This window comes from Thermobia domestica, chromosome 3, assembly GCF_964235325.1.
Source record: "Thermobia domestica chromosome 3, izTheDome1.hap1.1, whole genome shotgun sequence".
In the NCBI taxonomy this organism is placed as follows: Eukaryota; Metazoa; Arthropoda; class Insecta; order Zygentoma; family Lepismatidae; genus Thermobia; species Thermobia domestica.
The window spans coordinates 204,156,630-204,300,808 of NC_137456.1; the positions used below are offsets into that span (position 1 = coordinate 204,156,630).

Consider the following 144,179-nt stretch of genomic DNA (forward strand, 5'->3'; position numbering starts at 1 on the left):
ATGGATATACATCCAGTGGACAGAAACTTACAATTCGTTGGCAACACTGACTAAATGGGTACGTTTGGGTGTAAACTGATTTTATGTTACCCTTGCCCGAGTCATGTCCTAGCAATGAGTCAAAAAGGAACATGATGGGCTCAGGCGCTTATGTGTGATGCATTGGAACATTCATTTTTACTTCTGTCGAATATGCCATATATAGGGTCTCAAACACCAACAAATTGGCCCCTTAATAGGGTCAGGTTACGGATTTGCCCGAGATTTGAAAACGGTTTCGTACTTCTCATGGTAAGAGCTTTTAGATGATATATAGGTTTTACCCAAGTACTTGGTCCCAGTATGGAATCATTCCGGATGAGTACGAACCATCTCCACCCAAAATGTCGAGGGAAAGTATATACAAGAGACAGGCACGTAGCCAACGGGTGGGTCCGGACCCCCCCCCCCCTTCAGACCAGAAATGAAAAAAATATTAAGGAAGGATGAAACAAAAAGAAAAAAGAAAAAGAAGAACCAGCATTAAAAATTAAAAGCCACAGCAAGCGTTTGGATACGCTTTCTTATGAAAAGCTATGTGTGGAGGAAATGGGGGAATTCAAGTTAAAAATATATATTATTGTAATGGAGAATACCGAATTCCATGTAGTTCCATGCTAATCCTATGGACTACAAATGACGATCGATAAACTGGTTTGAACAGATAGACTCTCAGGTAGAACTTAAGAAATGTTCCCAATTACCAATAATATGAGCATGGCAACACAGATTCCAATTACACTTGAAGAAGTTTTCAATTTCTCGGCAACACTAATCCATTTTATACGATGTGTTTACTGCCGAAAAAGATCTCGTTGCCATCTTTGACGGCTTTGAATGAAGATGAGAAAAAGAAGAAGAAAGAAGACAAGAAATGGGTTCGAATGATCTCGAAAGATGATATATTTTTCAAAACGTTTTACATATTCTTTTACTCGAGATTTCTTCATAGTTTATTAAAATACTTACTGACATATCCTCATTTTAGTGTCCTAATAAACCAATATGGGTATGTTGCCAGTAAAATAGTTTAGGTGGATCGAGCCCCTGGTGTGTAACCACAGTACTTCATGTCACGCCCCTCCCCCCTATTACGAAATACGGACTAAACGGACCAAAATATGTTGCCAGTAAAATAGCTTAGTATGATCGAGCCCGTGGTGTGATACCCACAGTATTTCGTCACGGACCCCCCCCCCCCTATTACGAAATCCTGGCTACGTGCCTGGAGAGATTGATGACAACATACTGAAGAAAATTTACGAAGAGAATTACAATCGTGGCTTTAACTCCTATAGTGAACTTATGAGGCATTTTAAGTGCATTCGAAGTAAATCAAATTGCAAGGTAATATTAGATTATATGACTCGCAAAATGCGAGACCGAGCTCACTTCTAGGGAAATAGGTATCACAATTAAAAACGATGGGCAAGAGCGTATGGATCTGCTGTTCGCTATTGGCATCTGCAAATGTGGACACTAGAAACATCTGAAGAAGTTGGCCTAGACAACTTCACAGCTTCGATTACTTTTATCAACACACTTAAGGCTGAATATGGCATATCTTCCATGAATATTATTACGTTGGTCACACGTAAGGACACAGATGATCCTAGTATTCGTCAGAGGGCATAAGGATTTGTAAACAAATATGTAATGTGGACAAAGAAAATGTTTGGAACAGTGATCAAGTCAATTTAATTATGAAAAGTCTTCATTATCAACACTAACTCGAGGGAAGAAAACTACAGCTGGTGTGTTGCAATCTACGCACAGATGTACAATTGATGTGGCTTTATCAATGAGTGGCAAATTAGCTAAGAAGCTCTGTTTTCAAGAGCTATAACGCACTTTTAGCCCAAATGTTTAAAGAAACTTGAAACAACATGTCTACGAAACATTCATGTGGAGGCAACCAAAAGTGGCAAAATGACGAAGGAACATATCGTCGCTGCGCCTCGAAAAACTGCTACGTGTTAAAACCACAACTTTTCAGAAGTAAAAAAACATTCCGAACTTTTAAAATTTTGCCAAATATACACGGAAACACTTGAAAATATAATAAAATTGGTTCTGCGTATATTATGCACTGGACATTGTTGTAGCTTGCTTCAACAATATTACATTACTATGTTTGTGTTTACGTTGCACCTTTTACGCCTTTGTAAGCACACAGAGGATTTGTATACATTAATCAAAACGTACGTGATCAGAACCTCAAACCTTTAATTTCAATCTATATTTTTTTCATTGTTGTGGCGAAACAATGGAATATTAACTTATCATATTATAAGGGTACGCTGCCTGACAGCTTTCAGGTTTATTTGCACAACTTATTTTAGAGAAAAATGTCACATAGCGGTTCTTCGAGACGCAGCGACGATATGAAAAGTTTTCAAACTACCGTCATTGTTGAATACGTAGGTGACAGTGCTGCGAGCCTATTGCTGTGTGATTCCTGGTCAGAATATCAAGATCATGCTGTTACATGAACGTTTCCCGAACAAGGATGTTACGTTCAAGATATTGCCACCGAAGACGACAAAATATTGTCAACATCTTGATGTGTACTTCTTTAGGCAGTATAAGCTCCGTGTGAGAAGGATCTTTGATTTTGTAAGACTACAATGTGAAAAACATAAAGTAAAGTTACACGATCGTTATTTCATCACATTTCACTCTGTCCTATACAATCAATTTCCTGTACCGAAGTACAAGCCTATGTTACGTGCTTGGCAAAAGGTAAGTTATGATCTTGACATACCAATACCATCGTTTGAAAATCGAATTATTGTGGAATTTAATATTGGACTGCTTGAATGCAGAAGTACTGCCGAATCAGAAAAAGTGGTTTTACTCAGATGTGCATTTTGTTCTGTTCCACTCTCCTTTAACTACTTGATAGAAATCCTACGCATGCGCTGCGAGGCCTGAATAGCGAGGCAACACTATCAGGTGAGTGGCAAAAGTTCGTTGCTCAGAGAGCGTGATTATTTTAAGGAGAGGAAAATATAGCAATAAGTCCAGACACTGCAAGATATGTGCTTTTGATCCTATTTTACCGATATTTTGTTTCTTCGCGTTACCAACTTTCTCCCTTAGACCTTGCATAGATGCATTGAAATGTCTATCGTGGTAAGACGCACAGTTTTGCATGCGATTGACTCATACCACTGTTTTTGGGATGAGTGATTTATATTCTAAGCACATTTTCGTGCGGTTCTGACACGGGAGGGTCCCACAAGTTGTTACTAAAATCTGATTTCCATATAGCACATCTGATAGAGCATCATGAGAAATGAAAGTGAGCAAAATTTAAGGTGCTATGGACCAGAAGGATAGGAGCTACGGGGTTTCAAAATTTAAATATCCAAAAAATTATATCATGGAATTATGTACATTTAAAGTAAATATCTTAAAAACCGTTAAGCAATCAAAACAAAAGTTGCACAATATAATGAGAACAATATGCCCTATCGAAAACCATAAACAGTGTTGCCAACTTAGCATAAAAACATTTCGTTTCAAATAGCACTATATACAAGTGTACACAGATTTAAAACGCACTATTATCACATAACATAACAACAGTGAAGTGTAGAGGTGCAGTGCTAGACACTGTTGGAGCTGCGTGTGCTTAAAATGTACTGTGGAAAATTCTGATATGTGACAACAGATGGTAATAAAGGAATCTGGGTTTCATGTTATGAATTTAGTTCAAATCCATAACACCGATAGTATAATATAGCAAATTGTCAGCAGTGTCTCAAATTATTGATGCATTTGAAAAACGAAATTGAGAGATGCCATTTTAACGTCCTGTGTCAGCTCCGAAGCTATATAGGACGGGACCTATAGTGTAAAGTAGGATCCGAACCACTATGGCAAAGGAAGACAACAATGAAATATAAGGTGAAAAGTACAACAAAAACATGTCCGAGTCGGGATTGGAACCCGCACCCATAATAGGTCGGTTGTCTAGCCTTCTAGACCACACGGCTATCCGGGCCGACTAAAAACGAAATGAGGTAGTAATAAAATAATTATATTTCCAATGTGAATATGGTAATATTTCAGTGTACTAACATAGAAAGGAAGTAAAAGAATATGTCACTTAACACGAACGATATAAACCAAGAAAGTACTCTTCCAAATATTGATAAGATAATCTGCAGAACCAGTTTACAGAATTAGAAAACACGTGTTTCTTTAATCGCGTGTATCATTTTGTTTTCACGAATTGTCTGCTTATTAACCGAGGTTACGGAAGTGTAATGCAGATCCGTCACTTTTTTCTAATGCAATCCTTTATTATCCTCTGTTGCCACATATCAGACTTCCCCATTGTACATTTTCAGCATACGTAGCTCTAACAGTGTACAACACTGCACCACTACATTTCACTGTTATGTTTAGTAATAATAGTGCGTTTTAAATCTGTACACACTTGTATATGGTGCTAATTGAAAAAAAAATGTTATGCTGAGTTGGCAACACTGCTTCACCTATGGCAACCCTGTTTATGGTTTTCGATAGGACATTTCGTTCTCATTATATTGTGCAACTTTTGTTTTGATTGCTTTAACGATTTTAAAGATATTTACTTTAAATGTACCTAATTCCATGATATAAGTTTTTGGATATTCAAATTTTGAAGCCCCGTAGCTCCTATCCTTCTGGTCCATTGCTCACTTTCATTTCTCATGATGCTCTATCAGATGTGCTATATGACAATCAGATTTTAGCGACAACATGTGGGACTCTTCAGTGTGAGCATTCGAGATCACGCATATCTCTTGTTAGATACAAAACTATTAAGTAGTAACTCCGAGTCCTATTTGTGCTTACCGCTTTGTTTTGATAAAGTTCTCGCATTGACAGGTGAGCGGCGCCACTATACAAGCGGCAAAATTAACTTTTGCAAGTTGCGCAACAAATTTATGCACTTCTCGAATTATGAATAAACAGAGAGCTAATATTATTATACGCTTTCCAAAGTTTCACTTTATACTATAACACGTTATCATGCATATAGACATTGATTTTATGTCATAAAAGATAAATTAAACGTCAATCCTATAATCACTTCCACACAATGTCCCAATATTTTGACTGCGCATATTAACATTTGAACCTTTTTATTAAACACACTAGACTGGATATAACTTTGCAAAATATTTCACTTGAAAGTAGAAGGTAAAATAAATGATCTGATATGAATTCCTTTTTCTTTTTTTTTTTTTCTTCTACAGGGTATCCAATATACAATGCAACCCGGAGTTTGGGATAGTAGAACTTTTGAACCCGAAGCGATACACAAATAATGGTTATACCAAAATGAAGCTTTGTTCATGCATATAATTTTAAACAAGGAAGCAACGATTGAAGTACACTAGGAGTTACACAGTGTTGCCAGATGTACCGGAAGGTGTAAATCAATTTTTTTTTGCAAAACTGACTCATAGCTCACGAATGGATGTTCTATCGTTAATTTTCAGTTTGTTTAGTTGGAGTAACTTGGAAACTATGGAGCAGAAAAAAGATTTTTTTAATTTCTACCGATGAGTCCTCTGTAGAGATGCAAGGGCTCGGAAAAAAACCGGCTTTTTTGGAAAAAAACTCGGTTTTTTCTGCTTCGCTTTTTTGCTTGGGAAATTTTGGGCTTTTTTCAAAATTCTGCTTTAAATTGATAAAACAGACTTTGTTTCGTTTCTCTATAACACAAAAAGTCATTTAATTAGTGGTTGATGCTGATAATAATATAAAACCTCGAAAATAAACCATGAATTTCGAAAATATATTTCAAACAATTTTACTTCAACATATTTACATTATGAATTCCAAAAATTAACCAATGTATATAATAAGAAGTTTTTAACTTTTAACTTCCTATATACAAAAGTAAGCAGAGTTGGCAAGAACCATGGTTGTTTTTGAAAATGCCAAAAACCCGTTTTTGGGGGGATGTTTAAACAAGGCTTTTTTGGTTTAAAGCAGGCTTTTTTTTTAAACCAGGTTTTTTGATTTAGATATTTTGCTTTATGTGTTTATATTACATATTCACAGAAATAAGTTTGTTTCGCCTTGGTGTTGTTATGCAACAGCGGGGTTATGCTGGAAGAAGTCCCATAAGCTTAAAGAAGTCCGGTCAGTAAATGTCTTAAATTGAGAAGCTCCCGCCCTAGCCATCGGGAAAATCCCGTCATTACTTGAAATGTAAAACAATAACGGGAAAATCCTGTTATTGCTTTGCATGTAAAATTTAAAGGTCAACGTATCATAATCAGTACACTAAAACTGAGGTATTAAATTACAAATTTAGTACGTAGATATCATTGAAAGTCCAATCCAAGCTAATGTTGGAAGCTACGTAGGCAATGGATAAATTTTGCCAATTTCTATCAATATATTTAAGCAATCTTGGCTTCTTTATAAAACAACAGGCATTTAGGCATGCAGAAATATACAATTTGGTTTCGTTTCGTATGTTTAGGCTTAACATTCTTACGTAATACCGAGGTTATCAAGGAGAAGACTTTCGCTTAAAGTGACATCCGAACCGCTACTTGGTTTACGCATGAAAGAAGGATTGTGGTTCGACCGAGAATTGAACATAGGACACCTTGATTAAAAGGTGAAAGGGAAATAAAACTAATGCAGGTGGTTTGATATGTGGAAACGTTTCTATCAAGTTCACACGATTCGCATTTTTCGTTCTTTTTATTTTTTTGGTTTAAACCAGTTATTAAAAAAAGTTGGTGTAAACCAGCCAACCCTAAAAGTTAACATTCTTTCCAAAGAATACATAAATAACTAGCAAAATTGTATGTAGTATTTTTACTTCAAAATATTCCATACCCTCTTTTTGAAACAAAATAAAATTAAAATAAAACATAAGAGAAATATTAGGCTGCACATCTAGACCGTTTGGTTTTGTATATTCTTGAAATTCTATAGTTAAGTTTTATATAACCACCATCATGGTTTACCCAATCCTCAAGTTTTCTTAATTTTTAACAAGGGGGATTCAACATATCATTAATGAACCCCCCACCCCAAAAAGGACTACGGAATATATTTATGTTAAGCTAAATACAACTGCACAACAAACATGACTGAGTGGTTAGCTTTTGCGCTTCTATCGGGAAGTCCGGGATTCAACCCAGCATTCGACCATTCTGACAAAGCTTTTCTTCATTCCATTTGTGAATGTAGAAATAGTGCGTGTACTGTGAGTTGGCCGACTTCCTTTCTTATTGTTTTTAAATCGTTATTATTACTAATTACCAGTAGTGACGGTTTTGCGAAGGTTAGGGGGGCGGTCTTTTGGACTGAAGCCTGTTCCCCAAAGTTACGGAATGTCTGCAACAAACGAAATATTTATTAGTTATGCCTTTACTCATAAACTTTAAGCTCCCGTCAAATAAAAATTACGAATGTTTAGAAAAACTAAAAATTAGTAAGAAAAACCCCTCCCAAAATACTTTTCTAAATCCGCCACTGATTCTCAGTGTAAAATGATCCGGAAGATTATTGCTAAACATATAAATGAAACGAAATATTAGTTATGCCTGTACTCATAAACTTCAAGCACCTCCCAAATAAAATTAGGACTTTTTAGAAAACGAAACAATCAGAGAAACCCCTCTTAAAGTACTTTTCTAAATCCGCTACTGATTATTTGTATAAATTGGTATTCAAGGTTGTGTATGGAAAATTATTGCTAAATCACTGCATAGCTACATTATAACAGAAATGTGGATGTACGGTTTGACGGATATATTGAAAAATGTACGCTTTGACGAATATATAGAAAAACGTAAGTTTAACTTTTGCGCTAGAAGCTAGAGTACTAAGTTCTTAGAAATGAAACACGGATGACAAATTGAAACGATCTAGAGAAGAAAACAAATGTCGAAAGCTCAAAAGTTAAAATAAAGTTAAATAGAATCTAAAATTGCCCTCAAATACTACATTCTTCATGTTAGCTTTAATTCGTAAAACATGTGCTCCATCCATCTTGATGGTGAATTTTAGAGCGAAATATGGCATTTAGGTCATGGAATTCTTATCTAACTATAGAATATACTATAAGAAAGCTATTTAGATAGAAAAATCATGAAAATGAAAAAAGCCAAAATTTCCAAAATTCTCGTTTTTTTCCAAAAAAGCCGGCTTTTTATGTGAAAAAAACCATCGATTCAAAAAAGCCGGCTTTTTTGCATCTCTAGTCCTCTGTAAGTGGGAACTAGGGAAATCATAGTTCGTAAAAGTTAACACTCTGAATTGGCAATCCTGCTGATGTTTCAGTGCATCAAAAGCTGTGTTAAGGATCTGTCTACATTATGCAATTCCTGAAAACAATGAAAAATTAACTTTGAAATTATCATGATAAAACTTATACTTACATGCACCCAGCAACACTCCTACTATCAGAAATGAGTTACCAGCTCTACAGCAGATGCTGGAATTGCCCCCTGTTTGATTCAAACACTGATTCACATGTTTCACCAGGTTGACAGCAACTTTACGAAGAGTAGAAGTGTTAATGTTCTCAATGGCACTGCGAATATTCGTTTCCAAGTCTTGAATAGTTCGAGAATTATTCTTGTGTATCTCTTGCTTTAAGTAGCCCCATAGAAATGAATAGTAGTGTTGCCCGGTCCATGAAAGTAAGTTTTATCATGATAATTTCAACATTTCTTTTTCGTTGTTTTCAGGAATTACATAATGAGGCAGATCCTTAACACATCTTTTGATGCACTGAAACATCAGCAGGGTTGCCAATTCAGTGTGTTAATTTATGAAAACTATGATTTTCCTAGTTCCCCCTTACAGAAGTCTCATCGGAAGCTCCATTAGTTATCGCTGGGAATGAGCTATCTTTTTTCTGCTCCATAATTTCCAAGCTATTCCAACTAAACGAACTGAAAATTAACGATAGCACATCCATTCGTATGAGTTATGAATCAATTTACATGTTTTGCAAAAAAATTGATTCACACCTTCGGTTACATCTGGCAACACACTTATTTTGATGGTTACAATTAATTTCATTTATATAAAGCTATTGTATTGAAAAAGCTTCTTGAAAGAAATTCCTCCTTAACTTGCAAAATTGTTTACTTCCTAATATGGAAATGTTAATAGACGCTCTACTTCAGAAAATTATATTCTGTAAAACGCTCGCATTTCAAATCTCAAATCTACACATTTTTGGAGCTTCGTAACTGAATAACTTCGAGAAGTAGCTTTCATGTGTTTCACAAAGGTGTTTTAGTTGGTAACAAAATCAAACCTTTTAAATTTTGTTACAATTAATTTTATTTGTGTTAAAGTTCCAAACGAGATTATTATTTTACAAAATATAGTTGCACAAATGTTTTTTTTTTTCTTTCTTTCTTTCTTTCTTCAAGCGTAACCAACTTTCAAGGGACTAATAACAGAATGTGGGGAAACGTAACAATGGAAGACAAGATTACAAAGGATATAGAAAAGAGTTTACATAAAAACTTCCATTCATGCAAATACGTTTTTGTCTGGGAAAATGACAACAAATTTTGTTTTATGATTTGAACATCATTCTACTTTTCTTTTTACTGCGAAACATATTACACAGAGTAATACAGGTTTCCCTTTTACGAAAGTAACTGGAATGAATTTATAACCGTGTTATAGCTTCATATGTAAAAGGTATTAGTAGAATAAATTCTCATCAGAACTACTTTAAACACTAATAACGTTTAGTAGGGTCTAAGAGCAATACATATTAAAAAAAGAAAATACATGGAACAGAGAATTCATCCAATTCTTCTATTTCGAAAACTTCTTTTTGTCCATAAAGTATTAACGTGGGTGAGCCATCACAATAGCTTATTTCTTACTCAAAACAAAATAATTTGAAAACCATGACTCGTTTATATAAGCATTATAATTTAATTTTATATTATTAATTCCGTACAACAAAATATCCAAAGAGAACACACCGATAATATAGAATTGGTGAATTCCTGCAAATAGGCACTTTAGGTCAAAAAGCATTCACATTATTAACTATTCATAAACTTGCATTGTTAGTCACAACAGACAATAACAATTGGTGTTATTCGTTTCTTTTGGCAGTAGTTTCATTTACTAATTACAAAAATAAAATTTTATAGGAAGCGTTTTTTGTTGATCCTGAATGGTCACAATCGAAAGCTTAAAACTTTCTCACAATATTAAATGCATTAATACTTATCTCTGGATTTATCGCATTTTGAAAGTCACTTGGTGTTTACTACTGGTAATCACGCCTCCCCCTTCCCCTCAAAATAATAATGAAATAAACGTTAACACTTTTGCTATATGGATATTCCCTAATTGAAACGCATTTTCACAAAACTTCATAAAGTAATTACTGTTGGAACGAAGTTCCAAAGGAGTAAAACCGACCAACTGGTGATTAAGTTGGAAGATAAGTAGATCTCGTTCTCATTAACCAGTACGCCAATTCTTACACTTAAGTAACTTTCCAGTTACCCTTATGTCGTCAAACTTTAAAGGAAAATAAAATATAAGACGCATATTTTATTTCCCCGTGCATTTCATATACCAACAAAAGACAATGCAGTAACGAATAGTAAGTTTCAAAAAACTGCACTTAAACTGGCCTACTTTTTCGGAAGTTTTAGTCATAAAAACATCGAAAAGAGAGATATACACTTTTGATAAGAATTGTACATATTAATTTTAGATATACATTCTGCTATCTGTATATTGCGCTGACGATAAATGACAGAAGATCCACAAATCTAAGTTGTAATTTTATAGGTATTAAGTTCGGTGAAAATGTTTCAATTACATCGTTTCTGGCACTTTAAAAGTATTAACTACATTAAAATTATATCACTTTACATTACCTAAAACAACAAATTTAAGAGATGACCTTTAAGAACTTGAGATTTCCTTTTGATAATACAGTAACGAAAGAAAAAAAATACAAAATAGTAACTGTTAAGTGAACACCTTTCATTTTTTTAAAAAAGTAAAAACAACATAGTACATAACATACTGGTGTTTGAAGTTGTCAAAGAACACGTTAAGATCACTATTCCGCATAATTTTGTGCGCAAAAATACTAATGTCAGTTCATATTAACGACTATTACCGGAAATCCTGCAGATTGCATCTTCACCATAGATAAAGAAATTAAATTAATTTGACACTTAGAAACTCTGGAAAACTCAAAGCATCTTTTCCATTACTGTTGTTCTATAAGTTTAATTATCATTGAAACTTCTGTCAACAAGTTCTTCGAATACAACATAAATATGAACGATTGAACAGCTGAAATATACTTTAAAAATTATAAACAATGAGAGAAATCTAATACGTTTATCTATTGTAATATTTGGTCCTTAATATACTTCGTCAATACTTTCACTACCAAAGCAGCATCTCTGATGTTTGAGAGTTTGCGATGGAGCGTATGACGTAAGTACCTGTAACTATTTCTCTCATAGGGTTTATCATTATTAACGAAAAGTTGTTCAGAATTTGAAACTGAGTATTGAAGATCAACTAAATATATGCAGTAATTATATCCATATTCTCATACTGATTCAGCATTGATTATAAAAATAATTCCATGCTTAAAGCTAAGAACTAATCTACCGTCGAATCAAATCGAAAAGTATGAAACTGAAACGTAGCTCACAGGTAAACATTGTGCCAAAATAATTTAACTGCAATATTAAGCCGATTTTCCTTTCAAATTAAAGTACAATCCTCATTCTCAATCAGTTACTTCTATATACGAACTAATGAGTGCTAAGGTAATTCATTTTCACGCGGATTACAACTAAAAACAAAATTTCTTATGATTACTTTGGAATCTAAGCGGAAACCTAAATAAAGAATAACCGATTTGTAGACAATAGACAGAAAATATTATACGTACGTTTAAAGAAATTCACAAGTGTATACTCTGATGACAACTTTGTACAAATGATAAGCTTCTAAAATCTATATACATATTACCTTGTTAACAGTTCATTTAAAGTATTATTATCTAACGTTGAAACATCATACCTTAATTTATGAGAGTTGTCAAATAAACTCACGACAACACTAACCACATATTAATCGCCACATATTATGTAATACATTAGTAACAAAAATAACGCTGAATTGAACATAATTATTCATATACATTACGTAACAAAACTCGTGAAATATCGAAAATATTATTTACACAAGCCCAGATAAACTTATGGACAAATATCATTCATGTTACATGTCGCGTAGTTTTTTTTTTTTTTTTTTTTCGTCTTCTCATTTAAAGAATTATCCCTATTAATAGTTATCAAAAATATATTCATTGAACTACATATAGATTGTTAAAGTTTGCATCTTAACGCACTAATGTACATTAAATATCAAAACAAATGTTACTTCTTAGTACGTTCTCACGTAATATGTGTTTTGATATTTAATACATACAAATTGTTTGATTCGCCTTAACGATATCAATTACAAAAAGGCTTATCTGATTAAAATCACATGGCAAAATAATCCACCCTTTTCGTCACATTGTACTTATCCCTAGTAATTTTCTTTTTTACTATTAGCACCACAGGACGAAAAGTGTACTGATGTGGACATCAGAAATCTAGAACTTATCTTTAAATAAGAAAAAGAATTATTATATATCATGCTCAAATATTTCACCCAAAGAATGTATACAATGTTTATAGGCAGATAGGACGAACTTTTTCAAAACTTTGCATACTCTAGCACATTAGAAAAAACTAAGCGTTACATTGGTACTACATCATAAATAAAGAAGGTTAAGTGTTTTATTCTTATTATTTTGAGTTTGCATTTTTTTTAAAATGTCAATTCTTTCATATTTATTACGCTTCAACTTTATACCCTCCTTCATTCTATATATTTCTATTTATTTATTAAATATTTATTATTAGTTATGCTTATCAGCTTTACTGTTATAAACGATAATGTTTAATTCTCTGGCACACGCAATAAACCTTTACAAGAGTTAATTGTGTAGATAATGACAATTCTTAGAATTTAACAAAAAAAGACTTCTGTTAGATCAACAAGAATCGCAACACGTACCTTGATACCTTTGTATTTTAAAATATCTGTTTAAATAATTCGGTCTCTTGATATTATAGAGTTACTAAAGAAAAAAATTATTGAAAACTTCCCGTATTTACAAATGCTCTTATCACCAATGTTTAATACAGTTCAGTTTAGTTTACTTACGATTATATATATGTATCTTCTCGTTCGATATAATTCATATATTCGTATTCACAACAACCGTACGTATTCGTATGATATTTTATAACATAATAGCTTTGATAGACTGTTACAATACTGATTTAGAATACCAGTAATTAAAAAGAAAAAAAAGACTTCTCTTTAATTCTCGACAAGAGAAACTGAACTCATGATATGATATAAAAACACATGAAACATGTAAAAGAGTCCTTTATGGCGAACAAAGTCAAAGTATTTTATGACAAGAAAAGTAAAATACGTACAAACAGAGATGTATACATAATAATCGGAAGAACATCACAATAAATTCATCTAGCATTACAATATATCTCAGCTACAAACATTCTGTACATTAAAAAATTGTTCTAGTTGTTCGTTATTATGTTATGGTCATTTTTATCCTATTGTTGAAGGCCATGCCTGAGGGAAGTTAAAAGCATTTCCATACCACAACATGGCAAATACAACACCGAATCATGTTCACATCACTACTACGTGCGTGAGATAAACAACGAACAAGAAGGAAGACAGTACTTTAACATTAAATATCTCTGACAAAAAAATATTAACTTCAATTACTGATGAAATATGATCTTTCATTCCGATTATATAACATATTATTAACGGGGTATACAAGTATAAATGTTTTCTTTTTTTTCACTAGTATGTTAAAAAAAATACATAGTATTTTGATACACTAAATCTCTTCATACTCATAAAATTAGTTATATAAAAATAATCCGCTTCCAAGAGGAACCTAAAGAATAGCAACACATTTCTTAAGAGAAACATCAGTATTAGTATCATATTAACACTTTGGCATACAGCACTAGAAATAAAATAATACCGTACTCAAAACAAATTCAGAACATCTGCATTTAAAATATTACTGTATTACAAATATGACAATTTGTTGCATGAAAGAATAAAGTAAGTTACATTATGTACATAACATTTTCACATTCTAATGTCAATGATAGAATCAGTAAGAGTTGTTAATTCATTAAAAAAAAAAAAAAAATGTGCTGAATTTTAATGCAAGATAATTTGCATTATCTGTATTCCCACTTAAGTGTATTTGTATTCCTACTTAAGTGATTTGAAAATATCTAAATACACAGACAATGGAATTTTTATCTCAAGAAGTTGCAGTAGATCAGGTTTTCATTTTTAAAATTTTCAAAACAACCCATAATTTAGATACCATAACAATTTAATACTTTTAGTAATACTTTGGAACAAAACAGATCAAATGTTCCTTAAATATATTTTATTGTTGAGTAGAATATGACATTACGGATTGGTTAGCTTACGCTGTTTTATTATTTTCCGTCTTTTACAAAAATAAATAAAAAAATCTCTTCTTGGTTTATTATGCATTAGCGTTCAATTTCTTGAAGACGAATATATGAAGAGGTAAATTTTTTATTTACAGTTTCTCGGTTATGCCCTTCAGACTTAAGAAAAGAAAAAAAAAAACTAAAAAAAAAAAAAAAAAAACAGTAAGTGAAGAAAATAATTTGCGAAGTGACAGAGTAGGAGAAAACGGAAGAATCCGAAGAAAACCATATAATACTCTTCACTACAAAAATTAGTTTCAATACCTACTAGTGTTAAAGATACATATGACCATAATACATACTTTATTGTGTTCAACGAACAAACTCGAGTGTATGCACATACAGACATAAAGGAATTACACTACGGAACACAAAAAAAAAAAAAAAAAAAAACATAAAACACGCTTATTTAGGTTTTCTTAAGATTCCACACAAGAAGTATCAATAAAGCAAACTGATAAATTTTTCAATAATTCTCAAACCAAGGAAAGAAGGAAGAAAGGCGTCAACAACCTATTATCATCATTAAGAATACTAAGTACTTCATACACAATATATTTCATTACTTCAAGAGTGAACAGGGCAAATGTTACTGTTTTAATACCTACATACATCTGAAGTAAACTGAATAAATAAAAGTATGAAATCATATGAAATTTTATCATTTAAATTATATTTGATGTAGCTTACACGTACACGCCATTATTCAAGTTTGAAGTGTCAAAGTTCACGTGATGATCTACAGGTTCATACAGGCTGTGAGGTACAGTTAAGGAAAAGGCAGAAGAGACGCTTAGACACAAAAATATACTGTAGAAGAAGAGACTCTTAAACACAAAAATATACTGTAATATTATGTACAATCAAAACTGAAAATTCACCTCGATAAAAGAATTGCTAGAATTCTTTTGACTCATTAATTATATAACATTCTTTATGCTTTTCTTTCGATATGACACACTATAAAATATTTTTAAAAATCGAATTATGTAACAATCTCACAAAAAACATGATGAAAAGCGTTATTTTACGAAAGCATGGAACTTCTTTCCAGGATTCTAATTTCAGTTACAGATTTTAACAGAATCACACTTAAAGAAAATATGCTTAAATTTATTGCAATATATTATGATTCCTCTAATATTCTGACTATATATAACATGTATTTAACATAAAGAGATAATTCAGTGTTTCCATGCCAATATTATTTTTACTTTAAAGATGTATTCCTGGAATTTAGTGAACATTAAATATTATAATCTTTAACTTACTGTTTTACAGCGACATGCTAACTGTACTATATTAAGTAGTGTTGTAGTTCATAACATAGCCACGGTATCAAATACTCCATCTCCTAAACACAGTTAAATTCAAGTTTAACATTTCTTTATGTGATGCGGTAGCACAACCGAAATTAAAAAAAAAAAAAAAAAATCTTCGTACAGATTTCTTATCGATACATTATACACAAATATATTACAATATAGAACATTTCCGTTTATTTTTCTTATTTGGTGTTCTCAGTGGTGGTCGTTCGGAGGCCTGAAATTTTCTAACAATCCTAACTAATTCATGGAAGGCTTGGTCAACATTCATTCGCAATTTTGCACTGCATTCAATGTACGGAATTTTTAACTGCCGTGAAAGGTTTTGTGCTTCCACAGTTGAAACCTAGAATTTTATAGGAAAAATATAATAATGAGCACATATACAGTTATAAAATTCAGATTACAAAGAAAAAAATATAACTCTGCTAATGATCTAACATCCTGACTATCAAACATAAGGGAACCATACACCGAGAGAAAATTTTGTATATGTGGTATTATTGTTAGTATGCTTCACTCTAGCACCATAATTTTATGCTTCTCGTATAATATTAAACTACAGAGAGTAGTACACGTAACTGAGCACTAAGTGTGCTCTATTGCTCAATGACCTTGCCAAAAGTTCGTCCTGCGAAAGATTAAGAGCCCAGATAACCAAAAACACGTGGCTATGAGCAAACTTCTTTCCACAATCCTCTTACTACTGGTTCCTTCATGGCTTACGTCGTGCGATTCCTGCTAAGTCCGTTAAAAATAGTTCACATAAAATATGAGTGTGTTAGTGTAATAGGCTCTTTCGAAATGTGTAATGTATCTGTGACAGTAAAGTTATCGTTATCTGATGAAACACATCTACTTTTGTATAGAAATACTTAAATGAACTTAAAAATACTTTTATCTATGGCACATGTGCACAAAAATCACGTAAGAATCATGAGTTGTCAATTTCTTTCACTACTTCACAAGTTAGATTTGGATCATGTTTGACGAAGGTAGAAAACATATGATGATTCGAAATGCAGCTAATATGACTGAAATGCCGTATCATGTAAATATCCCCGCTGCAGTTTGCAATTACTTGCAAAGAGCACTATGATTCATTCTTTGATTCTCCAATGTCTTATCTATGATACAAACACCCCCCTTAATGGGTAAAAGTAACAACCAACAAGCTGCCAGGAACACAAAAATTCATCCTTCTTTATCACCATTACCTCCCAAGTTACGGTTATTATGTTAACTCTGCAACTTTGGACGCAACTTCTCGTGTGTTTTATCATTTGCAAGTGAGAAAAGGGAAGGAACAAGTTTTTACTTCATTGCTTAAGTACGGGGGAATTTACTTCTTCAAGGCAATTTACTATAAGTGTTCTAAGATATTAAAGTACGTATTAACAGAGGGAAAGTTACACATACTTGCGGAAATACTGGTTGAGTAATATTCCAAAATCTGTATCTAATGTGTATTTTTTTGTATGAAAAACTGGAATAAGGTGGTAATGTAAAAGGAAAATTGGGATATTACATCGACAGAGAAAAGCAAGGAAGGAGTATGGAGTAATTTAGCTTTACGTAACTATCGTATATTAAGTTGTTAACTTTGATAGAATATACAATAAATTCAATGTTTGGGTGGTATTAATAGAGTATTCAATAAACCTAAGACGGGAAAGCCTTTAATAGTTGAGAGAAAATTGATTTTAAATGTATTCAATACATTTTCACAGAAGCACAGAAAATTGCCAATCACTGATATTGTTAAACTAATATTTGAGTTTATTATGTTCTTGCTACAAGCGTGTATAGTATTCGAAAAGAGAAATCGTTTAGTAGCAAGGTTTCTACTCCCGGTATAAAAGACCGCGATCCAGAAGTGTATTGGATGAAAAGTGCTATCAGCAATCCGTTGTAAAGCGATTAGGAATCTTCGCAAAAACGGGTTCAGAAAATAAGGTAGTAAAACTTCTTATTTGGACGAGACATAGGTGAATGAGGGATGTGTGATATCAAAAGCATGGAGGACAGCACAGTTAAAATGAAAGAAAGTATCTTCTTTCAAGTTTAACTACTGGGTTAAAAAAAATTCAACAGAAAGGGGAGGGGGACAATTTCTATTTTGGTAGCGAATGTACATAATATTTTATTATACCAAAATTGCTAACAAATAGTGTGCTTGTTATGAACAATGCCTCTTACACCATGTAAGCCTGAAACCTGTCCCTAATAATCCGGGAGGAAAGCTGGTATGTTATCTTGACTTTAGACCAGAAGCATCATAATTGATAAAGGATCTTTAATGCCTGAGGTCTTTAAAAGCTACATTGAATGAAATTACAGAAGCCACCGACGGATCGCTGTTCACTAGACGTATGACACAAAAGTTTGATAATGTAGTCTGCAGCAATGCAAATAAAATCACCTAGTTTGAACTTAAAAAGAAAATTCAGTTCACCAATAGGTTTAGAGTTGGACTCAAGTTAAAAACCAATGTTCTACAACACTCATTTAAATGCTTGCACAGATAAATTCAAGTTTGGTGTGAGGAAATCGGGAACGAAGGGTGTAGTCATTGCCCTCTCAAAACTGTCACGATTGGTTATGATTCTCCAAAGACAAATATTTTTTCAGAGTTGCCAGGGATATGAGGAATGTCATGTTTGTGTGGAAATCAAAAGAAATGTTATCTTCTGACTATTTTCGAGGGTGTGTGTGTGTGTGTGTGTGTGTGTGTGTAAATCAAGCTTCAATGACACCTAACACATGGCTACCCTGTAGTTAGTGAACAGAGGCATTCCGTCTTAGTATGAGTCATTTAAAATAAAGAATGAAAAAAAGAATCGTTCGAGAACTTATAAATGAATATACTGTATTTGTGAACAAATATGTCATTCTTTTTCGCTTAATTTAATTACAAGATCTTGGAGAGAATCTAAAGAAATTGTTTAAATAATAATTAAGAATTATTTGACAATAGTTCTTTTTTCAGTCACGATACGTACATCTCTAGCCAGAAAATAAACTTGTAAATCAATTTACCCTGCATCACCACTAGTGCACATCTTGCGATTACCATTCATTATCGATTCATTACCATTAACGAATTATTATTATTATTATTATTATTATTATTGTGTAATTTGATATGTAAAAAGTTAAGCAGAACTCACAATTGTTGGACATGCCATAACGTCAAAATGAAATTGCAAACAAATAGTATGCTTGTTATGAACAATGCCCCTTACACAGTGTAAGATTGGAACCAGTCCCTAATAATCCTGGTGGAAAGCTGATTTATTATCTTGACTTTACACCAGAATCATCTCGAATGTTTTTGTTTTTAGCATCTTGCACTTACGCTTTTAATCTCAAGTCCAAATACTTGCTTATATTTTATGTCATAAAAAGGAGGAGAAAGCGGCTCCAGCTTTTTAAGTGCTGGTCTTAGCATTTATCTGATACGAAAGGGAAAAAAAGGAAGAGTTTGAGTGTTTGGCAACCTATGTACACTCATGTATAAAAATGACCGTCGCATATCTATAACTGTCTTCTCGTAATAATATAATTTGATAATGATTTTGCAGGATACTTTTAATACTGATACGATGTGTATAATCGGGAAATGGGTATTTGTGGTAAATTTCATAGGAAAATAATTATAAATACGAAAATTAGAATGAATAAAGCAAAATGTTGCTAAATGGACAAGAAAGTTTTATTTTCGTTTTATTGTTCTTATTTACTGCTCTTTTGACATGAAATTTGTCACATACATGTCTTTGCCGATTATACACATACCAACATTATAAGAAATGCCGGGCGAATTAGTTATCAAATTATATTCCTACAGCATATTTATGGATATGCGACAATAATTTTGGACATGAGCGTACAAGCGAGGTCCAATTAAACAAACAAGTTTCCGTTGTTCTGTATCATAGGGTATTTTGTATAGAAACATGTCAATAAATGACTAACAATTATCCTTCTTGCTAGGAATGGACAATACACCCATCTAGCACCGCATCCGTTTTCCTCAAGGCGCTTCCATTTCACCTAGTCGTGGGTTCGTCTTAGTGGATAGCATTTGTTCAATCTTAGTGCACTGTTCGAAATGTTCACTTATTTCCACCAAGTCAGTTTCTTTCGCTAATTTTTTCTTCTTAAGAAGAACAATATTTCTTAAAATTCCTGTTTGTTTTGTGAATTAATTCTGAATAGGATAAAAGGATAAATCATCGTATTACATTCTGTTTAACGGTAATTCCAGCCAGTCAAATTATGTCTTCAGTTCGCAGAAAGGGGCAAACTATTCACAGTGAAGTTAAGAAGTTGTAAGAAAAGTTATCAATAAATGTGATGAAGAAGCAAGGAAAGGACAAATAAAATATTTATCGCATCAACCTAATTTGCAGTAGGTCTGATTATACTAGAATATTAGTGAGGAGTGTGTCTAAAGTCAGAAAGAAGACGTGAAGCTGGCGAATCTTCAGTAACTACTCCAGATAAGAAACGACCATGTTCTGAAGAATACTGTGAAGAATCTTGTGATGCATTTGATAAACGTATGATACAAGATACATATCAAAACTTTTACTTAAACCAGAGGAAGGTACCAAAAGTACCAAAACTGCTAGTGGCCATTACAGAAGAAAAAAATCCCCCAAACATTATGATGTTTGCTTCGTGATATGGAATTTAGGTAAAGGAGTGTGGAAGTACAAGGAAGATACTTATTTAACATCCGAACATTGTGATGTGGCACGAAAGATATCTCAAGTCAATCAGAATGTTATAGGTCGCATACAAAGAACACTGTGTACATTGACGAATCGTGGGTAGACAATAATTTGACATTTAATAAATGTTCACTAAGTGAAGTGTTGATCCAAGGAGTGTTGATCAACACCAGTTTCTCTAACCGCTTCATATTTCTTAATCCTAGATCGCAAAGTGGTTTCATTGATGGGACAACTTTAATATTTAGAACAGGAAAAGCGTCTGGAGACTATAATGAACAAACGTACGGAAATTTTTAAGAAATGGCTGAATGACAAACTCGTGCCTAACCTACCAAAAGAAGATGTCATTGTCATGGGGCAACGCTCCCTATCACAGCGTTCAAGCAAATGAAGCTCCTTCGAAGTACACTGTGAAACAAGTAATGATGGAGTGGCTTCAACTGGATGAACTGTTATTCTTTACGACACGAAAAAGTTTGAATTATTTCAGTTGATGGAAAAGCACGAACAGCCTGAAAATATATCTAAAGTAGACGAGATGTTGAAAGCGTATGGCCACACAGTACTTCGTTTGCTGCCTTATATGTGTGAACTAAATGCTGTAGAAAAAGCTTTTGCTAAAATAAAACGATAATTCGAGCAGGTAATTGCAAGTGATTTTCCATTACAAAGACTGGAAAAAGTAACAAAGGACGTATTCCAGAGGGTGACGGCTGCGGACTGCGAAACATTCATCAAGTACATTATAAACGTTGAAAATTATTAGTGGGAACGAGATGCTTCAATGGAAGACACAGAATTCCAACTCTCTTTCTTAAAATAATAATAATAATAATAATAACAATAATAAAAAATCCAGGACGTTTCCAGGACAAATCATCTATTTTCCAGAACTTCGACACAGGAAGGTATAAAAGATTACAACTCTAGGTTCAAAACTCAGAACAGTGAAATGAAAAGTACAGTAGCTTATGTAGTGAATATTAATGTAAGGACAGTATTAATACACAACAATTAAATACACAAAGCGGAGCGTAATGTGCCTCACAACTCCCATTATACGGTAGCCATCCGATCCACCCACATCCAGCACATGTATTAGCATTCTTTCTACATGACATTTTAATTGTGCACCGAATACATTTACAAACAACTAAAATCGATTTTTCGTACATAGCATCTTCATTGCGTGACAGTGTGATAAATATAATTAGGGGAAAAAAAAGGAATTATAAGTTTTTCAACTGAGTATGGAGTCGTGTGACTTCCTCTCTATAGACATAATCTCTTTCTTCTTTAGGAAGCTGCTCTACAGATAGCACTTGACTTTGCCAATAAAGTAAAGGAAGACTTCTGCTCTGCTTCATATACAAGCTGGTTTGCTTCAGTCTCCAAAGCTTCACTTGTTTCCATCAATTTCCTTTTCTTTCTCTGCAGCTGCTGTACATTTTCACTTCCCTCTCCTCTTGCTCTGCACTTGACTTTCTCTTTCAACAGTCCTTATTTTCCCCAGCTCTGCCATATAGAGCTGATTTGCGTGGAAGGCATGATGCAACACTTCTTTCGTGATGTTGATTGAAGTAAGGTCTTTATGGGGAAGTTATCATACACCAATCTCAAACCGACCAATGATCTCTCCTTCATATCTTCAACAAGCAGATCTTTATTTATGCTGTAGCCTCGTTCGAGAGCAGCTTGTTCATGAGACAAAACCAGAAGCTTCTTTATGACTAACAACAAATCTTGAATTTTTTCCGAACCATCCAACAGTTTCGTGTAAAAAGAATCCAGCCTCTCAGCGTCCAACTTATATCCAACAAATGCATCTTTAAACTGCTCAGTAAATTTTCCATACAAAACAAACCGCTAATCACATTTTTTGGGTGTAGCCCATTTCTTCTCCAACAGTGACTGAAAGGCACCACGAAACGTTATGGATGACACACTGTCTGGATTTAAAGTTTCTCACAAGCCTATATTTTAGTGGACTCTTCTGTATGACATACGACAGCCATTTGCACAGGAATGTCTCGCATTCAACTCTAACGTGGAGTTTTTCCCTTTTAGTAACGTCCCTCTCTTTGCATGCACTATGGAGACTGTGAAACTGCTAATCCCAAGTCCACATTTGATGGGGTGAATTGTGATAGTTGAACAGCAGAAGACAATGTCCCAAGAACAGATTTCTGGATGATTATACGTGCCACTTTCATTCCAACTTCATAAAATCTTTAGCAAGGAATGGAAAAATCTGACATTCAGTATTTCTGTAAATTTTATGGAAAAATCGGACATTCAGTATTTCTGTAAATTTTAAGGACAAAAATGCATTTTCAAGGACATTTCCAGGATAAACTCAATTCAAGGAAATTTCCAGGATTTCCAGGACGAGTGGGAACCCTGAAGATACTATTGGTATTTTCATAATTTTTTTATTCGACATGAAGCAAACAACTGACACTGATCATCATTTTCAGACTCTGAGCTTGCTCTACCTTTGTCGGACAGTGATAATGAATGAAGGTTAGTGATATTAAAGTATAGTAGTAATAATCATAATAGTAGTGTAAAAGTATCGCGTCCAACACGATAAATTGTGTATAATATTGGGTTGGCAACTAAGTTCCCGCCGTTTTTAATAATGTTAGTTAAAAGGTTATTTTGCAATAAACACATACAAGTAGTTAACCAAGAATGTATTCTCCTTTGTTGTTTACAACGTTTTCCCAACGTTCAACAAATTTTTCAACACCTCGTTGGTAAAAATCACCTGTTTGAGATTCGAAAAAGTCATCCAACCAAGTTTGGTTCCTTTCAAGCAATTCGAAATGGAGAATCCCTTCCCAGTCCCACCATACGCACAACACCGTTTTACGCGGATGAACGTCCTGTTTCGCGCGTGGGGTTGCTTGTTTACCGGGACTAAACCATTCCTTACGCAGCTTCACATTCATGTAGATACATCATTTTTCATCACCAGTAACGATTCGGTGAAGAAATCGTTCCTTGTGCCCATAGGTTGCACGGTGACGAGCAAGCAAACCAGCAGAGATTGTGGCTCGTTGATTTTTGTTGGTGACACTTAACGTGTGAGGCACCCATGCTCCACACTTCTGAACTTTGCCCATCGAGTGAAGATGCTTCTCTACAATAGTGTGGGAGCATTGTCTCTGCCAATTCCCTTGTTTGATGCGGATTTTCATGCAAAAGGTGGTTCAATCGCTCTTGACCGAACTCAACTGGACGGCCAGAACAAGGTGCGTATTTGAGGTAAAAATTTCCTTTTTTGAACTTTGCATACCAATCACGGGCGGTTCTTTCAGCAATAGCACCCACTCCATACACAGCACAAATGTTGCGAGTAGAACCTTGATTAAAGGCAAAAAGAAGAAGGTGTCGAAAATGCTCATTTTTCTCAACTTGACATTCCATGTTAATGATCTGCAAATAACAAGAAAAAGTATCTTAATAACAACGAAACATATATTTAGGTAGAACAATATATTGTTCGAACAATATATTTTAGAACTCTTTCGAATGATGTACAACTTCGTGCCAAAAGTATTTAATGTCATACAGATTTTTCCAATTTAAAAAAACGGCGGGAACTTAGTTGCCAACCCACAATAAATTTTGGACGTAACATATTGGGATGAAATTCTGAGAAAATGGCAACCATTATTAATTTGAAATCATGAATAGTGAATTCTCATTATCAGATCCATGTTAAAATTATATTTAATTTCTATTTTTTTCAGCGCAACTAACAGTTCAGTTACATATTCAGACATAAAACGATTTTGTGTTGACTCGTTTCCTTTTATGTATTTCTTAATCAATAAACATACAGATTGTTCTTTTATTCACATTCCAACCATCAGCTTACTTGACATAAATCTACACACCTTGCACTTTCATCACACATGTGGCATTTCAATGAATGGAGAATTAAATGATCGAGGCATTTTAACAAAACTACCGAGAGGAGAGGACGTAAGGAGAGTTGCAGACGAGTTAACCTAGGACGAGAATGCAAGACATACGAGCCGCGTCTTTTAAATTCTGAATATTGCGTATGTTTGGTATTTATTCCTTCTTGTATTAACGACAGGTTAGACATTGCTATTGTTCATCGCTGCCGTTTAAGTTGATTTTCATTGTATCCACGCCGAACTTCTTTCCAAGCCGTCTGACCACCCATCGCCTGAATACCACGGATCAGAAGGGCGACACCAACTCACGAAGGGAGACATCGTTGGAGAATCACCGAAAGCACCGTGCAAATGCTGTGTAGATCTTTACCTATCCTATATATTCATCCCTTACTGTTTAATCTTTTTTTTCTTCTTTTTTTTTTCCTTAACATCATACTGTTTCCAATTTAAATGCGTTCTGTTTCATTTACAAAGCAGCCCAGGTTCCGAACTCATTGTCTCTGCTCTACAAGTTTTAGTTTACAAAAATCTTTGTCATTTTAAAATTTTCTACATCTTAATTTTACTTTCGTTAATTTGAGCTATAGAGGGTATTCAAAAAACGCGCCAATTTTGTTGCATCAAATTATTAACTTTATTTTTTTCAAAACACACTAACAAAATTCATAAACATGTTCATCACACTTCCGATTTCAGATATATGAATGACGTCGGGCATATGACCACTACTGCGCTGGCATGCAATAACTTTGTGAAATTCGCTATGACTGCCAGACACTGCAATGTTTTCCTCAGAACGACCACAACGACGACGCCCAGGACTTTTAATGTTCACTGTTTCACTGTTTCAATGAATTTTTTCATAAGTCTGCGAACTGTTGATTCATTCGGTGCCGTATTTCGCCCTAGAACCACGCGAAGTCGCCTGACAGTTGCTTCATAACTTTGTCCGTTCTGATAAACAGTTTTCACAATTAGCACACGTTGCGCTATAGTAAACTGCTCCATGGCTAGACACAGACTGAAGAAATGTGAGAAATTCAGACTAAGGCGACAATCGGAATGTTTGCGGGTAGAGCAACTATACAAAACAATGTCGGCAACCGAGAAACAAAAATTTGCCAGACGATCCAAAACCAGCGCGCTTTTTCAATAACCCTTTACGAGAACTGACGAGACCATGCTGCATAATAGATTTATAATAAATTTGCAATTGCACATTGTGTCAAATAGATGAGAGAAAAAAAAACTATAATTATACACTATAATCTGACAGATATAACCGCATCTAAAGTTTCACCAGGTGAATACTGATATTAGTGTCTTGATATAAAACCCTAACTGACGTCCTTCTAAACCAGTTTCTTGTGTTTTATTAATTGTTGCAGACGGGGGCGCGGTGGCTCAGTGGTAGAGCGTTCACCTCCTGTGCTTGGGGTCCCTGGTTCGATCCCAGCTCGCGCCGTGTGGACTTTGTGGTGGACAAACACCGTGCTCGTGGGTTTTCTCGGGGTTCTCCCGTTTCCTCCCACTTTCTTCATTTCACTCATCTCTCGTTATCACCGTCTCCTTTAACCTAACCGGCATAATCGTGGGACGTTAAACTTAAAGATTTCATTTCATTTTTTAATTGTTGCAGTATGAATAACTACACAACTATATTTAAATACGTTATTAGTAAATAATAAATTAATAAGTAAATGTGTCTGCAAAAGATTTCAAAAAAATAAATTTATTAATTATTTATTTTATTTATACATATTTCTGGGCCTTAAGTCCGTCACCTATGAGGGATGACGTCCCTCGGCGAACACAACCCAAGGAAGGGAAAGGAAAGTAGGGCGTAGAATCTATATGTTGGACACTATCCTGACTTTACCTGGTATCAATGAGGAAAATCCAGGTAAAACCTCACTCAGGATGGTTGGACTGAAAGGCTGTTACACTTTCTCGACCGATTGTCCCAACTCGGGAATGAATCCGGAACCGCTCGTACCAAAGGCGAGAGCGTTAGCACATTCGTTAGGGGTTATGAATTACTCATTTTGTAGTTGAACCTTATCAAGATGGATTGATTTAAATTAGTCTTATAGAACACCTATGTCCGCCTGCTCGTCTGTTTGTAAACAGGTCTGTTTTTTGTAATCGATTCAGCGTTCTGTTAATAGATTTCATCTCTTCCATTAATCCTCTATTTAAGACGAAAGAATTAGAAATCAACTATTTCCAGTTTCAACATTTATAGCTACAGAACATGGTTACAAATAGAGACTTTTTTTTTAACCGTTTCAGGATCTCAAGAAAACATATCATTACCACCCGCAACACTCTACCGAAACCGAAAGTGATTCAAATTTACTAGTATTTCCGTTTTAATACTGATTTTCATAAAGCAAAAATGGTGTAAGCTATCGAAAAGTGGGTTTTCGCAATCGATTCAGCGTTCCACGAATCAAGATCAAGTGGTAGAAATCAAGCACTTCCACTTTCAACGTTGATTGTCATAGAGCAAAAAGCAGTAACAGATAGCCACAAACGCTTATTTCAATCGATTCAACGTTTCAGCAGAGCATACCATCACCACCCGCAGCACTCTGCTAAAACCGAAAGTGGTTCAAATTTACTAGTACTTCTGGTTTGAATATTGATTTCTGTAGAGCGAAAGATATTGAGAAGCGGTTTTTTGCAATCGATTCAGTGTCCCAAGAATACATTTCATCTCCTCCGTTAATCCTCTATTCAAACCGGACGAATTAAAAATCTTCCAGTTTCAACGTTTATTGCCATAGAACAAAAACAGTTACAGATAGCGACAAGCGGATTTTCTGCAACCGATTCAGGGTCTCAAAAGAACATATCACCACCTGCAACAATCTATCGAAACCGAAAGTGGTTCAAATTTACTAGTATTTCCGATTTCAATACTGATTTCTATAAAACAAAAATGATATAAGATATCGAAACGTGGGTTTTCGCAATCGATTCATCATTTCACGATTAGGCTTCATCTTCTCTTTAACCCTCCAGTCAAAATAGAAATGGTCTAATCCACGCCAAATCGTACAGCGAAAATGCAATTTTACACCCGACTATCTCCGATTGCAATGAAATTTGGTATACAGTATCTTTAGACAAATATAAGAACCCGTATTTTTTTATTTTGCCCATATTAGCTCTGGTTTGGTTTTGACAGCCTTCGAAAGAGAACTCTGCCCGACGATTTTGTATATGCTGCGATAAATGAACGGCACATCACTCTGAACTTCAACTGAGCACCATAAGGCCACGTTTGACCCAAATGTATTCAAATTCTTCAGACTAAATGAAAATTGCATGAGGATTTTACAAATCAGGTCCAAAACGGTATAATGATATTTCCAAACCATGAAATTTAGTTTCAAAATGGCGGAATAGAATTTTTCGAAGGTACTTACTAAATTACGCATAACTTTTTCCTCTGAACGGGGAATTTGATGAGTAAATGCCGGTTAAAGGAGTACATAATGCTCTATTAGGAGAATAAAAAATATCCGTGGGTTTTGGCTTGTAACAGCCTACAGAGCGCCTAAGTCAATTTATGACCTTAGGTTTGAGAGTACGGGCAATACACCATAGATGTTACAAAATATTGTATTTCGTAAAAGAAGTACGGCATTTGGTAACTGGGGTAGTTGTTGCCAACAGAAACTATTTTAGTACGAGGCCCCATGAAAATATACCTTAAAAACCAGGATGTCGGCATTGCAAAATGGCGGCACATGGTAACTAGTTTTGCGTCATACAAATACAAATTGACGTAGGGCCATGTAACAATATAGACAACGTAAATATTCATACGAACGCTATGAATACAAAATCACCAGACCACAAAGACATTGAGAATTCAAGATGGCTATCTTTCCTAAATTATTGTTTGGAATCTATGTACTGCAAATTCCAAAAGAAATGTTCACTGTATCTAAGAAAGAAAAAAAAAAAAAAAGCATACCGCTTGAGAAAGCATACTTACCTATATAAATTATTTTAGAACGAAATCCGACAAGAAAACTCCCGTAGGATCCAAGATGGCGGCCTCTACAAATGTCGGCATGTAAATAATGGTTTCCTTATATCTACACTACAAATCCAAGAAGAGGCATACAACTTCTGCAGAGGAAAATATGAAAAATGAAAATGAAATGAAATCTTTGAGTTTTACGTCCCACGATTATGCCGGTTAGGCTAAAGGAGACGGTGATGATGAGTAATGAATGAAATGGTGGAATGAAGAAAGTGGGAGGAAACGGGAGAACCCCGAGAAAACCCACGCACACGGTGTTTGTCCACCACAAAGTTCACTTGGCGAGGGCTGGGATCGAACCCGGGACCCCAAACACCAGAGGTGAACGCTCTACCACTGAGCCACCGCGGCCCCAGAGGAAAATATGTATTCATATTAATATTTAAATATAACACCTTCAGAAGATACACTTTAGGTTTCAAGATGGCGGCTGTTTCGAAACTGTATGTTTAGTAATTTGTCACATCCTATGTGTACGTAAGTTGAAGTGAATAGAACGTCAAACAATCATACATAATAGAACGTCAAACAATCATACATAAAGCACCTAACTTGAAATACTTGAGTTATGCTGAGAGTACATTTAATTTCGTTTAGCCCATGTTGCCTGAATGTCCTTAATACTCTTTGGAATGAGTTTGTATTGCAGCCTTCCGAACTGCGTGATAACGTCAGGAACTTCTATCGCACATAGAGTATTCGCAAGTGGAACCCAGCACTTGTCTTCTCTGCCGCGGTTTTTATTCTCTGGCTAGTACAACCTCCTTGAAGGCCAATGAGGACGCATAAATTTGATCTATACATCGTTGCTCTCGTTGTCAAGTTCTAATATCATCCCAATATAACACTGTTCTTCGTATACACAACTAACGTAGGAACTAAGTTGAAGTTCTCTGAATCTGGTCACCTGTGAAAAGCTGTACTTCAGAGAAAAACTTTCATCGTTGCTCATCCTCTTTGCAGCAATTGCCGTTGTGGAGACAGGCTTGAAATAATGGTAGGAATGGGTTCCTGGTACAGTTTTATGTTCTGAAAAACGCAAGTTTAGCCTGTTCCTTGATAAACTGGATGGTCAATTTAAGTGCAAAGTGTTCACTGCAAAACTAATATTTGCTGCGCTGTACATATTTGTTCTTTGTAAGGTCTCTGCAAGTTTGCACGCGTTACACTTCTTTTGACAGTTCCGCCTATACCATCACAAGCAGACTTGCCGTGGCTTGTAGCGTGAAACATCCATGATGCTTCAACTGAGAAATCCTGCTCATGATTACACAAGTTCACTAAATTCTTGTAGTTTTTATATTGGGCAGCACTTCCATCTGTGACATACTCAATCTTGCTAACACCAGGATGCTGATCTTTTATGTATTGTATCACTCTGCTCTGTACTTCATAAACAAAGTTAACATCGTGTTTCATATACTCAGATATGAAACACATAGATTTTACACGCAGTTCGTTATCTTCACGGAAGTACAATACCACTGGGTGTACAGTACTGGAGCAGTGTGACCAATGATAAGACTGCACTTCGTCCTGCAAAATAAATCCATAGTTTTCTGCGAAATCCATTAGAACAAGCATTTCCTCCGAAGTCAGATTTTGTTCCCTGTCTTTGACATACTGCATTTGGTGTTTAGAAATGTATGAATGAGGTATCAAAATCTCAAGTTGTTGTATGATTAGGCTGATGAAGTCAGACACAGGAAGCACCAATGTCTGAAGTTGGATCCTGTCCGTAGCTACCCATTGCGAATATCGGATCTCATCTGTATCATTATAATCCTCAAGAACACTTCTAAGAAACGTTTCTACTGTTTGCGACGAGGGACACTTGTCACACGTTCTGAGCATACATTGCCGATTATTCCTGTCACAAACTAACATATCAGTCAGTTCACATAGTTTAGATTTGTCTAAATCTATTGCACTTAGAAGAAGAAGAGGGTTTTGATGGATACAGCGTACACAAACTGAATGCGTCCTTGGCTGACCCGCTGTTACACACCATTTGGGTCGTAGTTGATGAAACTTAGAAATACAGATTTTGAGATCAGGATATTTTTCCTTGAAAGCTCTGTAAAGTTCCTCAAGATTGCATAATAACAAGCGTTTCTGTTTATAAACGTTTCTAGCAACACTAATTTTGTCTTTTGCGCCAGGCATAAGGCGACTGTACTCATCATCTTCGTAAAACTCTTTGGCCTTTTCTTCAACTTCTGCAGCAAGTTTACGTCCTTCCGGCGGTTCGGGTAAAGCCAAGATTCCTTTATTGCTAGACAATCATCGTGTTTTATTGACTATGTACTCTGAAACTTGAAATTCAGAAGCTATTCTCTGACGTGACCACGAGTGGGGTGCTATTGTTAAGATCTGTACTTTTTCTCTTCTAGAAGTACATAAGTTCAGTTTTTCCTTCATTCTCTCAACAAGATAATCAAGATCTTGGGCTTTCTTCTGCAGGCTACTCACGGATTCTTCTGAAGAATCGGAAGAATTGGTTTCTAAAACATCACACGGAAGTTTTAACACACATGCCACTTTCAGTTTTATTCTTGCTTTCAATTGGTTTACTTTTCGATTAGCATACTTTTATTTTCCTACGGGATGACAGAGACTTCACTTTTATGGGGGATGCACCTACATTCATCATTATTAAGTTCACATCTTCTTTATCTGAAGTTGAGTCTTCTGGGGATGGGGAAGAAAGCATTTCTTTTGTAGGCGCCACAGCTACAGAACCACTGGGATAAGCGTTGTCATCATCACTAATGTCAAGTTTCAAAGATTTTCTGCAATTGCCACAAATTTTTTTGACCAGGTATCAGCGTGATTCCTTTTTTCTTCCGCACATCCTTTGCATAATGGAGTGTTATGGAACGTAGATCAGTTTTTCTCACCTTCTTGTGGCATTTTAAAGGATCACAATACTTTTTCTCAAAATACTTTAAACATTCACGATAATGGTGTAAACAAAGTAAAGAATCCGTTTCTGGGACAAATCCTTGTATTCTCCACACAAGTAGCTCTTTCTCTTCTGCACATAATTCAGAAAAAAACTAACGATGTCTTTTTTGTTTGTATACCCGTCCAAATGACAGCACCAAGCAATAAACCTACACTACATTGTCCGTCAACAGAAAGAGAACTAGGACCCCCTTTTGGTTCATTAGTCATGTCGTATGTTTTACGTTCCACTGCGCATGTCTTCATTATCGAGGAACCAGTTCTTTCATCACTGTCCGATACGTACACAAAAGCCTAAAAAAATAAGTTCTTCCCTTTTGGTCAACACAACTAACAAGCAAAATCCAAGATTTCAACACACAACTCGACACGCTTGCTGCTCACACAACTTGCCTGAAGGGTGACTGCGCGACAACTGACTGCATGCAGCCAGAACGTGCAAGATCAGACTTGCAGATATGCAGGTTGAAACCTGTTTATATGACTCATGGATTACACTTGTCATTGTATATAATATAAACATTTGAAAATGCATAGATATGAAACTAACTGTGTTTGTTTTTCTGTTTGGATAATTGAATGTTTTGTACGTGGTTAGGCAGCAGTGGAGGCTCGTGACTGATCTGGTAGAGCTAACAATGATAATTTGTAGTTTACCGTGGTCAACAGGGTATTAATGGAGAACTTATGCTGACACACTAAAATCGAATACCAATGAGCGCTTGTATTGCAATATACAGTGCATACAATCCCACAACAAGATAGCCATCTTGAGTTCTCAATGTCTTTGTGGTCTGGTGATTTTGTATTCATAGCGTTCGTATGAATATTTACGTTGTCTATATTGTTACATGGCCCTACGTCAATTTGTATTTGTGTGACGCAAAACTAGCTACCATGTGCCGCCATTTTGCAATGCCGACATCCTGGTTTTTAAGGTATATTTTCATGAGGCCCCGTACTAAAATAGTTTCTGTTGGAAACTACTACCCCAGTTACCAAGTGCCGTACTTCTTTTACGAAATACAATATTTTGTAACATCTATGGTGTATTGCCCGTACTCTCAAACCTAAGGTCATAAATTGACTTAGGCGCTCTGTAGGCTGTTACAAGCCAAAACCCACGAATATTTTTTATTCTCCTAATAGAGCAATATGTACTCCCTTAACCGGCATTTACTCATCAAATTCCCCGTTCAGAGGAAAAAGTTATGCGTAATTTAGTAAGTACCTTCGAAAAATTCTATTCCGCCATTTTGAAACTAAATTTCATGGTTTGGAAATATCATTATACCGTTTTGGACCTGATTTGTAAAATCCTCATGCAATTTTCATTTAGTCTGAAGAATTTGAATACATTTGGGTCAAACGTGGCCTTATGGTGCTCAGTTGAAGTTCAGAGTGATGTGCCGTTCATTTATCGCAGCATACACAAAATCGTCGGGCAGAGTTCTCTTTCGAAGGCTGTCAAACCCAAACCAGAGCTAATATGGGCAAAATAAAAAAAAATACGGGTTCTTATATTTGTCTAAAGATACTGTATACCAAATTTCATTGCAATCGGAGATGGTCGGGTGTATAATTGCATTTTCGCTGTACGATTCGGCGTGGAATGACCCAAGTGGTAGAAATCAAGCATTTCCAGTTACGAAGTTGGTCGCCATAGAGCAAAAGCGGTAATAGATAGCGACAAGCGGTTATTTCAATCAATTCTGCGTCTCAAGTGAACACATCATTACCAAAATCAGAAGAGGCTAAAATTCAATATTACTTCAAGTTTCTTTATTGATTACTTTAGAACGAAAACGGTAAGAGATATCGAGAAATGGTTTTATGCATTATTCAGCGTCAAAGGAATATGTTCCATCTTCTTCTCTAACTCTCTGTTGAAACTTGACATGATAGAATTCAATCATTCCCGGTGTCAACATTGATTGTCATAGAACAAAATCGGTAACATAGCGACACGCTGTTTTTGGAATCGACTCACCGTATTAATACAACATATGATCACCACCCACAACAATCTACCACATGAAATGATACACACAGAGCAAAAACTAATAGACAGCGGTTTTTTGCATTTAATTCAGCGTCCCAAAAATAAGTTTCATCTACTGCATTAAACCCCTATTGAAACCGGAAGTGGTAGATCAAGGGTCTCTGGTTTCGACGTTGGTCACAATAGAACAGAAACGATAACAGATAACGACAAGCGTTTTTTTGCAATCGATTCAACATCAAGAAAGCATAGTATGACCATCCACAATACTCTACCCAAACCGGAAATGGTTGATATTTGCTAATATTTCCGGTTTTAATACTTATTTTCATACAGCAAAAACGGTAAGAAATATCGAAAAGTTCTTTTTTCTTTTTCTTTCAGATTCAGCGTTCTGAGAAAGTTCTATTTAAACTTTTATCTTTCTACTAAAACCAAGGTAGTGAAAATCTACTATTTCCGGTTATAACACTGTATAATGGATGACACAGAAATTGATATAGATTCAGTACTGCAAGAATATGTTTCACCTCTAATTTTATTCTTCTACTGTAATCAGAAGTGATAGACATTAATTAGGACTCCCAGCTTCAATAATCTTCATAGAGCCAAAGCAGTAAGAAGAAATAGCGAGTAGTGGCTTTTGACATGGATTTCGAGTCCAAGAAACAGACCGTTTCTTTGATCTTACTCCTCTATTGCAACCAGTAGTTATAGATATATTAGTTCAAGTTTGTTTTCAAGTCTACTGTAGTTTCACACTGTTAATTGAAATTCACTGATTACTATTATTATTATTATTATTATTATTATTATTATTATTATTATTATTATTATTATTATTCGCTACTGGGACAATTTTTATAAAATGTAGAGAAGTACCTTAAGTAATAACATGCTAAACTTATTTTACTTTAATATTAATTGAATCAATGTTCTACCATTTAACATATGTAACGAAAATACAGGTACACGTTTATTCTACGATATGAACATGCAAATTGTAGAGTATCAATATGTGGTAAGAACGTATTCTTATGGCGGAAACGAACATTTTATTGCAATGGATATAAAAGCTCGCTCCTTCCTAAGGATTCCCAAATATGTTCTTACCAGGACTGAATATATACAAAGAAAATTAGTACAATTATAAGATTATGAACCAAGACAAGGGAAAAAGTGGTAAGAATGAATGAAATGATGGAATGAAGAAGTGGAAGGAAACGCGACAACCACGAAAGAATCTACGCACACGGCATCTGTCCACTACAAAAACCACTCGATGGGAAGGCTTTGCCATGTTAAGCAATTAACTAATCCGTTTATCCAGTATATGGGAACTTCTTCATATACAGATCAGAAAACATACAACTAAGGAGTGTAGGAATTAAACTTCTATCGCTTAAAATGAAACGAGTTTCCATCGGGAATCAAACTTCCGAGACACACAGTATACAATTATCGTATCCACTTTCGAGGTTTGAAATTCAATAGCAAGGAGTGGAAAAGGGGAAATTCAACAATCCGCTTCTAAACAGCTGAAAAAAACAGGAAAATGACTACTTAACCATCTTTACTTTCATAAACATAATACAAATGCCTCGTTTACTTGCAGGAACTAAAATAATTTCATCCCTAAAAGGTGGGGAACTTATCTATTACTGTATGTTTTTTTATAAACAACTTAGAGATTAGATCAGGGGAACTGATTATGTATTCACTCACATGAATTTTGAAAATTTCACCCAACGCAAAAAATAAATAAATAAATAAATAAAATAAAAATAAATAAAAAAAACAACCTGAAGGGAAGTTTCGAACTCCAGTGAATTAAGTTAATGATTTTTTTGAAGTTTCACGTTTTCACACATTACAATCATGTCATTAATGTTATCTGCTAATGGGCGAATGGTCACTTCCAGCGCTAGTATATTTAATCGATTATACATATCTAAAATCAATAAGCAATCTATTTTTATTACTAGGCTAGGTAATTCAACACAGTACATTACTCTCTACATCAGATACCTATTATAGAATGAGAAACAAATAATACATTTTAAATATACAGTTATACGTACCAGCCTTTGGTGCTCCAAGTCAGCTTTATTACCGACCATAAGCATAGGAAATTCGTCACGGTCTTTAACACGAAGAATTTGTTTGTGAAATTTGTACATTTCGTCAAAGCTCGCTCGGTCTGTTACTGAAAAGACAAGTAGGAAGCCTTCTCCTGAACGCATATATTGTTCTCTCATTGCGCTAAATTCTTCCTGACCCGCTGTGTCAAGAACTGAAAAATAAAGAAGGAAAACATGTAGAACTACTGAAATAATAAAATACTACATACTGAAATCACACTGTATTAGCAGCTAAAGATATCTAGTCGGTATATACATATAGGTGTGTGCACATGAATATGATAAATCAATTCCATCAAATTAACACACAATAAAAATTCAAATATGCAACAAGTCTTTATCGAGTTTCTGAGACAAGCAATGTTGCTCAGAGATACGACAGAATGAAATGTTACCAACGCAATAGCTATTCCAGTAATTTAGTAGCAATCATGACAGATATACAGCTACCACAGACGGTAGCTGTGACAAATATGAAGAAGCATAGATTTCAATCGCTGTATCAAGATTAATACTGGTTGATGAAAAGTGCTCGAGTTCAAATATTTGACTATTCATGAACTTCTGAAATGAGTATACACGCGCACGAGAATAACAGTTCCTTCTATAATTTGTAGTTTTCGAGCCGAAAGCTACAATTATTTGGGAACAAAAGAAAACAAATCTGCGCTTAGGAAAACTAACTTTGTTAAAAGCATAATGATATACAGGCACAATTCTCTAGTTTTTTTGCTTACGCGTCGAGACTAAGGGAAGCAATGATGACAAGGTAGATGATAATAATGGAATGACAAAAGTGGGAAGACAAAGGAGAACCCAAGAAAATCTATGCATACGCCCACCACAAAGCCCACTTGGTGGGAGCTGGACAATTAGTTCTGAAAAATGGGTGATTAAAATAAGCTAGGAGCCAATTATGTACACAGCAAGAGCTTGTTTCTTCATACTGTAGCATGTATGGATCTAAGGTTAGACAGAATGTAGTCCGGTAATGACGAAAAATTTTCCGCTTTTCAAACCTCGTTTATTTATTTAGTTTTAATAATTCTTTGTGTGAAGATCTTTACTATTGGTTATTAGTAAGAGATCGTACAAACATCTTTGAACTGTAAAGTAAAACATTCATTAGTAACTAATTGGTTTGCAAATTCTTCTTTTTTTAATTAAAAATATATCATACTGATAAGAGAACTGCAACACAGAACAGGACACGAAATTCCAGGTCTGAATCTAGAAGGCAAATTAGAAAGTTTGTTCTCAGTTTGGCAAAGTAAAGCTTAAATGTCTATCTCCAGACTAAAATATTCGGCTGCCAATGGCGTACGGGTCATTAAGATTTGAGGAAATCCCACTGTAGAAAACGCGCAAGATACTGTAATAGGACTGAAATGCAAACTGTAGAAAGAAAAACAAGCTAAGCAGTATAATCTGAACTTATAAATGCACAATATGAAGAACTCACTGTGTTATTATCACTTTCCTTTAGTAATATTAAACTTGCATTTGCTCACTAACTATTATTACATTCTTGTCTTTGAAAACGCACTGTATTAGATCTATAAATGGAACGGTTCCGATAAAATGGCACGTTTAGTTGAACATTTTAAATTACTACATACACATACTGACATTAGTATTCTGTATAATTTTCCCTTATGAACGAAACAAAAATGTTAACTGATTCATACTAGCTTTGCTATATTCAATAACTTACACTAAAATACAAATGCTGAGCAAAGCAACGTTTTATTATAATAACGGAGGAACAGTTCCTGCGTTATAGGAGAGAGGTTAGCAAGGATCAAGGAGGGCCTGAGCATAGGATTAAGAATGAGTCCGGTATGGGCGGAGATAGTGATGAACAGGTGGGAAAAGGAAGTCAAAAGGAAAGGAGGGGACAAGCTTATATTCTTCAACAGATTATGTAGATGATTGCTCTGGGATATGGAAAGATACACGGAGGCAACTTACTAAATTTGTGAAGGAAATAGAAGAAGATAAAGCCTTTGTGTTTCTAGATATGAAAATAAACAGACAGAATGACAAGTTAGTCACAGAATGGTTCCAGAAGAAATGTGCATCAGGGAACTTCTGTCATAAAAGGAGTGATATTGATCGAATAAAAATTTCATAGAAAATATGGAAAAGAGGATCATGTGGATAAGTAGTGACAAAAGGAGAGCAGAGAAAGACATAGAGAAATTTCACAATCAATTGGAGACCAATGGATATGATAAAAGAAAGCTAAAAATGGAAAGGATAAGAAGAAAGAACCAGAAAAGTAAGAAGAAGTAATATAAGAAAGAAGAAGACGGAGAAGAAGAAAAGAAGCCATGGTGGGGAATAGAAAGTATAGGAGAGGATACTGAGTTAATCAAGAGAGTTCTAAAGAAAAATAGGGAACGTTTCAACATACAGGAAAGGAAGTAGAAGATTATTGGATGTGTTTAGAATGAAGAAAAAGAAGAAAGAAAGAGGAAAATTAAGAGATGATGGAAAGAAGAGGAATGGTTTATAAGATAAAGTGTGGTGATTGTAATAGCTGTTATATAGGTGAAACGGGGAAAAAACTAAAAGAACGATTAAAGCAACATCAAGATGTTCGATTGGAAAGAAATGCCATTTTTAAACATGTAAGGGACACGGGGCACAATATTAATTTGTGCGAGAGTGAAGTGTTAGCAAGGGAACAAAGGACGTTAATAAGAAAGTGAAAGAAGGCCAGGTTCATTGAAAAAGAGGAAAGCTGTTTTATGAACTGGAATACAGAACTTAAAATTGACGAGCAGAGGGGCAAGTTATTGAAAAGTCTTAATTTGTACCTTAATTTACACTGGACCAGGGAGGATCTTGGTATTTAGTTTCAATTTGATCAACTTCTATTATAATTGGATGATTCTCTATTGATCAGCCAATCAGCGTTCAGTTTTCAGTTTCTGTATGTCTGGTAAAAATTTAAAATTGTTATAACAATGACTATATATATATATACACAGGGGATAGACAAAAAAAAGTCTAAAAACACTTTATACAGGACACGTACGTTTGGCCTTCCACTGTACAACGCGTGTTGCGGTTGCCGATCGTTTTTTGTTTTTAATGTGTCATGTGGACCTTCCTCTTTCGTGAGCAGTAACCAGTTCACCTGTGAGTGTCATGGTATGAAAGTGGTGCGGTAAAATGGGCGACCTGACAGACTTCCAAAGAGGCATGATCGTTGGTGCCCGTCTGGTTGGAGCTTCAGTGGCAACAGTGGCGAACATTGTGGGGGTATCGAAAGGCACTGTGTCCAATGTCACGAGGGCATACACAATTCATGGGTAAACGATGTCTGCAAAGCACAACAGTGGTCGAAAGACAATCCTGTCAGATAGGGACCGGAGGACATTAAAACGGATTGTAGCAGCTAAAGAGAAGACAAGACCACTGCAATGAAAATTACGTCTGAACTCAATTCCGGCCTACAGAACCCGGTTTCATCGACAACAGTGCGACGGGAACTTCATAAAATGGAAATTCTTGGCAGGGCCGCTATGGCCAAACCCCTGATCACAGCAGTAAATGCGAAGAGGCGTATCCAGTGGTGCAAGGACCACAAAGTGTGGACTCATAAGCAGTGGAAACACGTAATGTGGTCCGATGAATCGACCTTCACCTTGTTTCCAACAACCGGTCGTGTTTACGTATGGAGAACACCGTCGTAGATCTATGATACAGACTGTCTGATCCCAACTCTAAAGCATGGGGGTGGTTCTGTTACAGTATGGGCAGTGATATCGTGGTTTCCCGCAGGTCCCATCATAGCCCTGCATGGAATGATGAATGCTAAGGCGTATGAGGCCATTTTGGGGCACCAGGTTCTACCCATGGCCCAAATATTGTTCCCTGATGGTGATGGCATCTATCAAGATGATTTGGCACCCTGTCACGCTGCAAAAACGGTGAAATCATGGTTTGAGGAGCATGACCCGGGGCTATCACACCTCCCCTGGGTCCCACAATCACCAGATCTGAACATCATTGAGCCATTGTGGTCTGAGGCGTGTTCGGCCTCATTACCCTCCACCAGCATCCCTTAAGGAACTGAAGCATATTTTGGAGGAACAACGGTACAAAATTTCACACAAAACGATTCAAGAGCTGTATACGTCCATTTCACGTCGGATCCAAGCTGTTTTGGACGCAAAAGGGGACCCCTCACCATACTAGATATGATTTTCACACTTTTGCAAACGTTTTAGATTTTTTGTTCAACCCCTGTGTAACGTGAATAGAGACTAGAATGAAATTTTTTTATTGTTTATCAAAACAATTGATTGAAAATATACCTAGAAAGAATTCACGGAAACAATCCTCTTAATTTGAACAAACAACGTGTAGTGAAAGGGAAAGCAAGAACTATTTCTGACAATAGAAAGGTAGACCTGTGACGAGATAAACAAGGACTTCCTGATTGACGTCACAGAGAATAACAATTTTGTGGTTAAGAAAGTCCAAGAATAGAGAACAGGAAGATAGAAGAGAAAAACAAACTGTGTATAAAAACACTAGTAAAAATTTACTAGGGGTTCAGTTCGTTCAGTTGGTCAGTAAATCATTATCGAACGAAACTATACGAGTCGCGGTATCCGTACGCTGTACACGCGTAGACTTTGTCCGTCTATCCTTTCAACTGTTGGATGTGCTTGGAAACATGTAAGTTGGGATTGTTCTTTATTTGTTTCTCATCATGCATAAGATTAACACCAGAGGTAACATAGATCCTAAACTAATTCCTTAAGCACCTTAGGCCCATGTGCCAGGACTGTAATTTTAATACAACATTGTTCTCTAATTAATTTGCGTATGAAATTGATCCAAGGCTTTGAATACTCGTGTCCAAAACTATTTGATTTAATGGTTCAAACTAATGTTATTTATTTTGATAATGGACTGGAGTAATAGATATAATTTCATTGTAAATGATTGTCAATGTTTAATGAGCTCGTTGGTCCAAGGTATAGTGCCGACATTCGCGTCGTGCTTTATGTAAAAACTGATTTAGTTGTGAGGGCCAACTAAGCTCACCCTTTCAATTCAGATTCATTATAAATAAATGATGGACTAGATTCCTAGTATCTTTATTTACCAGTAGTAATAATAAAAATCCCCGCTCTCTCTCGCGTGACATGGTAATTCACTTATTATAGTGATCTATTCACTAGTAGTAATCACATTTATATTTATATACATGTAATAGTATTCATATTTATGTAATACCTGTATATATATATATATATATATATATATATATATATATATATATATATATATATATATATATATGCATTTTAATTTATTTTCGACTAACATCAATTACCCGATTCGCTGGGTTAAATTTAGAAAACTAGTAATATGTTTCGTGTCGTTAGCCAGTCACTTGTTACTATTACTAAAGCGCTCCTTGATATTAGTCATTTTCGATGATTTTTATATATATCCCCTCTCTTCGCCATGTTGCGGGCTACGGCATTGGAAGTGTCATTGTTCAACACAGCGATCCCGAAAAGTATGAATTCGACACTGATATTGGTCATTTTGATTATATATACACATCTACATTTTTTTTTCTCTCTCTCTCTCTATCTATCTATCTATTTATATCTAAAGGAGGTCTTTCCCCTCCTTTAAGTCGTATCGTCAAAGTGATATGGCAAAAATCATCTCATGTTCGAACTTCATCTAGGTTGAAAATTTAATCGAGATCGGTCCGGTGGTTCAAGAGTGAAGTCACACAGTCAGTCACTTTCATTTTTTTTTTTTTACATATATATCTCCGCCTCCCCCTCCCGTACGTTGCACTGTCAAAGTTAAATAAAAAAATATCCCAAGCCCGAACGTCATCTATGTTGAAAATTGATCGAGATCGGTTGGGTGGTTCAAAGAGTTATTAAGTTTCATTTATTTTTATATATCTGTCCTCTCCCCTCCCCCTCCCTGAAGGTCTACTGTCAAAGTGATATGATAAAAACCACCCCAGGACCGAACTTCATCCATATTGAAAATTTGATTACGATTGGTCCTGTGGTTAAAGTGTGATGAAGTCACAAAGACGGTCACTTTTATTTTTATTCTTTTTACATATATCTTCCCCTCCCCTCCCCTTCGTTACACTGCAAAAGTGAAATGAAGAAACTATCCCAGGCCCGAACCTTATCTATGTTGAAAGTTTGATCAAGATCGGTTGGGTGGTTCAAGAGGTTTTTTTTTTTTTTTTTTTTTTAGATTTCTCCCCTCCCCTAAGCTCTAGTTAAAGTGATGTGATAAAAAAAAAAAAACACCTCATATCTGATCCTCATCTATGTTGAAAATTTGGTTAAGATCAGTCGGGTGATTTAAACGTAATGAAGTCACAAAGACAGTCACTTTTATTTTTACTTTTATGCCATATATCTCCTCCCTCCCCCTCCCCTTCGTTTCATTGTAAAAGAGAAATGAAGAAAACATACCATGCCCGAACGCTATCTATGTTGAAAGTTTGATTGAGATCGGTCGGGTGGTTCAAGAGTTATTAAGTTTTATTCATTTTCATATATGTTCCCCCTCCCCCAAGATCTACTGTTAAAATGAAATGATAAAAAAGTTCCCAAGTTTAAACTTTATATACAGTGAAACCTGTCAACTTGGCCACCTCTCTAAGTTGGCCACCTGCTTATCTTGACCTAGTTCGTCTTGAACCTGCATTTTCCCATAAGACATTCGTTACTTACTACTCTGTAAGTTGGCCACCTGTCTATCTTGGAAGTTGGACACACTGAAGCGATGTTTACCCTATGTTGATAATGATAAATTTACCTGCGTATCTTGGCCACGAAAAATACAATTTTGTTATTTTTCTTAACTCTTTCGAATTCCCATATGAGAGGCAGATGTTCTGTATTTGTGACTAGACACAAAGAAACATAGATTCGCACGATTTGTTCTTGGAGGTCAATGACCAGAACACTACCCTCATAAAGGGGTGGTGAACGAAGATGTGAATATGAAAAAGCACGTACAGGAATTCAGGAAATGGTTGTACGTATTTGTTTACCCTGTCTGTTTTGGTAAAACCATTAGCTATATCGGCTCCTTTCATCAGTGGGAAGCTTTAGTAATTCCGAAAAATTCTCAAGGTTAAAGCTCAATTGTCATTTATTGGCACCTGACTGCATGCCAAAAGGTAGCGGAGGTTTTGAGATATGAATTCCCTCAAGATTTTCTCAAAACATCTTTTGCTCCGAGGAAAACACTTCTAGCTCATTAACAAGAGGTAGTTAACTACAATATTAGAATGTGCATATCTGCCAAAAAGAATAAAGCAAATATGTCTAGAATGAACCACCATTCAGTAACAACTGAAAAGAAGACATATAAATTGCATATGAATTTCTCAATTTATAACTTAGCTTTTCTTGTTTTCAATCTGAGTAACTCAGTGTGCTATAATATCAATTTTAATAAACTGCGTACATAAACTTCTATTTCATGATTGTTTGCGTTATTGTGTTTTCAATCCGAATAATCCAATGTATCAGACTAGTTTTCAGGAAGAGAAAGGTATGCATATATATTAAACATACTATCAAGAGCGCCGATCCTGGGGGGACCGAGGGGCCCGGGCACCCCAAAGCTCATGTGGCCCCTATTTTATTTATGAGTATACAATATTTGGTATAATTTGAGTGCAATTTGTCTTCATATATATACATCTGAATGCTCCCCCCCCACAATTTACAGAGAAATCGGCGCTCTTGCATACTATAGTAATATTTTCTAGTACTGTATATTTATGATTACTCTATATACATTATTTATAAGTAGCTGTCGTGCCACTGCTTATTAAAATTTTACAATCAAGCAATATTAGAAATCCTATTCTAAAAATGCACAAATCACACTTATTTTCTGTAAGTTGGCCACCTGTCAAAGTTGGCCACTTTTGGATAGAACCGATGGTGGCCAACATAGACAGGTTTCACTGTATGTTGAAAATTTGATTGAGATAGATCGGGTGGTTCAAAAGTAATTAATTCACGAACATAGTCACTTTTATTTTTATATTTATTGATTTTTGTATATCTTCCCCTTCACCCCCTCCCTTACGTTGCTCCGTCAAAATGAAACGACAAAAATCATCCCAGTCCCGAACTTCATCTACGTCGAAAATTTGATCAAGATCGGTCGGGTGGTTCTAGAGTTATTAGGTTTTATTTATTTTTTAATAATTACCCATCCCCTAAGTTCTACCACCAAAGTAAATATAGCTTAGCACACGAATCTCTGCCGCGGTTGACGGCAAAAAAGAATTAGACTCGCGGCAGAGATTCGTGAGCTAAGCTCTAGCTAAAAGCACTCCCAGGCCAGAACCATATCTACGTTGAAAATTTGATCGAGATCGGTCGGGCAGTTCCAGAGATTAAGAGTCACAAACATAGCTACTTTCAATTTTATAATATAGATAGTGTCTGAAGAAGGATATGTTAGATATCCGAAACTGTCATAATTATTATTTTATAATAAAACGTTGCTTTGCTCAGCATTTCCATTTTAGTGTAAAAATGTTAAGACCAATATTATGAAATAACGATAAAGTAATACAAACTTACACATTAGTTATATTGTAATTGTTATTTCAGAGATTCAAGTGATTTTAATGATAAATAAAATAGAAATTGTTGATCACAAAATAAGAGTGAGTTGATCACTAGTACACATCCTTTCTATATATGCTTACATACCTAGACTATTCTTAATAAATGTGAAGTTGTTTCGTAATTTCAATAAACTGTTGTAATGTTTATCAAAGTTATTAACTCTGGCTACTTTTCTATCTGGATCTTCAATTAGCTTGGGCATAATACACGGGGAACTGCTAAAAATAGTTTAAGCACTTTCCCATTGCAAAAGAGAGCGATTAGAATTTTTGGATTATCCACAAAATCGACATGTAAAAAGGTTTTCGTAGAATCAAAAATTTTAACACTTCCCACCTCATACATTTATAAATATATTCTTTTTATTGTAAAAAACAGGCATCTCTTTAACAAAAATGTTCATAGCCATAATACAAGATAAGGTAGTGACATATTTGTGATGCATCAAAAATATGCCAATATAAGTAAAACCATGTATATGAATTGTGTCCGGTTAAATAATAAACTTTCTATGTACTCCCATGCGCAATAAAAATTGCGCGTATACTATAACTCACAATTTTTCGCATTTATTCCATTTTCCTTACGTTAATGGATAAAATTCAGTTATTAGTATGTTGAGATAATAGAAAGCTATCCACCTAAGGAGATATTTCCGAAAAATAAAATAAAATAATAAAAATATAAGCAAAAAACAAAATTATGCTCGGTTTTGTGTACACTGGCAATCATGATTTCTAGGGATATTTTCAGTAGCAAAGCACGATTGCTGAGGGAAATTGACAATAGGCAGTGAACGAACTGGCGGAAGGTACTGGAAAGTGAAGTAAAATATTGAATTTATTGATTTAAACCTAGTGTCTAGATGGTTTGCCAAATATAAATTAGGTTCTGCAACCAAGATGTCGTACGAAATATAGAAACAAAGAGGAAATCTCCTGTCTTGAGGTTGGAAGTGACACGCGCTATGGATATTAGCATTTATTTGTTAAGAAAAAGAGAACAAGCAAAAAGTAGTTTCCGTAGTTAGGTGGATAGCGTGGTGGATTAGTAGTTCTTACACTATTTTGACACTAGATCGAATCTTTTTTTTTTTTTTTTTTTTTTTTTAAACAAAACATTATGATTTTCATGTTAACAAGAACCGAAGCAATATAATAAGGACATAACTTATTGACATTTTGCTGTAATGACGTAATTATCCAGGATTAGAGTACTATTGGTAATAACTATTGTTTTCAGTTCATGCTGTTGTATAGCTTCTCTCGTCCTGTTTTCTTGGGAAAAGAACAATTTTGTCTCCAACAAACTGTGAAGGATATATCCGGACAGAAAAAGACATCTTAGTACCAAACGTGATTTATCGTGATGAAATGGACTAGTTTGCCATTATTTAAAATAAATAAATAAAAATAAAGTAAATTATTGAAGCTGGCTTCTCTTTAGCTTTTAGCTAAAAAATATTTTTTTTTTCTTTATAAGACTATGCTTTATAAGGTAAGGTGTGTGATCATACCCACAAATTTAGCTAAGGAGTGAAAGATAATTGTTTATACAAACATCTTACATGTTTAGGTGCGTGAAACACCAATACACCATGGTCTCGCTTATCCGACCTAGCTTTGTTCCACATACTGTATGATCCGACATATCATTGCAAATAGCACCAATCGGCAAGAGGAACTGCAAGTTGTGGTCGTAATCTATTTTTCATGCTCTGAAGTCTATCGCTAGCTCGCCCGTCTACACCCTGACTCATATGTCTATCATTCAGTGCAGACACGTATCCAGGTTTTCTATTCGGAGGGGGCCCAACACGAATCCTCGTACGCACGTAATTCTAATGTTTTAAAAATATCAATAATAATAATAATGCAACAGTTCTGTTTTTCTCTTAAACTTTTTCCTACTTTTCATTTATAGACCGGTTTACTTTGGAAACTGCATTATAGCTCAAACAAAATGAAACATATTTTCGAGAGAAATGTAACTAAAGAAAACTGTCTCCTACGTATATCACATAACAAAAATAACAAGAAGACATTTAGTGTATCGTTCTAATATATTAAAGTTAAAACCAGAACGGAAACGAAATGTTAATCCTATTTAAAACTGTTCCTTAATTCCACCTGGTATAATGGCATTATGGTATGTTCTTAGAATTATAACAAGACAACAGCCCATTGCCCAAAGTTTGGACACTGACTCCAAGTAAACTGATATAAAAGAATCTCAAAAGGGTAAAAGCAAGTTCATTAAGTCCGAAAAAAGATGGAAGTATCGCTGTAACTTTAGCCGATGTAATCTTCGTTTTGAAATTTGTGAAATTCAGTGTTATTTGTTAAATCAGTTATTTAAGAATATTGATATACTTTTATAAAATTACACAATTACATTTTAGATGACAGGTGGACATTGTGAACATGAAATTTTACGTTTACACAATACGTTAGCTGAGTTTTATGTATTACGTCCTTATACATCCTATAAACATGGGCTCCGAACACAATTGGGGTTTGAATTCGTTGCAGTAAGTGGATTCACAGACCTTCATAAAAGGTGAATCCTCACAGTATGTGCCGTTTCCTACCATCTCTAAGAGAGCTACATTACATCTGCTATAAATGTAAGGAAATCGCACATGTAAATGCAGAAAAGCTAAATTACAATGAATAAAAATAATTTTATAGTAATTCTTTACAGCAGTCTTCCTCTTCCACACGAGGATCTCAGGCTTTCCAATGCTAATGAAACAAATACAGGAAATCACGAAAAAAATATAAGAGGCTTCGCGAAGCTGTGAAAAAGGAACATTTCAATTATCCAATAGATAGAAATTTAAAAAATGGAAATTACACAAATTGTTATATTAACATACATTCTACTCTAAATATAACTAAATGGGTAATTATCTCGTTGCAAATTTTTATACGAGTTTCTTCGTATTTTCGTACGTGGTTCACCAGTACTAAGCAACGAATATAAGGAAAGTGTAAAAAGGATCTGCATCAGAAAATCAGTGTTTGTAAGTATACGTCTCCAAGATGTGAATAATTTAATCAATAAATAAAATCTAAAATGTAAACATTCTGCAGCTGGCGTTTTTAAGGCAAGACTTGACTATGTGTAACATATTCCACAATTATTTACCTACAGTTAGTGCAAAAAGCATTGGTGCACCTAAATAAATTATTTATGTCTTTAAAATCACTACTCCATAGAACTTTTTAATTAATGTGACGAAACTAGTTTATTTTTTGTTCCGTTTTGAAGGTGTACGAATACCTTTTGCGCTAAACTGTACATTGTTTGGTGTAATTATCTTTAAACAATCAGCAGGAAAGGATGAAACACAGAAGAGTCTCCATTCAACCAGCCTATTGTGGAGACAAAAAGCCCTCCAACCACCCACACATTATTTCCTTATGTTATTTTCACAAGTGGAAGTAGCAATGCCACAAAAATATAGGAGGTTTCGTTAAAATGTAGGAAATATAGGAGCATTGGAAAGCTTGGGATCTTTGATAATTAAGAATGCATATATTGTTCTTCATTTCCATCTTTGTGTTCGCAAGCACGACCTCAAGTACGACGAAAACATGGCTGAAATTTTACGTGTTTCTGCCCACCTACATCTTTGACAGTTGTCTCTGCAGTAATGAGTGCATAGTTAAACAAATGTCACTCATTTCCTTTACATTACCTTGAATACCATCAATATTGTGGATCCTATTTAAGTGATCCTGGCATGATCATATTCAAACTTATGTTCTGTGGAGCTAAGACTGTCAAAACATCCAATTAAGCTGTCTTCACCGATCAGGATAGCTTCAAACCCTATTCGGCCTCTACAATAGCAACTAACAATCATCACATCTCCATTTGCTCCAGCTTGTAGTATCTTGCATCCCGCTGAAACGCACTTTTTTCGGCGCATTTAATATTTAAAATGGACAAATATCAAAGTAAACAAAATCGGACTGGTATAACTAATTTTCGAAACGTATTAAAAAAAAAAAAAAAAAAAATCTGTGGGTCCTGAATGGGTAAAACCAATTTTGATATACACTTATTTTGCACAGTTAATCAAATTCAATGCTTCAAAATAATAATAATAATAATAATAATAATAATAATAATAATAATAATAATAATAATAATAATAATAATAATAATAATAATAAAAGATTTCTCTGTTTATTTCACCCAAAACGTGCAGAAAAGAAAACTCAGATTTTTACTAAAGTAGTATACTAGCCATGAGATCCACTAAATTGTTCATGTCACCGTTTTATATATATATAGTAATACAACAAAATATTTTACTCAAAATATATTAATTTGAATAATTGCTTTTATTGCTTTCAGATAGTGTCACTGTTACAAGTCATAGACTATATCAATCTAAATATCCAGGGCGAAGGAAGTTGTATTAACTTCATCAGAAAGAGATTACAATAGTATTTCAAATTTATGTTTTCATAAAATTTCGGTCTGTAATTAAATTTTGAAGGTATTTTTCGATTTAATTAATTACAATCCAATAAAACTCGAATAGTTACATTATTTGGCTTTCGTTATTTAATTGGACCATTCACATTGGACTTTCCACTATTCTAATTAAGACTGACTTATCACATTTAAATCCCTCTAATAAACAACAAAAGTCGATATGAGCTGATCCATTCTAACCAGTCTCCGATTGCAATATTATACGTTCCAGAATAATAAAAAAAATAATAAAATAAAAACCAACCAGACTATTGACATAACTATGGAACGCATTCTTGGCACTCTACATGTCAAGATCTACATTTGTGAGACAAAACATTTGTATTTTTGATCAGCACCATCCCTTAATTGAACCAGAACGATATAGGAAGTCAGTCTTCCTATAAGAAGGGCAGCAAATTGAAGCCGAACTTCCTTTAAGTTAGTTAGCCTATGTCCTCCATGATTTCTTCAGGGAATTATATAACAACAACCATTCTGCAATATGACGAAACGAAGGCTATATTGGTCCTAGCTAACAAGAATAATAACAACGTAAAGAAATTTTGTTCGATGTTGCTTTCGTATCCGTATCAAAATGTTATGAAGATGTAACAAAGGGATTTCATTCTCTAAAAAGGAATAACAAAGTGGAGATATTCATAGGAGATGGATAAGATGCGTGACGCAACGCCAATTTAGTTAAACATATTAATTGCATAACTAAGCTGATATTATCGTCACAGCTACTACACATGCACTATAGCATGACGGTAACATTATGATGGCAGCTCAGTCGCCGCCATCTTGGGCTGGCGACTTCAATCTCCTGATAATTAAATGTAGAAAATTCTGTTACCTGAACTGCAGGTATGTTTACCCGTAGACAGAGAATTCCTGACACGAGCGAGATTCCGACTCTGATCTCCTCTCCTTCAACGTCTACTACATTCTGGTCCACATCAAAATGGCTGACATGTAACCATTAGCTTGTCGGTGGCATACCCAAAACAGGTTAAACAAAATTTTAATGGAAACTCTTTGAAGACCAAAATATCACACAGGTTCAGCCGAAATAACAATTTTGTCATAGCTCTAAGTCCAAAATTATTAATTTCCCATCTTAAACTTTTAGAATTTCTAGGAGTTCCCTGCCACCTTTCTTCCGCTATCTTTTCTTCTTCTTCTTCTTATATATATATATATATATATATATATATATATATATATATACGCAACTATTCGCACACTGTAACTATGTATGGTAATGTTTTTGGAACACCTACGAATTATTCGTTATTTTAACCATGTATATACTGTATGGGGTTTGTCCTGGTTCGTAATTAATCTTCTTAATAACTCAACGCGTTTTATCACTTTCTTAACTGACGTTTATTATTTGATCATGAGAAGTATATATAATTAACTTTTCTGCACATATAACAAAATATATGGACCTTCATACACACACACTTCTTTTCTCGTCAAGATGTCTACGTATAAGTACATTTATTTATACCGTTGCTATAGTAACAACAACTCTTATTTTAACTACCGATTACACCAATAATCTCGAAATCTCTATATATCTTTCTTTCTCTTTTATACATTATACTGTTCACATAATTCGCCTCTGATCCCCTTTCTGAAAATAGGCACAGATTGCCAATGATACATACAACGTTATCGTTGTAGATGTCGCCTCGAACGGGACTTCCATATAGTTTTACTATGAAGGAAAGAACCCTGGGTTAGATATCATGAAACGTTTACCTTTTGAATAGCCCTCATATATATATATCACCATTAATATACATATTCTACTTTTCCATTTATATATATAATATACTATAACATAACATATTTTTATATTTGTCAAAATATCTCGACATTAATAACGACGAATTACAATTATTATAATTAAGGCTATTCAAGAATTAAACCTAACTAGTAGTTTCCTTATAGGGTACAAAATTAACTATTCCTTCATATATAAACAACACTATTTACAAACAAAGATCTTCATAATATTAAATATTGATAGGATCAGAAGTCAACAAAGTTGGAACCTATAAACGCATTAATGGTCATCACTTAACACATTAATAAACTTTGAAAACTGAAGAGATTCGATATTCATTATTCTTATTCTTTCCATATAATAAATTGCATCTATTTCATATATCTGTCATTACTTTCATAAGTTTACATTAAAATTACGATCTTTTGTTTTTAAATATTCATAATATTCATATGAAATCCGAATGAAATAAAAACACGAAAACAATAGTAGCTTTTTACAATAAAGCTCTTAGATAATTTCTTATCATGAAACACAAATCAACATTTTCTCAGTTAATGCTATGAAAGAAAATTCAACGATAGAATAACAAAGTTGGAACAATATTTCATAGTTACATATGTTTTCAACGTACATTTTAATAATAAATTGAATAAAGATCACATTAACCATGGACGTAAGCAAAGGTCAACTTAATACAAATCCGTCGGACGGCTTTTTGACAGTTCAAGTTACTTGACCAATGCATTAGTTTGAGTCGCATTGAGAGTCACAAACATGAATACAATATGTCACGTTAGTTGCATCTATAGTTCTTTGCTTCTTATTTTGAGGACTTTCGGCATCTCCGGTATTTCTACGTAATCTCCGTTAAACGAGATTAGACCTTGTACCTACATGTTTCCTAAGCAAACGTAATCGTACTTCACTAGAGTTAAGTCGAGTCACACAATCACAATCACATTTACCATCACTACCAACGTTAGTTTCGGTTATGTTACCGGTATCACATTTATCATCATCGATAACACTAGGTTTAGTTCTCCTTCGTTTCCCTGAAGGTGAAATATCATGTCTTCTAATAGATCGGTATTCGTCCTTTACGTGACATCCACGGTGGTCTTTCCTACCACGGTTTCCTTTTCTTCTGTAGCCAGCCTTGGTAACATTATCGGCATACATGGATCTAACATCACCTTTTACATTGGGATCACACTTTAGTCTCCCATGGCCACTTCGAACTTGGTTACGAAGATTAGTTTGATGTAATCTATTACTGTGTTGAAACTTTGATGTATTTTCTAAACTTTGTAGCATCATATATGAATGCTGGAAACCAACATACTGCATTACATGCTGTGAAAGCATCATCGGATTGTTCACTGACATCATACCGGTCTTTTCGTTGAATGCACAATTCAACAGATTTACTTCATTCGACCACTCCATACAAGCACTGTTGAAAACATACGTCTTCTTTCTACATCTCATGAATATTGGAATCAACTTATTTCTTGCTAGCGGGTAGCGCAAACAGTTAATAGCGATCTCAAGATAAGGATAATTATAACTTTTCACATACTGATACATACCAGAGTCTTTGCTACGAACAATATCAGTAAAGCAGTCAAAAACATTCAAACTAAGAGAGAAGTCGGGATAATCCGATCTAACCAATACAGCGGTATGCTTATATGAACCTTCGGCTAATCCTATCCCAAGTTCCTGCATTTGATCCTGCTTACCATCATTGCACTGCTGAAGTCGCTCTCGCTTCTTATCATCGCATTGCAGCAATTGATCTAGCTTCTGGTCTCAATTTTCCAGTTTCTGGATCAGCTTCGCATGATGTTCATCGATACGTTGACTAATCTTTGCAAGATGTTCATCGATAGATTGGTTAAAATTTGCAAAATGTTCATCGATACATTGGTTAAAATTTGCAATACGTTCATCAATACGTTGAGTAATCTTTGCTTGGTCCTGAATCTGTTTCTTGATTTCTATCAATAAGTCCATTATGTTATTTGAAGAATTCATGTCGCTCGCTTCTACTTTTCTTCAAAACGAGACAACTATCTCCTGGGTATACGGCACCAATTTTTGTATGGGGTTTGTCCTGGTTCGTAATTAATCTTCTTAATAACTCAACGCGTTTTATCACTTTCTTAACTGACGTTTATTATTTGATCATGAGAAGTATATATAATTAACTTTTCTGCACATATAACAAAATATATGGACCTTCATACACACACTTCTTTTCTCGTCAAGATGTCTACATATAAGTACATTTATTTATACCGTTGCTATAGTAACAACAACTCTTATTTTAACTACCGATTACACCAATAATCTCGAAATCTCTATATATCTTTCTTTCTCTTTTATACATTATACTGTTCACATAATTCGCCTCTGATCCCCTTTCTGAAAATAGGCACAGATTGCCAATGATACATACAACGTTATCGTTGTAATATCTTAGTATTATTATTAAAAATGCATCCTATTCTTTTTCTGTTAAACTTTAAGTTTCTAAAAACGTTTAGAATAATGTCATTTCACTCACTTATTTGGGTCTGGTAACAGCGGACATAGGTTTCTAAACACAAAAGAGTAACGTAATACTTGTTATTGATAGTTGAATAGCAACTGTCGTCACTCATTTCAACACGCACCAGTCATATGCTATTGAAAAGTAGCAACCATCTTATAACAAGCAGGCTCACGCCTCATTAATACGAAGAAGATACTACTGCACTGCCTTGATATTAACCGTGAACGTAAATTCTGGTAAGCATTGGAATATTATAAAACTTTACCGTGTATATAATCCAATTTACAAATTTATTATTTACATCTTATGTCGGTCTTATTTACTAATTTACGCTATTTAATGTACAGATTTAGTATAACTCGCCAATGTCAATATTATCACGGTAACCTTATCTTAAAATTTACGAGAGTGACATCACGTACATTGACTTGTTTATTTTCACACAAACAATAGCAAGTCAACAGTTACCTACGGCTTAGGACAAGAATAGTAACACAAAAGCACATATAGTAAACCAAAGAATCAATGGGAAATTAACCTAACAATAAATACACTCCAACAAACATATCCAACGGTAACAATGTTGCACTAATTAACTATACGGGTGCCACAGAATAATAACACAGAAAGAAAATCAATATACCGTTACGGCAAACCGGTACGTTACACTGCTGCTTGCAAATAGCTCAAAAAGGAAATAACTTGCATTTATTTACCACTGTTTGAGGGAAACTCACTCTGCCCGAGAGTAACGTAAATACAATCTTTAATTTCTATTTCCACATGGAAAGTTTCTCCTAATTATCGCAACTCTTTCCTATAATTTCTGCTTGTACTTCCATATCTATCAAACACTACGAGAATGTGTCCATAATGCGCAAAGACGTATGCTACATACTGTAAAATATTTCTTGAAGTATCACTAGACGCTGCTATACAACACCGAGATGATGCCAAACATCGACTATATATAAAGGATCGTATCTTGGGGTACTGCTTCGACGTCGACGAAAAACTGCATCTATTTATGATTTTATGCGCTTCCTCGTTAGATCTTACTCATTAAAAAGTGAGAGGAGACATGCTGACAGTCCAAAGTTCAAGATCTCACACAAATATTTTCCAGTCCTCACTATGAAGAATATACGACGAATTTCATTGTGATTTACACAAACTGATTCATTACGCATAGTCACTAATCTTGTTACACTACTTATTGACTTCTGAGGTGAATTTCACTTATTTTCATTCCTGCAATCCTTTTCATTGTAGCAATTCCGAATGCTGTCTTATCATATTTTTACATGTTCTCTCGAATGAATTGTTTCCGGAACCGGAACCAGCCGATAAAACACTGAACCTCAGTGGGATCGCGATTCTAATGGTGATGTTCGGAATTTCTTCGTTATTGGCGAGCCGGAGTGTTTTCACATCATGTTCTGCTGTTTTAACTCTGGAGTGTAATGCAATATCCACATATCAGTGCCAGTAATAACGAGGTCCTGCAAACTGTCGCTTTTTCGACCAAATGCTGCAAATGATAAAGTAACACGACCATTTGTTGGCTCTTGTTGACATTATTAAGCTTACGAACTCACCAACATAACACCATGTGCTATCCCAACGAATCATAAACAATGTCATAAAAACTACCAGAGGAAATATCAAGCTCCCTGGCAATGTCCGTCAGATGAACACGCCGATCTACTTTCACCAACATGTGAAATGTTGTCCGGTGTCACCGAGAAATGAGGTCAGCCCGATCGCTCATTATCCTGGACATTTCTTGTCCATTTTCAAACTCCTTGGACCACCACTACACACTTTGCACTGTTAAACACTTGTTTTGATACACCAGTTTTATTCTCCTGTGGGTATCTGTGGCTGTGTGTTCCTTGCACCATATAAAACGAATAAAACTTTGTTGTTCATATGGCGTGGACGTCGTGAGCACTCTGGCCATCTTTGACTACTGATAACAGCGCCGTGCGGTGGAAGAAATCGAAGTTAATGTGCGACTACTCCAACAAAAGCCTACTGCATTGCTCATATAACTCAATTTTGTATTGAAATGTATTACACGCTACACTGATCATGCTTCATGACTACAAAACTTAACGATTCATTACTATGTCGAACTCAAGAAGTTCATTTATTTTATTTTATCCAATCTGCGCACTACTGCAACCATCATGACAGTGTGAGGCCTCTCACTTCGAATTATCAATGCATGCTCCTAGCTGGAAAACAGTTGCAATGGTTCATCTTTCGAAATATTTCCATTGTTGAAAGAATTGATAAGACGAGGCGTCAGGTGACATGGATATCAAATCGATTACCCATACCTTCAGAGAAGCTTTGGGAGCTAGTAAGATCGAGGGAGCTCCGCAAGTATATTACTATGAAGAAAAAACTGAGTTACATCCTTTTCAGTTTCTTATTAACTAGTTAAAAAGTCGTTCCAAAAATATTTGGGACAAATGTTGAATTACAGAATATGTTAAGTGACATTATAATTAGCTCTGAAGTTATTTTCCACTTTCAGAACAAATTACCGTGATTAGGGAAGGCTCTTCAAGAAGCGGTTTCACTTTAGCATTTCAAAGACATTGAACAAAAACTACTATGAAATTAGTAAAGCGAAAGCGAATTCGTTAGGTCAAACTCTTCTAGCAGAGGTAAGTAGAGCTCAAACGTGTTTCCAATTCTAAAAGGTAAATAACATAAAACAAATTTTGTGTTTATACGCAAAATCGATACTTACTATCCAGCTTAGCGGGGACATCGTCAATAACACACTGCTTCGTATAGGAGTCTTCTATCGTTGGATCATAGTCTGTCACGAAGTAGCTCTGAAAAATATTAATATATCAGTTAGTATACGTACTCCACGGACCAAGTGAAGTCTCCTTTCTAGGCTATGTTACAAATAGTTTTTTGGGACATATTCAAGCTGTTATATTCCGAAGGCAGTTCACTTAACAGCATTAGATACAATACACATAGCTGTAAAAATTAATGAAAAATTTAAGGATTTAAAATTAAAAATAAAGGTTATGAACAAAATAATTGATTAAATTAATGTCAGAAGAAGTAACGGTTGAAATTAAAATCAGTTTCAAAATCAATCATATCATTGGCATTTCATATTTTCTTATTTAAAGACTTTGGATTTTCATATTTTTTCCTCATACGTTGCCTCTCTTTAGTAATTGCAGCATTTTTAGACCTAGCTAAAGCATCTGATACAATAACACACAAAACTTTGCTACACAAACTTAAGTAATGTGTAATACGAGGAAAATTCTTATCGTGGTTTGCGAGGAATATCGCTGGAATAGCAAAACAAATTGTCTAAACTGGAAACTTCAGAAATCAATGTAGAACTACAGAAGTCCTAGAGCCATTTTTTTTTTAATTCGGTGCCTTCCATTTCAATTCAGGCAGAGCATGTACCATCACCATCTCAGATATTGTTGAAACTTTTTTTTTTTTATAGCAACTAGACATGTTTTTAAGAGAACCATATTTTTTTATTTTCTCGAAAAAAAAATCCCGCCAAGTAATGGGCCATCAAAGAAGGGGAGTACAATTCATGAATTCTAGAAGACATGGAAAATGGTCAACTTCGGAGCACCACCATTCAGCTATGGAGACAGGTAGAGTTATAATTCTTGTTGTGGTATGCACATAAGGATATAAATAAACTATATTTTATTATAGTTTGGTTTGCGCATGCGTATCTTTTTGTAGATAAATTAACAAATGGACGTCTGAAACGTTGAAGTTTGCGATTTTTTTCGAGCACTTCCGGTTCGAATTTTAAAATTCTGTTTTCACGGTTGGTAAGACCTAGTTACCCGCTTTCCAAAAAAAAAAAAAAAAAAAAAAATGTATCGCTTCTGTGTGCAACCGTTTTGTCTTAAAAAATTGGAGAAATTGCAAAATTTTCAAAAATCGCCATTTTCTCGAAAACACCATCTTTTAAAATTCTGAAATTTTGTCAGATGGTTCAACCTTACATGAATAATAAACACAATACCGTTTTCGACCAATGCTTTATGAATTAACTACAGCCTTTTGAAGTTAGCGAAATTTCTTTAATTTTGATGTCACAGTTAGCAACACTGGAAACAATAAAAGTGCAATGATTTGATGATGTTTGTGGTTCGCATTCATTAAATAAAAAATAAAAGGTTTTCTTGACTGGTTTTTATTATTTTGATCAAAAAAGACTCTGAAATAGTAAAATGAGCCTCCCCCTACTCCCTGTTTTCTTAAACCGAAGTAATCTGAGATGGAAATTACGATTACGAAACACACAAATTGAAGTCTACTTGAAATGGCCATCCAATAAATTCTGATCTGTAAAAAGCCTGAACTATTACCTCAGTGATGATTCGGAATGCTCCAGACAAAGTCTCAATTAAGTGCGATGTCATTACAATGATCGAAAAAGGACAAAAAAGTTTAAAAAAAAAAAAATCGAAACGAATCAAAGAAATTTACGGACTTTTTAAACTGAACAATCCCAGCATAAGAATGGGTCACTCAGAATTTTATAGTATTCGACTAAAGTGGGTCAGTCCGCAACCTGCGAGGGAAGTGTGTGTGTGTATCGTGCAAATTTTAAGTTAGTTGCTACTGCGTTGCAACAAATCAAAGGTGCAGCATGTATTGAAGCTGTCATGAGTGACCTATTTCCTTTAGTAGTATGATCCGTAGAAAATGACAGTTGTCTTCTTCAGGAATGTGGCGTTGGCCCGCAACCAGACAGGGACTAGCCCCCTAAACTTTTCGTGGCCCCTCCAGATCTTAACATAAATTGCTATTATTAATACAAAAAACACAATTTAGCTATTTGTAAGAGAATTTTTAATGACCCCCCCCCCCTAACATGTTCATGCCACTCCCAAACCTCTGTGGCTGGTTGCGGACCTGCTGTGGTGAATGTCCTGGAGTGGAAGGAATGCTGGGCAAATCAGTAAAAATTCTCCCATGTACTCATAGCCATAGACAAGATTCTAAAAATACTCGAAGAAAAGCGAAAATAACCGTGTCAGTGATTTCTGATGGTGCTGCATCCCACTTTAAAAAACGCTTTCAGATGATCGAGATGCAGATAGGTCCGATGAAGCAGTGTTTTTGCAGTGAAACCGGCCCTGCAAGGGTCTTTGCGACGGTATTGGGGGGGGGGGGTTAAAAAATGAGGTAACGAGGCATAACTTTAGGCGAAAATAGATACATAGTATTAAAACCGCAGAAGAATTCGTGAGTATAGTGCAAGTACAAACTCCGGGTATTACTTTCGTTTTGTTACCTGGAACTGAATTCGACAACTTCCGGAAGAAGAAAACATAAAAGCAAGAAAGGGAAAGTGTGCGACCGGTAACTGGTATTCAACGAAGTCACCTTTGGCTTTCGGAAAATGGCGAAGTTTTTATGGCAGTAACGGGTCACCATGACCTAACTTCATGCTTCCGCAAAATTGAGCTTCTGCAATTCAAAGTGTAGATTTAAGAAGTTTGAAAAAAGGAACTTTTGTTACATACATAAACGTATGATAACCAGTGATGCGTGGCAGAAATATTATGAATAAATCATGAATTACGTGAAGCCGAAGTGCTGTTTAGCCTTCCACATGGACCTTCAGCAGGGTACAATGTGCTATGCAAGGGCGGATCCAGGACGGACTTCTGGGGACGGGGTTGTAATACTGCTACTTAGAGCTACTTTTAAGAGCTCCAAACTCTGGGATGGGTTTTATTCATATATAAAATAAGAAAGTTTCTTCTTCTGGGGGGGGGAAGGCGATCGTACCCCTGGATACAACCCTGGACGAGTTGTGAGTGCACCAACACCTATTGGGCATCTGCACGGTTACATGCTATTCATGCTATTAGCGAAGAAGACACCAAGCAAGACCATGTAATAAAAAAAAAAAAATAAAAAATAAAAAAAAAACTGAAATTTTGTTTTCGAAGACCATTTGAAGTAAGTGAACTTCAAATTTGTGTGTTTCGTAATCGTAATTTCCACCTCAGATTACTTCGGTTTAAGAAAACAGAGGAGTAGAGGGAGGCTCATTTTACTATTTCAGAGAGCCTTTTTGATCAAAATAATAAAAACCAGTCAAGAAAACCTTTTATTTTTCATTTAATGAATGCGAACCACAAACATCATCAAATCATTTCAATTTATTGTTTCCAGTGTTGCTAACTGTGACATCAAAGTTAACGAAACTTCGCTAACTTCAAAAGGCTGTAGCTAATTCATGAAGCATTGGTCGAGAATGGTATTTGGTGTGTTTATTATTCATGTAAGGTTGAACCATCTGACAAAATTTCAGAATTTTAAAAGATGATGTTTTCGAGAAAATGGCGCCCGAAAATGACAATTTTTGAAAATTTTGCAATTTCTCCAATTTTTGCGACAAAAAGGTTGCACACAGAAGCGATACATTTTTTTTTTTCTGAAAGCGGGTAACTAGGTCTTACCAACCGTGAAAACAGAATTTTAAAATTCGAACCGGAAGTGCTCAAAAAAAATTCACAAACTTCAACGTTTTAGATAAACTGACGTTCATTTGTTAATTTATCTACAAAAAGATACGCATGCGCAAACCAAACTATAATAAAATATAGTTTATTTATATACCTATGTACATACCACAACAAGAATTATAACTCTATCTGTCTCCATAGTTGAATGGTGGGGCTCCGAAGTTGACCATTTTCCATGTCTTCTACAATTCATAAATTGTACTCCCAGTCTTTGTTGGCCCATTACTTGACGGGAAAATTTTTTTCGAGAAAACAAAAAATATGAGTCTCTTAAAAACATGTCTAATTGCTATAAAAAAAAGTTTCAACAATATCTGAGATGATGATACTTCTTTTTTTTGCCTGAGTTGAAATGGAAAGCACCATATGTATTAATGATTTATGTAATTTAGAAATAGATTGGCATATACAATCTTGCGCTGATGAAACTTTCTTACTGTTGGTGGAAAGATATTCGATGTAACTTTCTTAAAAGCCAAGTTAGAATTGAATAATAATAATAATAATAATAATAATAATAATAATAATAATAATAATGTTATGGATCAGTAATAATCTGGTAGTGTTAAATGATGATAAAATTAGCTTCTCTGGACAGCAACCACATAAATTACTGAAATTGCATAATTGTGAAAGTACTACAAGATGTCAATGTAAAATCTTACTAAAGAAACGAACTATTTAGGAACAAACATCATAAATATTTTAGGATGAAATTACTATAGTCAATAACTTACTGAAGTTTTAAAAAAACTGTCATATAAATTTGTTCAACTGAATAATAGACAGCTATCAACAACTAGTTCTGGTCGCACATACTGCTTTATGACAGCAGATTTAACAGTGTGTGACACACAGTGGAAACTTCATCGGAAAGTACCTCTTACTACAAATGATTCTACAAGCCGAAGGATTTGATACTGTTTTTGAAGGTACTGTTTATTACATGAACTTATTATCAACTCACTAACACCAACTCTCACGCACACAAGTATGTATGTAAGCCTACCGCAGTGATCCATTGCATATTATTAAGAAATTTGTTTCTGTTTGTAATAACGTGTCTTCATGATCAGTACGGTGCAGAAATACAGTGTCTCAAATTCCCAACGTCTAAAACAGTAGGTATCGTAGGATGTCTGAATTAATGCAGATACATCCTTAAGATGGCAACACTGTTCACCCCATTGCCTATATGTGCATATATACTACTCACAAGGAACGTGTCATCCGGACATCCGAATCAAAACCTAGTCCATTCGATAAACATAACAAAGATATGTTCATGCACAAAAAAATAGGTGGCATGGAGAACGGAGTAAATTCCTGGAGCCCATTAACCCTGTTAGTATAAAGAAAATTGTAGACTGGAAGTGAAGCTACTGCATCAACACTATTCATTGGAAAGTCATAGTTCATTCTCTTCAGAATGGAACAAGCTTTCCAGAGGTGCTATGTATTGGGACCCATAACGTGCTTGAACAGGGAAAATGTCGGGACAATTACCTCCAGAGATCCCTGCCATAAATTTGGTCCCCTCTGAGTGGCCCCGGGTAAAATCACACAATCCAAATGTATCTCAAAAAATACTGTAAGAAATGTATGCACCAAGTTTTGTATTGATAGATGGAATAGATATGAGGGAAAAACTTCTATACCAATACACGCTTTCCCCTCATACCTATTCTGACTTATACAATAACGAGAATGAGTTGTTAAAGTTTTGGGAACGTCACGGTTTAATTAAATTGGAAATTGATTACCGTAAATGTGGGGCGAGTTTGAAGTTGTGTAAGGATAGAGTGCTTTTGGCGTGTGTCTGCTTTTCGTGGAAAATTTTTCGAAAAATCAAAGTTACGTGTGGACAGAGTTGGCTGGTTTAAACCAAGGTGGTTCAAACCAGCTGTTTTTTTTTTTTTTTTAATCAAAAAACCAACTGGTTTAAACCAAATACGAAAAATGTTCATAAAAGTGTAAGTGTTCGTAAAATCTTGATGAACACACATTTGTGGGTTATCACTGTCACTCCCATACATTGTTCGTATTATATTCAGACTAAACTCTTCATTCATTACTGAAAGAGATTATACTACAAAAGCAACTTTATATATATTATATATATATATATATATATATATATATATATATATATATATATATATATCTATATATATCTATATATATATATATATATATATATATATATATAAGTTTATGAATATTTCTTTTGTGATTTTTTTATAGTTTGTTAATATTGTTATGCAGTTGCAATAAAAGAAAAATTCTAAATATTGTTTCGTTTCAATAATGTTTACTATTGATAAAATACCTCAAAATGCCATACTTCTTTTTTTTGGGAGGGGGGAGTCATATAAACCCCACCAGAGGCACTTATTGAAATCAGAAGTATCTTTGGTATCTATTTATATATAAATGGATCAGAGCCAAAGTGGACTCAAATAATTCGTATCTTTATTCACTTTTCTTACTGATATGCACATTAAGTCGTATTTATTTAACTTGGAGCCAAGTAACTTGGACTAAATTAGTTCTTCTGTACTCTGCAGTACTTTGAAATTGTTCATATGTAATTCTGTATAATGGTTTCACTTGTGTTTATCTTTTAGTCCTTCTGAAAATTATATTCACAATTATGTAAAGATCGGTACAATGTATTTTTATCAAGAGTCCTTCGTGAGTGAGTCGGCAGACGTATCGCATTTGTGGCCAATTAGTCCCGGTCTCGAGTTCAAATGGAGGACAATTTCTCTCGGATGTAAGCCGAGAAGCGGTTTGGATTCCGCTTTAAGCTTATGTGACTCCTCCCAGCATAACCCGGTTGTTGCATAATAACACCAAGGTGAAACTAACTTATTTTTATCCATATGTGATATAAATACATAGAGCAAATTATTTAAACCAAAAAAACCGAGTTTAAACCAGGGTGGATTGATTTAAATCACTTGATTTTTTAAAGAAAAATAGTTGATTTAAATCAAATTCCGAAATAATTTAAAGTGAAAATAAGTAAAGCCCGTTTCTGTTCTGTTATTTCGATTATGGAAGATGATAATCATAATACAATGAGACTCAAATGTACAGTATGTACAACGTAGTATGAAGACAAGTATTATGCAGAGGATGATTAGGGAAAATCCTGTTTTGAACGGGTAACAGGGCAATCCTGTTTTCTTCTCTTCGTAACATAGGGTTTATATCGTAAATCGTTAACTATTCCAACGGGGAAATCACCATCGACATTTAAGACGAAGATTCTTTTGTGTGCGCGTCTATATATTTGTTTCCAGATAATAGGGCGTATTTAGAAGTTCCCTATCCCCTCTCCGAAATTTTTAAATTTTATAACTTTAGGCAAAATTTATGTATTTCGTGACGCAAGCTAGTTACAATTTCCTTAAAAGTATGCCCCTGCCAAATATCAATAACTTTTGTGGAAAAAACTGTCACTTTGATAAGCGTTGCTGTACTTTTTCCTTAACGCTTAACCTTTTAAATTATATCACCAATTTTTAGGTGATAGGATAAAATCTTCATTGTTCGATTAAAAAAGTACCAATAAAGCTTTTTACTTCGTTTTTTCAGGACTGAAGGCATTGTAGAGCACGTTACATATGCTTTCACGCCTCTCTGCGTCGAGACATAGGATGTGAGGAAGTCATAAATTTTAAAAAGATATTTTTTGTTGTGCCTATTTTTATTATTTTTTGGCGGGCCTACATTTTGCATTCAGAAGACTGAAATTCCGCACACTCGTTCAGTGCTCCCTTAGTATGTTTCAGATGATTTCAGATCTCTGCGTGAAAACTGGGGGGTCCAGAGGGGCAAAATGAAAAAAAAAGGATATTTTTAACAAAAAAATAGCTTTCTTCGCGATTTTCCCGCCTAAGATGGAGACATATGAATGGTACCATCTGAAAGGCTGTTCTATTCTTTAGAATGTACGAACCATGATCTTAGGATAAATAGGGATGTCTCAGGAAACTGTTACCTGAGATTCTGTTTTATACGGGAATCTGGGATATTTGGGGGCTTACTTTTGCATCTAGAAGTTTGAAATTTTGAACACTCATTCACTGCACCCCTTAGTATTTTTCGGATTTGTTTCAGATTTTTGCCTTTAAACAGAGGCGGTAGAAAATCCCTTTTTTCGTGATTTTCCAGCCCCAGATAGCCTACACGATGGAGACATTTGAATGGCACCGTTTACAACTTTGTTTTATTCTGAAGAGAATAATGCACAAATCATGATTTTAGGATAAATAGGGATGTCTGAGGAAATTTTTATATTACATCCGGGTCATCTGGGGTATTATGGGGATGTTCTTAGCTCATTGTTAAATATTTTTCATACCCTTACTATTCAAGATAAAAGCTTGAAATTTTGTACACACATTTAGTACACCCTTAGTATTTCCCAGTTGATTTTGAGATCTGTGCGTTAACACAGGGGAGTCCAGAGGGGATTAAAATTTGAAAAAAAAAATCAGAAAAAATCCCGGCTTATCTCAAAAATTTCCGCTTCAGGAACATGATACGAAAAATGTGAATGTTACCGTTTTAAAGGCTGTTCTATTCTGAAGAGAATGAGGTATGAATCATTATCCTAGGATAAATAGGGATAATGATTGACTGAAAGTCTATAATTTACAAAAGCCATAATTTAAAATTAAGGAACATTGTTTGGGATTGATGTAGGTTAACGATTGGGGATTAATTCAAAATTCATCCCTAATACTTTCACTTAAATGGCGTAATTGGCATTTAATACTAATTCGTAATGCTTTTTTCTTTAGTTTGCGACTTGTATTATACGAGGAGAAAGATTTGATTTAATTTTTTAAAAAAAATCATCAAAAATGAATTTTTTTCCACTCTGGTTTAAACCCCAAAAATTCGTTGTTTTTTTTTTTCAATAAAAACCATGGTTTTTGCCAGCCCTGCGTGTGGAGCAGATTGTTCATTTCATTTCCCTTTGATGTTATGTTAAGCGACCTTGCAAAGTTTAATTGAACATGAACTTTGATACATTATTCTTTGTTTGCTTGACAAATTTTCATGCATGGTGCATGTTGTGGATTTTTTTCTTTTTCTTGATTGCCGATTTGGCTCTTTATTTTAATACTGTGGTAAGTAGTCTTCTTTTATTTTATTGCATTATAATTTTGAAAGAAGGGAGGTGTTGCCTTACGTGAACGTGTATTGTGTGTTTCAGATGTAAAGCGACATGAACTTGAGTTGGCTTCACACGTTGTCCAATTGGCTTTGAGCGGTGCTGACAATTCGCGACAAGCAGTTCTTCACGCTGACTTCTCGCCCTACTGCGAATCTTGATAATACCAAAGGCGCTACTTAGAAATATTGTATTAGCATATTAACTGTTCACTTTAGGAAGCAGAGAAAGGAACACATACGTGAAAACTACATCTTTTTATGTCAACTGGTTGTCATGATACACGCTTTTAAAAGTTTCCATATAAAACAATTAGTACGATGAGCGTTGAGTCCCGCATGTAATTTCTAGTGGATTTTGTTTTGATTTGGAGATAGAACTCACAACTTTTATTACAGGATAGTCAGGGATGTAGCCAGCAGGTTGTTTTAGGGGAACATTACTTTCAAGAGGAGACAAGCTTTTCACATATTAAAAGCAAAACAAATGACCTCTTTCAAAATATGAAAGCATTTTAAATCACCATACATATATACATACTACACATATATTATATTTTCATACATGTGTTATTTTCCCTAACTTTGAACATCCAAACAATACTTGGTCTAAGCAGGAAAAATTTCTCACAGGTTTTGATCCTTGTACTACTAACAAGAGAGAGGTTTCATGAGAATCTGAGATGGTGGGTTAAATGACCAGGATGAACTGACATGGAATTACCCAAATGTAGAGCGGAAACTAATGGAAGGAGAGTTGTATCTGACGCAAATGCGGTTAAGTGGATTTTATCGGGCAAAATCTGCAAAACCTATGGAAGAAATGTTACTTGATTTCACAATAGAATTCTACAAGTAATGAAAATATGACAGGACTGGATCTCTTTTATGTATAATATGGTAGAAACTCGAAATGGAAAGTGTGCTCTTTGACGCGTAATACTCCATTAGGAAGACATGAAATGAAATACTATGTAAAAGTAGTGTACAAAGTTATGATAGAAATTTCGAGAAACTGTGTCACGCATAAAGTGTTTGCCGTGCTTTTACGCCATATAAAGTATTTTCCCATTATCCCCGTTTATGCGTATACCCACCTCGCTAACGCGCCTACTCCATACGAAGGCACCCTGTCGTTACCACTCAGGTCCTCGTCCTGTGCTCCTCCACTAACCCCGTTAGGTAACATTCGTAGTTTTTGTGGCCAAGGACCAGCTGATTTGAGTTTAAGTCAAATCGTATTTTATACACTGTAGTTTTTATGTTATACGTGCATACGCTGTAGTTATACTCAGCCATTCTGATGTCAATCGCACCTATTAATGCACCTCCTCCCTTAAAAAAAAAAAAAAAAAAAAAAAAAAAAAACTCTCTAAAGAAGTAAGAGTGAATTTCCTGCCAAGAGAAATTTATATTTCATGAACATAAGTATACCCTAGTGTGGTAATCTAGTATAGGAAAGTAGGCGGCCCTATTTCCGAACAAGTTTTTAAATTTTTGATGTCACTTGTTATTGATACAAGGTTCCGTCCCTAACCCTCTCTAGAAGTTTATTTACGTAACACTGTAGTAGGGAGTTGTTATAATGCTGGTTGAAAACATTACAAGGTAATAATTCACTGTTTATCTTTATATCTGAATAGTGTGTAGTTTGCAGCACTTAAAAGTTGAAATTTTGTGCAGAAATATAATACAAATGAATATTAATCTACTGAAAAGCCAAGAAAGCATGAAAATAAGAAATATTTCCGATTAACACTTAAAACTGAACGATAGGAATGAAAGAATAATTATAGGTAAGGTATATTAAACAAAAAAATGGTCCATGTTCCGTTAAGGGGGTCCAGAACTACACTGGACCCCCTTAAGCTAACCTGACCTAAGCTAACCTGACCTAAGCTAACCTAACCTAACCTAACCTAACCTGACCTGATCTAACCTAATATAACGTTATATTATGTAATCACACGAAAATCAATAGAAAGAAGTAGTGTCAAAGGTTCTGGACCCCCTTATCGGAACATTGACCAAAAAATAAATAGAAACACAACGTTAAAAACAAATCTGTGTGGGTCTAATACGGAACCGCCATATACGGAAGATTAACCTAAACCAGTACCGTACAAATACGCGTTAAATATATATATACAGTGGCGGATCCAAGGGGTGGGCTATAGGGGCTATAGCCCCCCCCCCCCCCCTTGACGCTCAGATATACACTGGATAAAATGGGCTTCAATCCTGCTATACACTGGATAAAACGGCAAAATATGGTTCAGCCCCTTCCTTGATCATATCCTGGATCCGCCCCTGTATATATATATATATATATATATATATATATATATATATATATATATATATATATATATATATATTCTTAATCGTTCTAAGTAAGCAAAAAAGCGAACTCTACAATTCAAACAGGTTTCTGGGTATTACTCGAGCAGACGGTTCTACCAAATTTTCACACACTTATTGCATTTTCCGATTTCTTCTTGCAGAGCATGCACTAAATGAGGAACTAATGCATAAACCACGAACCAGCATGTGCTAGGTGGCCACTAAAAGCACGAATGCTATCTAACCGAGTCGGGGCAGAAGCGCAGCAGAGAGGCCCGAGCGGAGTGAGAGGGTGCCTCCGTAGGATGCAGGCGTGTCAGCGACGGGGGGCATAAGGATAAACAAGGATAGTGGAAAAATACATAAAATATCAGCAATAATTTTCACCTTCAAAAACACTGAAATAATCGTAATAACTCTTACTTTCAAAATAGCTTCACTGGTTTCCCGGGTACAAATTGCCCGCTGAGAGGAGAAATTCGTCTGTTTTGAATTTTTACTTCTTTTCCACACTTCGCATAGTTGATTTTACGTTTCAACATATCATGACGCTTCAAAATCTTTATAATATGACGCTCTTTATCACACAATTCTTTGTAATAAAGTCGTATGTTTGTATTACATTCATCGCAAATGTCCATTGCTAACACGAGCAGAACATTCTCGCCGTTCATTTCCACCTTTTTTGCATTCTTGTATTCTTTCAGAATACGTTCACCCCTGTTCAATATTTACTTCAATATGATATCTAATGACAGAAATTACTTATATTTACACTCTACTTCTTTTACGAAAACAGTTTGACATCGTATTTTACCTATAAATTTTGTTTTTTGGTAGAGCCGTCTGCTCGAGTGAACCCGGTTTCTGATATATTCTTCAATTTAAAACAATAATAAACAAATGTCTGCAGCTTGCACATTAAAGTACTGCCGACAGCTCGTCAATCTGCAAATTTATACATATTCATACGAAATATATATAATTATCTCAAGTTCTCTATCCTATTATTGATCAAATATAATACTGGTAATTAATTTCTTGAAGTGTTCTAAGTGTATTTCCAAAGCAAATGTACTATGCTAAAGAGTTTCAACGAATAGAAGTTGAAGGAAGCACTAAAAAAGTGCTAATTATGACTCACCACACCTCTCGCAAGATTCCAGTTCGTAATTGGAACAAATGGTTTACAAAAGCTTATAATCTTCAATATTAGAAAAGAGGACTATCTTTCTTGACCTCACACATTTTCTTCAATAATAAAATTTGCATATAAATTTAAGAAGTTTCAATATTAACTACGTCCTCAGAAGTTATTACCTGAATAAACTGTATCGTTATAGCTGACTTTCCAACGCCTCCACCTCCAACAACAACTAATTTGTATGTTTGTGCGTAAATTTGTCTATCATTTTGTTTAGACATTTCGAATTAAATATAACAAACAAACACACTGAGAATTTCAATAAGATAAAACTCTGCTACTATTATTGCCTCACACACAAATACATAACACAACACACCCGAATATGGTATCCCCCACTTTCTGTATAATACAACCTCTTTTTCAACCTCCCAAGCTACTAGCTTCTCTCTTTTCCAAATCCACGAACGGTTATAAATGAGGAGAATTGAACATATAATCCTGTAGACTACAAGTATAAAATTGTATATTATTATTAGGGAGGGCCAAAATTTTCCGGAATCCGGATTCCGGAAATTTTGTTTTCCGGAATCGGAAAATTTACTTTCCGGAATTCGGAAAAATTCCGGAATTCGGAAAAAATCCGGAATTCGGAAAAATTCCGGAATTCAGAAAAATTCCGGAATTCGGAAAAAATCCGGAATTCGGAAAAATTCCGGAATTCAGAAAAATTCCGGATTTCGGAAAAATTCCGGAATTCAGTAAAATTCCGGAATTCAGAAAAAATCCGGAATGCGGAAAAATTCCGGATTTCGGAAAAATTCCGACGTTCGGAAAAAATCCGGAATTTAGAAAAAATCGGAATTTTTCCGAGATCCGGAATTTTTCCGATTTTACTTTCCGGATTCCGGAAAGTAAAAATTCTGGAATTATCCATCCTTAGCTAATAGCTGTTAAAAGAGAAACACAATAATGAATAGGCTATATATACTGTATTAATTTCTTGTAGTTGGATATGTCTTTATCATTTACGTAGACAATTGCTACTGCAGTTATTTACTACTTTATGAGAAAGGTCTTATTTTCACACACAAAAAAGTCGCCGGTATGTCTCAAACATTATCGCGTTCCCACCTGCAGCTGCTCCAAAGCACTGCAAACTACTTTCTAACCAGGCGAAAGGCAGTGAAGGAAAATAAATCTCAACAAATATTCTAATAACATTCGCTTATTGTCAACATACCTACAGTGAGCGCAGAAAGTGTTCGTACACCGTGCATACTTTATATTGAAAACAGCTAGCATGAGAACGGGAGGTGGAAAATATATATATAAGCAGAATTAAGACTACACATTGATACATTTTATTTCTATATACAAGAGAAAGGCCAAACAAACACAATCACTGTTTTGTTCAGAAGAAAAGAGAGAATTCCTTTTTTGTAAACGCAAAAAGTCACCGTACACTTATGCTTGAATTAATGCTTATAAAGTATATTACGTTATTTAATATTTTGTGGGATTACCCTGTGCGTTAATGATTGTCTGTAGTCTTCGTGGCATTGATTTCACCTGTAGTAGTTCGTAGTTCTGTAGCTTCGGGACTGATTATGTCCCATTCTTCTTGAATAGCTTTTCTTAGGCCTTCTTTAGTAGACAAGCTGTGCCTTCTGATTCTTGTCTCCAGAACAGATCATAGATGTTCTATGGGGTTCATGTCTGGGGATTGGGGAGGTGTGCGAAGCTGTTTCAAGGTATTATAGAGTCAGGGGCGGATCCAGAGGGGGGCGATCGCCCCCACAAGAGGAAACTCTTATTTTATATATAAATAAACCCATCCATAACAAGTTTGGAGCTCTTAAAAGTAGCAGTATTACCGCCGACCGCCCCCCCCAGAAATACGTCCTGGATCCGCCCCTGGCAAACATTGCAGACAGGCCTCGTTCAACAGTACAAACAATAATTGCGATGTATAATGTTTCTATCACTGTGCGAAACCATAAAAAAATAATTTAAAAAAAATAATTAAAAAAAAAAAAAAAGAACTGGAAGACCAAGAGTGTTGAGTGAACAAGTTAAACGTTACATTATTAGGGAAAGAAAAAAGGTTCCAAAAAGTAGTGCTGTGCAATTGGCAACGGATCTGGAAACACGCGGTGTTAAAGTATCAGCCAGTACAGTGCGGAATATTTGCAGGGTATCATGGTCGGATAGCCAGGAAAATGTTTTGGGTGAACAAGACAAATCGTATAAAGAGACTAAAGTTTGAAAAAGAGTATAAAGATAAGGGATCAGGCTTCTTTCTGGAATAGGGTCATATTTTCGGACGAAAGTAAATTTAATTTTATCGAGTCCAATGGGAGGCGTATGGTATGGCGCAAGGTGAATACAGAGATGAATCCTCAAAATCTCGTCCCTAAAGTAAGACACGGAGGAGGGTCCGTGCTCGTCTGGGGTTGTATGAGTGCCTCAGGAGTGGGTCGTCTCCACCTTATCGATGGAGTGATGATCCACAAAGTGTATATTAACATATTAAAGGAATATCTCCATACTAGTGCGCAGAAGATGGTTCTTGAAAACAATTTATTGTTCAGCAAGACAACGACTCCAAACATACAGCGAAAAATACTCGATTGTGGCTACTCTATACAGGGGCGGATCTAGGACGGACTTCTGGGGAAGGGGCGGTCGGCAGTAATACTGCTACTTTTAAGAGCTCCAAACTTGTTATGGATGAGTTTATTTATATATAAAATAAGAAAGTTTCCTCTTGTGGGGGGGGGCGATGGCCCCGATCGCCCCCCTCTGGAACTGCCCCTGAGGTTTGCTATCTTTCTCAAAGACTTACCCTTCTTATGCACTTTAATAATTACTTTTCTTTGTCTCCTCATTTGTTTCTGTTCGGTTGCTTCCCATTTCGACAGCCCACCGTGCAGTTTTTTCACTCCTATTCACAACTAAACTCATTCTGTTACTCGTCATGCTATACAGAGGTGTATACTCAGGTGAACACTAGTGAACCCCAGTTGTGGTATCTTTGTTTCGTATTCGTACGTCACGTGTACGATCACTTTTTGCGTCTACTCTATACATTTTCTACGGAATTTATTTACTTTCTGACCATTAAACTTGTCTTTGTGGTTCTTTATTGATATATTCATAAAGCTTAGTTTTCATTATTCATATTGTGTGTGTTATTACACTTCTTAAATTTTCTGTTTCTTTTTCGCAGGCATTCTCGTTTCAATAGCATAGGTGTACGAACACTTTCTGCGCTCATTGTATGTACAGTAAATACAAATTTATAATTTTTGACTTTACGAAGTATACAATGTAATTGTTCAATAATTAACATAAGCAGGCATTCATTAATTTATATTAATATAATAGTTAACAAAACTAATAAGCGGGTGATTGATGACTCAGTGGTAGAGTTTTCATCTATGGTATTCTAACCCAGGACATGAGGGTTTTCGATGGCTAATTTTGTGTTCGAAAATTTTCCCGGTGGTACTTTTGGTTCCCTTTCTTATATTTGTTCCATCATCACTCATTAACGAATTTAGTTTATCAAGACTCTATAGCCATATATTCATTCTGTCCGTCAGTGAAACAAACAGTCTCAAGAACTATCTGATGGATTACCAATCAATTTTGGCCATGATGTACAGAGTCAATAGTTAAGAATCGAGTTCCCTGATGAATGTAATATTCAAACCGGAAGCGGTACAAATCAACCATTTCCGGTTTTAACGTTAATCATTATATAGTAAATATGGTAATAGATAGCGAGAAGCGGTTTCCAGTAATCGACATATATAACATTCATGTAGATAGAATGTTACCCAGTTTGTGCATCTGCTGAAAATAATGAGCTTAGGTATTTAGAGAGCATTTTCCGCTTTAGAAAATGTGTGCTTGGTAAAGAATGTAGAGAATTAGCTGAGTCAGGCACGTAGCTAGAATATGGTAATAGGAAGGGGGGGGGTCTGTCACGAAATACTGTGGTTATTTACCAGGGGCTCAATCATTCTAAACTATTTTATTGGCAATATATATTGGTTCGTTTAGCCAAGATTTCTAATGGGGACATGATATGAAATACTGTGGTTACACACCAGAGGCTCGATCAATCTAAATATTTTACTGACAACATACCCATATTGATTGGTTAGGACAATAAAATGAGGATATATTAGTAAGTATTTTAATAAGAAGCTATGAAGAAATCTCGAGTAAAAGAATATAAAAAAAGTATTGAAAAAGATATCGTCTTCCGAGGTCATTCGAACGGTGTCGAGAATTTTGCGTCTGGGAAATTTGCGCCCTACCTCAAGAACAGGGAAAATTGCGCCTGCGATGTACCTCCACCGGGAAGTTTGAGCCCTGCGAAATAAAAGAACCTACTGGAGCTTACGCATTTCCTCGGAGGGGCTGACATTACAGCATAAACAATCCTCCCCCCACAACCATGCCATTTGTGATTTATTTTCATTGTGGCTATATAAGGGGAGAATAAACTTCAATATAAGCCAAAAGAACACAACGGATCAACGGAATCACTGCTTCTTCCAGAGATGATTTTGGGGGAACACTGGCCTCCCCAGAGCTCTCAGAGTGCCCCCTCGGAGGAGACCAAAATAATACGTCTATAATATAATAATAAATAGAATAGTACCAGCAGTGACCCCCCTCCGGAATACTAAATGTGCCCCCCGGAACATTTTTCCTGAAAGAACGACTGAACGCAATTGTGTGTTTGAAGTGTAATTCCAGCAAGTAAACACACTGTACATAGTTTTCTTGATAATATTACTGAACTGATTTTACATTCACTTTACATTTTCTTTTCTATATTTTGTGTCCTGAAAAGCCAAACAACTCAAGGATTGTGAACAGAGATATCTGGGTAGAGCCAAACAGCCTTTTGTAGATTAAATTATACTCTTTGATTATATTAATAAATAATTATATATCAGTCATTTATACGTTTATTGTAAATTTTGTAGTATAATGAAAAATTGTATTTGTATGGATTGCCCTTTAGTGAACGAAAATTGTATTTTTTTTTCATTTGTTCGGAATATTATAACGGATGGAGTAACTCACTGAGACGATGAGAGGCAAGCCTAGTTCAAGTGCGAGTGGAAGTTACTTTACACAATACAATAAGAAGTTGAATTGTAGGGCGCTAACATCCCAGTGCAAATATATAGCCGGCGCATTTTCCCCTCTTTTTGGGGTAGGGCGCAAACATCCCAGTGCAAATATATTGCGAGCGCATATTTTCCTATTTTTGTGGTAGGCCGCAAATTTCCCGGGCGCAAAATTCTCGCATTCAAGGAAAATATAATGTTCGTGAAGTTGACAAGCCACTTATGTCAGACTCCAATTTCGACTTTAAACGTCACTAGTGCTACGTTAGTGTTCGATAGTGACGCAAATCGTTAGTACTCCAACTGCATGCCAACACGCCCACTTCTAAGAATCATCTCAAAAATGAGGTTAACCGTTAGAGCAAGTAAGTGCTCATTGGTGCCATTAACATTAACGTTAAAGCCTCCATCGTACGGCCCTTTGAATAATAATAACACCACGTTTTTTGCTAGTCTCAATGCGTCCCTATATTCTCGCGAACATTCTGACGTGCCCAAGTTAGTTACTTTTTTGGGGGGGGGACTATTGTTTATCTGTTATTGTTTATTGTTTATTGCTAGTCTGCAGAGTAGTCCTTACATTAATATGCCATTGTCCTTGATAATCATTGCGTATTTACGAGCAATTTGTTATTACTGTTAGAAGATATCAAAAAACAACAGATAAAATCTACTACTTAACGATTCATATTTTTCTTTTACAGTACATAAACGATTAATAATAATAATAATAATAATAATAATAATAATAATAATAATAATAATAATAAGACTATTCCAGCATAAAAGTTATCAATAGCATCACACTGGCAACAAGCGACGCATATTTTATCTTCATAAAAATTCGTTTCTCACGATTTTCTGGAAAACTACGTATGATAACATCTTCATTATGTCAAGTTGTTTTTCTCAGTGTGATATATGTCTTACCTCTGGACAGTATCACAGTAAAACAAAAATTAAATATTAGGAGTACATCGTACTTTTGGACTACATCTCATTAACCATGGGAAGATTGAAAATGAAATGAAATTTTGAGTTTTACGTCCCACGGTTATGCCGGTTAGGCTAAAGGAGACGGTGATAATGAGTAATGAATGAAATGGTGGAATGAAGAAAGTGGGAGGAAACGGGAGAACCCCGAGAAAACCCACGCACACGGTGTTTGTCCACCACAAAGTTCACTTGGCGGGAGCAGGGTTTGAACCCGAGACCCATGGGAAGATTGAGTACTGTATACTTTAGGATGTAAGTTTCAGCTTAACTTGCATCCTACATTCTTAGGATTACAAAAAGGAAATTTGTTCGTTTGCATTTGAACAAAATTCTTAGGATTACAAAAAGAAAAAATAATTTTTCCGAAATCCGGATTTTTTCCGAATTCCGGAATTTTTCCGAATTCCAAAATTTTTCCGAAATCCGGAATTTTCCCGAATTCCGGATTTTTTCCGAGTTCCGGATTTTTTCTGAATTCCGGATTTTTTCCGAATTCCGGATTTTTTTCCGAATTCCGGATTTTTTCCGAAATCCGGAATTTTCCCTAATTCCGGAATTTTTCCGAATTCCGGATTTTTTCCGAATTCCGGAATTTTTCCGAATTCCGGATTTTTTCCGAATTCCGGAATTTTTCCGAAATCCGGAATTTTTCCGAATTCCGGAATTTTTCCGAATTCCAAAATTTTTCCGAAATCCGGAATTTTCCCGAATTCCGGATTTTTTCCGAGTTCCGGATTTTTTCTGAATTCCGGATTTTTTCCGAATTCCGGATTTTTTTCCGAATTCCGGATTTTTTCCGAAATCCGGAATTTTCCCTAATTCCGGAATTTTTCCGAATTCCGGATTTTTTCCGAATTCCGGAATTTTTCCGAATTCCGGATTTTTTTCCGAATTCCGGAATTTTCCCGAATTCCGGAATTTTTCCGAAATCCGGAATTTTTCCGAATTCCGGAATTTTCCGATTTTACTTTCCGGATTCCGGAAAGTAAAAATTCCGGAATTGGCCATCCCTAATTCTTATGAATACCTCACAAGGAGGATATTTGAAATGAAATCTATCTATCTATCTATCTATCTATCTATCTATCTATATATATATATATATATATATATATATATATATATATATATATATATATATATATATATATATATATATATATATATATAATGTGAGTACTACTTTTACATTATCAAAAGACTATTTAATACTTCAAATTTACATATTGAAACGGAATATTGTTCAAAACAACTGAACACAAGTCTCGAATAAATTGAAACTATTGTATACGATTAAACAAAAACGTGGAAACAGGTGAAAGCGAAACTGCGTGTTGATTTAGTTCAAACTTGCACATGAATAGCTACAATATTGATATTTTTCTAAACTATTAACAATTTAATAGTTTATATTAAACCTTCTAGAAAATATGCCAGTTGGTTTTGTAGCTATGTCGTCAAATTTCCACTAAATATTTTGGTTTTTTATCATCAATGAAGATTAGCTTATAATAAAACAGTACAGTGCTGTCTTGTAATAAAATAGTTTACTGTATTATTTAAAAAAAATAATTATTATTTATATGGCTTAGGGATAACACTCACATTCAAATAAAAAATTTTGAACCATTTTCAAAATTTGTGAATCTATATCATGAGGTAAGCAAAGTTCGAAGCGAAAAAAAAAGCAGAGGTGATGTTTTATTACAGTTTTATCTCGATATAAGGTAAACCATACAGTGATTGGCACTTTAAGGATTTTTTAAAATATATATGACTACATCTTTCATCTTTTAAAATATATTCTCTTGATTCTCGTGATTTTGACAGCTATGGCCTACCTCCTTATGTACCACATCATGTTGCATTCTTAAAACTTCATTATGTGTACTATGAATATAATAATAGCCAAATGCAAAGTCTTGGTTCATCCATATGTGGCTATTATGCTTATTTTTATTTGTGCTGTAAAGCCCAAGGAAAATCTAGGCGTGAAATTCAATACTTGTTGACAACAGTACCCACGGTTAATGATCGTAGACTACTTCAATATACCTTCCAGGTAATTTTATCATATTTACATTGAGAGTGTATTTGTTTTATCATCATCTATTTCTATACTAATCATCTCTTTCCTCGTTCTTTTTACAGAATTCACAATACGAAGCTTTGCAAACCGGTGCTATGCTGCGAAACATGGAAACAAATCATCACAATCAAGAAGAGGAGGAGGTCTAATGAAGAAACCCAGCTCAATATACAAACATTGTCAATAAGAAAGAAAAAAGAAGAAACCAGAAAATGAATAAAATACAATTTATGCTTATCTCTGTGTTTTTATTGTTCATTCCATCAATAAGATACATACAACGTTATCAGATTCTCCTAAAGAACTGTGCGATATAAGACGAGAACCCTGGTCATAAATCTTGTTCAAAGTTTCCACCTAATTTCTAGAGAACATTGACCAGGGATCCGTCGCGCATCAAAACCAAATCATCGATCACGTGACCGTACTACACCCTAAGGGTCCTACCAAATTGAAAGGGGATATCCGTCCATACCTTATAACTTTATCAAATAGGATAAATTGAGTCAATAACCGAACACATGGTTGTACTAAATAATTTGGCAATAGGACCACCGAAATTTATCATGATACATATTGAGGTCTGTACTATGCTTAAATTGGACAATTTCCAAAATTGAAGGGGTGGACCCCCTGCAAAATTTTAAGAAGGGTGCATCAATATACTCATGTCTTATGATAGGAAATGGACCCCTGTAATCATATAAGGTAATAGAACCTCATCAAAGGGGGATAAATTGGGCCAAAAACCAAACACGTGGTTGTACTAAAATTTGGCAATTTTGTACCCCTAAAAGGGAACGAGATGGACCACCCAAATTTCTAGTGATCTATATTAGGGTCCTATACTATAATACCAAATGTTTAAATTGGGCAATTTCCAAAATTAAAGGGGTGGGCCAAGGTACCCTGTAAACGGGGTATTTTTTTCTTGGGTGGAAGGAGTCACCTGAAGTAAGGAAGAAATACAATACTCTCCTATCTGATAATTGAAATCATGAATAAATTTTATTATTATTATTCATTCTGTATATGTTCATTTTCGAGTTAATCATTCCATATCGGACTCCCGAAGAAAAAACTATCGAAACAACTTATTGACCGTGCTGATAGCGACTACTCCCCGTCACGACCCCGTTTTTCAGTTTTGTTAGTGATAGGAAAAAGAAGAGTGAGAAAGAAGAGTAGCAGAGGGAGGCAGGGAAGAAGAGAAAAAGAGAAAGAATGAAGAAAGATAAAGGATTGGAGGTGAAAGGATTACTGGATAATTCAAGAAATATAATAATGAACTTGAATGGTTATTAACGAAGGATCAATTCCGAAGTGATCCGGAAATAGACACATGTCCATACATACGAGCCTGACCTGCAGGCGACTGCACAAGAGGGAGTTGCCCAAACCCAACCCAAGCTAGGTGAAAATAGAATTTAATTGGTTGTAAGGTAATCCTGAATGGTAAATATCAACTAACCAGTCTCTGAACTCCATAATCTTAGATCGACCACACATATGAATTAGCCGAAGAAAGGAAGAAAAAAATCAAAGTTATCAACTTAATATATTTGTGTATTGCATCAATAGGAATTTCAACTTCTCTGACAGAAGACGTCGTATTCAGGCTCATCCTGTTATTTTGGCTTCTCTCCTAAAGCAAACTTAAATCAGTTACTATCGGTCCTTCATGACCTTGGTTAATAACTCTAAAACATATAAATCATGACACATATATTATAAATATGATTACAACTAAACAGTATCACTACTACAACTTAAAAACTAAATTTATCATTCAGACACTCATTCACACAGGACAGTGTATGGGGTTAGCATATATCATTAAAAAGAAAAAGAAAAACATCTAGCTACGATTTCGCAAACATTTGTTACATTTATGGAAAAGAAAGAATAAAAAATTATTGAAAGAACTAGTTCTTAGTTATACTTCAACAGAATACATAGCATTATATCTTCATAAGTCAAAACAATCAAATGGCATTACTTTGAATTTAGCTTTATATATTTACTCACATTGACAAAAGGAAAGGAAAAAATTAATATATTTACATATATCATGTCTTAGGCATGCTAAATCAAATTTATAATACACAACATAAGCAAAGGAGACATTCATTTTACATTAAAAGAAAATTGAACGAAGAGGAAAGAAGAAAAAAAACTTTTGAATATAGTGGAAAATTATGAGTCTCTATCTCACATCGAGACATTCTAAAAATTCTTATACATCCTGTTGCGTATATAAAAACTGAGCGTTCGAAATCATTAGTAATGCACTATTCATAGTGTCCAAACATTTCGCTCCATTTAATTTCGTTTCTATTTATACATATATATAGATATATTCATAATAATCATTTATTGAGCACCTATGAACTAACAGTTTGTAGATGCACTCGCATGCTGAACAGTTTTTCCCACCTAGGGACTTCCAAAGACAAAATTTGGTCAGAGGATGTTTTCCCCTTGTGTCAGTCCATTTACGACTTCATTATTTGATCAATTTCAGGTTACTTGTTCGTCACTGGGACACCTCATAACACTTTTCAGTTATCACGTGTAACTTTTGTATATAGTGTTCAGATTTAAGACGATCTTTCACAGGTGTGAGGATTATGATGATTTATATTAAGGAAACCACTGGTTAGGTTATAGAATATATATATGTAGGTAAGGGGGGATTCAGGGTACACTTTCCAAAAGAACTTTCGGGTTGGTCACTTAAGGATAATATTCATTATGGTTTGGGTTATGTTTTAGACCTGCCATTATTTCAAAACACATGCCATCGACAATAATTCCACAGAATATTGCTAATTACATCTATTCAGGACAATGGAAAAAAATGTATAGGTTCGCGGCGGTATTCTTAAAAGACAATCTACATATTTACATCCGTCGGATAATTGCTTCGAAACTCTGGCAACCAATTTACGTTCGGGGTAGATACGAGCGCTCTTACATATATCCAATAATCCATTTAATATTCTACGTTTTACTTTACTATCTTATTCACATATTAAATACATTTACATTTCGACGTATACATTTTTCTATCTATCTATCTATCTATCTATCTATCTATCTATCTATCTATCTATCTATCTATCTATCTATCTATCTATCTATCTATCTATCTACCTATATATATATATATATATATATATATATATATATATATATATATATATTAAACGCGCACATATTTAATACATTGACCCCCACAATAATTCTTCAAAAGGTTGCAACATTGTACAAAGAAAAAACAACTTCCAACATATGAAAAAAAAATTAATTAATTTTTACTTATACCGCGTGTCTATGAATTTTGTGGTTTTCACATAAGTATTTCGAAGTAATCCAAAAAGTACGTAAAGCAGGCACGTAACATAGAACATTCCTAATTATATATGTATAAAGAGATAAACTAAACACAATATTAATTTTGGGCCCAGAATTATTACAAGATTTACGAAACCAAAAGGGAAGGAAAGCGACCAATGGATTTAGAAAGAATCCCAGAAGGACGACGGTGAAGGAACGTAATTGAAATGTCGTCAAATACGAAGTCATTATTCACTTCGGCAATGGGTCAAAATATGATGGGAAAACCCAGTCACTATATACTTCATCCATGAATCGTATCTCGCAATGTTTCAGCTGGTGTGGGGGCAGGTTGATATTTTTAAAAAAATCTTGAAAGGAGAAGAAGGAGAGATAGAGGAGAGGAGAGGAGAAGAAGAACAATAATGGCGCGCCAAAGACTTAAGTGAGAATAACTAAACCTACAAAGATAGGGGTCGAACTTCACTCTCAACAAATTCATAGCCAAAATATTCTTGACATGCCGATCAGGTGGTCTACCCAAATACGTAGACTAAAATAAGTTGTCTCCAAACTCACAGCGAGTCCGTGCCCTCAAGAGAATTTTCAAAAAGGCGGGAGCTTTAAGGAAATTCCCCGCCCTCACCGTAATCCGGCTGTGTCCTTAGAGACTCCGGCCCTACCAGAAGGTTGGTGTAGTCCCTTAATTTAAAATTTCCAAAAAAAATCTATCCAACCTCGTCGAAAATGAGGAGGTCGAAAGGAAAGTACAAAAATGAAACTAAAGTCGATGAAGTAAGAGAAACCCTAATTATGGATTTGCCAAAAATTTAAAAAAATTAAAAATTAAATAAACTGAATTTGGCACTGGTGATTTTCACTTGCCAAAGCTCACCAGGAGTTCCCCGTCGCAAGAGTGCCAAATCTTGAAGGTGTCGATTAATTTCTATAAGTATCTAGTTTTAAAACTAAGAAAAGAAACGAAAATATTCAAGGGGGAGAGGGGGTTCGACCCCTGGGTACGAAAACAAAAGTTTTCAGTAACCAGTTAATTTAATTATTTAAATCTATCCGACCCGTCACCTCTGCGAACACTGTATGTTAGCCAGAAATAGGTGACGTAAAAAAATATCAAGTCGCAGGATTGTCTATTTGAAACCGACCGAAACATAATTCACTACAGCCCCAAATTCTACAACAACTATTGTCTTTTCATAATTGATTATTGAACATGTCTAGTCAGCGATTATATGATGTTACCCATACTGTCAGACGAGATTGTTATGGATAAACACTATTGCTATAGCATACTAAACTGTGAAGTGATAACATAGTCCAACAATATATTGCTCTCCTGTTCGCGTGAAGTTCCGGCGTAGGGGTCAGAACCCGAGTGTTTATAGCACGTACACATTTAATATATATATATATATATAGGCAAACACGTGGCGAAGCATACACTGGGGTCATATATATATATAAGGGTGTCCTAACATTTATATTCTTTACTACAATATATTATATAATATTTATGTTATAATTTTATTCATTTATTACGACGCCATATTTTATAAACACCCTATTTCATCTATCTATACCCAGACTATATACACATTTCATTATAATATTTTAAAATTTATAAATCACTACAAACGTTTCCCGTTCCGATCACTACACAAAACCTCACTCGAACTCAAGACTCTCTTGCCACACACATAATACTACATGATACTCCGCAGCTTCATTAAAAAAATTATATACGTTCACAGAATGTAAGATTATCTGCGATAATATTATTTAATTTTATGAAATTCTGACTGCGACAATGAAATTATTCTGCAGCCACGAAAAAAAAAAAACATTTTAATATTGTAGTTTGAGAAAGAAGACTAGTATCATATCAGCTGACTTCTGTTAAGAATATATGCAATGTCTATTTACTTAAATATTTTAATTTCTAGATTACATACAATGTTGTAATTTTTGGAAAACCTTGGCTTCGGATCACTTTACCTAAATGTATGTTCATATGGGATGGGAATTATATTTGCTCGGTGCTAATCAAAAAGAAAGGTCATAGAAACTAATCACAAAATGCTTGAGTATCGACATATGAATGACGAGTAGTACTAAATTTCGACACTAGGGGCTAACAACCATACGATCAACCCTTGAACCACTAAATGTGACCTTGTACACGGAATTTTGATACTATATCACTCTCATTTCCTGATATTGCTATAAATCTGTATGATGGGTTTAATTATTAATCGAATACGAAAATGTGAATAGCAAATGATACACTGTCCACACTTAATTATTTCACACACTATTCCATCACTCAACTACAATTGCTACTAATAATACATTACAAACACACACATGCCACATCTATAATTACAGAATACATTAATACGTTATAATACATACTAATCATTACTACTAACTCACATAAACAACGCCCAAATTTTACCATATTCAATCGGCTCTATCGATTTACGAAAGAAAAGGGAAAGAAAGGAACAGGGCCAATTGGCCCTTGTATTCACTAAATCACATTCTTAATTCAAACTGTTTAGTTAATGCCCAAACTATTTATTGAAAAATATAGCCCCCTTTCCTGAAGGGAAAAGAACTTTATGACAACTATAAGTTCAACCCATCCCTGCTGGAAGCTGTACCCCCAAGTTGGGAGTAAACAGGAGCCCTCTTGAAAATTTACACATGCATTATGATCACTATCCTAACTACAATGAAATTAAATACCGCCATGTTACTACTAGATAAGTAAAAAAAAATCACATTCACTACATACACGAACAGAAACGGCACAGGGACAGGCCTTACGTAACCCTAAAAAATATAATTTTCAGGATAAAAGATTTTAAGGGAGAAACACTACTCTTCCGAAACTGTTTATGGATCTTTAAGGACAAGTAACAAACTGATGCACTTCACTTGGTAGAACCTGTCCATCACTAATTATATCTGCAAAACATGGCGTCACTGACTTACACTTCCTATTTCAGCTTTTCAGTCCGGTTTTTACTCTGAAATTTAGTAGATTATGGCTCCGTGGCTTCCTGGATGGTATTTATTCAACTATTAAACTAAATTTACCTTATTAATGCCGCTTTTCTAGCTAATTTCTACTTTTTGTGGAGCTGGGAAAATCTGGGTCTGCTGTCTTCGGCTTCTTTGTGTAGTATATCGATGCTCGCGCGTTGATATGTCGCATCGGTAACTGCACCAATCAAAACAAAGCTTTTTTGGCGGTGGAGCATTTGAAACGAATAAAAAAATGGTAAAATCTGGATTAAACTAGATTTTAGACAGACATAGACATCTAAAAGGGGGCTGAAGAGAGGTCCAGACAATTCTGCCAAAATTTTAGATTGGTTAATTATTCCAAAATTTCCGTCCAATGGTGGGCCTATATTTCCGAATAGCACTGGCACCGTGAGATTTGTAATCATCCATTTAAAATATCCATATACGAGATTTATAATTAATTAATACTTGAATAAAGATTTTAATCCCCAAAAATATGATTCCTAATGAATTTTTACCATCTTCCATGTTGATTTGGAATAAGATAACGAACAAAGACATAAATTATATAAACAGAAAGAAATTTTTTGCTAAGTGGGAAGTACAGTCGGTGCAAAAAATTTCTGGCACCCTCCCATCAAAAATATCATTACATCAGATTGTAACAGTACATTACAACCTCTCCCAAAAATTTAAAGAGGTGCACAAATGTACCTATGTCTTATGATAGGGAATGGACCCCTGTACATGACCATATAACTATATAAGGTAATAGGACCTCATCCAATGAGATAAATTAGGTTAAAAACCAAACACGTGGTGCAACGTGTTACTTACGTTTATATTTTGGCAATTTTGTACAGTCCGCGGCATAAAATTTTTACAAAAATTCTAAGTCCAAATGAATAACAAACTCTTGCCCAGTTTTCTTATGCATTCCCGCAATACATGTATCAATCGATTACTTGCTTCTAGTATTTATTCGAACTCCTCCCCGTCCTCCAGCTTTCCTTGTCTAAAGCAGTGTGTGTGACGTAGTACACTCTTTCCATTCAGCTGAAAAAGAAACAGGAATCAAGTTTACAACGTTATAGCTTTAAAACAGTCTTTTCCATTCGTTTGTTCTGAAATATTTTTAAGAGCCTAAATTAAAGGAAAGTCACACAATCTTCCCAGAGCTTCATAAATATCTTTAGTTTCATTCTTTTCTTTCTTTAAAGAGTGCAAGCTAGTAAGATGCTCCCTAAGAAATCTATGGAAATTGCCAAGAGCTCTAAAATATCTACGGACAGAAACGAGTTTTATTCAATGATTCTTTGAATTTCTTTTCAGTAAGTGCAAGCGGGCGTCATTTGGGCAGGACAGGAGGGTGTAATTCCCCCTCTCTTGAGCTTCATAAATACGTATTTTTTTTATCAAATGTATAGTAATACACTAATAAACAGTGAAAATCTTATGTCGCCGGAGAATCTCTTCCTCCCCCCCCCCCGAATAAAGTCTAAAAGACACTGGTTTTAACAACAAACCTATAGAGCTACGATAGCACATTGCTAAAGAGCTTACATTTGGTTTCAAGAGTCGAAGGTTTGATCTCAAGCCATATGACTTCCTGGGTGACATTGAGAGAGAGAGAGATAGAGAGAGGGATTCAAGTATGGAGACAGAGGGATTCAAGTATTTGTATACACAGATTTAGAATTGGGGAAAAAATGATCGGACAGCATTCGTATTATGACGAAAATTCTGATTTTGTGAAAGATAAGAAGGGAAGTTTTCGAACTGCCAGGATCACATTAGGCAGTTGTCGAATTAATGTGGAGAACTCTTTTTAGAGCAATTCCCGGCGGGAGCTCATGTGGTTCGGATTCCACGTTAATCAGTAGGTCCACGTCTCATATAGCCTCGCTGCTGAACGGGACGTTAAACTCAAAATCAACTCAACTCTTTTTAGAGCATCAGATGATTACGAAAGGAGAGAAAGATCTTCAGAACTGAGGAATTAAGATTTTAAAAAATCTGATTTCGGCGACGGGTTTCGAATCACGAACCTTGTGGTTATCGAACCATGACTTTATCCATTCTGCTACGGAGAATTCTATTACAGGTTCACATACGTTTCCCTTAGTTGCGTTGAAAGCTACCTTAAGGGCATATTCCAAAAGTTGACTCGGTGGATGCGCCGTTCAGATAAGACGTAAACCTCTTGTAACTTAGTTACAATGTGCAAATTGAACTTCCTCTTCTTCAGGACACTTTTTAAAACTTTAAAATTTGTTACTATTGTTTTAATTAAGTGACATTTGATAGAACAATCTGATAAAGTAGTGCCAAGCCCTGTGCGTCATTGTCTGTTAGGTGAATGGTTAATGTAAGTTACTCCTACGTGGATGGTCCGAGCTTCCAATCAAGACCATTCTTATTGATTATTTGATTTGAGCTACGCTCATACTGTATATTCCACAAGTTCAATTTTGAAGTAATGTAGTCACAGCTAGTTCAATTCGAAATAATTTTCCAATATTATATTTGTTACTAAATTTACATGGCACTCCTCACTTGTTTGTAGCCCTGCATAAATGCAAAATTGTTTTAAAAGCATATTTTACTTTCAAGTTTTATTGTTTTTTTTTAATTGTCCTTCAACTTTATTTTATAATTATTTTCTATTTCTTAATTATAACATACTTTCTATTTATATTGTATTCTATGTTACACGTTTATTATTTATATTTTATGTCTTACCTTTGAAGAGGAGCTTTTGACAATTCAGAGCAGCAGGGACATACACAGGATGCAGGCCTTTGCAATCAAGAGCTTTTACCCCCACGAAATCACTACTTTTTTTGTAAATTATATCGAATTTTAGAGATGATGATAGCAGGGGCGGATTCAGGGGAGTGTGTTCGGGCGATCACATCCCCCAGAATAGGGAACTTTTTATACTTTTTATTTTAAAAATAAAACATATCCTAAGTATTTTTCATCTTTGTATTATAAACTTTAATTAAAACCTAAAGTAGATAGGCCTTAATTTTTTTAAGAAAGTTAATTCTGCAGAAGAGCTACTTCTCCATTTCTAAATTTGCTTTTTTCTTTTCTTTTCTTTCTTTTTTTGCAATCCGCTCTTACCTTGATTTGACTTCGAACGACCGCCCCTCCCAAACAATCATCCTGGATCCGCCCCTGGATGATAGACATTTTAGTAAAATATGCCCTCAATCGCTGAAATAAATTCCTGTCAAGCTTTCGATCGCTGAAATAAATTTCTGTCTACGGCCCTGCAAAACAGTGACGATTTTAGGGAGTGATCAGTTAGTAATGCCTCCCTGGAGCAACGACACTTCCCCAGAAGTCATATCTCCGATAATTCAGAATGTGATTTGTGCATTATCACTTTTCACTCTCAGTGTCTTGAAACGCACCAAAAAGGAACTGTTCTGAAGTATTTACTGGTTCTCCCTATGACCCCATTTCAATATGGCCAACCTTGGACATATACACATCTGAAATATCACCTTTTATGTCAGTGATCCCGAAAACTATCCATTCGACACAAATATAGGATAATTTCGATTCTTTATTCCTGTCACCCTCCCATTGTCAACTCGAAGCCAACCAAGGCTTATTTTGGACTTATGCAGCATCCACAGTGTCACTTTTCATCTTTGCACATGAATTCGACACTAATTTCGTTCGTATTTGACTACTTTTACATGTCACCTTCACCTCTTGGTAGGGATTTTTTCAGTATCTCGCCCCCACAACTATGGAGAAATTTCAACCAACTAAGTATAATTATAAATTATCATCTGAAACACAACAGTACGGGTGATCTTTTTCGAAGAGGAATTCGTTAACTACTGTTTCAATATCAATGTGTTGGCTTTTTTTGCTCTGCATGCTGAAAATTGCCAAAGAGCTAAACTTCATTCTGTACTATTGTGCTATGAATATAGTGGTTTAATTCACTGAATACTCGCTTAGATGATGCTCTCGTCACAGGAAAAGTGAGATACAGTTATAAAAGAAAAACGAAACGAAATATTTAAGTTTTACGTCCCACGTTATGCCGACTACGCTAATGGAGACAGTGATGGTGAGAAACGAATGAAATCGTTTAATGAAGAAAGTGGGAGAAAACGGGAGAAACCCGAGAAAACTCATGAACACGGTGTTTGTCCATAATAAAGTTCATTCAGCGCGAGCTGGGATGTAACCAACAATTCCATGCACCATAGGTAAAGTTATAAAAGAATAGGCGTCTAAACAAATACGGAACACTACTATCAATGAGAGTTGTATAAGATTAGATTTTTATTTATTTCATTCTAAGTTGAAATTTCAATCAATCTTGATCTTCATTACTGTTCGAAATCCGGGCCAACCAGTATTCCCTACTAGTGTAAAGATTAATTGATCGCCAACAGAAATCCAAAATCCTCTGTATATCCCCACGTTGCATTATTCCATATACACAATTAAGAGTCCAGCGTAACCTACCAGTTAATAAGTTTTCTTCTTCTTATTATTATTTTTAGCACCTCAAAAATATAGGCTCATAATTGAACCACTGATTGGAAAAAGGGAATAAGTACATAAAAATATTTTTTCCACTTTTAAGCTTTTCTCACCAATTGCAGTGCTACAATACAAGATTCTTCTTCTTGTCTTAGAGTTTGTCAGTTCTTTTGCTATTAATACAATTAAGCAGTTATACAGGTGTTGAAACAAATACAAATACGCCTCGGGAAGGTTTTTTAGCGCTTCTGAAAACTTAGGTCTGATGTACTTGTTCCCTTTTGCTGGAAATAGTTGCTGCAAGGACGTGATAAATATTTTCGGTAGACTTCACAGTCTATAGCTCCTTCACAACTTCCTTTTCATCTAAGGCTAAGTAGTTACATTTTAGACATTGAGGAAAAAGTGTGAAATTAATTAAAACCCTTCAAAGTGGAGTTACGAATCTTCAATGGACCCCATTTTGCTGTTGGCCTCGCTCAACGCACTCCCGTCACTGTTCAGGGTGCACGATGGAGTTTCTCCCTTTTAGGAATACTTTCTAAGACAGTACTAGTTTTTTTCTTTTCTTTTTTTTTACAGCTGTTTCAATTGAGTTGTATTTGCTAGAACTGTCGGTTAAAGGAAACAAAAGACCCTATACTCAAACACAAATCATCTCTCTAGAAGCTCTAATGGGAAACGAAACGAATCGTCGTAAACATGTTACGTTCTTGAAGAGGAAAACAGCAAAACATTGATTGCACAAACGTATAATGGTATCATTGCTTGCAAATTTAAAACTTATAGAAGTTGATGGCTTGTTAGGTGAGGGGTTAGTGAACAGGATTTTTGTACTGGTGGTCCAGGGTTCGAATCTCGTCCGTTCTTCTTACGTTTTGTTTCTTTAAGCTACACTGAGTTTGTTCATTCCAATTCTTTAAGCTTGAATTAAATCTAATACCAGTTAGTGAATTAAAAGTAGCTAACATTATTTTCAAATACGAGACGTTATTACATGCTTGTCACTAGCTCACAATACTCAACTTTGATATAAACTCTTGCAGCCTTCATTTAACTCATTTCTTGACGTGTTTTGTTACAAAACTCATGAATCGTGGCGAACAAAATTGCTTTACCAGATAATGGTGACTGCTTTGAAACCAAATGACAAGTATGAGAATTAAACGTATCATATCTGTAGTTTGGTGTGAAGAAGAAACCAAATAGCGAACGAAAGGTTTAAGAACAACCACGTTACTAATATAAACTATGCCAAAGATTATTGACTTATATGATTAAAAAAATCGAAAGAAATTTTGAAAGAACGAAAAATACTAACTTAGAATTTTGTAACTGGAGTCAAGGAAATCAAATTTAAACATGTTAAACCTACCATTTAGCGCATATAGAGCGTGGATCTGTGCTCAAGGCGCTAGCTGATAATCTGGAGGTTCTCAAGTCGGAACCATGTGTGAATATTTTGTTTAAATTTAGAATGTTTGGTGATAATTAGTCGGCGATGACACACGTTTAATTGTTTTAAGGTATTTGAATATTTTGATCTTTCAATATTTGAATGATCAAATCTTCAATACTACTACTACTACTACTACTACTACTAATAATAATAATAATAATAATAATAATGGTTATTATTATTATTATTATTATTATTAGCAAAGTAATTCAATAACACGTTAATATCTTTAATTATTTCTCGATAACTACTCGAACTTAAGACGTCCTCGAATCTAAGTCGCACCCCGATTTCGCTGGGCTAAATTAAAGAAAAATAGTAATATGTTATGGTTTTACTATTACTAAAGCACTATTTGATATTGGTCATTTTCGATGATTTTATGTATTCCTCTCCCCTCTCCATGTTGGGGGCACGGTATGACAAAAATTATCCCAGGCCCGAATGTCATGTACGTTGAAAATTTGATCGAAATTTGTTGGATGGTTCAAGAGTTGTTCTATTTATTTTTATATATTAATCTCCCCTTCTCTTATCCTCTCCTATGTTCTACCGTCAAAGTGAAAATATTCAAACAAAAGTTTCTAGGCCCGAACGTCGTCTATGTTGAAAATTAGATCGAGATCGGCCAGGTGGTTCAAGAGTTGTTAAGTTTTATTCATTTTTATAGATATCTCCCCTCCCTCCTCCTACCCTACGTTCTACCATCAAAGGGATATGATAAAAACCACCCCAGGTTCGAACCTCATCTATGTTGATAATTTGATTAAGATCAGTTCGGTGGTTTAAGCGTGATGAAGTCACCAAGACAGCATTTTTATTTTTATTTTTTTACATAGTCCCCCTTCCCCTCCCCTACATTGTGCCGTCAAGGCAACAAATGAAAACATCCCAGGTCCGAACCCTATCTATATTGAATGTTTGATTGATTGGGATCAGTCGGATTGTTCAAGAGTTATTTTTATTCATTTTCATATACTTACCCTCCCTCCTCTTCCGCAAGTTCTAATATCAAAATGAAATAACAAAAAGCTTCCCAGGTTCGAATTTCATCTATGTTCAAAATGTGATTGAGAACGCTCGGGTAGTTCAAGAGTTATTCACCACCGAACATTGTCACTTTTATTTTTATATTTATAGCTGTTATGTATCTTCCCCCTCCTCTCCATCCTCTACGTTATTCCGTCAAAGTGAAATGGTAAAATCCATCCCTCACGTTAATCGAGAAGGGGACATATAGCCTCATTGCTGACGTCTCCATTAATCTCCCTACTCATACCCTTTAGTGTGTTGAAGTTAGTTTTTTTTTTTTGTCTTCAGTTGCAAATTTCTAAGTTATTTTTCTTTGTTTCAAAATTCTCGCATTTCTTGTATGATAATACAAGTTAATAAACTTTGACTTCTTTTATATTAATAATCTGAGTTGTTCTTAAACCTTTGGTTTCCAATTTTGTTTTGTCTCTACACCAAACTACAGATATGACAAATTTAATTCTCATACTTTACATTTGATTTCAAAGCGGTCGCCATGAACTGCTTAAAAGCACTTTTTCCGTCACGAAACACCCAGCAGAGGGCGTACGATATCGTATACGGCAATGAGAGGAAACTCCGCCTTGTTACGTGACGTCACATGAAGCACGTTCCGTTCAAACACCTAAGGAAAGCTATCATTTTGCTTCTGGTGTGAAAATGGCTCACTACGAAGCTTTTGTTAAAAGCAGCGTGATTGCTTTAATTGAGCATGCGGGCATGAACTATAGCGAGGCAGGCGCGAGATATGGCGTTAACCGTGCTACAGCACGGAGGTGGTGGAGGAGATATGAGGAAACAGGAAATGTAAGACGTAAAAGAGGAAGTGGGCGACAAAAAGTTTCCTCTGCCGAAGAAGACCAGAGTGTAATTGCCCAATGCCGTGAGCACCCTTTCATGGCTGCCCGACAGTTACGAGAGGAAACCAATTTCCCAGGCGATGTTACGACTGTCCGTCGTAGACTCAAATCCTTTGGTTTGAGATCATACAGGGCAGCTGTTAAGGAGCGACTAACAGAAGACCACATGGTTGACCGTCTGGCGTTTGCACGGTTAAGTATTGCACGTGTGTGGGACGAGGTCGTTTTCACAGACGAAAAAATATTTTGCAGTGCAAACTTCGGGCCGAAGCGTGTTTACCGCCCCCCTGGAAAAAGGTATGCCTCTGAATACGTTTCCCGTTCTGGTCGAATGGGACATGTAACTGTTCACTGTTGGGCATGGATATGCAAGGCTGCAAATTTCGGAGGAATCTACAGGATTCCTGGTCGCCTAAACGCCCACAAGTATGTGGAACATCTGGATGAAACGCTTCCGGAAATAAAAGCTCATGTAGGTGACGGCATATTACATTTGCAACAGGACAATAGCTCGATACATAATTCAAATGTGGTTCAGACATGGTTGCAGAGGCAACCTGATGTCGAAATGGTTGACTGGGTTCCTCATGGAGCAGATCTGAACCCTATTGAAAATATGTGGGCCTCTGTTGCAAGAACATTGCGGGAAACCTGGTCGAACAATCCTCCACGAACATCTAATGATCTTTGGGAGCGTGTTGAAGATGCGTGGTCGATCTGTTGCACCCAACGCTATATCTCTCGCCTGGTGGATTCAATGCCACGGCGTATGGCAGCTGTAATCGAGTCCCAAGGGGACTATACACACTATTAATAAATGCTCGCCCACAACACCATCAGCTCTCTCGAGGGCTACCTAATTCGACCCACTTATTAACAAAATATTATGAAATACATTACGCGACACCAGTGAATGTAAGTGTCTCAGTATGTTCTGCATTAATAAAGAGGCTAACGTGCGAGACTTGGTGGCCGAGTGGTATTATGCTTGCTATGTAAACCAAAACCGCCTGTAACAGTGGTTCGAATCTTGTGAAGAAGACCCCTACTTTTTATCACCAGGGATATTTGCAATACGCCTTCTGCTATGTCAGCCTTCGTACGGTCTATTATATGACACATAATGTGGACGGCCATAAGTTTTTACTTAGTAAACAATTTATAAATATATGAACAAATACCTAGGTATATTAGAGTAACAATGGAATATAGTACTTTCGTCCGACTGACGTCGCTCTGCAAATGTTCATTGTATTACACCGGAAGATGAATTAAATAAAGACTGGAAAATTTGATATAAAAATTGATACGTAATAAGTTAAAGACAAAATATGTATTTATAATCTCATATTTGAAACTAATTTCGACAACAATTAATTCTCTACCTGCTTTCATAAATAATCCAAACCAAACTTCGAGGTTTGGAATGCACAAACTAAGTGTAGCTAAGAGAAAAAAGTAACAAGAAGAGCAGAGATTCGAACCCACGACCACCAGCGTAAGAATTCCTTTTACTAAGCCTTCATCTATCAAACCATGACGTGAACATGACTTTTGTAAGTTATAAATTTGTATCCAAGAAACACCATTAAGCGTATGTGCAACTACTGCTTTGCTCTTTTTCTCTTCAAAAGCGTAACATGTTTAGGACGATTCGTTTCGTTTTCCATTAGAGTTTCGAAAGAGATTATTTGTGTTTGAGTGTAGGATCTTTAGTTTCCTTTAACCGACATTTCTAGCAAATACAACTTAATTCACACAGCAGTTAAAAAAAACTCGTACTGTCTTAGAAAGTATTCCTAAAAGCAGAAGCTGCATCATGCATCCTGAACAGTGACGTAACTAACGGCAGTGCGTTGAGGGAGCCCAGAGTAAAACGAGGCCCATTGAAAATTCGTAATTTCACTATTTTTCCTCGATGTCTAAAATGAGACTACTTTAGCCTTACATGAAAAAAAAAAAAGCTGTGGAGGGGACTGCGAAGTCTGCTGAAAAGATTTATCACGTCCTTGCAGCAACAACTTTAAGTTTTCGAACAGTAATGAAGAACAAGATTGATTGAAATTTTAACTTAGAATGAAATAACTAAAAATCTTATCTTATATATTTTTTTAATAACTCTCATTGATAGTAGTGTTCCGTATTTGTTTAGACGCCTATTCTTTTATAACTTTACCTATGGTGCATGGAATTGTTGGTTACATCCCAGCTCACGCCGAATGAACTTTATTATGGACAAACACCATGTGCATGAGTGTCCTCGGGTTTCTCCCGTTTCCTCCCACTTTTTTCATTAAATAATTTCATTTATTTCTCACCATTACTCTCTCCATTAGCATAGTCGGCATATTCGTGGGACGTAAAAATTAGATATTTCATTTCATTTTTCTTTTATAACTGTATATCACTTTTTCTGTGACGAGAGCATCATCTAAGCGAGTATTCAGTGAATTAAACCACTAAAACCTATATTCATTGCACAATAGTGCAGATGAAGTTTAGCCCTTTGGCAATCTTCAGAATGGACAGCAAAAAAAGCCAACACATTGATATTGAAACAGTAGTTAACGAATTCCTCTGCGAAAAAGATCACCCGTACTGTTGTGTTTCAGATGATAATTTATAATTATACTTAGTTGGTTGAAATTTCTCCATAGTTGTGGGGGCGAGATACTGAAAAAATCCCTACCAAGAGGTGAAGGTGACATGTAAAAGTAATCAAATACGAACGAAATTAGTGTCGAATTCATGTGCAAAGATGAAAAGTGACACTGTGGATGCTGCGTAAGTCCAAAATAAGCCTTGGTTGGCTTCGAGTTGACAATGGGAGGGTGACAGGAATAAAGAATCGAAATTATCCTATATTTGTGTCGAATGGATAGTTTTCGGGATCACTGACATAAAAGGTGATATTTCAGATGTGTATATGTCCAAGGTTGGCCATATTGAAATGGGGTCATAGGGAGAACCAGTAAATACTTCAGAACAGTTCCTTTTTGGTGCGTTTCAAGACACTGAGAGTGAAAAGTGATAATGCACAAATCACATTCTGAATTATCGGAGATATGACTTCTGGGGAAGTGTCGTTGCTCCAGGGAGGCATTACTAACTGATCACTCCCTAAAATCGTCACTGTTTTGCAGGGCCGTAGACAGAAATTTATTTCAGCGATCGAAAGCTTGACAGGAATTTATTTCAGCGATTGAGGGCATATTTTACTAAAATGTCTATCATCCAGGGGCGGATCCAGGATGATTGTTTGGGAGGGGCGGTCGTTCGAAGTCAAATCAAGGTAAGAGCGGATTGCAAAAAAAGAAAAGAAAAAAGAAACAAAGAAAGAAAAGAAACAAATAGAAAATGAGAAAGAGCTCTTCTATAGAATTAACTTTCTTAAGAAAGTAAGGCCTATCTACTTTAGGTTTCAATTTACGTTTATAATACAAAGATGAAAAATACTTAGGATATGTTTTATTTTTAAAATAAAAAGTATAAAAAGTTCCCTATTCTGGGGGATGCGATCACCCCAAACACACTCCCCTGGATCCGCCCCTGCTATCACCATCTATAAAATTAGATATATATACAAACAAAAAAGTAGTGATTTCGTGGGGGTAAAAGCTCTTGATTGCAAAGGCCTGCATCCTGTGTATGTCCCTGCTGCTCTGAATTGTCAAAAGCTCCTCTTCAAAGGTAAGAAATAAAATGTAAATAATAAACGTGTAACATAGAATACAATATAAATAGAAAATATGTTATAATTAAGAAATAAAAAATAATTATAAAATAAATTTGAAGGACAATTAAAACAAAATCAATTTAAAGTAAATATACTTTTAAAACAATTTTGCATTTATGCAGGGCTACAAACAAGTGAGGAGTGCCATGTAAATTTAGTAACAAATATAATATTGGAAAATTATTTCGAATTGAACTAGCTGTGACTACATTACTTCAAAATTGAACTTGTGGAATATACAGTATGAGCGTAGCTCAAATCAAATAATCAATAAGAATGGTCTTGATTGGAAGCTCGGACCATCCACGTAGGAGTAACTTACATTAACCATTCACCTAACAGACAATGACGCACAGGGCTTGGCACTACTTTATCAGATTGTTCTATCAAATGTCACTTAATTAAAACAATAGTAACAAATTTTAAAGCTTTAAAAAGTGTCCTGAAGAAGAGGAAGTTCATTTTGCACATTGTAACTAAGTTACAAGAGGTTTACGTCCTAACTGAACGGTGCATCTACCGAGTCAAATTTGGAATATGCCCTTAAGGTAGCTTTCAACGCAGCTAAGGGAAACGTATGTGAACGAGTAATAGAATCCTCCGTAGCAGAATGCATAAAGTCATGGTTCGATGACCCCAAGGTTCGTGCTTTGAAACCCGTCGCCGAAATCAGATTTTTTAAAATCTTAATTCCTCAGTTTGAAGATCTTTCTCTCCTTTCGTAATCATCTGATGCTCTAAAAAGAGTTCTCCACATTAATTCGACAACTGCCTAATGTGATCCTGGCAATTCGAAAACTTCCCTTCTTATCTTTCACAAAATCAGAATTTTCGTCATAATACGAATGTCACTTAATTAAAACGCACAGGGTTTGGCACTACTTTATCAGATTGTTCTATCAAATGTCACTTAATTAAAACAATAGTAACAAATTTTAAAGCTTTAAAAAGTGTCCTGAAGAAGAGGAAGTTCATTTTGCACATTGTAACTAAGTTACAAGAGGTTTACGTCCTAACTGAACGGTGCATCTACCGAGTCAAATTTGGAATATCCCCTTAAGGTAGCTTTCAACGCAGCTAAGGGAAACGTATGTGAACGAGTAATAGAATCCTCCGTAGCAGAATGCATAAAGTCATGGTTCGATGACCCCAAGGTTCGTGCTTTGAAACCCGTCGCCGAAATCAGATTTTTTAAAATCTTAATTCCTCAGTTTGAAGATCTTTCTCTCCTTTCGTAATCATCTGATGCTCTAAAAAGAGTTCTCCACATTAATTCGACAACTGCCTAATGTGATCCTGGCAATTCGAAAACTTCCCTTCTTATCTTTCACAAAATCAGAATTTTCGTCATAATACGAATGCTGTCCGATCATTTTTTCCCCAATTCTAAATCTGTGTATACAAATCATCCCTCTCTGTCTCCATACTTGAATCCCTCTCTCTCTCTCTCTCTCTCTCTCTCTCTCTCTCAATGTCACCCAGGAAGTCATATGGCTTGAGATCAAACCTTCGGCTCTTGAAACCAAATGTAAGCTCTTTAGCAATGTGCTATCGTAACTCTATAGGTTTGTTGTTAAAATCAGTGTCTTTTAGACTTTATTCGGGGGGGGGGGGGGGGAAGGAAGAGATTCTCCGGCGACATAAGATTTTCACTGTTTATTAGTGTATTACTATACATTTGATAAAAAAAATACGTATTTATGAAGCTCAAGAGAGGGGGAATTACACCCTCCTGTCCTGCCCAAATGACGCCCGCTTGCACTTACTGAAAAGAAATTCAATGAATCATTGAATAAAACTCGTTTCTGTCCGTAGATATTTTAGAGCTCTTGGCAATTTCCATAGATTTCTTAGGGAGCATCTTACTAGCTTGCACTCTTTAAAGAAAGAAAAGAATGAAACTAAAGATATTTATGAAGCTCTGGGAAGATTGTGTGACTTTCCTTTAATTTAGGCTCTTAAAAATATTTCAGAACAAACGAATGGAAAAGACTGTTTTAAAGCTATAACGTTGTAAACTTGATTCCTGTTTCTTTTTCAGCTGAATGGAAAGAGTGTACTACGTCACACACACTGCTTTAGGCAAGGAAAGCTGGAGGACGGGGAGGAGTTGGAATAAATACTGGAAGCAAGTAATCGATTGATACATGTATTGCGGGAATGCATAAGAAAACTGGGCAAGAGTTTGTTATTCATTTGGACTTAGAATTTTTGTAACAAATTTTATGCCGCGGACTGTACCCCTAAAAGGGAATGAAGTGGACCACCCAAATTTATCATGATACATATTAGGGTCCAGTACTATAATACCCAATGTTTAAATTGGGCAATTTCCAAAATTGAAGGGGTGGGCTAAGATACCCCTCCCAAAAATTTAAAGGGGGTGGTCCTAAGTACCCCTAGGTCATTGACCCCGGGCCAAGGGCGTTGACCTTTGACCTATGACGTCACAAAGGCTCATTCGGGCCAAGTGGGGGGCTTACTACTGTGTGGGAGCCTCTTTAGACGTAGGGACAATATGAATTATGTTATTTATGATAGACACCTATTTAAGTTTTTTTTAAAAGATTTGAGCAGGGTTCTGATATGTTCACATACACTATTCCTTGTGGGGATTCCACAGAGTTTATTTTTACAAATAGAGTATAACCTTGTTGGAGGGGAGTTGTGAAGGGTACAGGTGTGTTATTTACTGATAGTAGAGACCTACACGGGCCGGGCCTGGCCCGAGGCCCGAAGCCCGGCCCGGCCCGCGGGCCGGGCTTGGGCGGGCCAACTCTGTTATTTCTTTGGGCCGGGCCGGGCTTGGGCTGGCCGACACTGATTTCTCTTCAGGTCGGGCTGGGCTCGGGCCGATCAATTGCAATTCTTTAATAATTATTGACTTTCGTTAAACGATAATTGGAATAAAGCCAAATGTTGAAGAAGTGTGTCCGTGAAAAATGTTACAAAGAATGAATAGCTATTTACAGTTTGTGTTTCTTAGCAGCTCCACTGTCACTATAGAGGATTGCAGGCATTATGCGGTAAATTGAGCTCTGACCTTGACCTTCACTGAACTCAAAATATAAAAAGAAGGGGTGGGAATGTTTTGCCTGTCGCTAAACAATATTGCCATCTTCACTTTATGCTAAAAATCAATTAAGTTTGATTTTTGTTACAGGGAATGAAGTTTTTGTTCTCTCGATGACAGGCAAAGTTCTAGGAGGCAATGGTACCATTCGAAGGCAAGCGTCAGGTTGTAAACCAGAGTTTAGAAAAGGTTTCTGAGGTTAGGTCAAATTTAGTACTATTAATTAATTTAGTACTTTAAAAAAAATTATCGGGCCGGGGTCGGGCCAAAAACTTTTAAAATTTATCGGGCCCGGGCCGGGCTTGGGCCAAGAATTTAAAAAAACTTATCGGGCCGGGCCGGGCTCGGGCCGAAAATCTCCAATACTTTTCGGGCCCGGGCTGGGCCGGGCCTAGGTACGTTAAGGCTGGATTGGGCTCGGGCCGAAAAATTCGGCCCGTGCAGGTCTCTAACTGATAGACATCTATTTAAGTTGTTTTGATCGGTTTAAACCATGAGAAAATCTAGATAATGCTTATTCTGGGAGGCTCTAGACGCCAGAGAGTCGGTATTTGGAATAAAAAATTTTCTTGAAAACTCATCATAGACGAAAGAAAACTTTCCGGAACTAATACAGTGTTATTTACCTACAGTGGTATGGGTTTTCTTGGATGAAATGTTATTGTATTCCAGTGTCCTTCGCGAAACAATGTTTTTGTATTGAAGTTGATGGAATTTGGGGGGGCTTCTTGGAAGGATATGTTGTTGTTACAGTGTGTTTCGATAAACATTGAAGAAAAAAATAAAAGATTGGCCATTGATAGGTTGGTTTTGAGAGAGAGTTAAAAGTATTCTGAAAGGTTTATCTCTTTTAACAGAGAGCAAAAGACTCACCTGCCTTTTCCGTGGAGAAACAAACAGTGGTGTTTGTTTAGGAAAACTACGCTTGAATATCCCCTTACTTTTGGAAATATTAAACCATCAGCGGGAGAAGAGAGAGATAGGGGCGCAACCCTCATAATTGTTCGATATTTGATGTTACGCTTGACCATGACAAGAGAAAAGGAACGACAGATGAAAAAAGTAACAATAATTGAGCATAAGAAGATAAGGAGGAAATCCACATTCTTTTTAACTGGAAGACTTGCCTTTATAAGGAAGTTGAAAGCACATAGGCAGCTTAATATTAGTGTTGTGTTCATGTTTGTTGAGTTACCTGCAACTCATTAACATTTTATATCTTTCTGTGTGTCTCTTACTTGTTTATTTTGCTCTGGTCACCGGCACTGATAAAGGGTGTATTTCATCGTTTAAAAGAAAATTAAGGTAAGAAATTTTAATTAGCTTTATCAAAATAGAACAATTAAGAATGATATGTTGTGGGACAGGGGAATTCTCCCCTTGTCATCTTTGGAATAGCTAATACTTTTTTGTTTTCTTTTGTTGGAGTAATGAAATATTAAAACTTTGTGAGATACATTCAGATGTATGACCATCAATGGGAATCGATTGTGGCCATTCGAGGATAAAAGGGACTATGTTGTACGGTTAGTAAGAAAGAACTTTACTTGCATGCTCGATTTCGAGTTTAGCATATCCTTCAGCATCGAGACTATGTGTGATGTAGACTTATAACATAACGTGGCCATACGTGTTTTCAACGAACGTCGATCTCACACATTGAACATACATACATTATCCGCCTAGGAAGGAATAAGCTTTCTTATTATTATTAGTGTAGTTATTCAATAAAATTATGGGAAAACACACAGTTTCTACGCGTAAAATAAATGATCATCTTTCACGGCATTGGCACCCACGATAACCACTCAGCTACGAAGAAATTTATTATTATTATTATTATTATTATTATTATTATTATTATTATTATTATTATTATTAATAATAATAATAATAATAATAATAATAATAATAATAATAATAATAATAATAATAATAATAATAATAATAATAATATCCAAAATATGTATAACATTGAACAACAAGTGGTTGGTGTGTAGTAGTATAGGGGTACATTCTCACGAGAATTGAAAAAAGTACAAGATTCTCGCGAGAATTGGTGTAAATTCCCCTTATTTCTTACGAAAATTGGTGCAAATTTCCTTTATATTTTACAAAAATTAATGTACAGTACAAAATTCTCACGAAAACTGGTACAAATTTCCTTCATTCTCACAAAAATTGATCAACAGTACAACTTTCTCACGAAAATGGGTGTAAATTTCCTCTGATCTATTTTATCACATATTTTAATACAATTTATGTTGATTTATACAATTTATGCAGATTACTTACCGCTTTTCCCCAAACCTTTAAGAAACTTGTTTCTTCCTTTCTTACTCCTCCCTCAAGTGGTGAAAAATAACTGAAGAAACTTCAGAACATGTCCACAGAGGTCTTTTTTGTTAATCTTAAACACAGTTGGTCTTGGTATTCAAAAAACTAATTCTAAAGAAAGAAGACACATATAATGAAAGAATGGAAGGTCGTAAGATGAGGTAACCACAGGGGAAAGGGCACAGGAGGAGGGAAAATACAGTAGGTATATTCCGTTTTCGGAACAAAACGGGGGCTGGTAAAGACAATAGAAACCCTTTGTATTCGTAACAGATGCTCCTTGTTACTGTCACATAATTTCATCCTTGTGTCATTGAAAGAAAAGAAGATATTGAGAGTTGAAACTGATAGAATACTTTAACCGTGGGAAGTCAAAAAGACATGTCACATAACTTAGTTACATGTATTTAGAAACAGCGGAAATGTCGATAATACATTATTGTTAAAAGACATTGAATGATAGCTAAGATGTGTTGGGGAGACTCAAAAGAGGGAGAGAATTCTTTGACGGCAAGTAAAGAAAGCAACATAGACAGCTGTTAGTATTTTGGGTGGTCCAAAGGATTGTAGGGCGAACTGTAATGTCCTTTTTGAGTAAAGAACCGCTTTTAATTGGGATTGGGAGTTGTACTTTATGGAGAATGAAAAGATGTGGAAAAAAATAGCACTCATTATTGTGAAGGACAGAGATTTTTTCTAGAAATACCTTGGAAATGTTACATATCACTTTCTGAAAATTACGGCAATGCCACATACTGATGGACCGCACATAGGATTGGGGCGAACTGTAATGTCCTTTTGTGAGCAAAGGACCGCTTTTAATTGGCGTGCGACTTGTTACGCATTTGTTAAGAAACTTGCCAGCTAGAGGCAGAGGGAGACTGTTCATTGTTACCTGAGTTTGAAAGGGGAAAAAGACTGAATGAAATGTGTACGTAAGGCAACTTTCCCTTTTTTGCTTTTGGAAGAAGTCTTGAAAGAAGATTTGTTTAAGGTATTTTTTGCATAAATGATTTTATCCTTTTAAAAACTAGATTATTGAATTAATTATTTATGAATATTAATGAGATGGTAATGAATATTAATGGGGTGGTAAAGAAAGGGTTAGAAAGAATGATTTTTTGTGTTTTTCGTATATTTAGAGGTATATTGGGATATATGTAATATAGAGTAGTACATATTGTACATAAATATATCAGAAATTGGGGAGGAAATGGGTGCAACTCTAAGAAACGTATTTTATGTATTGATATGGTATTTTTAGTAGCTGATATGGGATTTTAGCATAGAATATTATCTTTTGGATACTGTATGGGTCTAATGGTGTAAGAAGCTTAGATGAATGACAAATTACATGTATATATGAATATCATATATGAATATATGATTAGTTTGTAAGTGGTACATGTATGTATGTATATTGGTTCTGATATCTGGACAGGAATATATGTATCATATTGTAGACATATTATTTTCGTTTCCATGTAAGTGTTTTAAGCATGTGTTGTTGGGTTGCGTAGCTTTAGGGGCTATACTAGGCTGGATGCAAACACCTGAAGTGTTTGTATTGTATTAATATTGGTTTGTATTGTAGGTTATATATTGCGACTTTTTATACATGTAGCCTTATTTTAACGTAATGTAGAGCTGTATATCTTGTTTTGGTGATATGCTAGGTTGCATAACCCCCAACTTTTCGATTATATTGTAGGCTAATATATTGTGACTCCTCATGTATATAAGTGTTTTAGATTACCTTGAATACAATGTTAGGATATATATTGTGATTTTTACGTACGTAGATGCTTGTTAGACATGTTCTAGTGGTATTTGAAGCACAAAGGATATCACTGTAGTACAAGCCATTTAATTATAGATATCTTTTCACTAGAGTATTCTAAGGGCATATATTGATACCTTTACTTAATTATAAGATGCTTGTTTACCTTGTAGAAGACATTATGGCGTCAACATAGTTTCCAACTTAGGATGATTTATTGTAGGAACATAAAATATGATAAATACGTATAAATAACCTTATATGAAGCATACGTATTCTTCCTTTATCTTATAGAGAATACAGATACTTCGTAATATATCAATATTTGTTTGTATATAGGCGTAGGAATAAAACATATTATTGTAAATTGTAACGCTTTATTGTATTTATATAGTGTACAATATTCTATTTCCAATATTGGCATATTTATATACATATATAGATATATTTAAATAAGATATTTACTATACTTAGAATATTCTTAATAACTTATTCCCATATTTACATTATATATACGTAGAAGTACCAACAGATAGGTCTTGTGAAAACTTATGGACATATTTGATGATATTATGCCTATGTTACGACCTCATGGTACCTTTAGACAGTCTACTATTTACATATTTACTTACATATATACAGAATACCAATCATTTAACACACTTAATACTTTGATAACCATATGGCAATGTCCTATAGTCAGTAATACTGTTATGATTTAATCGTCGTCTTTTATTTTGAACTTTTTGATGTGTTTTAGTTTCAGACTTGGATACTATGACAAACCCAGGCTTACGAACAATTCTTCCTGGATTGTGTAACTGTTTTTTCTCAGCTTTATCCCGAACTAGTTGATAAAAATGATCAAAGTTAATTTCTTGTCGTGTACGATGATTTAAAGTTATTCCTCTAATTTTAAATACATAATCTACTTTACCTGTTTGAACTTCTTTCATTCTATAGGCATAATTTTTTGGCCCTAAGCCTATAAATGCATCAATTTCCCAGCCATCAGGAACTTCATTAGTTAACTGACCCAAATAGGAACCCAAAGAAAGTGGAGGCTTTTCATTACGTCGTTGTACAAACATAATACTATCAGTGTCGCAGTATAATACACGATCAGGATGTACAGCTGTTAGTAACTCGTAAAGTTTTAAACGCGCCCACGAGGTGATGAAGGATGCAAGGACAATATTAGAAAATTTCCAAGGTTTGTTTTTGTTCTCAATGTTTTTATATGATACAATGAGATGTTGCTCTCCAATAGGCAATACAGTTTGTACCTCATATTGTGGTGCCCATAGATAACTTAAAAATTTTTCTGGAGTATCTACAATTACAGATTGAGATAAATCTGTTCGCTGTCCCCATTTGCCGTATAAGGAATTGAGAAATATTTTGGAAATATATCTTAGACCAGGATTTGATTCAATGTTATTTTCCGTTAACTGAATGCATTCATGGACATAATAGTCTGCAATATATTTCTCTTGATCTTGTTTAGTTTTACACCAACTAGGAAAGTCTGAAGACTCCTGTTTCATTTTTAAGAAGGAATTGACATAATCTTTAAACAGATTATTTTCTGATCCGGATAATTTGAATTCCCAAATTTCAATAATTTGTAGAATTTTGTATCCGAGATCTAAAGCCACATGAAGTTCAGGAGTACAATATGTACCAGTAAGGACACGCTCAGTATCATTATGCATGCAATTGTTGTCACTTTGTTCCATACACGTACGACATAACCCAAACAAAAGGCGTTCATTACATGTATATGGTAAAATTGGAAAATATAAGTCTTTGGGAGGTAAGATACTACATTTGAGTAATCCATGAATACTTTGCACTTGTGGAAAGTCAGGCCCCTTGTATATTATAGGTTTACCTATAGGCAATGGCTTACGTTCCATTACCCAGGGGTAAAGATTGGTAACATCATAATATGCCACAAACTCTTCGCTGGTACATTCGTATAAGGCATTAAAACATTCTGTACGTCCACCATGAAAACTATCTTTAGGTATTAGATGATCGACAAGATCATGACATTGTGTCTGAATAAACTGCTGTAATTTTTTGTCTTTTTTTACCATATGGTCCCATTCACATTCCCACATTTCAATGATATTAAGATTTAATTTTTTAAGAAATGCTATTTTTATGGTAGTGTTTTCATACCGATCTTGTAGAGATGTACCTTGCTTAGAGGTTGAATCTAGGGACACGTGCCGTAGTGTAGGATAACAGTTTAAACACCCGTGATAGTAACAACCATGAAATTCGTAAACTGTATTTGTTTTACTTTCAAATCCATCAACCTTATACCTCCCAAATCGTTTTTCCAAGCCATTTCCAGAATGAAGAATTTTATTACCAGTAGTACGTTCTAAGTATCGCAGCCAGTACATTGCCTTCAGGCTTTGACGATCACGATGGTCAAACCCATAGGGTGGAATAATTGGAATAATTTCTTTGGGTAAATATAAGGTACGATATGTTAGTATTGCCAAACTAGCAATAGTTGACGCGACGATAAAACATTGGATACCATTTGTTTTGTCTTCAACTAAGATTGAAAATTTAATGACAGCCTCTGCTAAAATTTTAACATCATTCCGACAATATTCAATCATTTCCTTTTGGAAATTATATTCCTCATTACTTGCAGCGCGTTCTTTGTGCCATATGATAAGTTGCTCTCGATCTTCAGTGCTCCTTGAATCAGGATCAAAATATTTTAGATCAGGAATTTTGCCTATGTAATTTTGGTTTTCTAATGTATTAAAAGAGTACGGGAAATCTCCCTTTCGTAAATTTGCAGAAAGACCTAACGTCTTAGGTAATTTAGATAAATTAACTCCCATATACAAATATGTGTCACGGAAGTAAATCTTTTGTCCTAAACGCATTTCAATAATTTTTCGCCCTGACATTATTACTTCAGGTGTAAAATGATGGTTTATTATCAAAGTTTTAGCACAGAGTTGCATATCATAATTACTGCCATTATGGGAAAGTACAATGATTTTTTTAAACATTGGTCGAGTTATTAATACATGATTAACAAATTCTTCAATGTTGTAAAAATCAAACGAACGGAATCCATTTTTATCGCCGCATACAAAGCATGTATCATCAAGCTTCATGCCTTACACTTGTAACAAGCATGAATACAATTTACAAAATTTACGTAATGTTCTTGTTCTCCCTGTTCATTTTTAGGAAGCAACATTGTTTCTACATCAAAGATAATGTACAAAAAGGTATCTACATGCTGCATGATAGCCGTTTGAACAAAACAAATATGGTCATCGCTTACATATGTATAACATGTTTTACAATAACGTTCACCACATTCATGTTCAGACTTGCGTGAACGCATGTCAATCATAGTACCACAAGGGACACAAATTTTCTTTGTTTCGCATAAACTCTTTCCGCAAACATTTATCGTTTTATGATTAGCAAAACATTCTTCTGAAGAAAACAGTCTATGACAATCAATGCACTCGACTTTAATATTATTATCATTATTACAAACATTGTGATACTTTTTACACATTGGACATTTGAAGTTACACTTACCATTATCTGTATGATGATAACCTTTCAAACAATACTGACAATATTCCCGTTTGTTTAATAGTGTTGTAATGTTGGTAATTAATTCGTAGTGTCCTTCACTGTACAAAATCAAAATTTTCTTTGATGCATGTATTCCAGGATAAATTACATTATAATTTCGGGTCAAACCATTCTTTTCGTAAATAACAATTTGATAATGAGGCGCTAGATTATTTTGAAACTTTTTTACATCATCAATAGTACACCCATTACGGATTTCAATGTCAACTTTAGTAGTATACGGGCCTGGACTTTTACCATCGTTATTTTAATGACATGAGTTTGCAACACATTTTAGGGAGATAAGGCACATATACTACTATGTAATGTTCGTGTGTTTCATAATTGTATCTTATTTTTTCTTTTTTGCAATTTGGATTGCAACATTGTGTTTTGTTTCTGTATTTTTTACTTTTTAATTTAACATTTTATTTCATAACTTGTACTTTTAATTTTTCTTTCGCAATTTGGATTGCAACATTGTTTTGAATTTTCTTTCGGTATTTTTTTATTTTCAGTTTCCAATTATATTTCTTAACTTGTAATTTCAATTTTGTTTCGGATTTTGTAATGTAATGTAACATTGTGTTTTAAAGTTGTACTTTTATTTTCCTTTTATATTTTGGATTGCAACATTGTGTTCTTTAAAATTTTTTGCTGCTGCATTTTTAGTTTTCAGTTTGCATTTTTATTTCTTAACTTGTAATTTTTATTTATTTCGGAATTTGTAATGTAACATTGTGTTTTGAAGTTGTACTTTTAAAATTCTTTTACAATTTGGATTGCAACATTGTGTTTTGAATCTGTATTTTTAGCTTTGAATGTTTCAATGTTTAAACTTGTACTTTTAATTTTTTCTTTTGCAATTTGGATTGCAACATTGTGTTTTAAATTTTTTGTTCCTGTATTTTTGATTGCAACACTGTTTTAAGTTTTGGTTCTGTATTTTTTAGCTTTGCATTTTTGATTGCAACATTACGTTTAAAGTTTTGCTTCTGAATTTTTATTTTAGCTTTGAATGTTTCAATTTTTTAACTTGTACTTTTAATTTTTCTTTTGCAATTTTGATTGCAACGCTGTTTTGAATTTTCTTTCTGTATTTTTTATTTTCAGTTTTGCATTGTTTTGTAGTTTTAATTTTGGTTCTGCATTTTTATTTTCCTTTTGCATTTTTATTTTTCCTTTCTGTATTTTGGATTGCAACTTTGTTTTTTTTAAATTTTGTTTGTGCACTTATTACTTTCAGTTTACGTTTTTTTCTTTCGGAACTTGTACTTTTAATTTTCTTTTGCAATTTAGATTGCAACATTGTGTTTTAAGTTATGTTTCTGCACTTTTATTTCTTAACTTATTCTTTTACTGTCAGTTTGTGTATTCAATTGCAACACTGACTTAAATTATACTTGTCCATTTAACAATCAAAAAAGTTTCATGTAATAAATTTTAAGTTTAATCGCCTTGTGTTGTGTTAAAAATAACTTTGTTATGTTCAAGTTTATGTTTTATTAACAAAAGATAGTTGAGCTTCTAATGAAGCGAACGAATAAAATAATTGCAACTATGTTACTTTGAGTTTCTATTGGAATTATTTGTAGGTTGACACAACTTTAGTATTTTCGCAATCAAATTTAACAACGAGTTTGTGTAACAAACGAACCAATAAATAAAAGAGTTTGCACAGCAAATGGGTCTTTCACAAAGAAAAAATAATAAACTAGTTTAAACCGGTTTAAACACGTGTAGCAAAGCAAACAAAAGAAATTCCTAGCATTACTAAAAATAATTTTCTTGTTTTAACTTATCAGTTTTAATATTTCTGATTATTTAACAGTTTACAGTTTTAGTAATTTCGGAATTATTTGCATATTGACAGCGATTTTGATATAATCACACTTTAGTATTTTCAAAACATAGTTTCTCTTTATGAACTTTTTTGGAAGCGAGTTATTTACAAGTTCACAGCAATTTTTCATATTTTGAAAATGTAATTCCTTTGAGCTTCCTGTGGAAGCAAACCATTAAAAATTCCGAGTTTGAAGTGTTACAAACTTTAATACTACAATTACAAATTAACTCTCATTATGTAAAATTACTGTTACTAATTTAAAATATTTTCAAGCACATGCGTACGAGATTATAAAACTAATTGCTTTTGGGTATGAGATTTCAAAACTAAACGCGTTTGGGTACGAGATTAAATTTTAAAAGTATAAATCCAGCGCAACAAGCAGCGCCGCGCACTATAGAATTACTAGTGTTAAAGTAAAGCCAATCATCGTTATATTCTGTGTTGTTAAATTATTTATTTTAGAATACCAATTTTGTTACAAAGTTACATCTAATAATAAACTTTAAAGTATATCTTTGGTGATCTTAAAAGTTACAAGTGTTTTGGAAGTTACATTTACTAAACGTGTACAGGAATTGTTGATACATTCTTATGTCCATCTTCGATTAAGTTCGGCAATTTTCGGAACCATTCGTGTGGTACAATTACCAACATGTACAAAAATTGTGGATAAACTCTTATGTTGATTTTCGATTAGGTTCGGCAATTTTCGGGAAACCATTAATTTGGGAAACTTCGGCAATCTTCAGAAATTTTCGGAAATCTTCGTGTGGAGTTCTTGGAATTACCATTTATCAGTGTTGATAATAAACAATCAATGAAAAAGTAAACACACTTCCTGCTTGTACTCTGCGTGCTGTAATTAGTCTAAAACAATTTCATTACGGCAATTTCTAAATTACAATTATCGGAAAGTACTGAAGGATTAACCGATAAACTTAAAAGTATATCTTCGGTGAACTAAAAAATATAGTTAGTGAGTGGCAAGTGGTAGTGCATCGATACTAAACTGAAAAAGTTACGGGAAGTTTTATGATTGTAGTTAACGGCAAGTGTTACTGCAATTCCCGACAAGCTTTCAAGTGTAGTGTCGGTAAACTTAAAAAGATACGGAACATTGTAATTTATATTTTCTGGTAAGTGTAAAAGTTCTTAAAAGTGTATCTTTCCTCAACACATTGTAAATCATATGATATTATAAAAGTCTACTTACGAAACCTTGTCATTTAAAAAACTGCGAAAACAATTATCAAAGTTCTGTGTGTACAGTAAATAACATTATTAATTTATTTATAATACATCATTGTGTAAAATATTTACTGTTTAAAACAATAATTCAAATTGCAATTACATAATTTTGTGCGTCAATAATACAATGGAAGGACAATCTGTCATCTGTACCATGTTGTCTGCACAAGAAGCACGTGGATATGAAAATCCAAACGAAGTTTTATTTACATGGGAAGTGTTAACACAATGTCATGCTACGGGTGCAAGGGTAAACACTGAAGCTTATCCCAAGCTATTGCAGGCGTTGTTTATACATTTTGGTTGTGATCCTCATGTTGATTTGAAAAAATGTAAGTCTGCAAGTTATTGATTTATATCATGTAGGCTTCTTTTGTCAAGATAATATAAGGAATTTAGCTCGTGAGAAGTTTATGGAACTTGTGTCTAAAGGAAAAACTGATAGTTTAACTACAGATGACTTTAGCGTGTTCATGGAAAATTTTATAAACTTTCCAAGTCCTAATACTAATTCTGTATCACAACCTAGCATGTATGGGAGTGGTAAAACAAATGAATATTTTCGTATTGTTAATAGTACAATCAAACAATATACTTATTTTGGACTTACAGGAAAGGAAGTTACAATTGAACGTATGCAAACTAGCGGAATAGATGATCCTGAAAAATATATTCAGTTGTTATTTGAATTTGTAAAGGAGCACGTTTTAAATGATGCCGATGATGATATGTATGTTGGTATAACAATAGCAAGTTCTGCTTCTACGCTTAATAAACCGATATACATTTCGTGGCATCAAAAGTCGGATTTAAGCTCCGACATTTTATTTCGTAATATTGAAAATGTTTTAAATACTAATGAAAATTATTTATTAGGTGATAAAGTAAATTTCAAAATTCATATTGTTGATTCACGTAAAGGTAGGGGACGAAAAAGGGGTTCATCAAAATTTGTTGATCTTGTAACACACCTGGAACAATGTACTATTCCTGTAGAAAAGGATGTGTATTGTCTTCCCAAGAGTATTATTCTTGGAATGGGTAGGGCTGATCATCGTTAAAATTACGTATATGAATTGAAAAATCATTATGATCGATTGATGAAACAAGCAAAGCAATTGTGTGTCAGTGCTAAAGTTGACATTGAAATCCGTAATGGGTGTACTATTGATGATGTAAAAAAGTTTCAAAATAATCTAGCGCCTCATTATCAAATTGTTATTTACGAAAAGAATGGTTTGACTCGAAACTATAATGTAATTTATCCTGGAATACATGCATCAAAGAAAATTTTGATTTTGTACAGTGAAGGACACTACGAATTAATTACCAACATTACAACACTATTAAACAAACGGGAATATTGTCAGTATTGTTTGAAAGGTTATCATCATACAGATAATCATAAGTGTAACTTCAAATGTCCAATGTGTGAAAAGTATCACAATGTTTGTAATAATGATAATAATATTAAAGTCGAGTGCATTGATTGTCATAGACTGTTTTCTTCAGAAGAATGTTTTGCTAATCATAAAACGATAAATGTTTGCGGAAAGAGTTTATGCAAAACAAAGAAAATTTGTGTCCCTTGTGGTACTATGATTGACATGCGTTCACGCAAGTCTGAACATGAATGTGGTGAACGTTATTGTAAAACATGTTATACATATGTAAGCGATGACCATATTTGTTTTGTTCAAACGGCTATCATGCAGCATGTAGATACCTTTTTGTACATTATCTTTGATGTAGAAACAATGTTGCTTCTTAAAAATGAACAGGGAGAACAAGAACATTACGTAAATTTTGTAAATTGTATTCATGCTTGTTACAAGTGTAAGGCATGAAGCTTGATGATACATGCTTTGTATGCGGCGATAAAAATGGATTCCGTTCGTTTGATTTTTACAACATTGAAGAATTTGTTAATCATGTATTAATAACTCGACCAATGTTTAAAAAAATCATTGTACTTTCCCATAATGGCAGTAATTATGATATGGAATACCAATTTTACCATATACATGTAATGAACGCCTTTTGTTTGGGTTATGTCGTACGTGTATGGAACAAAGTGACAACAATTGCATGCATAATGATACTGAGCGTGTCCTTACTGGTACATATTGTACTCCTGAACTTCATGTGGCTTTAGATCTCGGATACAAAATTCTACAAATTATTGAAATTTGGGAATTCAAATTATCCGGATCAGAAAATAATCTGTTTAAAGATTATGTCAATTCCTTCTTAAAAATGAAACAGGAGTCTTCAGACTTTCCTAGTTGGTGTAAAACTAAACAAGATCAAGAGAAATATATTGCAGACTATTATGTCCATGAATGCATTCAGTTAACGGAAAATAACATTGAATCAAATCCTGGTCTAAGATATATTTCCAAAATATTTCTCAATTCCTTATACGGCAAATGGGGACAGCGAACAGATTTATCTCAATCTGTAATTGTAGATACTCCAGAAAAATTTTTAAGTTATCTATGGGCACCACAATATGAGGTACAAACTGTATTGCCTATTGGAGAGCAACATCTCATTGTATCATATAAAAACATTGAGAACAAAAACAAACCTTGGAAATTTTCTAATATTGTCCTTGCAGCCTTCATCACCTCGTGGGCGCGTTTAAAACTTTACGAGTTACTAACAGCTGTACATCCTGATCGTGTATTATACTGCGACACTGATAGTATTATGTTTGTACAACGACGTAATGAAAAGCCTCCACTTTCTTTGGGTTCCTATTTGGGTCAGTTAACTAATGAAGTTCCTGATGGCTGGGAAATTGATGCATTTATAGGCTTAGGGCCAAAAAATTATGCCTATAGAATGAAAGAAGTTCAAACAGGTAAAGTAGATTATGTATTTAAAATTAGAGGAATAACTTTAAATCATCGTACACGACAAGAAATTAACTTTGATCATTTTTATCAACTAGTTCGGGATAAAGCTGAGAAAAAACAGTTACACAATCCAGGAAGAATTGTTCGTAAGCCTGGGTTTGTCATAGTATCCAAGTCTGAAACTAAAACACATCAAAAAGTTCAAAATAAAAGACGACGATTAAATCATAACAGTATTACTGACTATAGGACATTGCCATATGGTTATCAAAGTATTAAGTGTGTTAAATGATTGGTATTCTGTATATATGTAAGTAAATATGTAAATAGTAGACTGTCTAAAGGTACCATGAGGTCGTAACATAGGCATAATATCATCAAATATGTCCATAAGTTTTCACAAGACCTATCTGTTGGTACTTCTACGTATATATAATGTAAATATGGGAATAAGTTATTAAGAATATTCTAAGTATAGTAAATATCTTATTTAAATATATCTATATATGTATATAAATATGCCAATATTGGAAATAGAATATTGTACACTATATAAATACAATAAAGCGTTACAATTTACAATAATATGTTTTATTCCTACGCCTATATACAAACAAATATTGATATATTACGAAGTATCTGTATTCTCTATAAGATAAAGGAAGAATACGTATGCTTCATATAAGGTTATTTATACGTATTTATCATATTTTATGTTCCTACAATAAATCATCCTAAGTTGGAAACTATGTTGACGCCATAATGTCTTCTACAAGGTAAACAAGCATCTTATAATTAAGTAAAGGTATCAATATATGCCCTTAGAATACTCTAGTGAAAAGATATCTATAAGTAAATGGCTTATACTACAGTGATATCCTTTGTGCTTCAAATACCACTAGAACATGTCTAACAAGCATCTACGTACGTAAAAATCACAATATATATCCTAACATTGTATTCAAGGTAATCTAAAACACTTATATACATGAGGAGTCACAATATATTAGCCTACAATATAATCGAAAAGTTGGGGGTTATGCAACCTAGCATATCACCAAAACAAGATATACAGCTCTACATTACGTTAAAATAAGGCTACATGTATAAAAAGTCACAATATATAACCTACAATACAAACCAATATTAATACAATACAAACACTTCAGGTGTTTGCATCCAGCCTAGTATAGCCCCTAAAGCTACGCAACCCAACACATGCTTAAAACACTTACATGGAAACGAAAATAATATGTCTACAATATGATACATATATTCCTGTCCAGATATCAGAACCAATATACATACATACATGTACCACTTACAAACTAATCATATATTCATATATGATATTCATATATACATGTAATTTGTCATTCATCTAAGCTTCTTACACCATTAGACCCATACAGTATCCAAAAGATAATATTCTATGCTAAAATCCCATATCAGCTACTAAAAATACCATATCAATACATAAAATACGTTTCTTAGAGTTGCACCCATTTCCTCCCCAATTTCTGATATATTTATGTACAATATGTACTACTCTATATTACATATATCCCAATATACCTCTAAATATACGAAAAACACAAAAAATCATTCTTTCTAACCCTTTCTTTACCACCCCATTAATATTCATTACCATCTCATTAATATTCATAAATAATTAATTCAATAATCTAGTTTTTAAAAGGATAAAATCATTTATGCAAAAAATACCTTAAACAAATCTTCTTTCAAGACTTCTTCCAAAAGCAAAAAAGGGAAAGTTGCCTTACGTACACATTTCATTCAGTCTTTTTCCCCTTTCAAACTCAGGTAACAATGAACAGTCTCCCTCTGCCTCTAGCTGGCAAGTTTCTTAACAAATGCGTAACAAGTCGCACGCCAATTAAAAGCGGTCCTTTGCTCGCAAAAGGACATTACAGTTCGCCCCAATCCTATGTGCGGTCCATCAGTATGTGGCATTGCCGTAATTTTCAGAAAGTGATATGTAACATTTCCAAGGTATTTCTAGAAAAAATCTCTGTCCTTCACAATAATGAGTGCTATTTTTTTCCATATCTTTTCATTCTCCATAAAGTACAACTCCCAATCCCAATTAAAAGCGGTTCTTTACTCAAAAAGGACATTACAGTTCGCCCTACAATCCTTTGGACCACCCAAAATACTAACAGCTGTCTATGTTGCTTTCTTTACTTGCCGTCAAAGAATTCTCTCCCTCTTTTGAGTCTCCCCAACACATCTTAGCTATCATTCAATGTCTTTTAACAATAATGTATTATCGACATTTCCGCTGTTTCTAAATACATGTAACTAAGTTATGTGACATGTCTTTTTGACTTCCCACGGTTAAAGTATTCTATCAGTTTCAACTCTCAATATCTTCTTTTCTTTCAATGACACAAGGATGAAATTATGTGACAGTAACAAGGAGCATCTGTTACGAATACAAAGGGTTTCTATTGTCTTTACCAGCCCCCGTTTTGTTCCGAAAACGGAATATACCTACTGTATTTTCCCTCCTCCTGTGCCCTTTCCCCTGTGGTTACCTCATCTTACGACCTTCCATTCTTTCATTATATGTGTCTTCTTTCTTTAGAATTAGTTTTTTGAATACCAAGACCAACTGTGTTTAAGATTAACAAAAAAGACCTCTGTGGACATGTTCTGAAGTTTCTTCAGTTATTTTTCACCACTTGAGGGAGGAGTAAGAAAGGAAGAAACAAGTTTCTTAAAGGTTTGGGGAAAAACGGTAAGTAATCTGCATAAATTGTATAAATCAACATAAATTGTATTAAAATATGTGATAAAATAGATCAGAGAAAATTTACACCCATTTTCGTGAGAAGCTTGTACTGTTGATCAATTCTTGTGAGAATGAAGGAAATTTGTACCAGTTTTCGTGAGAATTTTGTACTATACATTAATTTTCGTAAAAAAATAAAGGAAATTTGCACCAATTTTCGTAAGAAATAAGGGGAATTTACACCAATTCTCGCGAGAATCTTGTACTTTTTTCAATTCTCGTGAGAATGTACCCCAATACTACTGTGTGTTATGTTTGAACTTTTTTTTAGACCATTATTGTTTTCCACTGTAAATGAAATTCCATAATACATTTGTGCAGTTAACTTTTCGTGGATTGCATTCGTAAAGTGTTAACTTTTACCAATACGTGCCTGAAGTTGGCCCCCCACCTCTTCCAAATTACACCAAATATTGCACATCGTTAGTGCATCGTTAGTGGTAGAAAGATAGAGTTAACAGCAATCGTTAGTGCATCGTTAGTGCACTTAAACGTTCTAAGCACTAACGTTAGTGCTACCATATTTTGGAATTTATTCAAGATTTTTGGTGGGGGGCCAACTTCAGAAATATCAAATTCTATACAATTAGAGGTAGAAACATAGAGTTAACGGCAATCGTTAGTGCATTGTTAGTGCACTTAAACGTATAAAGCACTAACGTTAGTGCTACCATATTTTGGGATTTATTCAAAATTTTGTTGGGGGGCCAACTTCAGAAATATCAAATTCTATACAAATAGAGGTAGAAACATGGAGTTAACGGCAATCGTTAGTGCATCGTTAGTGCACTTAAACACATTAAGTACTAACGTTAGTGCTACCATATTTTGGAATTTAATCAAGATTTCGGTGGGGAGGCCAACTTCAGAAATATCAAATTCTATACAAATAGAGGTAGAAACATGGGGTTAACGGCAAACGTTAGAAAGTGATTAGTACACTTAAATGTACTACGCACTAACGTTAGTGCTACCACATTTTGTGATTTATCCAAAATTTTTGGTGAGGGCCAACTTCAGAAATATCAAATTCCATACAAAGTGTCAGTATTTTCAGGAAGCACTAACGAATGCACTAATTACTTTGTTAATGCTTGAAGTGGGTGTAAATTCATGGTGACCACCAAAGATATTTTACTTGTAGCACCTACACTAATTAAGCACTAACGTTAGGGGTTGGTGCACGAAGAAGCACTAACGATGCACTAAGGATTGTACTAGAAATAATCATTAGTGCTTTTTAATTTGGCAGAAATTTGACACAGTGAAAAACTCCCCTTAAATTTCTTATGTGAGTTTCCTGAGATGTAACTGGCCATAACTACACTAATAGTGAAGCACTAACAAAACTAAAAGTATTTTCTAGAAGCACGAACGATGCACTAACGAACGGCATAATTTTTTCGTTATTGGTTGAAGTGGGGGCGCCAAGTTCAGGAAGGCTTCCAAAGGTTTTTTTTTACTTGTAGGACCTACATTAATGAAGAACTAACGTTGGGTGTTAGTGCACTATGAAGCACTAACGATTTCAGTAGAAGAGGTCATTAATGCTTTTGATTTTGGCGGAAATTTGACACAATGAAAAATTCCCCATGAATTTCTTATGAGACTTTGTGGCATATAATTGGCCGTATCTATATCAATAGTTAAGCATTAACGGAACTATGGGTGTTTTGCAGAAGCGCTAACGATACATTAACGAATGGACTTATTTTTCGTTAGTGCTTGAAGTGGGAACCAAGTTCACGTTGGCCCGCGAAGGTTTCTTTTACTTGTAGCACCTACACTAATGAAGCACTAAACTTAGGTGTAGGTGCACTAGGAAGCACTAATCTTACAAGTAAAGAAAACTTTCGAAATTAGCTGAACTTAGCCCCCACTACAAGCACTAACGAAAAAATTAGCTTTATTCGTTAGTGCATTGTTAGTACCTCTAGAAGATACAAGTAGTTTCGTAGTGTTTCACCATTAGTATGGATATGGCCAATTATAAGTCACAAAACTCCCATAAGAAGCACATGGGGAATTATTCATTGTATCAAATTCCCATCGCATTCAAAAGCACTAATTACCTCTGTTAGTGCAATTGTTAGTGCATGTTAAGTGCTTCTTAGAGCACAAACACCTAACGTTAGTTACAAGTGTAGGAGTTACAAGTCATTAGTGTAGGAGTTACAAGTAAAACATACCTTTGGGGAAGTCAGGGTGAATTTCGCACCCATAATTTAAGCACTAACGGAAAAAATAGTGCCATTCGTTAGTGCTTCTATAAAGCACTAACAATTTCGTTCGTGCCTCACTATTAGTATAGTTATGGCCACACAAGACTCACAAGAAATTTATAGCAAATTTTTTATTGAATCGAATTTCCGCCAAATTCAAAATCACTAATGATCTCTTCTAGAGTAATCGTTAGTGTATTGTTAGTGCCTATTAGTGCATCTACACCTAAGGTTAGTGCTTCATTAGTATAGGTGCTACAATTAAAATACCTTTTGACGCCAGAGTGAACTTAGCGCCCCCACTTCAAGCACTAACTAAAAACTGAGTGCCATTCGTTAGTGCATTGCTAGTGCTTCTAGAAAACACTAACAGTTTAGTTAGTACTTCCCTATTAGTTTAGTTATGGCCAGGGGCCAATTACATGTCACGAAACTCACATAAAAAATTTATGAGAAATTTTACATTGCATCAAATTTCCGTCAAATTCAAGAGCACTAATGATCTCTTCTAGTACAATCATTAGTGCATTGTTAGTGCTTTAAGAAAACACTAACAGTTTAGTTAGTACTTCAGTATTAGTGTAGTTATCGACAATTACGTCACGAAACTCCCATAAGAAATTTATTGGGAATTTTTAATTGCATCAAATTTCCGCCAAATTCAAAAGCACTAATGATATATTCTAGTGCAATTGTTAGTGGTACTTAGTGTACCAACCTCTAACGTTAGTACTTCATTAGTGTAGGTGCAACAAGTACAATATCTTTGGAGGGCACGGTGAACTTGCCCCAACTTCAAGCAGTAACAAAAAATTAATGCCATTCGTTAGTGGGTCGTTGGTGCTTCTAAAAAGCACTAAAGGTTTGTATGGACTTTGATATTTCTGAAGTTGGCCATCCCACCAAAAATCTTGAATAAATCCCAAAATATGGTAATGCTAACGTTAGTGCTCAGTGCATTTAAGTGCACTAACGATGCACTAACCATTGCCGTTAACCGCATGTTTCTACGTCAATTTCTATAGAATCTGATATTTCTGAAGTTGCCCACCCCACCGAAAATCTTGAATAAATCCCAAAATATGGTAGCACTAACGTTAGTGCTTAGTGCGTTTAAATGCACTAACGAAACACTCCCCATGTTTCTACATCAATTTGTATGGAATTCGATATTTCTAACGTTGACATCTAACCAAAAATCTTGAAGAAATCCCAAAATACGGTAGAACTGACATTAGTGCTTACTGCGTTTAAGTGCACTAACGATTGCCGTTAACCCTATGTTCCTATCTCTATTTATATAGAGTTTGATATTACTGAAGTTGCCCACCCCACCGAAAATCTAGAATAAATCCCAAATATGGTAGCACTAACGTTAGTGCTTTGTACGTTTAAGTGCACTAACGATGCACTAACGATTGCCGTTTATGTTTCTACCTCTAATTGTATAGAATTTGATATTTCTGAAGTTGGCCCCCCACCAAAAATCTTGAATAAATCCCAAAATATGGTAGCACTAACGTTAGTGCTTAGTACGTTTAAGTGCACTAATGATGCACTAACGATGCGCTAAGTTTTATGAAAATCTGTCTGCATAAAGATGGGTGGGGGGCTAACTTCATATGAAGTTGGCCCCCCCTCCAAAAATCTTCAATATCTCGTAAACCCTGATAGCACTAACGTTAATTCTGAGTGCACTAACGATGCACTAACGATGTGCAATGTTTGGTGTGATTTGGAAGAGGGGGGGCAACTTCAGGCACGTTTTACCAATGCCATTTCCTTCAAAAGTCACCTCTGTCAATCTTCGCAAAAATTCTGATATAGAAACGTAATGCAAAAATGTAGAGTCATTATAATTGAATCATTGATTGGAAAAAGGGAATAAGTGCATCAGACCTAAGTTTTCAAAAACGCTAAAAAAACCTTCCCGAAGCGTTGTTTATATTTGTTGCAAAAAGTGTATAATTGATTACTTGTAGCAAGAGAACTAACAAACACTAAGACAAGAAGAAGAATCTTGTATTGCAGCACTGCAATTGGTTAGATAAGCTTAAAAACGGAAAAAAATATTCCCTTTTTCCAATCAATTAGAGTTGGACGCAATTGTAATTGTGTGTAGGCTATGTAATGTGCAGTTTATGGTAGAAAGCTATGAAAATATACATGTTGAATGCAATGTTGTATGTTAATCTTGGATATATGTATTCGAACTATCACGTATTTTAGGCTTCTAACACTTTTATTGTCACCATTCGTTTTTCTGTACAGCACATGTTATTCATACAACAAGAAAAGTAATACAATAGACAACTGAACAAAATACGTAGCAAAATACGTTGTCACAGTAGAATGGGTTTACATAGGGTCCTATCCATCTGCATCTTCGTCTTCTACAGTTTCTTGGTCAGTGGTTTTCCATGAACAAATCATCCTATAAAACTGTTTGTATTGGTCAGGTATGTATTTGATGATTTGTGAAGAATCGTTTATCTTTTTCTGATTGATCGAGACTTGCCAATCGTATGCCTTTGACGTTGGCAGTGGAACGTTTGTGACATTACTTTTGAGTAATCGAAAAATATCAGTTCTTAGTCCATTGATAAACTTATGAGCTTGCACATAACCTGGAGATTCTGCTTTGTAAACAGTGTCTCTACTTACTTGGAATTTCACTGTTTTGTCGACAATGCTCCCTGAAGATTTCTTGTAAAACGGTTGCCACCAATGTTTAAAATGTAAGATTTCTTCATTGACAACTTCATAAACCTGAAATGGAAAATGAAATGAAATGAAATTTTAAGTTTTACGTCCCACGGTTATGCCGGTTAGGCTAAAGGAGACGGTGATAATGAGTAACAGTTAATGAATGAAATGGTGGAATGAAGAAAGTGGGAGGAAACGGGAGAACCCCGAGAAAACCCACGCACACGGTTTTTGTCCACCACAAAGTTCACTTGGCGGGAGCAGGGTTTGAACCCGAGACCCCTAGCAACAGAGGTGAACGCTCTACCACTGAGCCACCGCGGCCCCCAACCTGAAATGGAGAATCAGTAACATTTATTTCTTGCATTCGCAATCATGTTGTTAAACTGTGCTGGTAAATAAATGTGATTGTGTTGTTTGAGTTCTGGTTTGATTACGGCAAAATTTCGGTCACATGGTAAAAACTGTGACCTCTGACAGGCAAATGTTGTTGTATAGTGCTGAACCGTTATGACACGATCAGGCTGAAAAGCATTCATGTCATTGAATGATTGCAGTTTTGACCACCACTTGTATCACTGTAAACATGTAAATCTGTAACTGATTGGGGCAAAAAGTTCTCTATAGATTGTGCAATGTGAAAAGAAGGCGAAGTATCGTAACGACAGCACAGGGCTCTGGCGGTTGTCTACTTACACACAGTCTCACAGTTGTGGTGGTGTCCTGTAGTGACTGGAAGAAGGAAATAAGAAACGTAGTTATTCCCTTTTTCTAATCAGCGAGAGATTTTGTCTTCTACATTGGTCATATAGAGTTGCCAAACATTCCTATTTTCTACTTAAAGATGTAACTATCTTAAAGAAACACATCTGCTATCTCAGGTTAAAATCGCAAAAAAATTGTACTTATTCCCTTTTTCCAATCAGAGGTTCAATTGTTGTGTCGATTATCGCTACCTAAATCGCAAATTTTGCGTTGTGTTAAAGCAAACGGTTACGGAATATGCCCGGTTACCCCATACAATATTTTCGTTCATCAGTTTCCTTCACGGAATATATATACCGTGATTTTGCTATTTGGTCTTAAATACATTATTACATTGAATTTAGCCTTACAAACGAACGTTCTATAATAGTTTACTTTGTAATAAGAATAAAAATTGATAATTTTCTTCGTAGCATTTCATTTTCCCGCTAGATATTACCCACAATGCCCACCAGAGTGATTCCCCAATCTACAATCTGTCTGCGGGCCTCATTTCGTAACAGTTTGCGCAAAATCAGAGGATTTGATTCAATGCAATTAACGCTAACGCTATTGTAGTGTTGTAACTACAATCGCAAAGTAAAACACAAATTTTGCATTGCGTTGACGCAAGATGCTACAAAAAACTCCCCGAAATTCTCAATTAGCTTCAAAATGGCTGCTATACTAGGCGCTCGTGGAACGAGGATAGCGAGGTTTCTATGATAGATTCAAACCCCACTAAAACCATAGCAGGAGATATGAGTGTAATTTTAAACAAATCACATTTTCGAAAATGAAACACGTAAAAACGAAAGATAGTCAAGTACAAGTAATTAGTAGACTTCATCAAAAACATTCGAGAAGAAAAGACTACTGTTTTTAACGAGGTTCACCAGGCAAAAATTCTTTTCAATTAAACGAAGAACAAAATGTGGTAATCGATATTTTGAAACAGCAGATGGTCATGCTCAGCAGCAGCTCAATTCGAACTGTTCTTGTCCAACGTAGAGCAGGATCAGGAAAAAGTGAGGTTGTTTCAAAAATTAGTGCAACCTCTAGTGAAATTTCATATATTCTCGTTGCCAGGGCCGTGCCGTGTGGGGGGGGGACGAACGGTGCGAGGGCCCCGGGCGCAGAAGTAAGGGTGTGAAAAATACGGGAGAAAATAGGAAGAAAGATCCCCCGTGATGTGTGGGGGCGCCTTCGTATACTCTCGCCCCGGGTGCTGATTTTCCACGGCACGGCCCTGCTCGTTGCTCCCACTGGATGTGCTGCTGTAAACATTGGTGGCAGTACTATACATTCTGTGTTCCGACTTTCACCTCTAAACATGTTCAAATCTCTTCAGGGTCAGAGTTTTGAAAGGTTTTCAGGAATATATGTTGCCGAAAGAGTTCTTGATACTGGACGAATTTTCAATGGCAGGATTAAGCTACTATATGCTACTCATTTTAAGATGTTTCTAAGGCAAATTTAACGAGAACAACATAAGCTTCGGAGGACTCTGTGTTTTTCTCTTTGGTGATACCCGACAATTAGAACCAGTGAAAGATTCGCCTTCTTATGCTAAGTCAAAGAAACTGAATGTATACAAATGGGCAAGAAATTATGCCGATATTTTGACAAAACGTTCGAACTCAAAATGTGTCATTGACAAAGTGAAAGTAATGAAGACCAAAAGTATTTCAGAGATATCTTAGATCGTCTGTCGCATGGCATAACCACCATTGAAGACAAGACCACGTGGCATATTATCCCTCAGTTCGGAGGAGACAACAACATTTTCTAACGCTGTTCACCTTTTTTATCACCGCGAAAGCGTGAAATCATAAAATTAGCACAGGATGAGTGAACTCGGTAAATCCGTTGCACTGATTGAAACTACCAACGTGCCGTTCAGTGGTAAGGATGCAATGGAGGTTAAAGCCGGGTACTTGTACCAGAAACTGGAGAAACTGTACCCGTGTCATGTTACGAACAAATTTATTGGTGGAATGTGGTATCGTTAATGGATCGCTAGGTACTGCAACAGCGACTGTTTATAAATGTGGAGAAGGTCCCCATGCACATAAGCCATTAGTCTTTATGGTTTGCTTTGATAACTATAAAAGACCGACTTTCAACGAACATGATAAATCAGTACCTGTCCCAACTGTTACTAACAAATGAGTAGATAATGGCGTATCATTCTCACGCATCCAGATTCCTCTACAATCAGCTTACGCTTTCACAATCCACAAAGCGCAAGGCATCATACTTGACAGAGCTGTAATAGATAGTAGTAACACAGAAGCTAGCCTGCGATTAACATACAGTATGTTGCGATTCAAAACATTATCCGGCATAATGTTCGAACCAATGTTCACTCAACTCCGATGAAAAAATATTTATCTGCACTTCTACCGTGTCGGAAATACGAAGAAAGTTTAGGATTTTTCATCCCTGATGTCCTACTGATAGATATGATTTTTGGTGCAAACATCGAGACAAACGCCCTCAAAAACAAGAAAAATACAGACAAAATATGCACTGCGACCGTAAAAAACTTATTGAGGAAAATACAGACATAAGAACTTCTATGAAAAAAGTGGATATTAGTAATGAATATAACGCCGAAACATAAACTAGTACATGATTTATATTCTTATCTAGAAGAAACCGGCATCCGCACAACACGGTGGACAACTGCTCAATACGACTCAATCCTCACAGCAATTACATCTGCCAGAGAATTCAACTATTATGAAGACGGAAGAGTAGCTCCTTCAATTTCAGAGGTTTTACCTTTCCTGGATCCAACCCGGGACGTGTCAGCTTCTGTGATCGATATTTAATTTTATATGTCGAGCGGATAAATAAACGATAGCCGACATTCGAATAATTGGACGACCGTTTTCACTCTGCCCTATTTATTCTGTCTTCGACGAAGTTTTGCTGATGAAGCTGTATAATGTTGCGACATTCGAGTACGCTAAAGGTAACATACATCAACATTGCGATGAAAGGATGCTCCAGTCACAGTTGATCTTCTTCCCTTATGCCGATGATGGACACTTTTATTTAGGTTTTTGGGGTCAAAGACATGATAGAGTTGGAATAACCGACTCGTATGGTATGGCAGATATTACACGCATCGAAAGATTAAAGCAACAAATTCACAAATTTTATCATAGAGCAACACCTGAAGTACCTGTTCCTCAACTCAGTAAGCTCTTATATAAATATAGATGGAAGATGGCAATATAACGCAATAGATTGTGGGATATATTGTGTCCTTTTCGCAACTTTTTTAGCAGCTGGTCGCGAAATACCTATCTCACTAAACGATAACCAGATGTATCAGTATCGTCTCCAAATAATGACACAAATTTGCAGTGGTACGATATAGCTGTTAACGTAATGCTTTTACAGGCTCGCAACCAGAGGGGGGCCAGGGGGCAGGGGCCCCTAAACTTCAATTCAAAATGCTATTATTAATACAAAAAAACACAATTTAGATATTTGTAAGAAAATTTTTAATGACTTGCCCCTCCTAACACATTCATGCCGCCCCAAACCTTGGTTTCTTGCCTGTGCTTTTATATTCCTTAGTGAATGTATTATATTTAACTTGAAAACCGTCCATTGTCTTTATGGAATTGTAAACTGTTATTAATATTTGGCACTAAGTACAAATAATGATGTCCTAGAAAAATAATTCTCCTACTCTTCAATGTGACCAATTTTTGTTTGTATTTTGTATGTTTGTGTCGTCTGTATGTGACGTCTGCTTACACATATCTGTAACGTATAGGTCTCTTTCTATATATTTTAGAAAATTTTTCAATAATTTGACCTTTTGACCTTGAGAGTGGCTCTAGATGGCTGGTTCGGTTATTGGATCTTGGTATCGACTTAATGTATCCTCGTCGCCAAAAGTGCCTTTACATCGCCGTGACGGGTATGTGACAGCGCAGTACATTAAAGAAAGGATGGTTGCATAAGAATTTGTGATTAATTTTGAAAATTTTTTATTTTGACTAGGAAAATAAAGTAGGTATAGGGAGTAAAGACACAGATTTGAAGCATCAGTGCACTGTCATCTCTGAAAAGATTCGTATTATTGCCTTATATGTTAAGTTAAACACCACAACATCTGTCACTGATAGCGTAGATCATCTTACTTTTTAAAATTGCCTCTGTAGCCTATTTGTCCATACATTAATCTCCAGACATGATGTATAGAGAGGAGAAAGAAAGAGATACAACATCTGTAAGATTTATGTAATTCACTAAGGGACTATAGGAAACGACTAAGCTAATTACTGCTACTAGCGCTTTTTAATCTTCAGGGATTTACTACATGTTCGCAAAACATTATTCTAAGTCCTAAATCTGTGCGTGAATTATTTCATTCGCCTCACTGTAATTATTTTAGAATGGAAACTGATTACGCTGAACGTGAAAATGTTTCTCGTAAAGCAAGGGCCGTAATAAATGTAAATAAGGTTCTCATTATTATATAAAACACATAAGTATTTATTCCGTGTATAGAACAATATAATACAGTAACTAAGCAACATCATAATCACTAACGCCCGCAGGATTTTTTTCAACGGGTGGAGGGGAAGTCCGATATAGAATGTTTCGTTTTATTCCCTATATATATTAACAGTCATAACATTTATCATTGATAGCGTATATCGTCTTTCGCCACTGTAGCTTATTAGTCAGAACATTCATCTCCAGACATGATGTCGAGAGAATAGAAAGAAATAGATATGAACAGTGGTGTAACTAATTTTACTGCGCCCTGGATCGATCGATCATCGATTTACTCATACTCCCCAGGCCCTCTGCCACAGGTATTTCAGCTGCTGCGTTATATATATGGTTCCATGTCAGAAGGGCCAAACAAAAGGGCAAAGACAGAAAGACCCGAGTCAAAAGGGCCCTGCGTCAAACGGGCTCGGATCAAAAGGGCCCGAATCAAAACGCCCCTCATAAAAAGGACCCGGGTCGAAAGGTCTCCGCAACAAAAGGGCCCGAGTCAAAAGACCCTGCGTCAAACGGGCTCGGATCAAAAGGGCCCGAATCAAAACGCTCCTCATAAAAAGGACCCGGGTCGAAAGGTCTTCGCAACAAAAGGGCCCGAATCAAAACGACCCTCATAAAAAAGCCCGAGTCAAAAGGCACTCCGCTACAAAAGAGCCAGAGTCAAACGACCCTGCGTCAAAAGGGACCGAGTCGAGATGGCCCCCTCGCTACAAAAGGGCCCGAGTCAAAAGATCTCCGCAACAACAGGGCACGAGTCAAAAGACCCTGCGTCAAACGGGCTCGGATCAAAAGGGCCCGAATCAAAACGCCCCTCATAAAAAGGACCCGGGTCGAAAGGTCTCCGCAACAAAAGAGCCAGAGTCAAACGACCCTGCGTCAAAAGGGACCGAGTCAAAAGTGGCCGAATCAAAACGCCCCTCATAAAAAGAACCATAGTCAAAAGGAGCCCACGAGAAAAGGATCCGAGCCAAAGGCCCTGCGTCAAATGAGCCCGGGTCAAAAGGGGCTCTGCCACAAAAGAGTCCGTGTGAAAACGATCCCACATCAAAAGGGCCCGGGTCAACAGGTCTCCACAACATAAGTCCCGAGTCAAAAGGGCCCGAATCAAAACGCCCGTCATAAAAAGGAGCAGAGTCAAAAGGGGCCCCGCTACGAAAGGGCCCGAGTCAAACGGCCGTAAGTCAAAAGGTCGCGGATTAAAAAGGCCCTAGTCAAAAGGGGCCAAATCAAAATGCACCTCATAAAAAGAGCCCGGGTCAAAAGGGTTCCACGACAAAGTTACCTGAGTCAAAAGACCCTGCGTCAAACGGACCCGGGTCAAATAAAGCCGGAGTCAAACGGCCCCGCGTCTAAAGAGCCCGGGTCGAAAGGTCTCCTCAACAAAAGGGCCCGAGCCAGAAGGCCCGAATCAAAACGCCCCTCATCAAAAGGGCCATAGTCAAAAGAGTCTCACGACAAAAGACCCGAGTCATAAAGACCTGCATTAAACGCGCCTGCGTCGAAATGGGCCCCGCTACAAAAGGGCCCGAGTGAAATCGGCCCCACATCAAAAGGGACCTGTTCAAAAGGTCTCCACAACAAAAGGGCTCGAATCATAATGCCCCTCATAAAAAGGAGCCGAGTCCAAAGGGTCCCCCTGCTAAAGTGCCCGAGTCAAACGGCCGTGCGTCAAAAGGGTGCTGGTTTAAAGGACTGGAGTCAAAAGGGGCCGACTCAAAACGCCCCTCATAAAAAGAACCCAAGTCAAAAGTGTTCCACGACAAAGGGACCCGAGTCAAAAGGCCCTGCGTCAAATGGACCCGGGTCAAATAAAGCCGGAGTCAAACGGGCCCGCGTCGAAAGGGCCCGGGTCGAAATATTTCCTCAACAAAAGGGCCCGAGACAGAAGGCCCGAATCACAACGCCCCTCATCAAAAGGGCCCGGGTCGGAATGTCTCCGCAACAAAAGGGCCTGAGAATCGTTTGTTAACACAACGCAAAAATTTGAGATTTAGATAGCGATAATAAACATAACAATTATAATGATGTCTGCAGAATTTTTGTGTATACTGGTACGGAATGACAACCAACGTCAGTAACATAGGCGACTCTTGAGGGAAGTGACATTGGTAAAAATTAACATTTTACGAACGCAATCCACAAGAAGTTAACTGCACAAATGTATGATGGAATTTCATTTACGGTGGAAAACATTAACGGTCTCAAAACAAAAGATCAAACAAAACTAGTGATGAGCGCAAAAGTCTTGGTCTTGCAGTTTTTGCAAGAGTCTTGCATGCAAGACCAAGACCAGGAATCCCGATGCAAGACCAAGACCAAGACCAAGGGGTGAAAGACCAAGACCAAGACCACACCTGCAAGACCAAGACCAAGACCAAGACTCTTGCGCAAGATTCTTGCACAAGTACCGTTTCGGTGGTAGAGCAGTCACATGTGGTTATACGGGTCCCTGGTTGGATTCTAGCATGCGCCATGGAAACTTTTTAGTGGGCAAACACCGTGTGCGTGGGTTTTCTCGGTAGAGACCTGCATGGGCCGGGACTTGCCCGAGACCCGAAGCCCGGGCTTGGGCGGACCGATTCTATTATTTCTTTGAGTCGGGCCGGGCTTGGCGGTCCGACACTGATTTCTTTTCAGGTCGGGCCGGGCTGGGGCCGATTAATTGCAATTCTTTAACCCTCGAGAAGTCGCGCTGAAAAAGTAACGCGAGTAGTCGCGCGCGGTCAAATGGACCGAACGAACATAATGTGTTGCAAAAATCGTTTTAAACAGTTTTCTTGTATTAGAAACGTAATTTTGTATATTTTCTGATTAAGAGGGAATAACATTTTTATTATTATAATAAGTTTTACAGTAGTAACTATTAGAGAAACCTACAACTAGACATGTTATTTTTTAATTTCTCATTTGGAATAAAATGTTTTTGTCGTTACATATTTCTTTAGATAGATAGCTACGCAATGGTTTTATTGAAAATTCTAAACCTGATGATGATCTTTTGTTTTTGTCAACTTTGGTTCGTCTAAAACTAGAAATGCAATAGTAAATTAGTTAAAAATATACTATATAAACATAACAATAAAACAAAGCTTCACAGCGCATTTTACATTGAATTAGAGCTCAGTCGTAGCTAAGCGGTTAGCATACACGCCTTTGGCGTGGGACTGCCGGCTCGATTCCCGGTGGGACCTCATGTGGTTCGGATCCTTCGTTAAGCAGTAGGTCCACGTCTTACATAGCCTTGATGCTGAAAAGAGCGCTAAATTGAAATCAAATCAAATTTACATTGAATTATTTTAAGGTCCTGTTATTTTGAAACTTCACCTATACAGCACTACATTGAATTATTTTAGGTTATCTTCAAATTTACACTGTTCTACACCTCGTCGTCGCTTATTTCGTCCCCTCTTGCTCTGACTACATTCGGGGAATCGCTGGTCATTTCTGGTCTTCAGATTCGCTCGCAGACTCCTCACTTGACCTTTCGTGTTCACTCATATATAAATATTTGTTATGAACTTCCTCAGACAAAGCTTCCACGAGATCATGTCGGCTGATTTATCCAAATAGTCAATCCCTAACATTTCCCTCCGTTGTTTTAAGCTGTTCAGTTCTAATTTTCTCTTTTCTCATACTTGGTATCAGTTTGTTAACTCTTTCGACCTCTCTTCCATCCATTAAAATAATATTTATGTTTATAAAGCTTAAAACATCTCCAAAGCAAAGGTCACGTGCAGAGCGAAATACTGAGAAAAAACATTACACGGTTAGTCGCGCGCGGTGGAAAGCACCGCAGAATCACTACGGAGTGATTGAGCAGGAATGTTTGGGAAGGTGAGGGGCAAGATTAGCTAGACGGAGAAGTCTGTCGGACAAACAGAATGGACACACGATCGAAAATAATTTCCCTGTGGTGCTTTTGACCGCGGCGCGACTACTCGAGGGTTAATAATTATTGACATTCGTTAAACGATAATTAGAATAAAGGCAAACGTTGAAGAAGTGTGCCCGTGAAAAGTGTTATAAAATGAAACTTCGAAAATTTATCGGGCCCGGGCCGGGCTTGGGCCAAGAATTTTAAAAAACCTATAGGGCCGGGCCGGGCTCGGGCCGAAAATCTCCAAAACGTTTCGGGTCCGGGCTGGGTCGCGCCTACGTACATTCGGGCTGGATTGGGCTCGGGCCGAAAACTTCGGCCCGTGCAGGTCTCTATTTCTCGGTGTTTTGATGTTCCCTCCTACTTTCTTCAATCCACTATTTCATTCATTTCTCATGAATACCGTCTCCCTTAGCCCCGATGCATAATCGTGGGACGTTAAACTAGATATTTCGTTTGGTTTTAAAACATATTAGTGGTGTTTTTCTTCCAAAACTAAAGTGAAATGTAGTATTGAACATTGGTGATACCGTACACCATAGGTGTCGACTACATGGGTATGGCCTTGGCTCCCAGACTCAAGCATCCGTTGGGAATTTTTAATGTGTGCTCATAAAATTAATATCGAAATAACATTTTCATGACATTGAAAAAACTTAATACATGTAACCGCAAGTTTGATTTCATGGGCGGATGCTTATACTTTGAATAATTGCTTATCAATATAACTTTTAGCATCCTTAGGTATACGACACATCGAGGGTTGAGCGATGTAACATAATCCTACAACAATAAATCTATGTCATAAAATTGAAAGTGACTATTTTTGTGACTCCTAATCTCTTGAACCACCCAACCGATCTCGATCAAATTTTCAACACAGATGGAGTTTGAGCCTGGGAGTGTTTTCATCATTTCACTTTGACGGTAAGCTTAGGAGAGGGGAGAAGGGGGAGTTATATATTAATAAATAAAACTTAACAACTTCAACCAAACGAGTAATCTCGATCAAATTTTTAACATAGATGAGGTTCAAGCCTGGAATGTTATATGTCAGTTCACTTTGGTGGTAGAACCTAGGGGGAGAAGAGCGAAAGGGTATATATATATATATATATATATATATATATATATATATATATATATATATATATATATAACTTAATAACTCTTGAACCACCTGACCGAACTCGATCCTATTTTAAGATAGATGAGGATCGGGCCTGAGATGGTTTCTATCATATCACTTTGATCTTGAAGTTTAGGGGAGAGGGAGAGGAAAGATATTTAAAAATGATGGAAAATGACCGACATTGAAATGGAATCTATAGTTTTGGGGACCGCTAAGGTAAACAATGATACTTCCGGTGCTGTTTAAATCAAAATTCAGCAGCGTAGCTTGGCGGAGGGGAGGGGAGATATATAAAAATGATCGAAAATGGCGAATATTAGTGTGGAATCCATAGTTTTCGAGGTCGCTGAGTTGAATACTGAGACTTCCTATACCATTTACGACCAAATTCAGCCTCGTAATTTGGGGAAGAGGGAGATGCATAATAATGATTAAAAATGACCAAATATTAGTGCCGAATCCATAGTTTCGTGGTCTCTGACACGAACAGTGACACTTGTGATGCCGTTTAAATCCAAATTCAGCCCGGCAACTTGGGGAGGAGGAAGAGAGGGAAACATAAAAATAATCGAAGATGACCGATATTAGAGAGCGCTTTACTAATAATAAAAAAGTGATTGACTAACGATATATATATATATATATATATATATATATTATTTTAGTTTAACCCAACAAAGTAGATAATTGATGCTAGTAATCCATATTCACAAGTGAGACTTCAAATAACTTGGAGTTTGATGCCCTTATTTTGTATTTCTAATACAGGTCAACAGTATTTATATAAATTGAGTCTACACAAAAGACATAGACAGTTGAGTCGTTTTCAGTTTTCCCTCAAATTATTCTAAAATATTAAGAGGTTTGATTATAATAATTATTATTTTAATTTTCTTTCCCTCTCTTTTTTTTGTCAATATTGCTAAACATATCATCATAATAATAGCTATTCTGCTATTATTGGCAGGTTATTTGCTTCAACAGACAAGGTTTGACGTTCGGTGGTCCTCAGCTGGTCTCTTCGTCTTGACGTGGCAATTTTCTGTTTCAATACCTTCCTTCAACTAGTCTGCTTCGCTCCCTCCCTCTTTTTCCTTCCACAATACTCTCTAGCACGTCCCTTGTAATACAGTTCCTCGTCAGCCAATATCCTAAACAGTTCCCTTTCCCCCTCTTAACAATATCTAAAATTCTTCTTTTTTTTCTCCTGCTGCTAATATTTCTAACACATTCGTTTTCGTTCAACACGGCTAATTCTCTCCTTTTTTCTCCATGCCCATGTTTCGAAAGTCTGCAATTTTTTCATCACTTTTGCGTAATGTGAATGTCTCTGCCCCATGGAGTACATATTGGAATCAGCAAAACAAAAATTCAATATTTAATTGGAAGTTTGTTTAATACAAGAATTAGCTAATTGTGGTTGGAAAGAAAAATCTGACGCCTTTAGAGTGTAAAAATAATTTTGCAATTCATGGTATTTCAATAATCTGTGCCGTCTGATTTTCTTTCATGCGAAACAGGGGTAGCCTCCTCAGTTTGGGAACCAGTGGAATGTTGGATCTGTTAAAAAAATATATAAACAGATTACGAAACCCTGTGATTTAGGCATATCTTATAAGTAGTGAAGCATGGGCACCCATTAAAAAAAATAAAGGTCATAACCTATGTTGTACGCTATCATACTTACACGACGTTAAATTATATTACATTTAGAAACATACATTGTATTTCCGTTACTACTGGTGCTTTGTAGAGTTTATTATCCCTTATATCCATAGTAAAATTTACCTATGAAAAGCTTGAGATTTCTTAAATGCAAGACTTGCAAGACTCTTGCATGCAAGACCAAGACCAAGACCAAGGGTTCCACTGCAAGACCAAGACCAAGACTCGATGTGCAAGACCAAGACCAAGGCTCGATGTGCAAGACCAAGACCAAGACCTTGTGTTGAGTTGAGTTGATTTTAGTTTAGCGTCCCTCTCAGCAGCGAGGCTATATGAGACGTGGACCTACTGATTAACGTGGAATCCGAACCACATGAGCTCCGCCGGGAATCGAACCCGGGTCTCCCACGCCAAAGGCGTGTACGCTAACCGCTTAGCCACGGAGGAGCTCAGACCAAGACCTTGCATTTGCTCATCACTAAACAAAACACATCAATCACTTTTTGTTCACTGTTATGCATATTGTGATTATTATTATTATTATTATTATTATTATTATTATTATTATTATTATTATTATTATTATTATTATTATTATTATTATTATTATATTACTTTTATTATTATTACCATTTTTATTAATAATAATATGCAAGGTCAGTGGTAGCCCATGCCTTCAAACCAGTATACGCCACTGTTTGAAACTATGAACTCTACATTAACATAGGTCGTCTTTCGATCATTTTATGTTCGAAGGTGTGCATGGGTGTCTTACCCCTTCCCCCAAAGCATGAAAAGCAAACACAGCCAGGGGCAGAGAGAGAGAAACACACAGCTCGCTGTGTAGCTGCAAGAGACCTATGGGTAACTATAGTTGCCCTCTTGTTACAAGGTGTTGAGTCAGGTAGTATCAAGGTCAGTTCCTGCAGTTGAACACGAAGTTGACTGTTAGAAAACAGAAGCATATAACTAGTCTCATCTGTTTACTTTTCACGAATATTTTTCACCTTCATGTGTACAGATCACGTCTGGCGTACATTTAAAAGGCATGCTGTGTCAAGTATATATTCCCAAAAAGATATGAGTACTCAAAAGGCAAAAACCTGTAGCTATTTTTGTTTTCCTTTTTCTATTAGCCAGTGGAAGCGTTGTTTCAACATCCTTCTTCTGGCTTGCTTAGCACTTTCACTTCCTCTTTTTAGTTGAGCTTCCGGCTATGAATACTAGGGATGGCCACATTTTTTCGAAAAATACTTTTTCGAAAAATGAATTTTTCAAAAACGAAAATTTTTTCGAAAATACGAAATTTTTTTCGAGAAACGAAAAACGATTTTTTTCGAGAAAACGAAAACGAAATTTTTCCGAAAACCGGAAAACGAAAACTACCGAGAAACGGAAAACGGATAATTTTTGTAAAACAAACTGAGTTTATTTCATTTGTTAGTACTTCCAAACTATAGTATACTATGCATACGTATAGGAAGTCTTATAGAAGGGCTATGTTCATCTGTCTGCCTATCCATCCGTTCGTCTGTCAGCTGGTATCAGAGCAAGAGCGGCAAGAAATAGCGAGAAGCATACATGTAAGTTTGCAACACGAATAGATTCATCTAATGCATTTGACTTTTATTTAATAATCCAGAAGTGGTAGAGATCTATCGCCTTCTGCTACATTGTTGATCAACACAGAACACAAACGGTAACATATAGAAAGACGCGATTTTCCAGAACCAATTCAGTGTCCCAAGAATATATTCAATGTTCGCCCTTATTACACTTGCAGCTTAAGCTATGCATAAGTGTCGAAAGTCTTGAGAATGGCTTTGTCCGTCTGTCTGTCGAGAGGTGTCAGAGCAAAACAGTAACAAATATTGAGAAGTTGTTTCTTGCGGTCGATTTAGAGCCCCTAAAATAGGTTCGATCTCCTAAATTAACCCTCCATTTAAAACCGTAAGTGGTTCTAATACCATTTTTGGTTTCAATTTGTATCGCTATAGAACGAAAATCGTAATAGATAGCGAGAAGCGATTTGTTGCAAACAATTTAGCGTCTTAGACAACATACAACTATCCACAACATTTAATCAAAACCAGAAATTGTTTATATTTACTATTATTTCCGGTTTTAATACTGAATTACGAGATATCGAGATGTAGATTTTGGCAATCGATTCAACTACCAAGAAATAGCTGTACCTTTTCCATTAATCCTCTATTCAGATCGGAAGTTGTTTAAAATAATCATTTTCGGTTTAACATTGATCGATATAGAACAAAAATAGTAATAGATAGCCACAAGTGTTTTTTTTTTTTTTTAATCTATACAGCGTCTCAAGAGTATATAAGCTATATATCATCTCAACGCACAATACTATCGAAATTGAAAGTGGCTGAATTTACTAGTATATTCAATAGGGATTCAATACGGATTTTTATAAAGCAAAAGATTGAAGAAATAGTGATGCGGTTTTTTGCGATCGACTAAGCGTTCTAAGAATAGGCTCTACCTTCTCCCTTGATCTCTATTCACACCAGAAGTGGTTCAAATAACGATTACAAGTTTCAACATTAATCGCCACAGAACAAAATTGGTAATAGATAGCGACAAGTGGTTCATCTACAATCGATTCAGGTTCTCAAGAGGAAATACAATTACAATCCACAACACTCCACAAAGGCAGAAATGGTTGAAGGTTATTACTATTTTTGATTTTATAGGTAATACTAATTTCCATAGAGCAAAATCGGTCAGAGATATCGAGATGCATTTTTTAAAATTAATCCAGCATCCCAAGAATAGATTCCACCTTCTTCGTTAACACTTTATTTGAACCGAAAGTGTTCAAATTAACCATTTCCGGTGTTAACACTTGTCGCGATAAAACAAAATTGTAATAGATAGCGACAAGCAATTTTCTGGAATCAATTCAGGGTTTTAAGAGAACATATCTTCATAACCTGCACCACTCTTCTGAAACGGAAATGCTTGATATTTACTACTACTTTCGGTTCCAATACTTATATGCATAGAACAATAACTATAAAAGATATCGAGAAGTTTTCTGAAATCGATTCAGCGTCCTAAAAATAGATTCCGTCTCCTCCCTTAACCCTCTATTCAAGCCGGAAGTGGTTCAAATTATCCATTCCTGCTTTCAATCTTTATCGCCATAGAACAAAAACGATAAGTGATAGCTAATAATGGCTTTTTGATATGGATTCAGCATCCGAGGAACAGATTCTATCTTTGATTTTATTAACCTATTCCAACCAAGAGTTTTAGTTGTGCTACTTGTACTGAAGTTTTGAATATTCAATTCGCATGGATTGCAAGTCTGCCTCAGTTTTACACTGTGAAACGAAACTCATTTGTTTCTCTACAAAAACAGAAAAAAATGTATCACAATCAGGGGGGATCCAGGGGTCGATCGCCCCCCAGAAGAGAACACTCCTATTTTATATATAAATAAAACCCATCCCAGAGTTGGAGCTCGTAAAAATAGCTCTAAGTAGCAGTATTACAACCCCCCCCAGAAGTCCGTCCTGGATCCGCCCCTGATCACAACTCCCGGTTTCAGTATTGATCACCATAGAGCAAGCGAGAAGCATGAATTCAGTACCTTCGCAATAGACTATGTCCAAGTTTTATCCTGTGGTAGAAATTTACTACCACTTCTAATTTCAATAGTGATCACCATAGAGCAAAACTAATAAGAGATAATGAGATATGTTTATATATATGAATCCAGGATTCGAAGATTGTCATATCGATCGCTATCCCTCTATGTAAACCGGAAATAGTGAGAAACTACCATTTCCGATTTCATATTAAAGAAAAGGCGATAACCGGAAGCAGTTTTTGATATGGATTCTGTGCCACAATGGTAGTTTCCATCTCTAAGTTTAATGCAACCGAAAGTGATAAATACTTACTATATCTCTGGTTACAATCTTTCTTTCTCATAGAACGAGAGAAGTACTAGGAAGCGACAAGCGTTTCTTTTCAATATATAATTTTATAATTCCAAGAAAAGATTTCAAGCCCTGCAACTGGTCTAGTGGCTAGCGCGTATTCCTTTGATGCACAGGGTCCCGAGTGGGAAAACATTGAATGTGTTATGGTGGTTCGGATTCCACTTTTATAATGTAGGTCCACGTCATGTATAGTCTTGCTCGATTCTGAAAAGGGACGCTGAACTTCAACAAACAACCAAATAAAAAATATTTCATCTTAGTAGTATTCTTCTACTGAAGTTAGTAGCAGTAAAAACTAATACGAAAACGAAGACCCACCTATTTAAAATTTGAATTCTCGTTTGATGAGATTATTATAGTCAGATACTTAGTTCTTTGTCTTACCGTATATAAAACATCTTTAGAACAAATAGACCATTCAATAGTATTTTGTTAGTATTAAATTGCCTATTTTTGAAAGCAATCAAATTGTTTTTGATACTGACTTAATTAGTTATAGAAAATAAGATAAATGAATGGGGGATCTTAGTGAGAAGTCTTTAGTATCAGTACATATAATCACTTCATGTTTCATATTTTGTTAAAATCAATTGTTAAAAGTCAATTTATTACAGAGTTGCCTGATACTATCACGATCAGTTTATACAGCATCCTTCTATTTGGTAATTTATTAGTCTTTTTTTACATTATAAAATATAATGTCGGGCTAATTGCTGTATCGCCGGACTAATTTTAGGAAATTTACCGGGTCAATTGGAGAATTTATTTAAGTTTATGAGGAAGAGTGATTGAAAGTCAAGTAAGGGGAATAGCAAAAGCTCAGATAGTGATTGCATTTCCTGGTTGTTTTTGATGTTGTAAGCGGCACTGTATGTGGAGAAGGATGGACTATTTCGCGGAGAGGTACACTTGTTTTACTATACGAATCCATAGATTGTAAAATGTATAGATAAATTTGAGCAAATCTTTAATTTGCCCATTTCATGTCGAGAACAGAAACCAACAAACCCCTCTGGGGCTTCTAATCCGTTCCTACTACTATCACTACCCCTACTCCTACTCCTCCTCCTACTACTACTGCTACTCCTACTTATACTATGGATCCGTATAGTAAAACTGCGCACCTAATAACATAATCTAACGTAACTTAATGTAATTCAACCAAATATAACCGAATGCAGTATATTTTGTTCCAGTTTTTCGATTTTCAAATTGATCCGGCGATTCAGCAGTAATGCCATATTGTCGATAACACATTAATAATCACTAGTAAATAATTATTTTTTAATATTCTGTAAAATATAAATTTTGCACTGTTTACCTTTGTGAATTATTATTTCTAATTTATATCCCTCAAGAACCGAGAACCAAGGGTCTGTGGATCACAATATTTCATGCTGAGCTCGCACGCGTATCAGACTTGTTAAAGTCTATGACCATATCAACTTTGGCCAATATCGGATGAGATTAACGCGTTTTAATGAAATTTATTCATTTAACTAAGTTCAAGTCCAAATTTTCTGAACAGTATTTTGAGAAAAAATACTGCTACAGGCTAGTCAGAGCATCAATGCAACTCTGTACTGTCAGCAGTTGAACCATGTTAAAAAAAAAAAAAAGAAAACAAGACTCTGGAGCCAGCACTTCTGAATCGCAAAGGGGTCCTCCTCTTACAGGACAAAGCTAAGCCCCATGTGGCTAGGATAACCCGGGACACCATTCTACACTTTGGATGGGAAACACTATTGCATCCGCCATACTCCCCGGACATTGCACCGTCCGATTACCACCTGTTCCATTCCTTGGACAATCAGCTTAGAGGACACCAGTTGAAATCCCTAGTAGAGATGCAAAATGCACTTGATACCTTTTTCGATTCACGGCCCACCAAGTTCTACCGCGATGGAATACATGGCCTTCCAAAACGTTGGCAGAAAGAGACTATTTTTGATCTTCCAGGTATGTCTTAGGTTAAATATCGATGTTTGAAGGTGTTGGGTGAAAAAGCGATAGATCTTTCTTGGTTACATTTATAGTTACTAAGCTCGTCAAGATCTACCACCTTACCAAGATTGGTAAAAATTGGATGAGTTCCATCTTTCGCGCTTTAATGAAATTTCTTGATTTCACTGATTCCAAACCTAACATTGATAGCTAATAACTCAGGAACAAAAAGTCTGCACATCGTAATATTTCATATGAGCTTCCATGCATACCAAGCTTGTCAATATTTACGATCCTACCAACTTTAGTCAAGATCATTTGAGTTTAATCAAATGCGACTTGGTGAAATTTCTTGATATCACTAACTTAAAACAAAAATTTGATTAGCAATAACTCTGGAACCAAAGTCCCAAACACCATAATATTTAACATGTGTACTAAATACATTACAGTCCATAACCATACTAATTTTGGTCGTGATTGGATGAGTTTCGTCAATAGTATAATAGCACTACACACTATCCTTTCATTAGATCGAGCTCCTCCGTGGCTTAGCGGTTAGCGTACGCGCCTTTGGCGTGTTAGACCCGCGTTCGATTCCCGGCGGGAGCTCATGTGGTTCGGATTCCACGTTAATCAATGAAATGAAATGAAATCTTTGAGTTTTACGTCCCACGCTTATGCCGGTTAGGCTAAAGGAGACGGTGATGATGAGAGATGAATGAAAATGGTGGAATGAAGAAAGTGGGAGAAAACGGGAGGACCCCGAGAAAACCCACGAGCACGGTGTTTGTCCACCACAAAGTTCACTTGGCGGGGGCTGGGATCGAACCCGGGACCCCAAGCACCAGAGGTGAACGTCCACGTTAATCAGTAGGTCCACGTCTCATATAGCCTCGCTGCTGAACGGGACGTTAAACTCAAAATCAATTCAACATTTCATTAGATCCAAATCCAAGGAGCACGGTAGCTCAGTGTTAGAACGCTTACCTCTTGTGCATTTGATCCCAGACCAAGTAAGTTGGGGGCAGACAACATCGTGTCCGTGTATTTTCCCGGGGTACTCCCATTTCCTCCCACATTATCATTCCACGAATTCCGAAAACTTTTCGAGAAACGAAAAATCATCAAAAAAGGGAAAACGAATTTTTCGAAAAAAATCTTTTCGAAAAAACGAAAAACGATTTTTTTCGAAAAACGAAAAATCTTTCGAAAAAACGGAAAACAATTTTTTTCGAAAAATGAAAGACGAAAAAATTTCCGAAAAACGAAAAACACTTTTTTTTTCGAAAAACGAACGAAAAAACGAGAAATGAAATTTCCGAAAATCGAAAAACAGATTTTTTAAAAAGGCCATCCCTAATGAATACCACCGCGACAAGTCGTGGTTCTTATGATAGTGGCGTATTTTCGTCCGGAGAAATTATGGAAATAATAAATAATGTAGACTCCGATGCTTTTGAAACGGACGATGAATGTAGTTTGTACGAAGATTCTAGCATCAATTTATGTGACACACATACCTCTTTTCATATAACATCGCTGTTGAACGGGATGTTAAACTCTAAATCAAAACTCAACACATACCTCTTTCTATTTAAAAATATTGTGTGGTATACAATATTCGGAATTCAAGATGGCTGCCATGATGTGCACTAAATCATTTATGTCGTTATTATTGTTCTGTACCAATACTTTTCAGTAACCCTGTATACAGATCCACATGTCTTCTCACAGCAAAATTAATCTAATGTTTTCCACAGAATATTTTTCATACTAATATGTATTTTTATACTTTGATCCAGGAGTAGAAATGGAATTCTAGAAGTAAGGGAAAAGTCAGCAATAGATAAAGTTTGATTGAGCTATGTCACGAGAATACAAACTCAGAAAGACGGTAGTTAGGGGCGGACTGGCCAGGGCCCTTAGGTCGCAATCGCGGCCTAGGCCCTCTAAGAAAACAATGATGAAAGAATAAAGAAAGAAAGAGAAAGAAAAGCTAAAACAAAAGAGAGCTAAATAATTCGGTAGCTCAGTGTTATTATGCTACCAACACACACTCCTCTTCCACCCTTCCATCAATCAGTAAGTTATCTTTTTTAATAGGGTCCTTTCGCTACTAGATTTGTGGCTAGGTCCATCTTTCACTATGGTCTTTTATTATCAGAAACTGTGATTTAGTTTGTACCTGGGGCCTTGGGCCCTTCTTTCAATATATTGGACAGTTGGGTCCTTCTTTCATTACATTGAGAAGTTGGGGCCCTGGGCCTTTTATTCATTATATTGGGCAGTTGGGGCCCTTCTTTCATTTCATTGAGCAGTTGCGGTCCTAGGCATGTTTTTCGTCATGTTGAGCTGTTGGGACCTGGGACCTTTTTTCATAATGTAGGGTAGTTGCATCCCTTTCAAGGTTGAAGACTGGTGCTGCTGTAGCTGGGTTCATATTTAACCACATTGGTTCTTTATGGATGTTAATACACCTTGTAGGTCTATATTTGATAATTCAAAAATGGGAAAACAACGCATTTTTAAAAATTTATTTTCTATCAAAAAGTTTACAAAATAACAGGAGAAAACAGTGGAAGACGCCAAGAAAGCGGGCATTTCAAACGTTGATTCTATCCAAGATGTTTCAGGGCTTAATCAGCTGGCTATAGTAATTCTCTGCGTTATAAACGGTCAAGTATTTGAGCGGCTGTTAGTAGTTGTCGTAAACAGCTTGGGCGTCTCTGGCGGGGGGACGATGGGGACGCGTCCCTCCAATATTTTGAAGTACAAAATATTCAATATTTTGTTCTAATTTAATTTATTTACTAACGGCAGAATAACATATAAATGATAATAATTATTTGTCATATAATATTCAGGCTGTGTAACAGAGTTCTTGATATGCCTCACGGGGGTCCGTGAAGGTAAGCAGAAATGTAACAAATGGAATTAAAGATAATAAACAGGTTGGGCTAGATAGTACCATTTAAATAACTTTCTTTGATGTCCTCCCCAAATTGTATATGCCAGAGACGCCAGTGGTAAACAATGACACTACAAGACAAGTAACTTATAATGAAATCAAAAGAGTACTTTGTGACAAAAATGTTTTGATGCTTGTGATGATATTGTAAGTTGCTTTTTTGATGGAGCTGCTAACTTCAGTGGATGCTATTAAGGAGTTAAAGCATTACTGGAGAAGGATAATCCTGAAATCATTTACACCCAATGCATGGCTTATGCTCTTAATTTCGTTATGACAAATTCGACTGAGTAGATACCTGAAGCTGCAAATTTATTTGAAACCAGTGCCATGTTCTGTCTGAATACTACAAAAGAAAGGATGTTTGTAAGAAAATGATTGATGCAAGCCACGAGGGACATGACAGACTACGAAAAGTTCAACAAGTTGGTACAACACGATGATGGAGCAGAAACAAGGCACTGAATGCAGTAGTGGACACTAATGAGTTTCGCTACGAAACATGACACCAAGACGAGGATGACTGTCTATCATCAAGATTTCTTTCATTTTTATTGTTCCTCAGTGATGATGTACAGAACAGTGGTTTTAATGCGAAATGAAAGTTTTAAGCTAAACTTTGCTGAATAAATGGACAGAATTTAACACTGTAATGAGGACTTCTATGTTTCAGGACTTATTTACGGAAACGGAACCTGTTTCAAAATACCTGCAGTCTCACGGATTGGACTATCTTACTACCTGGAGATTTCTAGACAATTTGCAGCAGCAGCTTCAGAAGAAAATAGAGGCAAAAGATGTCTGTTTAATGCTTTACGAAAACACAAAAATATTTTGTGTGAAAATAAATCAACAGCTTGCGCAATCTGGTGTAGAGATAGCAATGGAAAAAAACTTTTTGCACAGAAGAATCTTAAAGAAAAAGAAAATGCCAGGAGAGCAGATGAACTGGAAAAGAACTTAAATATAAGTGAAAATGATTTATTCAGAATAAAAAAACTTCAACGAAAATTCTGAATACAGCTGTTACATGTGTCAGTGATAGATTTCAGCAGCCGAAAGAACTCCAAATACTGGAACCTAAGGACTTTTCAGAAATCAAGAAGAATGGTGTATCTGCAAGAGCTTTTAGAGTTCTTCCGAAAAAAAAACTAAATATAAAACAGGAGAAAATATACAAAGAGCTCCAGCAGTTCTCTGTCGTGTATTTCACTGTCACAAAACGTTCTCGTTTTTGATGATCCTGAAGAGAATGATGCCCCTGAATCCGTAGAAGATGATGATGATTATGCATCTGAGCATGCTATGGAAGATGGAACATCTTTGGACGGGATTCACGGTAAGAGTGATAATGATGCTGCAAACACCTTGTATAAAAATTGTTTGTCATGTGCAGGGAAAATTTTGCACCAATTTCCGTCAGTCTAGTTGCTTTAATAATTTATACATTGTATACAAACATGCGTTGTCTCTACCATGCACACAAGTGACATGTGGAAGGTGCTTCTCAGTAAAGTTAGAGTAAACAAATCTCAGAGCTAGTTTGTGTGAAGACATTTGGACACATTTTTGCTAATGAATATGGAAAGAGACATGTTAAATTTAGTGTCTGTGAACTAAGTTATTCAGAAACTCCGCGATTCATAAGCTGAACTGCAAAGAATCTTAACTTTTTAAAATTATTAGTTGTTTCGTGGTTCAGCAGTGTTTATCATTTTCAGTAAAACTGTCGTGTTCATTCCACAGTCAAAAGTTATTATTAGTTGTTTAGTGTTACAATTTTTAGTAAGCTGCCCTGTTCATTCCATAGTAAAAGTTATTCGCTATTATTTTTTAGTGTTTCAGCTTCTATACAGAGTGTCTCAAAAGTCCCGTGACATACGGTAACTCTCTTATTATCAGAGTTACAACAAAATATAGGCGGGGAAACGGTCTCCAAATATGATGTTTTCAATCTAAAGTGAAATAATTTTTCAAATCGGACAAGCCGTTTGGGATGTACACTCTATATGCGCCCAATGTTACATGAAAATGCAACGTTACCATTTACCCAAACCCACAACATAAATGAATGAAGTTACTGTCTATTAAAAACATTATATTAGTAGGCGGTTTCCTCTCTTACATTTTGTTGTAACTCTGATAACAACAGAGTTATCCATGTCAGGGGACTTTTTAGACACCCCGTGTGGCAATGCAATAATAATTATAAAATATTCTCTTGAAAGTTTGTTTCTGGAAATTCTGTGCTTGCTGTGTCATCAAATTTTCAACGACCAATGATAAATTATAGCTTGCAAAAACTATCAAGTAACAACGAATTTACAACTGCACAACGCGATGGCTCATCGCAGATGTTCATTGTACGCAGTGACGCAACCAGGATTTTATTTCGGGAGGGGCCAAGAATATCCAGTACAGTAGTCTGCAAACGACGTGCTGCACCATTTGATGTGGACAAAATTGAAATTTTGAATTCTCCTCATTACAAGCAATTTAGTTATCCTTATTATTAACATGCTAAAAAACCTTAAAATGAAAATTCCAATTCACAAATTCCCTATTATTAACGGTTACAAGTTTTAAAATTTGCGCTATAATAAATATTTTGAACATCTTTATTTTTGCATAAAATGACGCACTCTTTACTAACATTTATTACTCTAAGAAATTAATGTAGGGGTTTTCACTGGGTATTTCTCCTTTCGTACAGTGCTTTGACTTAATTCAATATTCATTTATGCTTTGATCTATTTTGAAATTTCACCAAAATTTGTCTGCAACGCTGCTGTATAAGATAGATCAGGTTTGCTTCGGAGAGGGCATGGGCCCCCGAGTTCATAGCTCGTTGCGCCACTGATTGTACGTTATTTTAGAAATTGGTGTTATAGTCTGAGCTCCCTCCATAGTAACCGCGGCCTAGGCCCTAATACACCCAGTCCGCCTATGACGGGAGTGCAAGCAAACTTTCATGGAGAACGACTTAAGCGATAGCGATTGTTCCAAAACAATGAACAAGCAAACAAAACTAATATTATCATTCAAATTTCCTATTTGTTATTAATAACCACAGATATATTTCCTTCATTTGCATAAACACTTCAACTTACTAAGGGGACACAATCCTCTTTTGCATGATTGATCTCCACTCTTGCTTTGATCTCAAGCTTTTTACACGTGGAACCGTATTTACCGGGCCCTTTGGACGCGGGGTCTTTCTGACTTGTGCCTTTTTGACGCAGGGCCCTTTTGACTCGCACCCAGTTGACGCCTGGCCGTTTTGACCCGTGCCCTATTGTAATGGTGCTCCTTCTGATCAGGGCCCGTTTGACAAAGTTTCTTGTTGACTCTGGCCCTTTTGTCGCAGAACCCTTTGGATCCGGACCCTTTTGACGCAGCGTCCTTATAACTCGGCTCCTTTTGTTGCAGATCCTTTTTGACCCGAGCCCTTTTAACGCAGAGCAATTTTGTCGCGGAGACCTTTTTACCTAGGCCCTTTCGACGCGAGGCTGTTTTGACTCGGGCATTTTGTAGCGGGCCCCCTTTTGACTCGGATCCGTTTGACGCAGGGCCCTTTTGACTCGGATCCTTTTGTCGTGGTACTCTTTTGACCCAGGCCCTTTTCATGAGGAGCGTTTTGATTCGGCCCCTTTTGACTCGGGTCCTTTTGTTGCGTAGACCTTTTGACCCAGGCCCTTTTGATAGAGGGCCATTTGACTCGGGTCCTTTTTGTAGCGGGGCTTTTTTTCACTTGGGCCCGTTCGACGCAGAGCCCTTGCGACTCGAGCCCCTTTGTACTGGGAACCTTTGACTCGGGCCCTATTGATGAGGGGTGTTTTGATTCGGGTCCGTTTGACGCGGGGCATTCTGACTCGGGTCATTTTGTCGTGGGATCCTTTTGACACCGGCTCTTTAAATGAAGGGCGTTTTGATTCGGGTCTTTTTGACTCAAACCCTTTTATTGCGGA

At 35.6% G+C, this 144,179-nt stretch overlaps 1 protein-coding gene across 1 annotated transcript; it reads right to left on the reverse strand.

Moving 5' to 3' along the window:
• Positions 1 to 9,338: 9,338 nt before the first annotated feature.
• Ras64B (ras-like protein 2) lies at positions 9,339 to 69,061 on the reverse strand. Its single transcript, XM_081752095.1, has 4 exons — positions 68,782 to 69,061; positions 56,130 to 56,217; positions 35,779 to 35,990; positions 9,339 to 16,337 (listed from the first exon to the last, which is right to left on the reverse strand). The coding sequence occupies exons 1-4, from the start codon at positions 68,884 to 68,886 to the stop codon at positions 16,143 to 16,145; spliced, it is 600 nt and encodes a 199-aa protein (XP_081608221.1). The 5' UTR covers positions 68,887 to 69,061; the 3' UTR covers positions 9,339 to 16,142.
• Between the last annotated feature and the right edge of the window lie 75,118 nt (positions 69,062 to 144,179).

What these genes read in the sequence shown, in the direction of transcription:
- Ras64B (XM_081752095.1), bottom strand. Translation starts at nt 68,886, where the DNA reads ATGTCTAAACAAAATGATAGACAAATTTACGCACAAACATACAAATTA. An exon ending in TAACGATACAGTTTATTCAG is followed by an intron (nt 56,218 to 68,781) that starts GTAATAACTTCT and finishes AATATTTTTCAG; the next exon opens with AGCTACTTCGTGACAGACTA. An exon ending in TGTCCCCGCTAAGCTGGATA is followed by an intron (nt 35,991 to 56,129) that starts GTAAGTATCGAT and finishes TTTATTTTTCAG; the next exon opens with TTCTTGACACAGCGGGTCAG.